This window comes from Silene latifolia, chromosome 9 (genome assembly GCF_048544455.1).
Source record: "Silene latifolia isolate original U9 population chromosome 9, ASM4854445v1, whole genome shotgun sequence".
Lineage (NCBI taxonomy): Eukaryota > Viridiplantae > Streptophyta > Magnoliopsida > Caryophyllales > Caryophyllaceae > Silene > Silene latifolia.
The window spans coordinates 42,946,171-43,090,349 of record NC_133534.1 but is presented as its reverse complement, the minus strand read 5'-3'; the positions used below and the strand labels follow the sequence as shown (position 1 = coordinate 43,090,349).

Sequence of the window (144,179 nt, the reverse complement as noted above, 5' to 3'; positions counted from 1 at the left end):
TGTGGCGAAGAATCGAGGTTGAACGGCTGGCAATATCTCTTAGGGGTGTGATTGAGTGTTGTTTTCGTTGCCTTCCATTTCCAGAACGTTGGTGGTTAGGGAGAGTGTCGGATCTGGCGATGGTGTTCAGGTAAAGAAGAGCAAGTTTTTCTGAAATCGGGACTCTTAATTCTATCATTGGCCATAATTTTTGGAGGTTTGGTAAAAATGAAGCAAGTTTGGTGACAAAACAAGTTGGTGGGAGCCTCGGAGGTTGCTGGCCTGGATTTGGTGGCATAGGGGCGTCTTTGATGTCGTCGTTGTGAGGTCGGTCTTGAGTTTTTTGATGTCGCATTGTGGGATCTGGTGGCCCAAAGGTTGCACTGATGAGGACTTGAGTGAGTCTCGGTGAAAACGTTGCCGGTTGTGTGGCCGACGTTGGGTCTGGGTGAGTTGTTGCCGGTGGAGTTGTGGCGCCGGTGGGGTGGTGCGTGGTGGCAGTCGGTGGTGGCGGTGCGTGGTGGCAGTCGGTGGTGGTGGGAAGTAGTGTTTCGGGGTGGATACGTGTATGAATACTACTAGATACGTATTTGAATACTACTAGATGCACATAAAATATGTGTACCTGGTAGTATTGACATGTGTATCTGGCAGTACTGATATGCGTATCTGGGAGTATTGACATGTGTATGTAACAATAGTGATACGTGTATCTGTAAATAGTATAAAATGTATCCGCAAATAATATAAAACGTATCCACAAAATATAAGATATGTATCTGGCCTTAATGACATGTGTATCCGCAAAAATATTAGTGTTAAAAAAGTGCATGTAGAAATTAGTGTGAAAAAAGTGTATCTAGTTATGTTATAAAACGTATCTGAATAAGAAGTGTATATGACAAGCTCATAAAGTGTATCTGGAAAAAAAAAAAAAAAAAAAGAAAAAGGACAACTCAGCTAGTTCGTACGGTTAAATACGTTAAGGCGATTCGTACACAAACCCGCCCCTATATATATATATATATATATATATATATATATATATATATATATATATATATATATATATATATATATATATATATATATATATAAAGTAGAAACTTTTCGAGCGATATTAGAGAGTCCATTTTTTTTAGAAATCCTATAATTTAAAGAAAAATTTAATAAATTATTCTAATAAGAGTAGATTTCTAAAAAAAATACTAAATTTATAAAATTCTCCTAATAAAACTTGATTTCTTAAAAAAAATAATTTTATTTAATTTTATATCCTAATATAAGTAGATTGAATTTATTAAATCACACACATATATGTAGATTTTAGTGATTATAAATTTATATGTAATTGTGAGTAACAACTTATCATTTTATCTTAAGTTGAAAATGAACTAAAATGTCATTCAATGTATCCTAATAAAAGTAGATTTATAAAAAAAACAAAAAAAAAAATCCTTATAAAAGTAAATTTCTTAAGAACAAAGCAAATTTTATTTAATTTTATCTTTATATAAGCAGATTAAATTTATTAAATCGCACGCATATATATAGAGTTTAGTGAGTATAAAGTTATAAGTAATGGTAACTTTAACTTCTTTTTCTATCTTAAGTTGAAAATGAACTAAAGTGTTATAGGAGGCAGTTTAGTACTTTATATTCCACAAGTATTTGTGATATTGGCATAGTGTTTTTCCAGTGGATTTCTTTTGTAGAGTAGGAGAAAATAATATATGGAGAGGATTTGTATGATTAACAATATTGAAAACACCTTTAAATTTTGAGTTTCTAAAACTTTTATTTGACTACTCTACGTTGTTTTATGTTAAGACTGATTTATAATAAATGTTAAACATTTATCGTAAATATAAGAATAGTTAGCACTACAGTAAGAAAATCACTTTTATTAGAAAACAAACTCTATTAAAAGTGTTCAATTATATCAGTGCATTTGTTTTGGTTGGAGTGAATGTAAATGACGATTTATTAGGCCGGTATTAAATTACATCGTGTCAACTATGGGCGTTAAGGCATACATAAAGCTAATATTTACATCTTCATAACTCTTGAGGCAGTTATGGTTTCCACCATCGTTCATGCCCCTTTTCCATATGACATCCTTGCTTTTAAATGAGTCATTTTTTACTTTCATTATGCGCAACTTTGACTAGGTATTTGAGTTGGACTCGACAAGATGAAATTTGCTCTTGAAAATTTCACAATAAAGTGCATACACAATGAAGTTAATATAAATCATATTGCCAGTTAACTAATCCTATAATCAAATTTTTTAATAAAACTAATATAGATTTAATCGGATTTACAAGTAATACCTACTATCTATCCTAAACTCTAAAAAATTAAACATTTACTCCCTCCCTGATCAATAGTTTACACTATCCCTTTTTGAGTGTTTCAGTCAATAGATTACGTTTCTGTTTTGGGTATGTTTTTATACTCTCTACTTTATCTTTTAAAAATACAAAATCAATTCCCCTCTCTTTGTACCTTAGTCTTTATGTATATATTTCCTCCCTCCCGATCAATAGTTATCTATTACTTTTGGTACAAAGATTAAGGAAATAAATATGAGTGAATTTGGACCACATGCACATGAGCCACAAAAGGTTGCTAAAAATGGAAATAGATAACTATTCAATGATACATCCAAAAATGGAAATAGATAACTATTGACCGGGATGGAGAGAGTATATGGAGCATATGTAAATATTTTATTGAGACAGATGGAGTATTTAGTTACTGGAGTAGTTAGTTATTCTCTAAGATATAAAGATACATCTATATAATAGACATGCAACTTTAATGACTCATATCTTCATATATGTACACGGGGATAATGATGGGTTCTCAGATACAAAAATATATTTCGTGTTTAACCGGAGATAATATCCATTGAGGTCATGCTACGCCATGACGATAAATAGAGGCAAGAGGCAATCACTTAATCATGTTGAAATTTATATGAACTCAGATTTTAGTCATGGTTAGTTTTAAGTAACAACATAAAAAAACACCACCAAGGGATGAATGCTCTACATTGATGATAGGAAACAAGTATACCAATGCAACACGAAAGATATTGTTTACATGAAGTTCATAGGAAATAATCAGTCTTAATTGTAAATTATGAAAACAAATTCTATTGGTTAAAGATATAACAAATTCTCCAAACATGCTACATATATGATCGAGATACCTGTTGTTTTGCGTACCCTCATTCAGGTTTTACACCATCTTATGCTTACATAGTCGGATATATAGGTAGATATTGTAGGTTAATCTAATTTGTGAAGCACATAAAGGTTAGCTTCAATTATCACATGTTTATTTTGGTAGAATTAAACCACATTTGGCAATACCGTTTTATGTTAACTAAAAACTGATGGTGCCTGCAACAATAAATATAGGTAACTACATAATTGAATAATACAATTGTCTCTTTGGATGTTATACAACTGATATAATTAATACCAAAGAGAATAACTTTTACATTACAGGGACTGAAGATCCAGCATTAATCAACTAAATCAACCAGAAGTTTTGTGCGTTCCAATTTTTAACATATTTGGATTTTTTTTTTATATTTAGTTTAGTTGACTTCTGCTAACAAACATGACAATGTAAACCAACGTTTACAATATGTTGTTCAACAAATTTTGGAACATTCAACATGCACATTGTTAAAGATAATCCTAATTGGAGCCTCGTGCATCGCACGGGCTTTCCAACTATTTGCATACTGTTTGTAATATATACTCCGGTCACAAAAATTTTAGAGAGACGGTCTCTCAATAGCGTTATTGAGAGACCTCTCATATGATGGGGTTTGAGAATTATTTAATTTTTGTTTTCCTTGTTATGTCTCCCACCACTTTAATGGAGACGATCTCTCAAAAACAAATAAAATATTTGAAATCACGTGATATGACAAATAAAATTTAACATTTCAACAACTGATACAATTTGCAACAGAAAAAAAATAAAGATAAACGAATAGCCCAAGGAAAATCGCCAACTAAATTTGCATGTTTTCACTAAGCCATTCTTCTCTCCAACCATCGACGACCTTGGCTATAAATGCCTCAATCCTCACTTCTAATAACTCATCATTATCAGCAGCCGGAGCATAATCATCATCGTCATCGTCGTTATTATGGTTGCGCCATGCATCCCCATAAGTACTACTATCAAGTATCGCCACCATCATCACTACCATTACCACATCACTATCATCATCCCCGTCATGGTCAACCCACCATACATCTTCGTTACTACTACTATCACCATTATCGTCACCGTAATACTCATATGAACCACGATAAAGAGGACCATCAATATTATCATATTCAAGATCATATACATAGGCGTAGCATCCATCATGGCATGCATGGGACTGATACGCAAATAAATCATCAAAAATGATATTCGACGGTTCAACATTATTACATGTTTCGTAGGGTTCACTAGTTAATATCGCAATAATAATCAAGTTAAATAACAAGTGAGTAATAATACTAGTTGATGATACCTTTTGAAGAATATCGGGTGATACTAAAATGGTAGGTATTGAGATTTGAGACTAGTAGGAAAAATAACACAATGGCGTTGCAATATTTCCTGAAAAATGTCATTATTTGATTAGTTAATATAAACGACAATTACTAAACTTCTAAAGTACTCGTATATTTTTAAGACAAATGTCATGTCCTTAAGTAACTCCTTATATATACTCCGTTTGAGCATCTGCGGTAGTGGGCGTGGTTTGTCAGCAATGCCATTTATGCGAACGACTTGGGTTTTTTTAAAATAAGGATAGTGATAGGGCGTCATCGGATGACGCCTAAATTGGGTGTCACCCTCTCACAACCACTATTAATTAAAGGGGTCTCCACTCACCCCACATGAGAGGATGACGCCTAAATTGGGTGTCACCCGGTGACACCCTTTCATTTTCCTTAAAATAATGAAAAGGACGTTAAGGTGGAATATATGTTCTAAGTTGATGAAAATTAAAGTTTTTAAATGTATAGTACTCAATCTAGTTTTCCTCTAAAGAACATAGTTCCACCCACCTTAGCGCAGGAAGATGTCACGTGCGTTACTTCGTGCCTTTCGTGTTCATATTTTAAGAGCCGACTATCTTCAAAAATTAAATCTAAGGACCTAATTTGATATAATTAGCCTATCAATTATTTTTTAGATGCATTGATTATCTTGTATTAGGGCTGGTCAAACATGCAGACCGGACGGGTCTAGGCCAGGCTGGGTTTGGTTTGAGGAACCCGGAATCGGCTCGAAATAGGGGGCAGGGCGGGCCGGGCAAAAGGGGACTCATGGGGGCGGGCTTTAGGTGGGCCTATGGCGGTCTAGGTCGGGCTTGGTTTGGGGGACCCAGAACTGGCCCGAGAAGGGGAACGGGCCGGCTATGATTGGAGGCGGGTTGGGCCAAAAGTGACCTGAAAGGGCGGGTTGGGCTGGGTTAGCCCACACTTTTAACCACCTTTATCTTGTACCCCTCAACTCGATCTACTTTTATTGTCCAATCTTTTGTGTTTTTCATATTCAAAATTAATTGTCCTATTTCTAAATATAATAAATAAAAATAGTTAACCATCCATTATACTTTACACCCATAGTTAAATAACCTCTCATTTTCCATTTTGTTTATATTTTAATTTGTATCTATAAGTTTATTGGTAAAGGGGTATTTAGGATATTTCACCAATTTTTCTTAAGTATGACTTTTAGTCAGACTAGGATAATAAAAATGGAATAATGCAGGGGCCAGGGAGTAATATTATCGAGTAGTTGATTTCCTATTTTATGTTTTTGCAATTTTAGTTAATAGGTTACTAGTATAGATCCCTTGCTACAGCACGGTATTTATAGAGGGTTGTGTTAGAGATAGTTGTAATTAAAATGTTGTCATTAACTTATTTTTACATTTAATAAATCTACTATTCATTAACTCATTTTTACATTTAAAATATCGTGAAATGTATTTATTAATGATTTTATTTTGTAACCTTCTCAACTTTTTTTAATGATTTTTATTTTCACAAATCTAATAATATTAATTATATTTTTGTTTTATAGAAAGAAAGTATACGTCAAATCATTTGCTAACAAATATTAGAAATTTTTATTTAAACTTTTATTTTATGCTAATTAAAAAATTATTTTAATTGATATAAAGTTATATTTTAATGAAAAGTTAATAGTTTAATGTTCATTTGTTTCCTTATTTAAGTAAATGAAGTTTGAAGGGAAATTTTTTCTTATTTAAGTAAATGGAGATAGGAAGTAGTAAACCTTTTGAGAATCTTATACTCCGTATATGGTAAATAATATAAATATTGTAATTCCTTTTGTATACAAATTATAATATAAGCAAAAAGTATTTATGGTATAGAATTAATTAGGAGATAATATTGTGTTTAGGCGCGAAACTTCGGCGGAAAAATTCCAGCTTTGTTAATCTTTTAGTATATAGGGGATTATTGTAACCAAAATTATAAATACTAGCATTGGTGCCCGGCTTCGCCCGGACTACCTCTACTTATCATTATTTTTTTTTTCATTAAATAAAATTACTTAAAGTTGCATAACCCATAAATTTATCATTAATATTTTTTTATGACATATCCTAAAATTACTATTCCGGGTGTAATTCCAGAGCAAGTATTGTTACCACCCGTGGCTTGTAGAATGATGTCTTGAGTTGGATTCCTCACGTCTCTATCGTTCCTCTCGGCCTCACCTGCAACAATGAACGAACTGAGGGCTTGGCTTTGTGCCAAGCGTACTCACTCCGACGCTCAAGTCAGTGAACTTAGTGGGATAAGTTGTTATTACTCGGCTAAGGATATATTGTAGAGAGATAAGGAAGATATTACCAGATGAATAGTGATTCTTAGGTTAATTTGTGGATCCTTTCCTCAATGAAGGTTGAGGAGTATTTATAAACTTTCACCTTTTGTCACGTAGTGGCCAAGTGGCCAAGTGGCTAGCAGGTGGAAAGACCGTTCTACCCTCGGCCGCTGGACCCATGGCAGGCCGGCCGAGGGTCTTGGATATGAGTATGCGGATATGTGTCCCTACGATCGGTTGCCAGCCGAGACCCAGGTGATCGGCCGATGGGTTGCATTGGCTAAGCTGTCTGAGTCGTTGACTTGTTGTGGATATCTTTGACCTTGCTCAATATGTTGACTTGGTCAGCGGTGCAGAATATGCCCCATCAATTTGCCCCCAGCGTAGTCTATGCCGTGGTATGAGCTCCGATGTATGCTGAGCGTATATTCTGCGAAAGTAATTTTTGAAACTTTTCTGTATCGGCTTCTTCTATCTCGGCCTGGTTCTTATCGGGCCGTACCATATATATCCCCCCTCCGCATGGATGTGTAAAGGGCATCCGATGTGGAAAAGGAAGTGACGCCGGCCGAGACCGGGTTGGGAGTGCTTGGTTGCTTTTGATTGCCCCAGTGCCGGTGCTCCTTAGCATGGTTGATCGTGTGGCGGCGGAGAGCGGATACCTAGGAATTTGTTGAGGAAGATGAATGGGCAGAGATATGAAAGGGCGTGTTGAAGACGCTTGATTACTGTTGCGTTGATTGACGTTTAACTGTTGCGATGATTGACATTCCGCGGTTGCATGTCCGACACGTGTCTGCTTGCTGATTGGCTGACGCTTCATGGGCTGTTCTCTGATTGGTCCTTCTTTATGGGCTTTTTTCCTATAAATAGGGCAGTTGTTCCGTGAAATTGGCCACCAATTTCATTCTCCCAAAATTTTCTTCTCTCTAAACTTCCAAGGCCTTCTTTGTCTTCTAATTTTCAGGGTTGCTACTCCGGCGAGTGTTTTTCTTTAAGGTAAACAAACAAATTTCCTTTCTTCTCTTGTTAAATAATCATTGCTATCATGTCTTCTGCTGACGCTGGGACTAGCGCTTCGGCGCTGGGGGGTTCTCCGTCGCGTCTTGATGAGGAGGAGAAACCAGACGCCATCCCGATAAGGTCTGGGGGCCCTAGGTCTCCTTCTCCTGAAGTTGATCCTCGATATTTGAAGGAATGGGAGGATGATGATGACGAAGTCGATGACGACGCAGACGATTTTGGTGGTGATGCTGAAAAGGCTCGTCCTAATGAGGAGAGGCAGTACGTTATGGATCACGGCGACGCCTGTAAGGTCCGCCTTGACCGTGCTTGGACCCATAAGCTCGCCAGTTGTTCCGGCGAGAAATTTTTCGAGGGCCATTTTTTCTTTGGCAGGGGATATAAGATTGTTATCCCTGGCGAGGGTCAGGCCATCTGTTGCCCTCCGCCGGGCTACACCGGCGTATACATGCGGCACTTGGAGTACGGGCTCCGGTTTCCGCTGAATGAGTACGTTATGGCCATTATTAGGGCCATGAACGTTGTTGTTGCCCAACTGCACCCGTTGGCTGTGAGGACCATAGTCGGCTTTGTCTCTTCAAGGGAGAGGCCCCAACGGTGAATTTATTCCGCCGGCTTCACTCACTCCGGCCATCAATCTCTGGCCGCGTCGGATGGTACAGTGTGCAAACGGAGCAGGGTTATGTCTCTGTTGACAAGCTTTCTTCCTGCAAAGGCTGGCAAGGTCGGTGGGTGTATGTTAAGGTGCTTGGATGACTACCCGCCGCCCGCTCCTTTCAAAGCACCAAGTTAATTTGCGGTGTGAAACTAAGGCGGAGCACGACGGATGGGTCACCGGAAGAAGCTCAAGATGGATGCCAGAAAGGTCCTTCTTAAGGAGGATGAGAAGTCGCGATGAGGCTCTTCGAGGCGGACAAGAGTGGGGTGCCGAAAAGATGGATTTCCCCAACGCAGATCATCCTCCAGGATGAGCCGCTCTGTCATGTCGGCCTCATACCGGCCCTAGCACAGGGTGAGTGGGGTCGGTGCGAGGCCTATCGCCGCTCTCAATGTTCCTGTTTCTCGAGTTTCGGTTTATTTCTTCTATTTAATTCTTGCTTTGTTTCCTTCGCGAGACCACTTCGGACCGGACTGTCGAGAATATTCTCCGGAGAATGGGGCTGCACAAAGATAAAACCGTTGCTAACTTGCACCCCAAGGCTCTTGCCCATGACCATGGGACGTCGCCGAATGATCTCATGGATCGGCGAGTGAGGAGCTTGAATGTGGTGGAGGCCCAGGCGAAGGTTGTTAGTAACATGCCGCGCCATACGCGAAAAACAAAGTCTTCGGCGGCGATGGCGTCGACATCGCTTCCACCTCCTACTCCCCTGTTCGGAAAGGCAACGGTGGAGATCGTTGATATCACCAATGGGGAGGACTCTGACGAGGAGGGGCCTCCCCTTGTCCGTAAGAGGAAGGGGACAGCCTCTACCACTGTCGCTGCTTCTGTTACTGGCGAGGAAATGCGTCCTTCGGCCAAGAAGGCCAAGCATGGTACTGATCTAATCTGTGGCTCAGATTCGGCCGGTTCATTAGGCGCTGCTGATGACGGGTTTTTCGGCATGTCTGTATGTTGATACTGATGCTTTCGTTAAATTTTGCAGATCAGCCGCCCTCGGCCGTCGCTCTTAATGAGCAGCAAGTGGAGGAGAGACCCGCGCAGGCTGGTGATCGAAACGTCACCACCGACTCTTCATCCCAGAAGGTTTCCCCTTCCCGCCGCAGTCGGTGATCGAAACGTCTGTGACCCTTCATCCCGAGAAGGCTTCCTCCTCCCGATCGCTTGCGGCGGAAGGCGCGAGGTTGGTCGAGGAGTCAAGAGATGGAACGAGCTGGCCGGTGCTCGTATTATAGAGAAGGAGAAGGCCGTGGCTCAGTCCGCTTTTGAGCTTGATGCCACTAGGAAGGTGGCCACGAAGGCGAAGCTGGATCTCCTCAATGAGCGGAGGCTTAGGGAGGATGCTGAGAAAGCACTCTTGGCTGTGAGAAAGCTCAGGGAGGACGTTGAAAAGGAGGTCCTTGCTGAAAGAGCCAAGGCCGAGGCTGCTGCGGCCGAAGTTGCAAAGCTGCTGGCGAAGTGTGACCTTGTTCAGAGGCACGCCGACCTTTATCTCCAGCAGAGGAATGAATTCAGAGCAAATTTCAGATCCAGGGGAAGGTGATTCGGAGCAAGGAGGCCATTATTAGGCAAAAAGAGGAGGACATTGAGATGCTCCAAACCGACTTGCTCCCTAACATGTGCACCGAATTCCGGGATCTGGCCGAAGAAGCTGCCAGGGAAGTGATTGAGGAGATCTTCCCTCTTGCTGGTTCCTTTCCGTGGGGCAAATTTGACGAGCTGTTTGATGATAAGCTCGAGGCTAAGGAGAAAGCCGTGGAGGAGAAGGCCAAGGAGGCGGTGAGGGTGAAGATAGAGAAAGAGGCGGCCGCGGAGAGTGCAGCCCCTGCTGAGAAGACTAAGGCGGCCAAGGAGGAAGCCGAGAGGGCAAGGGCAGCTGAGGCTGCCGAGGCTAAGGCTGAAGCTGCTGAAGCTGAGGCTGCTAAGAACGCCGCTGAGTTCCCCATCAAAGAAGATGCTGCTACCGCTGCTGATGGCAAGCAGCAACAGGCATAGGGAGACGGGCGGTCGTCACCAGGCCCACCCGGCGTCTCGGATAGCTTCAGCTGTTCGGGAGCCAATTATTAAGCCTTCCCTTCCTGCCATTTTTGGCGCTTCAAATGACCTGTAATCTTCTGTTTCTCTTTTCCTTGTATTTTGTACAACTTTGGTAGGTTGTGTTTTGGCTTATCCTTATGGGGACGGCCGTCGTCCGTATTCTCCTCACTTGTAACTTATCATTTTTAATAAGAGTTCTTTTCTTTTGTCTTTGGCTTGGCCGAGGTCTTTACCTCACTTTGAGTTTCCTTGCACTAATAGTTGAGCATATCAGCTGTACTTAGTGTCTTCACTTTGCCTCTGGCTTGGCCGAGGTCCTTACCTCACTTTGAGTTTCCTTGCACTAATAGTTGAGCATATCAACTGTACTTAGTGTCTTCGTCTGAGTTGCCTTTTTGTTTTCGCCTCGGCCTGGCCGAGGCAGTCTAGAGTGCGCATCCCACCTGTGTTTAAACGCTTTTAAGGCGTTTTGACCGTTTCTGCGAGTATCGACTGTGCTTGCCGTAACTGCCGCGGCGTCTGCTTCCTGAGGGTGATTGCCGCTCTTGTCGGTTATGACAGTGTGAGCCGGCGTCTGTTTCTTGATAGCGTGTTACGTGGCGTCTACCACTTGGAGTGACTGCCGAAGCGTCTACTACTTGGGGTGACTGTGACGGCGCTATATTTCTTGATGGAGACTGCCGCTCTTGTCGGTATGACAGTATGAGCCGGCGTCTACCACTTTGAGTGACGGCCGTGGCGTCTACCACTTGGAGTGATTGCGACGGCGTCTACCTCTTGGGGTGACTGTCGTGGCGTCTACTACTTGGGGTGACTGCGACGGCGCCTGCTTCTTTACGGAAACTGCCGCTCTTGTCGGTGTGACAGTGTGAGCTGGCGTCTTATTTCTTGATGACGGCCGTGGCGTCTACCACTTAGAGTGACTGCGACGGCGTCCACCTCTTGGGGTGACTGCCGTGGCGTCTACTACTTGGGGTGACTGCGACGGCACCTGCTTCTTTACGGAGACTGCCGCTCTTGTCGGTGTGACAGTGTGAGCCAGCGTCTGCTTATTGGTGATGACGGCCGCTCTTGTCGGTGTGACACTGTGAGCTGGCGTCTTATTTCTTGATGACGGCCGTGGCGTCTACCACTTGGAGTGACTGCGACGGCGTCCACCTCTTGGGGTGACTGCCGTGGCGTCTACTACTTGGGGTGACTGCGACGGCATCTGATTCTTTACGGAGACTGCCGCTCTTGTCGGTGTGACAGTATGAGCTGGCATCCATTTCTTGATGACGGCCGTGGCGTCTACCACTTGGAGTGACTGCGACGGCGTCCACCTCTTGGGGTGACTGCCGTGGCGTCTACTACTTGGGGTGACTGCGACGGCACCTGCTTCTTTACGGAGACTGCCGCTCTTGTCGGTGTGACAGTATGAGCTGGCATCTATTTCTTGTTAATGACTGATGGGAAAAATGGACACTTTGATGGAAGACTTGGACGATTTTTCATTAGGTATAAACATGCGTTGGGGTGCCCACAGCTATCTTGGACACCTCCGCCGCTATACAAAGTTTTCCCGAGATTACCAGCGTCCTAATGGCTCATCAAAGGCACACCTTCCCGGTCAGCCGCTAGTTGCATCCATGAGGTCGCCCTCCTGTTGTAAGGATGGACTTTTTCCTTTCTCTGACTTCCTTGCCTCTTTGAGGGACCGCATGTTGCATCCTCCGCGGCTATCCGGACGTTGACCACCTCGTCCTTTTCGTCCTTGGAGACGAGCTTATGCGCTTCCCCCCGGTCCGAGACGTACATCAGTGTTAGGGCCCGGATGGACATTACTGCGTCGGCCTCGCTCAGAGTGACTCGGCCTATGAGAACGTTGTAGGCGGACGAGCCGTCAATGACCACGAACTCGGCTAGGACATTCTTAGCCGCATTCCCTTCGCCGAACATCATAGGCAGTCTGATTGACCCCAGTGGTACCAGGCCGGCCCCAGAGAAACTGTACAGTGGATTGGTGCAGGGGCTTAGGTCCTTGATTTTCAGACCAAGGCTGAGGAAGCACTCCCTGAACATGATGTTCGTGTAGGCGCCTGTGTCAATCAGGCACCTCTTGACCAGGTGGTTGGATATGTCCAAATTGACTACAAGCGGGTCGCTATGAGGAGCGATGACTCCCTCGTAGTCCTTCCTTCCAATAGTCATATCGGGGATGTTGGAAGCGGGGATCGCTGTGTTGGGTACAAAGTTGATGGCCTGATATAGCTCGTTCAGGTGCCGTTTGTGCCCATGAGCGGATCCTCCGTTCTCGTTGCCCCCGATGACAACATGGATCACTCCTATCCGTTCGAAGACGGATTTCTCTTATCTGAATCGCTGCGCGTCGGTCTTTTGGCCTTTGGCAACGTACTTGCCGAGGCTCCCCTTCCGGATCGTTCTTCAATGGCATTCTTCGAGATGCTTGGCGGTTGTCGATAAGGTGACCGGTGTGGCCGTGGTACTCGCAGTACTGGCTTGTGTCACCGTCTCCCTTCGGCTTGGGGGGCCTTTCCCACTTCTGGCCCTCGTGCTTGCTCAGGGCGAAGACCTCGGCGGCCGATACGACGAGGGGGGTTTTATCATTATACCGCCTCTGGCGGTACGATCCCGAACTCCACCCGGCGCCCGTCGAGTCCTGTTTCCTGGCAGATTTATCAGACCGTGACCTGTTATTGTCACGGCGTCTTTCGCCAGATCGTGACCGATCATTGCCACGGCGTCCTTCGTCCGGGTTGTCCTCCCGGCGGCTCTTCTTTTCTGAGGGCTTGGGCTCGCTAGGGCCTACCCAGGTTTTGTGGTAGTCTTCCACTTTAATGGCTTGATCAGCCAATTGTCTGGCGGCGTCAAAGGTCAGGCCGCCGCATTTGATAAGCTCGTTTTTTAGGTCCCCCCTTGGGAGGCCTTTCATCAGCGCGAAGGCTGCCAGTTCGCTGTTCAGCTCACGAATTTGCTGAACCTTGGCGTCGAACCTCTTCACATAACTCCGGAGAGACTCGCCTCCCTCCTGTCTGATAGTCAGGAGGTCCGATGTCTCCACGGCCCTCCTCTTGTTGCAGCAATACTGGGCTAGGAATGCGTCCTTTAGGTCGGCGTAACAGTATACCGACCCGTCGGGCAGCCCCTTGTACCAACTCTGTGCCATCCCATGCAGTGTCGTTGGGAAGATTCGGCACCAGACCTCATCAGGTTGCTCCCATACTGACATGTGAGACTCGTAAGCCTCGACGTGGTCAGTCGGGTCACCTTCCCCTTTGTATAATATAGGTGGTAACTTCAGCTTAGTCGGCACCGGAGTATCTAGGACGTAGGCGCTGAGGGGTTGCCTGACCACATGTCGGACGACACGCGGCGATCGGCTCCTCGCATTCCTAATCCGGCTTCTCTCCTCGTAGTGAGAAGGACTTCTCCTTCGACTCTGGCGAGTCGGGCTTCTTCTCCAACTCTGACGAGTTGGGCTTCTCTCGCTCCTCCGGGGTGTGCCTCGTTCGTGCCGCGGCGACGCAGTCTTCTCACGAGTGCGAGAAGGACTTAGGTTCACCACGACCACTTTGGGCTCCCCCGGTGTCTTGACAGGGTCGGTTTCTCCCAATGCTCCGTTCAAGTTTCTTGGGGTCACATTTTGGGCCCTGGTCTCCTGGGCGGTTTCCGCCGCTCTTGTCGGCGTGACAGTGTGAGCCGGCGTACTCCCGATTAGATCCAGGAGCATCTTCAGTTTTGCTACGTCAACCACATGTCCCATGATGGTGACCTGGTCGGCAGGCAGCGGAGTGTCCGGTATTATTGGCATCCCGTACTCCGGTTGAATCACTTGACCGGCGGAGGGTTGCGCAACTCCAGATTTGTGGACGGTATCATCTTGGTAGAATTCGGTTTCGTCGGTCATGAATGCCTCTTGTTCTTTCGACATCTTCTTGGCTTTGGGGGTGAGTTTTTTGTGTGTATTTTTTTTTTTGTTTGGGAATGAATTTGACTAGCTTCTAGTGTCTTTTCCCACAGACGGCGCCAATTGTTCCGGGTGTAATTCCAGAGCAAGTATTGTTACCACCCGTGGCTTGTAGAATGATGTCTTGAGTTGGATTCCTCACGTCTCTATCGTTCCTCTCGGCCTCACCTGCAACAATGAACGAACTGAGGGCTTGGCTTTGTGCCAAGCGTACTCACTCCGACGCTCAAGTCAGTGAACTTAGTGGGATAAGTTGTTATTACTCGGCTAAGGATATATTGTAGAGAGATAAGGAAGATATTACCAGATGAATAATGATTCTTAGGTTAATTTGTGGATCCTTTCCTCAATGAAGGTTGAGGAGTATTTATAGACTTTCACCTTTTGTCACGTAGTGGCCAAGTGGCCAAGTGGCTAGCAGGTGGAAAGACCGTTCTACCCTCGGCCGCTGGACCCATGGCAGGCCGGCCGAGGGTCTTGGATATGAGTACGCGGATATGTGTCCCGGCTGATCAGTTGCCAGGCCGAGACCCAGGTGACAGGCCGATGGGTTGCATCGGCTAAGCTGTCTGAGTCGTTGACTTGTTGTGGATATCTTTGACCTTGCTCAATATGTTGACTTGGTCAGCGGTGCAGAATATGCCCCATCAGTTACGATGAAATAAATTTTGAGACAAATTCACTACTCCCGGTATTAATATTTTACTCTTATTAATGAAACAACAGTAATAACATTTCACTACTTGCCCGTAATCATTGTTACTTTCACTACTCCCGTCGTAATTATTGTTACTATATATCACTACTGCCGCATTAATATTGATAATTTCACTACTCCCGCTGTAATTATTGTTACTTTCATTATTGCCGCATTAATATTAATTATTTCATTACTCCCGTTGTTGTTTCTACCACTTTCACTAATCTCGCTGATAATATTGTTACTTTTACTATTTAAATGAGTGATTACTATCATATAACTATATCCAATGTTACTACAATTCTTTTATTTATTGACGAAATTGCTTATACTACTTAGGCATGCAATTTTAAAAGGATTGTATATTTATACAAATACATTACATATATGCATTAAATCAAATCAAAAGAATTATGCAATATTATATATTATGGAATCTAACTTGAATTATTTATAACCCTACTTATATTATAGTTTTGTATGTTAAATAATTAACATCTCTATACATCTAATAAACTATAAAGTTTAATAAAATTGCATAGATTTTAAATTTAATATATAGTTTTATGATGATAATAATTAATACCATAAGTGTGCACATTTATACTAATTAATTATTTTATTTTAAGGAAATTGACCATCTTAATTAATTATTTTATTTTTAGGAAATTGACCATAATTTAGCCTCTTACAAATGTTTAGGAAAATTACCAAACTTCTATATAATTTAATTTTAACCCAAACTATATATTATTTGCATTGATATCCCTTAATCGGGTCCATCACATGGTGCTAGTAATTTAAAACTATATAGTATAATTAATTTGTATAACTTTCTTTAATTACATTGAAGTCCCTTGGTTTCTGGATTTAATATATATTCAAATGAATTTGAGAATATTGAAAAGAAAGATTAATATAACTAGATATATATTAAATACGTAGTAATTGAGATATATAAGAACAAAAAATGCTTTATTGTTGCTATTAACTATAAAGCTTTTTACATATACATGAATGAATATATAAATTCACTTAGCAAATCTAGTGAGGTTGCTCTCACATAAAATTAAAGCATATTAAAATCAGTAAGTTGAGATTCTCTGTCTTAGTTTTAGGTTTCATTTTATACCTCGGTACCTTAATTATGTGACATATTATTACACTCTAAATAGAGGTAATTTATATGAAAGTAATTATGTGTAATGAGAAAAAGTAAGGGTATAGAGGTTTGCCTTGAGCGACATACCGACATGTACCCTCTAGTCTCCACCTTCGTGTAGCTCTACATTTATTTTAAATAAAAAGTTACTTGCATTTGATTTCTCTACTGACTACCTTCCATCCTTTTAAGGATTACTAGCTTTACTCCCGTGAAAAACAATACATGAGTTTGTTTTAAATTATCATATACTAACCTTGTATAAATATATTAAATATAATATTCATTTTATCAACAATTTTAAAAAAACTATGAAGTGAAATTAAATTAGAGAATTGACATTGAATTAAATTCAAATGTAGTAATAATGAATTAAATAAATTACCTAAACACTTGTAGAGAATTTGTTGAAAATTTTAATTAATTGTTGTTAAGATCATGGGTAGGCCCCAGATTAGAAAGTTACTTTTTTTACGCCTAAAATCAGCAGTCAATCACAATTCTCCAAAAAAGTTTACTTTTATACCATGTAGATTGAACAAATCAAGTACATTTTGCATCACTAACCCCACACTAACGGAGTATAAAACTAAGGTTTTAAGCAAACTCAAGTTTCGCAACGCGGCCATGGCCTGCTTATATATACAATTGACCTTCCTTCATTTCTATTCCCTATTCACCAAGTCATCGTGGATACTCATGTACGTGATCACGTTATATAGATAAATTCAAATTCTACTTAATGTTCGTCAAAATTAGAGTAGGCAATGGGCCGTGCTGGCCGGCCCGTCGTGCTTTCCCTCAACAATGGCTCAGCCCAGGCACGGATATTGAACTTCTCGGGTCGTGTCGTGCCATGCCCACTGATCCAAACCCACGCCGCGGCCAGCTCAAGGCATGGCCATTTTCGTGCTCGGGCCGTGCCTGGCCCATAGGCTTTTCGTGCCTTGTCCGTGGGCCGGCCATGTCCTTTAAAAATTTTTTATTTAAATTTTTTTTTATATAATTGATATAATTTTAGTATTTTTTGTTTAAGAAATGATGATTAATTGTTTAAACATATATTTTATTAAATATTAATGTACTTGATTACTTGTATTTTTTATGTACTCGATTTAGTTAAATAATTAAGAAACGATATTAAAAAAAATAATTAAACAATTAAGAAACGATGGAAAAAGAAATTTCACTAAACGATTAAGAAACGACATTAAAAAAATACCTCAATCTTTTATTAAAAAAGGATGAATCGATGTAACTACAATTTTATCTAATTAAAAAACGATGAAACGATATTAATCTAATGTAACAAAATAATAAATAAGAAAAAAATATATAATACAAGTTTATTTAATATAAAATGCAACTATGTAGTTGACTCGGTGCTTGTTTGGTCGAAATCGTACTCGCTTTCATGATCGACCTCTTCTTGTTGTCGATACTCGGCAACCATCCAATCCTTATAGCACACCAACATTTTAAGTGTATCTGTAGATACCTCATTTCTGGACCTCCCACAAACCACCCGGTGATGATTGGGCCGCATGTTTGGTATGCGGAACGATTTATGACAGTTCGTAAGTTTATCGTCAAGTGATAGCTCAAACACGTGTGTCTACCTCATAGTCGTCATCTACGCGCCAATACGGTCGTTTTGACAGTAATTAGAGTATATTTGGAGTCCGGGTCAAAAATCGTCTTCATTTTCTAGTAACCGTTTAAAATGCCGAGTCAGAATATTCTGAAATGTTCCGGATATTTCTATTCCATATTTTCCAATCTTTTAATCTTTGGTAAAATATATCCCGAAATTATCATATAAAATATTAAGGAAATAAGATTAATCCGCTATTCCATAATAGAAACACGGAAATCTTTCTTCCGCAGGAGGAAACCACTGAGGAAAAGACGCAGCAGGTGCTGCGCCTCTTCGAAGAGACACAGTGCTTGCTGCGCCTCTTCCTCAGTCCTTTTCTGCGTATTTTTTTCATATCTTTTCGAGATTCACTTCCAAAGTTTCTCCGAAACCCTAATTACGTCGTGTGATTAGTATAAATAGAGACCTTCGGTCTCACATATTTCTCACACGAGTGTCCGCCCTTTTCTTCTCCCTTTGCATTCTAGACCACGTTCTTACTTTTTGGCGTCTACGTGCTTAAACTTTCGACCACGTAAGCTCGGATCTTTCTGAGTACCAGCCTCGTTTTGCATGACCGACCAATTTGACCAACTCCACATCAGTCAACTTTAATCAATCTTGTTCGTTTTCCTCCTAGAGGGCACTTTCGTCATACGTTCGAGTCGAGCAATCACTAAACGTTAACTTAGTCAATCTCGTTTCATCAAATATGTAAGTCTGAGGGTGTAAATCCTTCTTTTATTATTGTTCTTTATTTATTGTAATCATCAATTGTAAGATTTATGTCGAAAATACGCTTAAAAACGATTTGTAAAACCTTATTTTAAACCCTTTTTACGGATAATCAGGAGACAAACGTCGAGAAAGGATGCAGCAACTGTTGCGCCTCTTCTAAGGGACGCATCACCTACTGTGCCTCTTCCAAAGGACGCAGCTCTGCTGCGCCTGTTCCTGGTTGAGTTCTGTCTCTGAACTCCTGTTTCTGCTTTGACCTAGTTTATTAATTACGTATTTAATTAACTATTAATCGTATTATCACTAATAATCTGTTCGTTAATTTATTTATTCTTTCTTTTCTAAAATTATCCGTTCTAAATGTATTTTAGACATAAATCAATAAATCCGTTGTAATTATTGTATTTTTCTTCATTGTATTTTTTTATTATTTCTTTTATTGTATTGTTTGTATGCTCTCACATGCAATTAACCTAAATTTCTACTTCGACTCAATTGCATGTTAAATTACGTGTTAACCGACTTAGTATTAATTCTCACATGTTAGGATTAAAATAATGGATGTTGCATTGTATGCATATGACCTTCAACATATTGAGTATAGACAAATTCCCTAATCATTAGTAGAGGCCGTTATCGAGGCAGGCGGGATTAGGTATTTGATCAAAAGAGCTTCCTAATTCGTACCCTCACCCCTTACTCCAGATCTCTGTGAACACCCGTGTTCATTGGCATCCACAAGAGTCATTCTAGACATAGAATGCTAAGGGTAATGAGTTCTTGGTGTTCATGTCACTACTTTGTGTCTTGACATGGCACGAGGTATTCGAACGGTTTCCAACTTTCCACAATAAATTGGTGGCGACTCCACAAATGCAAAAACTTGCTCGCTTTTCACTCCCGAGCGACTCCCGTGGGCCCGCGTCCACAGTTTGGCGACTACGCTGGGGAGAATACACTTACGTGTAGCCAAGGGTGAAACTTGAACAAGGTTAGGGAATAGTTTGTACAAGACAGTTGTTGGTTTTCATAACTCGGTCTTCCTAGACCGTCTATTCGGCCTTCCTAGGCCCAACCCAACCCATTCGACCAATCGTCCCGTCTAGACGGTCCAAATTCTTATTTGGGCCTAAGGATGGATAGCGATTAACGTCGTCCATTCCATGGTACTTACTCTTGTTTGTATCAAGGACTTTCACTACTCGAGGAAATGGACTAGAAATCGACCTTACTCTTATTTGGTACGAGCCTCTCCACAGACCCCGGGTTTGATTGTTCGGTATGGTAACGCACCCTTTAAACCAAAACCCTTTTAAATGCACTCAGCATCCTGTTATAATGCCCGTATAAATGCTTGTACCATATGTGATCACCATTTCTAAATAAAACCATGACGATTTTTGTAAAAACAAAATCTCTTTCAAAATGTAAAAATTTCGAAAATAAGGCCCAATATTAGCGCAAAACCAGTCAAAACTCTGTCCAATTGTCGAGTCAAAATTCAGGCCTCAAAGTCCATTTCAAAATCTCAATTCGAGTCCACTCCTACAACGACACTACAGTTGACTAGGACCAACATTTTCAAGCTTTGTCATTTCTTCAAAAACTCACTTAACACAAGTGGCACTCTCCCACTCCACGAGTCAAAACGTTTTTTTGAGTAAGTGTGCTAGAATGGTCGATCATGTTTTGATTCATCGTCGATCTATTGTTCAGTTTCCAAGATGCCTGATACAAGCGACGTGAGCAACAGCCAACCCCTGAATGATAATGATCAAATCCTAGCCGCGCTAACTCGTCTCCAAGTCACCCAAGATCAAGTGTATGATCGCCTCGACACAATCGAAGGCCAAATAGTTGCTGTGGAAACGAGGTTGCCTCCTCGAGAAAGTGAAGTGTCCGACGAATTTGTGAATAACTTCGGGAATGAAAATCTTTTATGGGAGCACATGAGGTTAACCCTCCCGTAGGTATGACTGCAGCTGAGAAACGACTCCAATATTTGGAAGAACAATTGATGTATCTCAAAGGGGATGATATCTATAGGGAAAATAATCGCAAATATGAGGCCGTGAGTTCCAAGTTGCCAACCAACTTCAACACGACGGATATCCCTAAATTCAAGGGGCATGAAAACCCTTTGAACCATATCCGTGCTTTCAAGGATTACATGTCTATCAAAGGCATTAAACCCGAGATGTTCTTAAGGATGTTTCCTTCATCTCTTGACACCATCCCAAGACAATGGTTCTATTCTCTAGAGCACAAGAAGATTGCTACCTGGGACGATGCCGCAATTGAGTTTGTTAAGCAATATGCGGATAATGCCGAAATCCAAGTCAATATGCGCACTTTAGAGGTTCTTACCCAAAACGACAAAGAAGGTTTCACCGACTTCCTAAGTAGGTGGAGGAAGACTAGTACCCAACTTGTTGAACGTCCAGATGAAGCTACCCTCGTGGAGAAATTCGTGGACAATTTAAAGCATATCTATGCAATTCATTTGAGGTACCAAAACATTAAGACCTTCAAAGACTTAACTGTACTAGGAACAAGAATCGAAGATGACATTCGTAAAGGGCTCTTGTCCAAAACGGTAGGTCGTGGATATCAAGGCTCAACAAGTCGTTCTTACGGCTCTACTAGTAAGACTGATGAAGTTAACCTTCTCGAGCCATCTAAGAAGAGTACCCCACTAAGGAAATTCACAAATATTGGGTATACATACTCCAATGCTCTGAAAAGATTGATGAAACAAGGTAAGCTTCACCCCATAGGCCCTACGCCCGAACCAGAAAAGAAATCCAAGTTCTGAGACGAGAATTCGTATTGCGAATATCATAGAGGTAAGGGACATGATACAGAAAAATGCTACAAGCTAAAACATGTACTTCAAGACATGATTGAAGACGGTCGCCTACCAATACCGCCTGGAGGCAAGCCTAACAACACTCATAATCCTCTTGGAATTTTGGTGATTACAAGTGAAGAGTCTACCTTAGATTGTTCACACCTCATTTCTCCAGTCGAAGATGAAATTCACACAATAAAGAGTGAAGGGAACTACTCCACCATTTCCCCTAGCATCACCGATTTCATCGCATGGGCAAAGAGTGTGAATAGGCAAGTCTCGGAACTAGAAAGTGTAGTGGCAACCCTACGTGATCCCAATGCAACACCCAAAGAACGTGCGCCACTAAGTTTCTCTCAAAATGCTATAATGCAAGAAGTAGTAGCCGTAGTTGATGAACTAATCGACCAAATTATCCAATTGGAAGCCGAGATCATAAGGATGAGGGAACTTGCTACTATCAATAGAGTATGGGCCGACGATGATGAAGATGAGTATCTGACTGAACACTACCTAGTCAAAGTCAGTGAAGAAATAGTCCAAAATATTGAGGACTAAGATGTAGACCACCTTACTCGTTCGGGACGTCCATACCAAAACACTTCTTAAAATGGTGCCATAGCGAATGGTCCAACCAACGTTATCACACCAAATGATAACGAAGATACCTCTACTGACCATCTGCTAAAGCAACTACAGAAGACAAAGGTTGATCTTTCAGTCTGGCAACTAGTCGCAAGCTCATTCCCACATCGCCAAGCTTTACTGCAAGCCTTGGCCAAACTGAATGTGGCACATAACTCCACAACCGATGACGTAGTCAACTTGGTCCTCCAAGAATCACCAAAACTAAGTAATCCTGTTACTTTCTCGGATGAAGACTTGCCACCCTTTGGAGCTAATCACAACTTGGCTCTTTACATCACTGTCATTTGCTTGAAGAAGAATGTGCCAATGACTTTGGTAGATGATGGCTCGGCAGTCAACGTTATACCCTTGAAAACAGCATACAAATTGGGCATGAAAGAGTCGGATTGGACCCCTACCAACCAAGGTGTTCGCGCATATGATGGTACACGACGAAAAGTGGCAGGACTTGCTAACCTGACCATAGCCACATGGCCGATTGAACAAAAAGTAAACTTCCAAATAGTGGACATTGAGGCATCCTCTAACATACTTCTGGGAAGACCTTGGATTCACGCTTCCAAAGCAGTAACATCTACCCTCCACCAGAAAATCAAGATCCCACTAGATGGTAAAGTGGTTACCATCACTTCGTCACCTATCAAGGCAGTAATAGAAAAGAGGTCAAGTAATCAAGTACTTGCGGATCCAGTATATGAACTTGGGGGCTTCCATAGCATAAACGTCATAGAAAGTGATACGTGCATAATATATAGTCTTTTTAGCCTATTTCAGCACGTATTTCTATGCATTTTTATACTGTTTTTATAGTATTTTGCCCCGAATTGGCTACTTTGGTTCGTTTTGTCCATTTTGTAGAAATGAACGCGAAAGTAGTGGAATCGTACTCTTTTTCGTCCTTTTTGCATGCATTTAGAGGAGACGGGATTTTCCAGAGTGAGATACTACGTTTGGAAGCGTCAAGGCACGGATTACGAGGCATTCGGGCCCAGACTTGAGCTGATTTGAAGACAAAGAACTCGATCGAGCAGTTTTACCACTCGATCGAGTGGCTTTTACGTCCCAAGATGGCCGATCGAGTAGAATTCTCCTCGATCCTTAAGTTGCTGAAAGACAGGTTACTCGATCGAGTAACTTTCTACTCGATCGAGTAGATGTTGGCGAGGTTTTGCTCGATCGAGTGGTTTTAATCCACTCGATCGAGTGGTTTCGCTATTATGGGCTTTTAAATTAGCCCGTGTGTGTTTATTTCGCTAAACTTAATTACTTTGCTATTTAAGCACGCTTTACTAGGTCATTAGGCTATCTTTCATTTTTACTTTAAGCAGTTTACACATCAAAAACTTTATTACGTTGCTTTTCCCTTTCACTGTAACTTTTCTCTTTGGATTTACTTGCTCGGATTTTGTGTTCTTTACGCCGGAATTCGCACGATTGTAATTCCTTTCTCTTCCCTTAATAATAGTTAATCATTTGTTGCTTTAATCATTTGTTCTATTTCGTTTATTCTTCTGCCCTAATTTACTTTTATGCGATTGATTTGTTATTTCATAATGTTTACTGCTGGAAATTTATCCGCTGTTAGTTTAATTAGCGACATGAGTAGCTAAACCCCTTTCATGTTGGGATTATGGGATCTGCGGTAGGAATGTGACGATGTAGTAAATGAAACAGATGAATTGATAGCGAGACTCTGTCACCATAGCAATTTAATTGTATTTATCGACTTAGTTGAGTGCACGCTTCTGAGTCATCCTTTAATCTGGCTAAAATTAATCCTAGATCAAAAGATTGGACTAAATAGGCCTGCTATGAATAGTAGACTACCCTGACGAGAATGAAAATTAAGTTAGTTGTATTTTAGGATAGAAAGTGGACCGAAAGGACCTTTCAACATCCGTCTTACAGTAATTCGTCTGAGTCATTTACAGCTGAGTCATTGGACTACCGTAGTGAACCAAAATCCTGACATGTCCCTCTCTATCTGATAGTTTAAACCTATTCTTGCCTTTACTGCTCTTACCCTTTATTTCTCTTTCCCTTAAAACTTCGTAGTTTAGAAAATCATTCAAACACCCCCCCCCCATTTGTGACCAAATAGACGGACTTCTACAGATATCTTGCCTCCCTGTGGAGATCAACCTGACTTCCCTAGCTATATAGTTAGTTTAGTTAGTTTATTTTTGACAAGTACACGACAGACGTGTCAAATTTTGGCGCCGTTGCTGGGGAGGCAATTGCCCTATTTGTTTTCGTTCCGATTATTTTATCCGTCTTAGGGAATTTTTATTCCTTGAGGCAGTTCTTATTCATTTTCTTTCAGTGTTGTTTATGCCCAGGTCAGACAGGTTTGAATTAGTTTCAGCTGATTCAGAGCCAGAGAGACTATTCAGGCATAGACTCCGTCTGCAGAGAAAATCACGAAAGGAAGACTTGAGTACTTTCGAGCCAGAGCTACATCACTTTCTTTTCGAAGACAGACCGATTTCTACAGTAAAGATGCCTAAGCTTTCTAGTCATTCGGTGCCTAAAGCATCCTCTATTCCGAAGGGTTTCAATCTCCAGACTGAGGATGAGAATACATTCGACATCTGTCCTTCTTATATCAATCTGGTGGAGAGGAATATCTATAGAGGTGTGGCTGGTGAAGACCCGAGGAAGCACATGGAGGTCTTTACAGACTATTGTTCTACTATCCCCGCCACTAAGGGGGTAACTAAAGATAAGATTAAGGAGGTTCTATTTCCTTTCTCTTTAGTTTGATTCACCAGGAGTGGTGACTGACTTGACCGCACGATTCTTTGGGGTTCTGATTCGAGTCTCTTGCTCTTGCATTTTACAAGAGATATTTCCCTCCACAACGCACCAATCTGCTGAGGCCCAAGATTACCAGTTTCAGACAGGCTCCCGATGAAAGTTTCTATGAGGCGTGGTCGCGATTCAAGAAGTTGGTGAGGTCTATTCCTCACCATGGTTTTGACCCATGGTTTCTAGCTAATCAGTTCTACAATGGGCTGTATGACGACCAAAGAGCCATACTTGATGCGGCATCTAGTGGAAGATTCTAGGAGAATACAGATGATGATAAGGGATGGTCCCTTATTGAAGAGATGGCGAATCACAGTGCTGAGTATGGAAACCCGAGGGATCGGATTGTTGGGAAATGTGTCCTCAACAATAGTGCGATCACATGATATAAATATCATTATTAAATCTCATTTTAAGAATAAATGTGGGATGTAATATTTTACAGTCAACTAGTCCACACATATCGGTAATGATTGGCTGACTAGAGTTTGACATTACTGTCGTGCGACGGTGGTGATCAGTTGATCCCCTTAGGTCATACCTATAGGGAAATACTCTTAATTGATTATTTAATTAAATCGTATACCGATACGAGTTAATTAAATTGCTTAAAATTGACGAATGATTTTGTGAGTATAATTTACGTATCTTATTGTAAATATGATTAAATGAGACACGGTCTAAGTAATCGAATTGTTTTATTACTTAGATGAAATTATTGTTTACAGAAACAATTGAAACGGAATGAATAAATTATTATAAATACAGAATGTTGTAGTTTATAATTTGGAAACATTTTTGGTACGAGTAATTACGAATTACTAGTCGATTTTGTAAATAACATATTTTATGACTATGTTGATTTTTAATATGTTAAAAATACATTACATTGTGACATGTCATGTAACATGTTACATGTGACAAAATTGACAAATGACAAAATATAAAATCGACTTTCCATTTTATAAGTGCCGAAAAATTAGAGGGTTTTAGTGGAAAAATTGTGTTGATTATTTTAATAAGAGAAAACACAATGATGACCTACCTATATGTAGCCATGAAAGCCTACATTTCTTGGGTAGAAAAATTAGCCCATGCATTGGGCTCTCCTTCCCTTCCAATCGGTTTCTACATAGAAAAGACAAGGGGCTTTTCTTTTATTCATTCACTACTTCTTTACATAATTTTCTAGTGTAAGATTATTATGTTTTCTCTACATTTTTGGTGAGACCTTTTTTAGAGAAAGAAAAAACCACAAAAATCATTTACTCCTCTTGCCGGAAATTATACAAGAGGAAATACATTTTTTGTATCAATTTTTAAGTAAGATTAGTATTATTTCTAGTACAAATAATATTAGTTATTATGAGTGTTCCTTGGGTATATGTCTTTGGGAGAGATTCTACCTTTGAATCTTGTTCATCCATAAGGAAAGCTCAAGAACTAAGTAAGGTAGGTGACCTTACTAGTGCCCAAATATCCGAAACATGCAATGTAAGGAACCGATTTCTTCTCTTAACTATTGATGTTTGCATGCAGAAGATTAGTAATTTATTTTTGACTAAATAAATTTGAAACATATATGAATATGTTAAATAATGAGATATAGATTTTCAACAAGCGGTATCAAGAGCACAAGGTTATTTGCATGCAAATCGGTTATTGTTTTTCCGAGTTATATGATTAACAAACAAAACTTATAAATTTGTGTTTATTATGAAATATCACGAAATTTATTATGCATGTTAAAGTTTCTGGTCCTAAAATGTTTTAGGACATTTTGGTTTAATTTATGGATTTAATTGTTCATTTTATATAATATTGACATTAAAATGTGATTTTTATGATAAAAATGTCATTTTTGGACGAAAATTAGCTAAACTTCGAATTTTCCAGTGGTTTTTGGATATGTTTTCATATATATTATTTTTAGTTGATCTGGAAATTTTCATAATTTTATGAGTTCTTATGCTCGAAATATGGATTTTTCATGTTAAAAATCGAATTTAAATGATAAATAGGTTAATATGAGAAATATTTCGAATCTGGTCATAAAAATTTAGTATGTTGTCACATGCAATTTTATAAGATTTATGTAAAATAATAGGCTATAATGAAGTCTTCATGCATGATTTATGGATTTTTGATGAAAAATAGCATAAATAGTGACTTAATTAGTGAATAATTGCTAAAACATACTTCATGACTAAGGAAAAAAGTCTCATGTTTTTATGATTTTTATTGATAAATCCGATAAACCGCAACATTGTTTTTCCCGATAACTTTCGAAACTTTTAATCTAAGTTTTTGAACATTATGAGTGTCATGTAATTTTTCCAGAATGTTCATGAGTTTAAATTTCAAATTTCAAATTTATTTGAAATTTTTGTGATTTATTTGAAGTTTATAGCTTTCTTATTGTAATTTTGAGTCCTTTTATGAACAATATTAAGAAATATGAGTTAATTATGGTCAAATGGTTAGTGAAGACTAATTTTGAGTCCTAAGAAGTTAGGGTAATTAACTTGTGCATAAATATGATTTTATGTAATTTATTGTGATTTTATAAAGTTGAATCACGCAAATCCGTAAAAACCATTTAATATACGATATTGGCTCCTTAAAGGCGATTTAGCATAAAATTGGGCATGTTCATACATATTATAATGCTGCATTTTATTTATGATTGTCATAATTTTATTTTATGTAATTTTATTTTATGTAATTTTACTTAGTATGGCCTTAGTTTTTTAATTGGTATTACCCGAAATGTATGGGAATATCGATTCGGTTGTAATTTATTGTGATCTCGTATCACCGTTTTGTAATTTAATAGATTTATTTTTATTTTAATTACAAATGTATAATAGGAAATTATGTAATTTGTTATGAAATTTATTTATTTCGGAGTTCCTTGAAGACGGTGTCACTCAAGAAGGAAATCCATTAAAGACGATGTTATCTCGAGATGCGTGCCTCAACCGAAGTTCAAGGGACCAATGGAGTTGGTTTCCGAATATGTAATAGTTAAATAGTTTTTATATTTTAGGAAGGCCATACTAGGATTTATTTTTATGCTTTGCATTTTATTTATATGTTGCATGCATCGCTAAATCGCCATAACTAAAACATGCATTATCATATAATCGAGTTTATCGACCGTGTCAATTAGAATTATCGTAGTTCACCGCTTTAGTTCACTTAAAACGTGATAGATAATAAATTGACATGACCTCTCGCTAAAATTAAACAATTGAGACATAGCCTTACCAAAAAGTAGAAACCATGAAAACCTATTTCATGAGGGAGTGCACTCGGCCATCCCGGGGTACAAACCTTGTTACGTAGGGAAAGTGGGTGATAAATGTCTATCCACCGAATTCGTGTCGATGAGGGTTTCATCGGCTATCCCGTGCCCAAGTTGATGTGGATTTGGATCATGGACACATTTATTCGAAATTTGGATTGAGCTCAACGGAAGTATTCGCCACCGTAGCCGCATGTGTTCCGGGCTATAGATAAATATTAGAGTAATTTTATCGACCGAGAGTTCTAAAAGTAGAATCGATTAAAGAGTTAGTCCACCGAGTTATATTGATAAGGGTTCCATCGGCTATCCCGTGCCCAAGTTAATATGAATTTGGATCTCGGAATCATTTATCATAGTTGGGTAGAGGTCACTATGTAAATGCTTTACTTGTTATTTACAAGTATTAATAAAACGATAAAGGTTAAGTTATCCACTATTCCGTTTTTATATTGTTCTATTTCTTTACCACAATTCATATACGATATCATTTCGATTTTGATACAAATCTCCATTAAAACATCGTAACTAAAGACAAAATTTGAATTTGCTTCTAAAACCTCAAACGAACCATTGCTAAGGATCTCTTGTAAAGAGTATAGATTAAAGTTATTCATTATCAAACAAGTTTTTGATTCTTGACTAACACTTCTACTTACAATGGATTATGTTTCATATACTTAATTGAATTAAAGTACCTTGAAGCGATAAATTGTTTTGGTGATTAGATTTTCTGAATTCGTAATTGACCAAAATAACGCAACCACTTCAATGAAAGTTTTAAGACTAAAACGAACAAATGAAGAGTAATCTTCATGAATTCAATTTTGCTTCTCAAAGCAAAGACTCATTGAAATGAGTGGGAGCATTCTCTTAAGCCGTTAAGATGAGGACGAGGTTCAAGAAGTGAAGATAATAATGGAATTGATACAAGGTAATGTTAAAAGTAAAGTCATTGAGAAATGACGATACTAAACCTATCAATCCCGACCAATAAAGTTTCCATTGTCTTAAATGTTGGACACAAGAAAGGAAACTACCCCAAATTATTGAAGAATCAACAAGTTAGTTGTGGGACATCTAATGGGACCTTGTTCTTTAAATGTTTATTTGATTAAACATAAATTTTGCTAGTACCACTTCGTCAATATTAGAAACAAGTGGAGGTTTTAATCATTGTATTCGACATATAAGATGATTAGAATATGACGACTAGCAATAATAATGTCGAGAAATAGAGTAATTGTGTACTCAATCTAGTTTTTGGATTTAAAGTTGTACTTAATTGTGACTATTAAGTGCATAAACTCTAAATAAGAATATAAACTTGTTAAGATACAAAAGAGGTTTTCACTTTTGTGACCCTATACACCGCGATTTAATGGCTAGCCCATTATCAAGGTAATTATATTCTAAACCAAACTAGAATGATATATCATGTAGATGATGTAAGATTCAAATTGGTAACCCAAGATTAAACCTTAAATTTTGGAATGATGAACGCAAAGAGTTATCGAGTACTCTTGAAACCATTAGATTGTTAATGGTATATGCGTATCTTGTATTCAAAGCAAGATGTCTCGTGCCTTTTGGTTGAAAAGGAGATCGAGGTTGTAAATCATCGATCCAAAATAGGTTGATCATTATCTTTTACCAACGATTTAAGTTGACACTAATATGTTCACTTAATAAGGTAAATAGAGAAATCTTTGAAGAATTTCAAAGAGTTCAAGGAATCACGATTTAGTCGTGATGGGATTATCAAAGTGAAGACTTTGATATAAGCCAAATGAATTGTGATATAGTATCACAAATTAATCTCTCTTAACACGCATTATGGGATAATGTATGATTGGATAAGAATTTAAACGCTATTCGATAAGGTTTGGACTTCGATCAAGTTACTTTGAGTTACTTGATCCTTTTGGGGATTTTATCATTTTGTCTAGATTATTTTTCCACTAAATCGAATCATATGAGATATGAAATTGTAAGGGTTGCCGAAATAGTTTGTAAGTTTCACAAGAAACAAATGCTCATTTTTCCCTTTTCAATTATCACGAGTACGACGGGTTTGCGGCTCATGAAGCTGTCTTTCTAAAATACATGTTTATTATTTCTCTGATACCACTTGTTGGAAATCTATATCTCATTGTTTAACATATTCATATATGTTCTAATTAATTTAGTCATAAAATTAATTACAAATCTTATGCATGCAAACTAAAATAAATAAGTGAAGAAATCATTTTCTCACCATATGAATTTCGGTCATCATATGAGCACCAACAAGATCTCCTTCTTGTTATCTTAACCATCCTAATGTGTTTTGATTATGGTTTTGTCAGAAACCATGTGCAATCTCAATTGTCAATTGTCACTTGTGTAACACCCTTACACAAAATTGCATCATAAACACTTTGCTTTACTTCCTTAATGCTTCTGCAAGCACTTAAGGGTAATCTTTATGGCTATGTTAATTAAGAAGTAGATTTTCTAGAATCGTTCTAGGCAATAAAGAACAATGAGAGATATTTGTAACGGAAATTGAGTACACTTGCAATCATGAGATGTGCAAGAGGATGAGTCCCGCACACTGTGAAAACAGTGGGAGCTATTCTTAGGCTAGAGAGCTTATGTCTTGATTGGATCTCGACACATACTCAGAAAGTTTTGTGATGCAAATGTATACATTACAAAGGAAAACGAGTATGTAGTAAGGTTGAGTAAGGTACAAGAAGTTGATAAAACTTACTAACCAAAGCCTTCTCATAGGCTAAACATGATGAGTCATGTCATTTCAATTGAATTGAAATGAACTACATACAAGATCAAATTAGATTATAGAACATGAAATAGTAATCAGGCATTGACTATTCACATGTGATAATCGCATTTGTCGTTCGAGTTTTACTTTAAAACTCTTTTATTATACTTTGTTACATCCAAACGGGTTGTAGAGACAATTGAACCCCGTTAAAGTGAACACGGATTAGCATGGTATTCGCCCATAGTCACTTGTATGAGGTGACGTCTCGAAGTGACTAGAGTGTGATGCGATTGATGGCAAGTTTAAGTGCCATAGAGTCATGTGAGATGACTAGTCGATCACATAGGCAGATTGTTAGGAACACTTTGTCGGGCAGTGACCGCTTATAGAGTTCTGGCAAATTTATAAAGCCTGATCGTGGCGAGAGCTACTATAGTATTCTAATGAATCGATTCTTTTGACTAAAGACTGTTCACCTAAGATGGCACAGTTTCAGATTAACTTTGATTTGTGTTACTACGACCTTCGTAAATGGGATCAAATGGGCATATTTTGGGTTATGATGGTTGTGGCTAGTCAAAGGGAATAAGTGCGATAGGAATTGTCCACCCCCTTGTCAGGGTTAAAACAATATCTCAGGGCCACTCGAGGAGTAATGAACTGGAAATGCGTGGCCACGCTCGGAAGGTATCCATGGTGGATAAATTCCGGTCAATCAGTTATTCTCCAGATCGAGGAAACCACTCTCGATATGATCACTTGCAAGTACGACCCGAAGGACACCTTGCATTGAGTGGGAGATAGTAATAGGATAAGAGAATTGGTGACGCACACTTGTCGAGGACAAGTGGGAGATTGTTGGGAAATGTGTCCACAACAATAGTGCGATCACAAGATTTAAATATCATTATTAAATCTCATACCAAGAATACGAAAGGGATGATACATTACATATATAGTCAACTGGTCCACACATATCGGTAATGATTGGCTGGCTAGAGTTTGACATTACTGTCGTGCGACGGTGGTGATCAGTTGATCCCTTGAGGTCACACCTAAAGGACGATTCCCTTAATTGAAAAGGTTAATTAATTGTATACCGATACAGCTTAATTAATTCCTTAAAATTGAACAAATTATTATCATAAGAGAGAAAATGACATCTTATTATAATGTGATTAAATGAGATTTGATTTAGTAATTTAAGAAGTTATGTTACTAAAATTAATCGGTGTTTGCGAAACACGCGAGATGAGAATGATAAGTTAGTTATAATTACAAGATATTGTGACTTATACTAACTTGTAATTAAATGACCATTTTATGAGAAAGTAATTTTATATTACTAGTCAATTTGTTAAATATGATTTATTTAATTTGTAAATGATATTTAATTGTTAAATATGCATTTTAAATTAAAACATGACATAAGACATGTCACATGTCACATGAAATACAATTGTACAATTGACAAAAATAAAATGGACTCCATATTACACTACATAAACCGAAAATGGATGGACAATAAGAAGTTTTTGTCTTTTTCCATTTGTCTTATGCATTTGTCTAAAATGCTTGATAGTGACATAACAATGCAAAAGACTTACACCTTTTGTCTTGTGAAGACAAAAAGAAAAATAAATATGGTCCATAACATGAGATGGCCACCGGTTTTTGTAGAGGGAATAAGAGAGGATTTTTCCTCAATAATTCATCACTCTCTCATGTTCTAAGAAAAACATAAAACCTCTCTCTTGTTCTTCATAAAACCAAGTTTTATGAATCTAATTTGTTCTTATTAATTACTAATAATACTAATAGTAGTATATGAGTTTTAGTAATAGATTTTAAGGTAAACTACACTACAAACATCTAGTACATGTTAGTTTGTGGGATTAAGGGATAGTTTTGGGTGCAACTAATTGGAGGGCTTCTAATTTGAAGTCATGAATGTTCATCCATTAATGGAAAGCTCAAGAACTAACAAGAAGGAGATCTTGTTGGTGCCCATTTGACCGAAATTTATTTGGTGAGAAATTGATTTTCTTATCTCCTTTTATTAAAGTTTGTATGCATAAGATCTAGAATTTATTTTATGACTAAATAAATTTAAAACATATATGAATATGTTATGTAATGAGATATAGATTTCTAACAAGTTAAATTATGACAATCATAAAGAAAATGCAGCATTATAATATGTATGAACATGCCCAATTTTATGCTAAATCGCCTTTAATTAGCCAATATCGTATATTACTCGGTTTTTACGGATTTGCGTGATTTCAACATTTTATAATCACAAAAAATTACATAAATTCATATTTATGCATAAGTTAATTACCCTAACCTCTTAGGACTCAAAATTTAGTCTTCACTAATTATTTGACCATAATTAACTCATATTTCTAAAATTGTTCATTAATGGACCAAAAATTACAAAAATAAGCTATATACTTCAAATAAGTCACAAAAATTTCAAATAAATTCAAAATTTGAAATTTAAACTCATGAACATTCTGGAAAAAATACCATGACACTCATAATGTTCAAAACTTAGGTTAAAAATTTTGAAATTTTTTCCGGAAAAACAATGTTGCGGTTTATCGGTTTTAAATAAAATAATCATAAAAACATGTGAAAAATTATATACATCAACTTTTCAATTTTAGATCTGAAAAAGATAATAAAATGCAACATATAATGTTTTTCCTTAGTCATAGATTATGTTTTATTAATTTTTCACTAATAATGTCACTATTTATGCTATTTTTCTTCAAAAATCCATAAATCATGCAAAAAGACTTCACTATAACCTATTATTTTACACACATCTTTTAAAATTGAATGTGACAGCATACTAAATTTCTATGACCAGATTCGAAATTTATCTCATATTAACCTATTTTTCACCTAAATCCGAATTTAATAATGAAAAATCCATTTTTCGAGCATAAGAAGTCCAAAAATTATGACAATTTTCAGGTTATCTCAAAATAATATATGTGACAACATATCCAAAAATCACTGGAAAATACGAAGTATAGCTAATTTTAGTCCGAAAATGACATTTTTACTCATAAAATCCTATTTTAATGCCATTATTGTATAATATGAACAATAAAAATCCGTAAATTAACCAAAATATCCTAAAAACATTTTAGGACCAGAAATTTTAACATGCATAAATTAATTTCGTGATATATCATAATAACACAAATTTTACAAGTTTTATATGTTAATCTTTATAACTCGGAAAAACTTTTAACCGATTTGCATGCAAACAACCATGGCTCATGATACCGATTGTAGTTCTCACCTTTGTAATCATTTACAGGGTTTAAGAGATGTGAAGAGGCTTAGCAAGGGAGATGTGGATCTACGCCTTGGAAATGGAGCTCGAGTAGCGGCCGAATCCAAAGGAACTTATGTTTTAGCTTTGCCTAACGGATTTGAGTTGTATTTACATAATTGTTTTTATGTGCCTACACTCTCTAAAAACATTATTTCAATCGCCATGATAGACATGGACGGTTTTTGTTTTGTCATTAAGAACAATCGTTGTACTATTTCTAGGAACGACTTGGTTATAGGCCAAGCTTCCTCTATCAATGACATTTACATTTTAGAGACCTCAAATCCGACTAATGATATCTACAACATTCAATCAAAGAAACGCAAATCAAGTGACCCAAGTGAAGCGTTCATTTGGCATTGTCGATTAGGTCACATAAACGAGAATCGCATCAAAAGATTAATTTCGACTAATGTGATTACACCATTTGATTATCAATCATATGGTACATGCGAATATTGCCTACTTGGCAAAATGACTCGTAATCCTTTTAGTGGTAAAGGGACACGAGCTAGTGAGCTATTGGGACTCATACACACCGATGTGTGTGGACCAATGAGTATCACCGCTCGTGGTAATTATGACTACTTTATAACCTTCATCGACGACTTAAGTAGACATGGGTATGTCTATTTAATGAAACATAAGAGTGAAGCGTTTGAGAAATTCAAGGAATTTCAAAACAGAGTAGAGAACCAATTGAACAAAAAGGTAAAATCACTACGTTCCGATCGTGGTGGAGAATATCTTAGCCTTGAATTCGATTCACACTTGAAAGATTGTGGTATTATATCACAACTTTTTCCACCTGGAACACCACAATTAAATGGTATTGCCGAAAGGAGAAATCGAACCCTACTTGATATGGTTCGATCCATGATGAGTCAAACCGAGTTACCGAACTCGTTTTGGGGATTTGCGATTCAAACCGCAATTAGATCTTTGAACAATAGTCCCACTAAATCCACCGAAAAGACTCCATATGAGATGTGGACGGGAAAAGTTCCCAATATATCCTATATGAGGATTTGGGGATGTGATGCTTACGTCAAAACTAAGAATGACCACAAGCTTGCCCCAAGATCCGAAAAATGCACCTTTGTAGGTTACCCCTCGGATTCTCGAGGATACTACTTCTACAAACCTCAAGATAACAAAGTGTTTATGTCTTGCGAGGCTGTCTTCTTAGAAAGAGACTTTATTTATAAGAGACAGAGTGGGAGAAATTTTGAACTTGACGAAGTTCAAGAGCCACAAACCGAGGTAGAGACGCAAGAAGATGTTCCTTCGTCGTCTAACGCGGTTATACCTCCTCCACTAAGAAGAACGAGTCGAGTAATTCACCATCCCGATCGATATGTGGGACTTATCGAAGAAGATGGAACACTCGATGTGTTGCTTATAGAAAGTGACGAACCCGCTACCTACAAAACCGCAATCTCTAGTCCTAATTCCACCTTATGGCTTGAAGCCATGAAGTCCGAAATGGATTCTATGCATGAAAACCAAGTTTGGGACTTGGTAGATTTGCCTAAAGGGGCAAGACCCCTTCAATGCAAATGGATATTCAAAATCAAGAATGGCATAGAAGGACATGACGATGTCTACAAAGCTAGGCTAGTGGCAAAAAGATTTACCCAAGTCCAAGGTCTCCATTATGATGAGACCTTCGCCCCCGTAGCCATGCTAAGATCCATACGGATTTTGTTAGCGATTGCCGCATTTCATGATTATGAAATATGGCAAATGGATGTCAAAACCGCTTTTCTAAATGGGCATTTAGAAGAGGAGGTGTACATGATACAACCCGAAGGTTTTGTTGATTCTAAAAATCCTAACAAAGTGTGCAAGCTTAAGAGATCCATTTATGGTCTTAAGCAAGCATCTAGAAGTTGGAATCATCGATTGAATCATGTTATAAAAGAAAATGGTTTCACTCGAAGTGTTGAGGAACCGTGTTTATACATGAAATTTAGTGGGAGCAATGTTGTGTTCCTAATCTTGTATGTCGATGACATACTACTCATTGGAAATGATATTCTAATGTTGTCTTCTGTTAAGAAGTGGTTAGGTAACCACTTCCAAATGAAGGATTTAGGAGAGGCACAACGCATATTAGGTATCCGGATCCATAGAGATAGATCCAAGAGGATATTAGCACTAAGTCAAGAGTCTTATGTTGATAAGATTCTTCGACGGTTCAGCATGGACAAATGCAATAGGGGTTTGGTACCTATGGTAACTGGGACAATATTGAGCAAGACTCAATCTCCCTGCGAACCTCATGATGTTGAATGCATGAAGACGATCCCTTATGCTTCCGCTGTCGGATCAATCATGTACGCCATGATATGCACACGTCCTGATGTCTCGTATGCCTTGAGCATGACGAGTAGATATCAAGGAAATCCAGGTGAGAGTCACTGGATTGCTGTCAAGAACATCCTTAAGTACTTAAGAAGAACTAAGGATTCTATCCTAGTGTTTGGAGGAGAAACTGAGCTGCGTGCTAATAGATACACGGACTCAAGTTTTCAAACAGATAGAGATGACATGAAATTACAAGCTGGTTTTGTTTTCATGCTCAATGGTGGTGCCGTTAGCTGGAGAAGCTTCAAGGAAGTCAGAATCATGGATTCTACAACGGAGGTGAGTACATTGCGGATCGAAGCTGCCAAGGAAGCTGTGTGGATCAGGCAATTCACGGAAGGTCTAAGAGTAGTACCTACCGCCAATGATCCCATCACTCTCTATTGTGATAATAGTGGGACAATCTTCCAAGCTAAGGAGCCAAAGTCTAGTAATAGATCTAGACATGTACTTAGAAAATATCATGTAATAAGAGATTTCATTGAGAGAAAGGAAATTGCGATTTGTAAGGTTGGGACGGATGACAACATAGCCGATCCGCTCACCAAGCCTTTATCACAGGCTAAGCATGATGGACATGTTGCGTCCATGGGACTTAAACGTGTACCAAGTTTTTGCTAGATTTTGAAATGAAATAAAAGTGTTGTTTTTGTTCATGTTCACAATCACATTTGCCTTTTATCTTTAATTTATACATTGTTACATCCAAACGGGTTGTAGTGACAATTGAACCCCGTTAAAGTGAACACGGATTAACATAGTATTTGCCCATAGTCACTTGTATGAGGTGACGTCTCAAAGTGACTAGAGTGTGATGCGATTGATGGCAAGTTCAAGTGCCATAGAGTCATGTGAGATGACTAGTTGATCACATAGGCAGACTGTTAGGAACATTTTGTCGGGCCTTATGACCGCTTATAGAGTTCTGGCAAATTTATATAGCCTGGTCGTGGCGAGAGCTGCTATAGTATTCAAATGAGTCGATTCTTTTGACTAAAGACTATTCGCCTAAGATGGCACAGTTTCAGATTAACTTTGATTTATGTTACTACGACCTTCGTAAATGGGGTCAAATGGGCATATTTTGGGTTATGATGGCTGTGGCTAGTTGAAGGGATGAGTGCGATAGGAATTGTCCACCCCTAGTCAGGGTTATAAAAATATCTCAGGGCCACTCGAGGAGTAATGAACTGGAAATGCGTGGCCACGCTCGGAATGTATCCATGGTGGATAAATCCGGTCAATCAGTTATTCTCCAGATCGAGGAAACCACTCTCGATATGATCACATGCAAGTACGAACTGAAAGACACCTTGCATTGAGTGGGAGATAGTAATAGGACAAGAGAATTGGTGACGCACACTTGTCGAGGACAAGTGGGAGATTGTTGGAATATGTGTCCTCCGACAATAATGCGATCACGACTGTTGATCATGATGATCACATGTTTAAATCTCATTATAAAGAATACAATTGGGAAGTAATATTTACTGTCAACTGATCAACATATATCGGTAATGATTAGCTGACTAGAGTTTGACATTACTGTCGTGTGACGGTGGTGATCAGTTGATCCCCTAGGTCATACCTATAGGGCAACACTATTAATTGATTAATTAATTGATCGTATAACGTTATGGGTCAATTAATTTATTTAAAATTGACGAACGATTTTGGAAGTAATATTTACGTATTTTATTATAATATGATTAAATGAGATACGGTCTGAGTAATCGAATTGTATCATTACTCAGATGAAATTATTGTTTTAAGAAACAATTGAATTTGAATGAATTATTATAAATACAATTTGTTGTGATTTATAATTGGTAAAATATTTTGGTACAAGTAATTATGAATTACTAAGTCGATTTTTGTATATGACGTATTTTTATTAATACGTTGATTTTTAATATGTTAAAAATACATAACAAATTTATGTAACATATGACATGTGACATATTGACAATTGACAAAAATAAAATGGATTCCATGTTATCCATATGGACCGAAATATTGGGTGTGATTAACATATTCTTATAATGTTAATTAAAATTAGTGGAAGATGTAATTATTTTTCTACAACTAGGCATGCATACCTAGTGTCTCTTGTGGAAGAGCACCAAGCCCATGCATTGGCCTTCCTACACCCTCCTACCCGGTTTCCCCTAGAAAAGAACAAAGGTTCTTTTGCTTAAAATAATTATTCACCATATGCATGTGTGTGTGATAATTTTTCATTCATTCATCTCATCAAAAATATTTTTAGAGAGATAAAAATATTTTCCTTTCTTCCTCTTTCTCCTACCCGGTTTTAGGAGACAAAAACCAAAATTATTTTGGGTCAATTTTTTCTTACAAAATTAATATTGTACTAGTATTTATAATATTGATTTTAATTAAGAGTGTGCTTTGGGTATAATTCCTTGGGAGAAATCCTACACTTGGGTCTTTGTTCATCCAAAAGGAAAGCTCAAGAACAAGAGAGAAGGAGATCTCTCTTGTGCCCTAAAACCGAAAATCCAATGTAAGATGATGATTTCTTCTATAAATTGCTTACTAGTTTGCATGCATAAGATCATTAGTTAATTTTATGACAAATTAAATTAAAACATATATGAGTATGTTAAGTATATAGATCTACTTTTCCTACAATTGGTATAGTAATCTTTTATGAACAATTTGGATAAAAAATCTCATGTTTTGATGAAGATAAAGAGAGAAAAAGAATAATGCATGAACTTGCATGTGGTAATGAATGAATGAAAATAAGAGAACTCATATTCTCAAATAAGAGGAAGGGGAGCACGGTTGGAGGAGACAAAATGCCAAGGATGGCATCTTTTCTACTAAACAATATGTGCTAGATATTTATTTAATAGTTCAAATTGAACAATTAGAAAGTATGTATTCAATACATGTCTTGAGTTTTGAAGATTCTTGCAATCCTAAGATAATGTGAAACTTAAGAGAGGGTCTTAAGCAGTGGCGGAGCCAGGTATTTAAGTCAGCGGGGGCGAAACGATAATATTATAAGGGGTACTAAAAAAAAATCGGAAATTTTAGCTAAAAATTTCGCAATTTTCAAATGCCAGCAGGGGCGACCGCCCCTACTAGCCCCTCCCTGGCTCCACCACTGGTCTTAAGTAGGACATCAATGAGTTGGAATCAACATTTTTGATCATGTGATAAAACATTTCTCTGATACCACTTGTTAGAAATCTATATCTCATTACTTAACATATTCATATATGTTTTAAATTTATCTAGTCATAAAATAAATTCTAGATCTTATGCATGCAAACTTTAATAAAAGGAGATAAGAAAATCAATTTCTCACCAAATAAATTTCGGTCAAATGGGCACCAACAAGATCTTCTTCTTGTTAGTTCTTGAGCTTTCCATTAATGGATAAACATTCATGACTTCAAATTAGAAGCCCTCCAATTAGATGCACCCAAAACTATCCCTTAATCCCACAAACTAACATTTACTAGATGTTTGTAGTGTAGTTTACCTTAAAATCTATTACTAAAACTCATATACTACTACTAGTATTATTAGTAATTAATAAGAACAAATTAGATTCATAAAACTTGGTTTTATGAAGAACAAGAGAGAGGTTTTATGTTTTTCTTAGAACATGAGAGAGTGATGAATTACTATTTCATGTTCTATAATCTAATTTGATCTTGTATGTAGTTGTTCATTTCAATTCAATTGAAATGACATGACTGATCATGTTTAGCCTATGAGAAGGCTTTGGTTAGTAGGTTTTACCAACTTCTTGTACCTTACTCAACCTTACTACATACTCGTTTTCCTTTGTAATGTATAAATTTGCATCACAAAACTTTCTGAGTATGTGTCGAGATCCAATCAAGACATAGGCTCTCTAGCCTAAGAATAGCTCCCACTGTTTTCACAGTGTGCGGGACTCATCCTCTTGCACATCTCATGATTGCAAGTGTACTCAATTTCCGTTACAAATATCTCTCATTGTTCTTTATTGCCTAGAACGATTCTAGAAAATCTACTTCTTAATTAACATAGCCACAATGGTATCTTAACCATCCTAATGTGTTTTGATTATGGTTTTGTCAGAAACCATGTGCAATCTCAATTGTCAATTGTCACTTGTGTAACACCCTTACACAAAATTGCATCATAAACACTTTGCTTTACTTCCTTAATGCTTCTGCAAGCACTTAAGGGTAATCTTTATGGCTTACTTGGTAAAGATTACTTAAATTCGATTTTGAAAACAATTCATCATACTCAAAGTATATGAAGTGTTATACATCATTTCCCTTTTAATTGATTCGGTAGCGGAAGCAAATGGAATCAATCAAATGTGTTCAATTTAATTGAACTAGTCATGAATCTTATCAACATAAGACTTCTTATTGATGCTAATATCATGTGGATTTATCTGCATAAATCTAGATATTAAAGATGTATTATATTACTCCAAAAGTCTTAAATCATTCTCGATGATCAATATGTCATTCACATATAAGACTAATTAAAATTTTCCGTAACTCCCACTAAACTTCATGTATAAACACAACTTCTCGACTTATCGAGATATGTTTTATCACATGATCAAAAATGTTGATTCCAACTCCTTGATGTCCTACTTAAGACCCTCTCTTAAGTTTCACATTATCTTAGGATTGCAAGAATCTTAAAAACTCAAGACATGTATTGAATACATACTTTCTAATTGAAGAAGTGGGTTTTAGATTCGCTCGCTATGTATTTCATAATAATGAAACACAATCCTTAAGAAGATCCAAATAGACTTAAGTATTTCAACTGGTGCAAAACCCTTTGCAACCAATCAAACCTTGAAATCTCCCTTTATTAGTGCAAAACCCTTTGCAACTAATCAAGCCTTTTATATTGGATTTTTCATGGCTCTAAGCCTTGTATTGAGTTGTGACTTAAACACTCTCATGTAAGTCATATGTTCATTACTTTCCAGAAGTAATCAACTTGAATCAAACAATTTCTTTGTAAGTTCTTTACTTTCTTAAAAGTAAAATGAATTTATCATCTTTAACAAGTGACGAATTTAACCTCCTAGGTTTTTTTTTTTTTGAGGGGAAAACCCGAAGGTCTCATTCAATTAATAACTGATCAAAAGTAGCAGCAGTTTTCGCAGTCGGTGGTAAACCATCCTCCCACACAACTCTACCAATCGAACGTGGAATACAATGAGCTAACGCGTGTGCAACACAGTTATTAACCCGACTAACATGTAACCAACAAACAGAAAGAAAATTCGAACTAAAAAACACAATATCATCGATAATCTGTGCGAAGATACTTCTTCCATCACCATGCTTCCGAATTGCTTCTATGACTTGCAGGCAATCGCTTTCCACCTCTATCTTTTGAATTCCTCTTCGAGCAGCTTCCTCCAGACCGTCCAGAACCGCAACCTCCTCAGCTATGTGCGCTTCCCAAACCTGATTCCGAGCAATGGACACACCCCATAGCACTTCCCCTCGACATCCACGACAAACAATCCCCGTATCCACCCCCTCTCCATCCCTAATCCCCGCGTCAACATTGATTTTGACATACCCCTCGGTCGCAGCTCGCCACCCTTCATCCTCCTCCCTCCCATGCCGAGATGCACCCCCTTTGCTCATCCTCCCCACGGCCTGCCCATCACCTTCCCCAACACCCTCCCTAATCACATCCTGCACCCTTCTCACCACCACACTCGGTTCCACCTCCACATTGTCGAAGATGACTTTGTTTCGATGCTCCCAAATAGCCCAGCAGCCCACCATGAACTTAACACACTCCTCCCGGCAAAAATCATTCCAACATGCCTCCACCCATTCCCGTATATCCGCCCCTCTTAGCTCCGCAACATCGCCCATCTCCAACTCCTCCCAGACCCACTTTGCCACCCCGCAATCCCTGAAAAGATGTAAGCTAGACTCAAGGTTAGAATGACATAAAGGACACAAAGAATACTCACCTCCTATTCGGGCTGCTATGTTAGCTCGTGTTGCCAAAGCTTCACTACACATTTGCCAGAAGAAGAGCTTCACACGGGGCCACACCGAGACTTTCCAGAGCCGATTCCAGAGCCATTTATCGCGTGCCCAATTCGAACCACCCTCCATATCCCCAACTTCCCCAAAGAGCATCTTATAAGCACTTCTAACCGTGTAATTCCCATCCTTCTCGCGTCCCCAATACCACGCATCCCTTGGCCTATTCGCACTTAAGCGGATATTACGAACCCGTTCTTGCTCAAAAGGAAGGATATAGAGTTCCAATTTCGTCTCATCCCACTCCCTTCCACCCGCGGTCAATAAGTCAGCCACCATCATTCCTTCATTTCCTTGCCCACAAGGCGAGATAAGGCGCCCTGTTTGGGTACCCGGGATCCAAGCTTGTCCCCAAACTTTAGTATCAAGCCAGTCACCAATACGCCGTCGCATGCCAGCCTCAAGGATGCTACGTGCTTCAAAGATACTCCTCCATGTATAGCTTGGGTTATGTCCAAGGGATGCCGCCATGAAGTCACTATTAGGGAAATACTTAGCCTGCATTAACCGAGACCATAGACTTGTGGAATTCGTAACCAGTCGCCAAGCTTGTTTTCCTAAGAGGGCGAGATTAAACATACGAAAATCACGAAACCCCAGTCCCCCAACTCCCTTCGGCCGAGCCAAATTTTTCCAGGCCACCCAACATATTCCTCGCTTATTCTCATCGTGGCCCCACCAAAACTTCGAAACGATCGACCATAACTCATCACAAAAATTCGCAGGAATTTTAAACACACTCATCACATAGGTAGGGAGTGAATTGGCAACAGCCTTTATAAGAATCTCCTTACCAGCCCTAGACAAGATTTTCCCGCGCCATCCTTGTAATTCTTACAAAGTTTATCACGAATAATATCCGTAATAACTTTCTTCGATCGACATATCACCGTGGGTAACCCCAAGTAGCGAGCCTGTTCCTCCACTTCGACAACCCTCAACCTTTCGACCACCATGCTCCTACGCCCTCTATCAACTCCTTTACTAAAAGAGACAGTGGTTTTATCCAAGCTCACAAGTTGCCCAGAAGCCCCTTCGTACCGGCGCAATAAATCATTGATCACATCAGCCTCTTCAATATTTGCTCTTGCGAAAAAAATACTGTCATCCGCAAATAGTAGGTGAGAAATAGTGGGTGCCGAGGGGGCCACCCGAATCCCATGAAGAGCACCATTCGCAACCGCCTTACGAAGCAAATTAGATAACACTTCCGCGCATAGGAGAAAGAGATACGGGGATAGCGGGTCACCTTGGCGTAAGCCTCTACCCGGCTGGAACTCCTCCGAAGGTGAGCCATTGATCAAAACCGAGAAAGTCACCGTAGAGACACAGTCCATAACCCGCTGTATCCAAAGTGTGTCGAATCCCATCCGCGTAAGGACCCTCTTAAGGAACCCCCACTCCACCCTGCCATAGGCTTTAGCCATATCCAGCTTAACCGCCATGTACCCCTCTGTCTGCCTATTATTCTTCATATGATGAAAAAGCTCAAACGCAATCAGAATATTATCAGAAATTAACCGGCCCGGCGTAAAAGCGCTTTGGTTCTCAGAAATGATGTCCCCAAGGAAAACTTTCAGACGGTTTGATAGTACTTTCGAAACCAGTTTATATGCCATATTACATAGACTGATGGGTCTGAAATCACGAATTTTGTCCGGTGCCTTTTTCTTAGGAATTAAGACAATATTGGTCTTGTTGATGCTAGTAGGGGACGCATTCCCACGAAGAATGTTGAGCACGGTATTCACGACTCTTGACCCGATAATATGCCAATAAGATTGATAAAAGAGCCCATTCATACCGTCTGGTCCCGGAGCCTTAAAAGGATGCATCTGATTTAAAGCTTCTATGACCTCGAGTTCGCTATATTCCGCCTGCAATCCCCGGTTCATGCCCTCCGTTACACGCCCTTCTATCCCATCCAAAACACTCTCGTAGTTAGTAGGCTCTGCCGAGGTAAATAATTCTCGAAAGTAATCATTTGCCACCTGCGAAACCTCCTGTTCTCCTTCCCGGATTCGACCCGCATCATCAACCAGTTTCCCTATGTAATTTTTACGCTTGCGTTCCCTAGCTCGAGAGTGAAAAAACTTTGTATTACGGTCACCATCCTTGAGCCAAAGAGCACGCGAACGCTGCCTCCAATATTGCTCTTCCTGCTTATATAAATTTGCAATCTCAGCAATGAGCTTCTTTCGCTTCCGCACATTATCCTCCGATCGGTCTCCTTCATTAAAACGAGCTAGCTGCTTCCGCTTAAGAACAAGTGAATGTCCTATCTTGCCAATACTAATCTTCTTCCAGGCACTCAACTCCTTCCCACATTCCCGTAAAGTCCGCACCAAATCTCCCTGCCCCTTTTCGACACCCTTCATAATGGCTTCTTCACAACCCTCCTCCCCCACCCAAATTTGCTCAAAACGGAACCTGCTTCTTGTCTTACCCCCTATCTCACGCCTATCAAAATCCAGTCTCAACGGAGCATGATCGGACCATTCGCGGTCCAGATTAAAGAGCTTAGCATAAGGGAAGATGTCAAGCCATGTCTCCGTACACAAAGCTCGGTCCAATCTGCACTGACGGTTAGCCTCCCCCGCTTGCCCATTATCATAAGTAAAAGCATACCCCTCCCAAGGTACATCCCTTAACCTACACTCATCAACAGCTATCTGAAAGTTATTCATCTGCCACTGTGCTCGACTCCCACCCTTCATCTCAGTAGAAAATAGAACCTCATTAAAATCTCCGATACAGACCCAGGGAAGATTTGACTGAGTATGTAACAATCGAAGGAGCTCCCAAGAGAGATGACGATCCGAGACCGCCGGCCACCCATAGAAGCCTGTTACACGCCACTCCTTGTCCCCCTCCCGAACATGAACATCAACATGGTGTACAGAGGCCGACTTAAAGGTGCAATCGACCTCCCTCTTCCATAAGAAAGCAAGACCCCCTGACCTACCCACACTATCCACTTCAATCCCATTATACCCTTCTAGCTTCTCCCTCACCCTCCTCATGTCACGACCACAAAGTTTCGTCTCGCAAAGAAAAATCATGGCCGGGGCTTCCCTGCGTATAAGAGTACGCAAGGCGTTAACCGTGTCGGGGTTGCCCAAGCCCCGACAGTTGATACTGATGAGATTCATTGGGCCCGGCGGGGTTGAGTTCCCTCAACCTCCGCCTCAGGTATAAAGACGCCCCCGTCTGTTAAGATCTTCAAACGCTTCTCCCCATCGTAACCCACTTCTTCTTCTCTGCCACGCTTATCCCCACATAGGCTATTCACCTCCTCACCCCCCACATTCTGAGTTCCCAGCCTTTCCCACCTACGCCATTCACCCTTCTTCCCCTTACTCTTTCCCGTCATACAGCTCGACATAGTGGACTGGCCTGCATTCTCCATCTCAATCCTCTCGGCACATCCCCAACCCCCCGCATTCACATCATCCATTACCCCTTCAACCTGCATATGCACCTCATTCCCCTCGTTACTCTCCTGCCCAACCCACCCCCCTGTTTCTTCACCCCCGTTCTCAATCCCCACCGCCACCACTGCATTTTCACTTCCTGTAGCCAATGTCCCCGCTTCAACATTCACATTTCCAGCTTGCTTTTCTTCCGAGCCCTTCCCGCCATTCTTTCTCATTTTGAAATCAATAGCGATGGATTGTAATTTGTCAATCATCGCAGATATGTCAGCCGCATCCTCTCGCTTCCTCTCCTCATCAAATGTTGATCTCAAGTCCTTGCGAGCCTTCCCTAAACCCTCCTTAATAGTTTTCACAATTTTCCAGGGCGATGCCCTAAGCCATTCCCCAAATTGGAGGTCTTCCTCGTCATAAGGACCATGTTCGCAGTCCTTTTCCCCGTGTCCCATAACTCCACAACCATAGCAGAATATCGGAAGTCTCTCGTACTTGACATCAAAGTTTACCACTTTCCCACCCCGCATTTTGATGGGTAACACAGTCTTTAGAGGTTGCCTGACATCATGAATGACCCGCACTGTTACCGCCCTATCAATCTCACAATTTGGTCCCATGTCCGCTTCAATAAACGTACCCAAACTTGCCCCAATCTTTTCTATGTTCGCCGCATTCGACCGACCCGAAATAGGTAAATCATAAATCCTCGACCATATAGGGAAGTGGTAAAGTGGAACATCAGTAACTTTACCTGAACAATTAGGTTCGTTGAAACACCAGACGAATTTCTCAAAGTGCCACGGTTGCCCTTCGAGAACCTTCGCCTCATCACGTTCAGGATCAAATTTGAAGACGAAAGTCTTCTCCTTGGCATCTACAACATTACCCACAATTGTCTTTGACGGATTCCATAGTCGAATCATTGTTTTGATTGCGGCTTTTACATTAAGAGCACGAGACGCCCATAGCTTCCCAACCAGTATACACTTCTTCTCGCCAGTCGCCTGTTCTTCCTCCCATTCAAAGCACCCCTGACGATCATCGATACCCTCAGTAACCGGCGCTTTATCGTTTCGATTTGGACCCCGCGTGTTGCTCGACATCTGTACCTGCATAGAGAATCAAAGAAAACACAAGAAAACAAGAAGAAAGCCCTATCTCACGATTAAAATCGTGAGATTAAGCCCCGAATAAGAGAGGAGGAACCCTAAGAGCCTTAGACAAACCCTAGGAGCCCTAGACGCGAAAGATACGTTCAATATTAACCTCCTAGGTTTTAAGGAAACAACATCTTACACAAAACGTCTTATGTAGTCAAGAAAGACCAGTTTCTTGCGACATAACATTCTCTTGTGGCTCTTGAATAATTTCTCCCACTCTGTCTTCTAGAAATAAACTTGTATTTTAGAAAGACAGCTTCACGAGCCGCAAACCCGTCGTTCTCGTGATAATAGAAAGGGAAAAATAAGCATTTGTTTCTTGTGAAAACTTACAAATATGGTACATTACCATTTCATATCTCATACGATTTAGTGGAAAATAATTTAAACAAAATGATAGAATCCCCAAAATGATCAAGTAACTCAAAGTAACTTGATTGAAGTCCAAACCATATCGAATAGCGTTTGATTTCTTATCCAACCACACATTATTCCATAATGCGTGCTAAGAGAGATTAACTTGTGATACTATATCACATTTCCTTTGGCTTATATCAAAGTCTTCACTTTGATAATCCCATCACGACTAAATCGTGCTTCTTCGAACTTTTGAACTTCTTCAAAAATTTCTCTATTTACCTTATTAAGTGAACACATTAGTGTCAACCTAAATCGTTGGTAAAAGAAAATGATCAACCTATTTTGGATCAATGATTTACAATCTCGATCTCCTTTTCAACCAAAAGGCACGAGATATCTTGCTTTGAATACAAGATACGCATATACCATTAACAATCTAATGGTTTCAAGAGTACTCGATAATTCTTTGCGTTAATCATTCCAAAATTTAAGGTTTAATCTTGGGTTACCAATTTTCAGTCTTGCATCATCTTCATGATATATCATTCTAGTTTGGTTTAGAATATAATCACCTTGATAATGGACTAGGCATACATCAATTCGTGGTGTATAGGGTCACAAAAGTAAAACCTCTTTTGTATCTTAACAAGTTTATATTCTCATTTATAGTTTATGCACTTAATAGTCACAATTAAGTACAACTTTAAATCCAAAAACTAGATTGAGTACACAATTACTCTATCTCTCGACATTATTGTTGCTAGTCGTCATATTCTAATCATCCTATGTATCAAGTACAATGATGAAAACTTCCATTGGTTTCTAATATTGACGAAGTAGTACTAGCAAAATTTATGTTAATCATATAAACATTTAAAGAAGAAGATCCTATTAGATGTCCCACAACTAATTTGTTAATTCTTCAATAATTTGGGGTAGTTTCCTTTCTAGTGTCCAACATTTAAGACAATGGAAACTTTATCGGTCGGGATTGATAGTTTTAGTATCGTCATTCTCAACAACTTTACTTTTAACATTACCTTGTATCAATTCCATCATAATTTTTACTTCTTGAACCTCGTCCTTATCTTAACGGTTTAAGAGAATGCTCCCACTCATTTCAATGAGTCTTTGCTTTGAGAAGCAAAATTGAATTCATGAAGATTACTCTTCATTTGTTCATTTTAGTCTTAAAACTTTCATTGAAGTGGTTGCGTTATTTTGGTCAATTACAAATTCTTGACAAAACTAATTACCAAAACAATTTATCGCTTCAAGGTACTTAATTCATTTAAGTACATGAAAAACAATCCATTTTAAGTAGATGTGTTAGTCTAGAATCAAAAACCTGTTTGATAATGAATAACTTAAATCTATACTCTTTGCAAGAGATCCTTAGCAATGGTTAATTCGAGGTCTTTAGAAGAAAATTCAAATTTTGTCTTTAGTTACGATGTTTTAATGGAGTTTTGTATCGAAATTATATCGTATATGAATTGTGGTAAAGAAATAGAACAATATAACAACGGAATAGTGGAAAACTTAACATTTATCGTTTTATTAATACTTGTAAATAACAAGTAAAGCATTTACATAGTGACCTCTACCCAACTATGATAAATGATTCCAAGATCCAAATTCATATCAACTTGGGCACGGTATGGCCGATGAAACCCTTATCAATATAACTCGGTGGATTAACGTTTTAATCGATTCTACTTTTAGAACTCTTGGTCGATAAAATTACATTAATAATTATCTATAGCCCAAAACACATCCGACAAGGGCACGGTATGGCCGATGAAACCCTTATCAAAAAAACTTTTGTTGAGTTCAATCCAAATTTCGAATAAATGTGTCTATGATCCAACTCCACATCAACTTGGGCACGGTATGGCCGATGAAACCCTCATTAACATGAACTCGGTGGATTAACACTCATCACCCACTTCCCCTATGTAACAAGGTTTGTACCCCGGTAGGGCCGAGTGCACTCCCTCGCGAAATAGGTTTTCATGGTTTCTACTTTTTGTTAAGGCTTTGTCTCAATTAATTGTTTTAGCGAGAGGTCATGTCAATTTATTATCTATCACGTTTTAAGTGAACTAAAGCGGTGAACTACGATAATTTTAATTGACACGGTCGATAAACTCGATGAAAGAAGATGCATGTTTTAGTTATGGCGATTTAGCGATGCATGTGACATATAAATAAAATGCAAACATAAAATAAATCCTAGTATGGCGTTCCTAAAATAGAAAAACTATTTAACTATTACATATTCGGAAAGCAACTCCATTGGTCTCTTGAACTTCGGTTGTGGCACGCATCTCGAGGTAACACCGTCTTTATGTATCGCCATTCTTGAAGAAATCCGTCTTTGGGAACTCCGAAGTAAATTAAATTACATAACAAATTACATAATTTCCTATTATACATTTGTAACTAAAATAAAATAAACCTATTAAATTACAAAACGGTGATACGAGATCACAATAAATTACAATCGAATCGATATTCCCATACATTTCGGGAAATACCAATTAAAACTAAGGCCATACTAAGTAAAAATTACATAATTTCAAAAATTACATAAATTAAATTATGACAATCATAAAGAAAATGCAGCAATATAATATGTATGAACATGCCCAATTTTATGCTAAATCGCCTTTAATTAGCCAATATCGTATATTACTCGGTTTTTACGGATTTGCGTGATTTCAACATTTTATAATCACAAAAATTACATAAATTCATATTTATGCATAAATTAATTACCCTAACCTCTTAGGACTCAAAATTTAGTCTTCACTAATAATTTGACCATAATTAACTCATATTTCTAAAATTGTTCATTAATGGACCAAAAATTACAAAAATAAGCTATAAACTTCAAATAAATCACAAAATTTCAAATAAATTCAAAATTTGAAATTTAATGTGACACCCTCATTTATTGCGGAAAAATAAACACGTAATTCTAGAATAAAACTGCATGGATATGTTTGTAATAGGTTCATTATAGTAAAAACGTGTAATTTTTAAAACCTGAACCTGTTATAAAGATATTTAAATGGGAAGGTGTCAAACATGCAAGGTCCAAAATAAATCTCATGAATGAAACATCGCTAAAGTCGCGAAACAAAGTTATACAAACCAAATATGAGAAAGGGAGACATATGTCCCTAAAAAGTATGTGACATAAAAATATTTAAGGGTCACAATATAATAAAGTCAATCTAGGTCCCAAGGTTACTTTGCTCGCTAGCTCGTCCATGTACCCCATATATGCATCACCTACCTGTCAATCGCATTTTATACAAATACGAAAGCCACAGTCAGTGGGGAGTAACTCCGAGTTCTCCCAGCCACGAAATGTCATAATTAATATAACATGTAAACATAAGAATATGAATATGAATAACACATAGCCTTAGCATATAGATGCTAGACAATCGTGCTTATCATGTGAACAACAATATAACAACACATAGTCCTAGCATGTGAATACTAGACCGACTCATACTACACTATCATGTGAATCACATAACATCCAGGAATCCAAACTCTATCAACCATAGCCGGCTTGCATCTCACCTTCTATGATTCATAGAATCATCAAACAAGAAAGGGCAATATATCAAAGACAGGCATAAGTTCTTAGTACGGTCAATAGTCACTCTGTAACTCGAGTCTATACCACGAGGTAGGGAAGGTAATCGAACCGGTATCCTGGCTCAGAGGTTCTATCCAAACATGGCCAAGACACAACACAGCCCTAGCCTAAAATCTGCGCAGACCTAGACATGCGGATACACACCACCGCACCCAAGACCCACAATTGTATAAAACCATGTGAGTACCCTAAGGAGTCCACCAAAGGGTTGGCTAGTACTTAAGCTGACCACTTACTCTCAAAATAAGTAACGAGGTCATGCCCCAACTTGGATATAAACCCACCAAGTCAGGAACACAGAGGCTATTAAGCAGTGAACATACACTCGTCAAAGGGGCTGAAGGAGACGGGAACTATTGCTTGCGGTGGCATAGCCACCATTCTTGCCCGTCGCCTCTTCCCCGTTTGGCCTCTTGACTTGCAGTACCTCGCGGGAGAGAGGCTACTGAGTCTGGATGCCATGCTTGCTCAGCATTGTCTGACCCCAGACTACCAGACATGGAAGATAGACGGCTTCCTGTCTCTAGACTTACCTTGTGAGACTCTCCCCCGTCAGGGAGTACCCAACCTTCCACGGCTACTCCCATACCGACCCCTACTCCCACTACTACTACCACTCCTACTCCCACTGCCACTGACCAGACACAGGCTCATCCGGTCCTACCGGCTACTTTCGTACCACCTCCTCCCTTTGTGGCGCCCGCGGTCCTGGACCAAGGGGGGTGCCGTTTACGGTTTGTTGCTTGAGGTTGCAGAGCGTCAGGCTCGTATGGAGAGGGATTTGGCTCTTGCTTTACACCCTCTTTACGAGTACCACTTGCGGCGACACTGTCCGATCCCAGAGGGTTGGCCACACCCTTCCTTCTACCGGTACCCACCTGAGGGGTACCCGGAGTCTGCTGACGAGAAGGAGGACGAGGACCCAGAGGTGGCAGTGGAGAGAGCTCGTGCTGAGGAGCAGAGGAGGAGAGAGGAGGAGAGAGATCCGGAGTTCAGGGTGGAGGACATCCGTGACAGCGACGGCGACGACGACGACGACGAGTAGCTACTGGTCTACTCGCTTCCCCAGTTTTCTGGCTGGTTTGGGAAAGTTCGTATCCTGTATGTATCTCTTACTCTTTTATTTTGTCTCCTTTTTCTTTATTGTTTTTATTTATTTATCGGTTGTATATTCCCGTTCCCCTGTATATATCTGCTGGTGTATGCTGGAGGACAACGAGGGCGTTTTCCGTTTTGGTTTGGGGAGGGTATTGCATCCTTTTGAGTCTGCATTTGCATTTGTTTTGCATTCACGTTTATTTTTTAGCTTGCATTGTTGTTTATTTTCATTAAAAAAATCAAAAATCCAAAAAAAAATTAGGAAAATTTCAAAAATTCAAAAATGTTCACGTTTATTTTTGCATATAGGTTGAGTCGGAACGGTAGATTTCCGTGATGATAATGCACTATAACTTGTCATTTTACTTGAGCCTTGCACTTTATTGATAGTTATTAGCTTTGTCATATGCATAGTCTACGAGTTTCTCTGTTCAAATATAGCTGACTGTTAGACTTGACCTGATAAATTGGCAAACTACTCGATAAATTCTGAGTTTTAGAGCCTTAACTGGTGACATTCAAGACCAGTTCATTAGGAATTGAGAGTAGTACTCCTTGCATAGCATGTTCATCTTTTTGCACTTTTATGACATTCAATTTCTCGTTAAATACACATATTCGGGTTTGTGGTTGGTGTCACATGCAGGGAGGTGCTTGCAAATTTCCCTTTTCCTTATATTTTTCACCCATTTAGCTCCACATAAGCCAAAATTTGCCTTTTTGACCCATTAGCTACGTCCCAAACTAAGCCTGCCTAGTCAAGCTAGTTAGTATGTTCTTTTGTGGTATGTTTTTCCGTTGCAGTTTGGCCCGTATTTCTTGTTTTGGAGTTGGTGTAAGTATAGAGGAAGGAGGAAAAAGAAAAGAAGGAATTGAAAAAAAAAATGATTGAAAAAGAAAAAAGAGAAACGTGAAGGAAAGGAAGAAAAAAAAAGAGAAAAAAATGAAAAAAAAGAAAGAGCTGGAACGTGAATCAGAAAAAGAAAGAAAGAAAGTTTGAAAAAAAAAAGTTGTTTTGTTTCAGTTAGTTCTTTCAGACGGTATTAAAAAAGGAAAGTTTGTGACCGTCTGACTCCTCCATTTTTATTCTATACTTTTTGAGGAGATTGTGTTTGAGTTTAGTGAGCTTTGTGCCAAATGAAGGGCACTTGTGTTTATTTTTCAGTCAGTTGAGATTCGGACGGTCTTATATGGTCCTGTTTAGAAGCTAGCTTGACGCTTTTCCTCCACATTTCCATAACATGTTTTGCCCTTTCTCACCTGAACCTCACTATTCCCAAATTATTTGTAAGCCCTCGGCTGTGACGGACATTATTGGTTGGAGTGTGTGCATTAGTACTTGAATTGTCTTTCATTTTTGTTGCATGCATGCTATGTAGGTCGCAGTTAGGTGAGTGACTGTCTTTTCTTCTCTCTTTTACATATAACATTCACCCTTTGCTTCATGAGAGAAGAGTGACCACGTGAGAGTCCAATTTTGTTGGTCTTGCAAGGTCGATAGGTTGGCTATATTTCTAAACAGCTTATAACTCGTTTGCGTATTGACTGCTTAGCTTTAACTGTTAGTTATTGTTGCATTAAATTGGTTCAAGTAGACAAGTTAAGCTAGCTCTGAGTTATCATTTCCGTTCCATTAGTTGCATTTTAGTTTACTCGAGGACGAGTAAAGGTTCGGTTTGGGGAGATTTGATACGTGCATAATATATAGTCTTTTTAGCCTATTTCAGCACGTATTTCTATGCATTTTTATACTGTTTTTATAGTATTTTGCCCCGAATTGGCTACTTTGGTTCGTTTTGTCCATTTTGTAGAAATGAACGCGAAAGTAGTGGAATCGTACTCTTTTTCGTACTTTTTGCATGCATTTAGAGAAGACGGGATTTACCAGAGTGAGATACTACATTTGGAAGCGTCAAGGCACGGATTACGAGGCATTCAGGCGCGGACTTGAGCTGATTTGAAGACAAAGAACTCGATCGAGCAGTTTTACCACTCGATCGAGTGGTTTTTACGTCCCAAGATGGTCGATCGAGTAGAATTCTACTCGATCCTTAAGTTGCTGAAAGAAAGGTTACTCGATCGAGTAACTTTCTACTCGATCGAGTAGATGTTGCTGAGGTTTTGCTCGATCGAGTGGTTTTAATCCACTCGATCGAGTGGTTTTAATCCACTCGATCGAGTGGTTTCGCTATTATGGGCTTTTAAATTAGCCCGTGAGTGTTTATTTCGCTAAACTTAATTACTTTGCTATTTAAGCACGCTTTACTAGGTCATTAGGCTATCTTTCATTTTTACTTTAAGCAGTTTACACATCAAAAACTTTATTACGTTGCTTTTCCCTTTCACTGTAACTTTGCTCTTTGGATTTACTTGCTCGGATTTTGTGTTCTTTACGCTGGAATTCGCACGATTGTAATTCCTTTCTCTTCCCTTAATAATAGTTAATCATTTGTTGCTTTAAGCATTTGTTCTATTTCGTTTATTCTTCTGCCCTAATTTACTTTTATGCGATTTATTTGTTATTTCATAATGTTTACTGCTGGAAATTTATCTGCTGTTAGTTTAATTAGCGACATGAGTAGCTAAACCCCTTTCATGTTGGGATTAGGGGATCTGCGGTAGGAATGTGACGATGTAGTAAATGAAACAGATGAATTGATAGCGAGACTCTGTCACCATAGCAATTTAATTGTATTTATCGACTTAGTTGAGTGCACGCTTCTGAGTCATCCTTTAATCTAGCTAAAATTAATCCTAGATCGAAAGATTGGACTAAATAGGCCTGCTATGAATAGTAGACTACCATGACGAGAATGAAAATTAAGTTAGTGGTATTTTAGGATAGAAAGTGGACCGAAAGGACCTTTCAACATCCGTCTTACAGTAATTCGTCTGAGTCATTTACAGCTGAGTCATTGGACTACCATAGTGAACCGAAATCCTGACATGTCCCTCTCTATCTGATAGTTTAAACCTATTCTTGCCTTTACTTCTCTTACCCTTTATTTCTCTTTCCCTTAAAACTTCGTAGTTTAGAAAATCATTCAAACAACCCCCCCCCCCCATTTGTGACCAAATAGACGGACTTCTACAGATATCTTGCCTCCCTGTGGAGATCGACCTGACTTCCCTAGCTATATAGTTAGTTTAGTTAGTTTATTTTTGACAGGTACACGACAGACGTGTCAGAAAGCGAGTTGGCACCCTTATACTTCAATCCCTACTCTGATTTGGTGGTCAACCACACACTCAAATCTCAGGGATACTTCCTGGGAATGCCTTTGAATCCTATCCGAAGAAACACCTTTGCATCCTACAAAGAAGGCAACTCACAAAGGATACCACTTGGATTAGGGTACAAACCCACTAAAGAGGAAGCTCTCGAGATGCTCGCCTAAGTTCAAAACCGTAAGAATGTGGGAATCCAAATGCGACCCTACCTCCCTACCCTAAATGGATACTTCGTTAGGAAAGGAATTCAAGAACTCTTTCATGGATTTCCCGAACCTTGGCACTATCTCGAAAGGAAGTTAGCTGGAATCGGGATCTTTCACGATTGCTACTTCATTCCTCCAGAAACGGTTCCTACCGTCAAGACTCGTCAAGCACCTTGCTTAGACGAACAAGCTGTTAGCCTACTATTTGGGGAAGATCGATTTGTTAGAGCTGCGCAGGATGCGATCATTACCATGATACTTCAAGACGATCACTTCAACCCTAATGCATTGATCACAGAAACCAATTCAAACCAGCAGAAAGGATGGAGAAAGTCGATCAAGTGGACAAACAACCAAGGAAGACTCTTCAAGCTCACCACTGGAGAAGGAGATATGTTCAAAGGAGAACCAGAAGACGATGAATTCGAGTCAGAGTCGGAGTCGGAGTCAGAGTCGGAGTCTAGAGAAGTCCCTAGAGAGTCTCCTCCTGTCGTCATTCCCATTCCCCTTGTTTCTCCTAGCTTAGCATCAAGTAGTAACAGTAGTTCAGGAAATGTCCCAATGGTTGTCCCTTTACCGCCACTGACTACTGAACAGATGGCTTCTTTGTTTCAACTTTTCTCAAATTTTAATATGAATAAATCAGGTTCTGCTTACTCTTTGTGTTATTCTGAATGCAATTCTATTTACGATGATAATGAGGATGACCCATACCTAGACTCGATCGAAATACCTCCCTACATAGCCAAGGAAATACTACAAGAGGGGGAAGGGGGACCAGTAATAGGAAACACTGAACCCATCAACGTAGGAACCGAACTAGAACCCCAAGAACTTAGGATAGGGACGACCTTGAGGTCTACCGAAAGGGCCAGTTTCATAGACCTCCTACACGAGTTCAAAGACTTTTTCGCTTGGTCCTACAAAGACATGCCAGGGATCGACAGGGACATTGCAGAGCATAGAATCCCGATTAAACCAGGTTTCAAACCCATAAAATAGAAGCTTCGTCGAATGAGGACATAATGGGCCCTTAAAATCAAAGAAGAAGTCGATAAGCAATTCAAAGCTGGGTTCATCAAAGTTTCCGAGTATTTAGACTGGGTAGCTAACATAGTACCCGTACCCAAAAAGGATGGGAGAATCCGGGTTTGTGTTGATTTCAGAGACTTAAACAAAGCAAGTCCCAAGGATGACTTTCCTCTACCACATATCGACATATTGGTGGATAACACAGCAAATCACGCGCTATTATCCTTCATGGATGGATACGCAGGATGTAACCAAATCAAGATGGCCGTAGACGATATGTATAAGACTGCCTTCGTCACCCAATGGGGCACCTATTACTACACGGTTATGCCGTTTGGGTTAATCAATGCCGGAGCTACATATCAACGCACCGCAACTACGCTCTTACATAACATGATGCATAAAGAAGTTGAGGTATACGTCGACGATATGATTGTCAAGTCCAACGACATAGAGGGGCACATTGCGAACCTTCGCAAATTCTTCTCAAGGCTACGAAAGTACAACATGAGACTCAACCCTCAGAAATGTGCATTCGGGGTAATATCTGGTAAACTCCTGGGATACGTTGTTAGCCAACGAGGGATAGAAATAGACCCTTCCAAGATCAAGGCTCTAATCGAAATGCCGCAACCTCAAACAGAGAAAGAAGTTAGAGGGTTCCTAGGTAAGGTGCAATACATAAGTCGATTCATATCGAAACTCACCATGATCTTTGCACCTATCTTCAAAAAGCTAAAGAAAACAAATCACACAATGTGGGATGATAACTATCAGAAGGCATTCGATCGAATCAAGGAAATACTAGCCAAGCCACCAGTGCTCATGCCACATCAACGAGATCAACCTCTTGGTTTATATCTCACACTCTCACAGTAACTGAAACAGCCATGGGCGCCATGCTAGCCCAAACCGTAGGAAAAGAAGAAAGAGCTATCTACTACCTTAGTAAGAAGTTCTTGGAGTACGAGTGCAAATACACACCACTCGAAAAGACATGCCTCGCTCTTTTGTGGGCAACGAAGAAGCTACGCCATTACATGCTTAGCTACTCCGTCAAAGTATACTCCAAAATGGATCCTGTCAAATACCTCTTCGAGAAACCCGTTCTCAATGGACGCCTAGCGAGATGGACTTTGATGCTCTCAGAGTTCGATCTCAAGTATGTACCTCTGAAAGTTATAAAGGGGCGCGCCGTTGCCGAGTTGTTCGCAGAAAATCCCATCAATGATGCACAAACAATAGACACCTGGTCATTTCTGGATGAAGATATACTCCAAACCGATGTAGACTCCTGGGACCTTTACTTTGATGGGGCATCGAACTTAAGAGGATTTGGAATATGAGTGTTGCTCATTTCTCCTGAAGACGAGCATACACCATTATCTGTCAAACTCAACTTCGAGGTGACAAATAACGCGGCAGAATATGAAGCTTGCCTCATTGGATTACAAGCAGCAGTAGATTTAGGCATCAAAAATCTTCGCGTACATGGAGATTTATCTTTAATCATCAACCAAATTACGGGATCTTGGAAAATTCGAAGCGAGAGCCTAGCACCTTATCAAGCCAGAATAGACCAAGTTGCCCAATTCTTCGATCAAGTAACCTACCTACACCTACCTCGAGAGGAAAATCAATTTGCAGATGCTCTTGCAAAACTTGCATCTTTGATTAATATGCTAGATAATATGGTAGAAACGCCTTTATGCATCGAATGACGGTCAGAACCAGCTTATGTGCACCAAATCACAGACGAAGAAGAAATCACACAGGAACCTTGGTTCCAAGCGATCCTGAAATTCAAACTCAACGGCACCTATCCACCGGATATGGACAAAAAGGGACAACGCGCTATACGCTTACTAGCTTCCCAATACATCCTCATGCAAGGAGAATTATACAAATGAACACCTCTTGGTGTAATATTACGTTGCCTTGATCATTCGCAGGCACGGAAGGTGATAGAAGAAGTCCATGAAGGAGAATGTGGCCCTCACATGAGTGGACCAATGATGGCAAATAGAATCACACGTTTGGGGTATTATTGGACCACAATGGAGTTCGATTGCATCAAATATGTCAGACATTGCCACAACTTCTAAATCTTCAGGAATGTGCAACATGTCCCTCCTTCATTGCTCTACACCATGACATCTCCTTGGCCATTTTCCGCTTGGGGAATTGACAGCATCGGAAAGATCACTCCAGCCAGAACAGAAGGTCACTGTTTCATTCTGGTGGCAATCGATTATTTCACCAAATGGGTAGAAGCGGCTTCCTACACTAGTCTCACAGCCGAGAACGTGGCAAAGTTCATACAAACCAATATCATCTGTCGATATGGTTGCCCACATGAGATCATCAGTGACAATGGGTCACATTTCCAGGCCGAGACTGAGTAATTGCTAGCCAAGTACAAAATCAAGCATCACCATTCCTCGCCATATAGACCACAAACTAATGGCGCGGTAGAGGCGACAAACAAGAACGTTGTCACGATCCTCAAGAAAATGATTGACAACTATAGAGATTGGCCAAGCAAGATACCTTTTGCCTTATAGGGATACCGTACATCTGTTAGGACGCCCAGTGGGGCCACCCCTTTCTATTTGACCTACGGCATGGAAGCCGTACAACCAGTCGAGCTCGAAATACCATCCTTGCGTATTCTACGCAAAATTCAAATCCCAGAAGCCGATTGGAAGAGGGATAGATATGAAGAACTCATACTCCTGGATGAATGTAGATTGCGCGCATTACATAATGTGCAAACATATCAGACACGTATTAAACGAGCCTTCAACAAAAGGGTTAAGGCAAGGAACGTCAAAGAAGGAGACTTGGTCCTCAAATCAGTTAGAGCTCTTTTGCCTGTCGATGCACGAGGAAAGTTCAAACCCAACTGGGCCGGACCATTTCAAATCAAGTCCATACTTCCAGGGGGTGCGGTTAGAATAACAGACTTAGATGGGAATGAATTTGCCAACCCGACAAACCTCGAACAATTGAAACTATGCCTAGAATAGGAACAAAAACGCGCCTCGTGTAACCTCACGTGTCGCTCCTGTGGCACGAAATAAACGGCCCCTGGTCAAGCTAAAGTAAAGCCAATGTCACCTTGCTCTTGCATTTTGACAATTTGCCATCCTCATATCATCAAGTAAACTGAATTGCACTTTAGGAGTAAGTAAAAAGCTCATGCTTATTTTCTAGTTCATTACAAGCTCTTGCTTAGAACAATTATTTTTTTACATTTACTTGAACTACGCGCAAGGGTTTGATTTCATTTTTTAAATGAATACGTAGGCAATCCTTCACAGGATACAACCCATTTTCCCCTTTTTTATTTCATTTCTTTTAATAATAATAATAATAATACGCTACATAATAAAAATGATGCAAAAAAAAAAAATAGGCTAGGATTCTAAAAAACCCCACCTTCTTATTACAAATAATAATAATAATAATAATAATAATAATAATAATAATAATAATAATAATAATAATAATAATAATAATAATAATAATAATAATAATAATAATAATAATAATAATAATAATAATAATAATAATAATAATAATAATAATAATAATAATAATAATAATAATTATAATAATAGACTTAGGCTATTCTTCCATTTTCCCTTTGCCTTTGTCATTTTCATCATATTTCTTGTGTCGACCTCGAGTCGGGCGCTCCTGCGCCACCTCAGACCTAATCACCAACGGTCTCTCTCGTGGTCTAGCTTTGCCATTCTTATCAACCACCTTTTCCACGACATGAGAAGTCCTCGGTTTCTTCGAAGGATGAACAACTCGAAACCCGGCTTCTTCCTCTCCCTCAGTCAAATGCTTCTCTTTCTCCTTTTCTACATCACGAACCTTATAGTCAACAGGCTCGCGCTTCCTCAATCTCTCGCGCTCCTCCGGAGTAGTAGCTTTCCTCAACCGCAGGTAGGAATCTGACACCCATAGAGCACTAACAGAAGAATTCAGGAACGACACGTTTCTTTGAGCCCATTTGATGGCCCATTCTCTTAGGCTCTCAGTGGTAAGCGCCATAGCGATCATGGGACGATATCAAGCTTCAGAATCGTCTGTTTCAATCCAACCTGCCTCATCAACCTCTCCGGGAAGATGCATATCATAAACTCCAAGCCAGGAATGCGCACCGATCGGGTAGGATCCAAGGACGATACTCCAGTGACAGATTTGAGATGCCACCATGGTACGATCTATCTAATCAGGGGACCATCATCGCTCTTCAGTTTGTTCTCTGAGTAATTGCAGACTCGAGTAAAGTCCACCATGTAGAGCCCAGTCCTCATTGCAATTGAGCGAGCATGATAAGCAGGAACGTTAACTGGGGCTCGATCAATCGCAGACGCTTCATAAGCCAAACCTACCAAAATCAGGATTTAGAACAAAAAAAAAAAAAAAGTTCTGTTCTTTTATCTGCAAAATGATGGGACTTCCTAAATAAAGAAGGTCGCGGTTGGCTTTCCTGTTATCTAACCCCAACAGGATCTCTCCTAAACACAGGCAAGCTGGACTCCTGCGCAGCTCCATTTCCTCAATTAAGCTCAAGTAACGAGGATTACCTCTCAAATCCTCATCAATATGCCCTTGAAGGACATACACGTGCAGTAGGCAAAACCCGAACGCCCTTCGCCTCGCGACATAAGAGATGGTGGGATCTACCCTATTTATGAACCGATCAATGAAATCCAGCATTCGAACTCCTTTTGAGGTCACAAGACGGTCCACCTCAGCTCGTGTCAACCCAAGCAAATCTCTAAACTTGTTTTTATATCCTTGAGAAGTGGAGGGTATATCACGCAAATGTTCCGAGTCCCAGCCACCGATCGCAGCAATTTCTTCAGGAAATGGACAGATATCGCCTCCAGGAAATGGACAGATATCGCCTTCAGGAAATGGCTTGACTACCTTGATCAGTTTCAAGCTCAATATTGATCCAAAATTATAGGCACCCATGTCGTGTTTCTCCACATTAGAGAACTCATTTGTCCATTCTTTCAGACGAATTTCAAGAGTATTCATGATGTATGCTTAATTAGAGAGCTTTTATGTAATAGGCGAAAGAAAGACGGAAGAATTATGTGAATAAAACCTCCCTCGACGTCTATATTTATACTAAAAGCTGTTTCCTAAAATCTGTCAGGACGGACACACTGAGGAACAGGCGCAGCACCTGCTGCGCCTCTTCCTCAGCCTTCTTTCTGTGATTTTCCGTGTTGGATATTTCCTAATTCCTCAAAGAATAATTTTCTATTCATACGGGTTATTATTTTGGTAAATCCATCAAATTGCCATGTTTCGCGTTTCCTAATTCCACGGGCACGTATTCCGAGATGATATCAACATTTTCGTCATTCCGGCAAACTTATACATTTCTTTTTAATTTTCTTTTTTTGGGGAATCATTTCACCAATTTAAATATTCATTTTCAAACTTATACATTTCTTTTTAATTTTCTTTTTTGGTGAATCATTTCACTCCCATTCCACATTACATTACAAACTTATATGTTTCTATGTTTTCTTTTTTAGGGGGTAACCCACCCTACCGTCCGGTCATTTTGAGTAATTTTTTGCGCTAATTTAGGCCATGTGTTCAAATTCTATGTGAATTTCTGTGTAAATTTCGGCAGCATGACGGCATAAACCGTCATCTACCAAACCTGTTCAAAGCTAACCTGCAGGTACAAACAAAGCAACCCAAAAGCAAAGGCACTCAGGCCGTCATATATACAACCAAATTAAAAAAGGGAATATGTACACCAAACTGGGGGCTCGAGCCCGAAACAAAGTCCGAAAGTCCAAAATGAAGGTCCTAAAAATGTACAAAGTGTATGAAGTACAGCCAAAAACAAAAAACAACAAACAGACTACTGCTGGTCGCCGCCTAGCTCAGTAACTCTCGCCTCGAGAGCAACAATCTTGGCGTCGCGGACCTCTAGCTCCCTCAGCAGGCGAGCTGTCTCCTCCCGGGACTGAGCTAGCTCTCGCTCTAGCTCGCTCTCCCTCTGCAAATGCAAAATTGGCTCATGTCAATCATTTCAAGCAATAAAAGAAGGTCGAAAATTCAAAAATAAAGTAAACGGAAGGTTCATACCTGACGTCCTCGGCCATCAACAAGTGCCTCGATGGCAGTAGCCCGTAGCCGGTTGGCTACCCTCCACAAAGCTACAAACCGGGACGACGCAACCTGCATTTCAATAAATAAGGATTCTCAATGATTGGACAAATTCAAACAAATGTGTTCTGACACAAAATTATACAAATCAGGGAACTTACCCTCCGAATCAGATGCTGCCTGTAGATACCCGGTATCTGCTGAGACTCCAACAAACACCCGATGATTATCGGATTACAACATATTTTGTAATCGCGGCGTTTGATCGACAGTTTGTGTACAACTTTACGTCGGAAAACTTAAAACGATTTCGAAAATAAAATATTTAAAAACATTTAAAAAATACCTGGAGTGTTTAATGCACGACGACGGGGTCGCAATGACACTAACTAGAGTCAAAACTGACACCGGACCAAAAACCGACTCAAAAATTCAAATCCCGACTCCAACAACGAGTCAAACCGAGTCAACCACCAAAAACAAAACTTTCCAAATCTTCTACCTTAAGTTTTCCCGGATTCATGTTGGTCAAGTACCAAACATGTGACTACAAAACCTATGATAGAACAAATCATGATGGCGTTTGTTGTGAAAGTGACAACACATCTCGAAGAACCGTGACGTGGCTCGCGCCTCTTTGAGCAGCCCAAGTGGCCACGTCGCTCAAAACTCACACAACCACTCATTCTCCTATAAATACCCCTCAAATGCCACCCATTTGAGACTTACGCGAGTGTCCGCCCCTCTTTTCTCCCTTAAAATTCTCGACTCGACTTCTTAAGTCACAACCCGACGCGTATTTACGACCTACCGATCGTAAATACAAGCCTTACACATTGTTTGGTACCGTCATCGTGCATTAAATCACTTGACCGACCACTTCGACCACTACACCATCACTAAACTTAAAACACTCTTTTTACTTACCAAAACGGTTTTAAACCGAGTTTTTTCCGATCAAACGAGTTATTACACTTACGTCGGTCACTCGCCATAACCAAACATGTAAGTATGAGGGTGTAAAAATCCTCTTTTATTATGTTTTCATTTGTTTCATGACTATAACATGCTAAAACATGCATAACATGAACCAAAACATCGAATAAACGAGCCAAAACTGATTTTTGGTCTGAGGCAGAAGCCCCTTAGGTCGCCAACTAGCACGCGCTTAAATGGGGTGTTCAGACCAGAGATCAACCGTGTTTGTTCTCGTCATTTCCCTTAATCCATTTTTCATATTTGTAATCGGTGTTCACCATTTCAAGTATTTTCGAACCCTTTTAATTTTATTTCACATGTTTTAACCATAAAGCATTTTTAACCCTTGGTTCCTCATACCATGACGGTTAAATCCGTGTTTCGGTGATAATATTTGGTTAATGACATTTAAAAGGTATTTTAAAGCCTTTTATTTTATTTCTTTACATTTTCAAACAAACATATTGGTCACCAACACAAAGTCATCCTTGGTTCTACATACCATGCCGGATTTTAACCTGGGTACGATGATGAGTATCGACTAATAACATTCAAATAATTAGTCCATAATTGTTTTCAAAACTATTCATGTCAAGTTTGTCAAATCGAACCCGACACCGAATATTATCCAAATGATGATGATTATTCGAGTCTAGTTCCTCAAATCAACAAATGCGGTCTAAACGACCCCTTTAAATCAAACCGGGTTCAAATACCCATTTTCAACACGTTTTATAACGTTTTCTAAAAGGTCAGAACACGGCACATAGACCGTGGGCTAACCCGCGCCTAAACAGGCTCCCCATTTCTCATTTTCAAAACCAGAGGGAGGCCCCTTGTATCGTCGGCTGGCTCGCGCCTCATATAGCCGTCTGGTACAGGGCCTGTTCCCTTCCAGCATTAGTTTAAGACGATCCCGACTCCGGTTAGCCTGGATATAGGACAGATCAGATGACTATTCAAAATCATATTTGCAAAATGCCTTATTAAGACAAATGGATCATGTTATGCACCCTAAACCCAATACGGTAAATGGATGTTTAATTTCCGTCTTGCATGCAAAACAATCATTAATCCAACTCGACATCTTATACTTTATACTTGGATTAAATCAACTGACTTAGAAAGCTCTCACATGTTAGGTTTAAATTATTGGATGCGCATTCATGCATTTAAACCGTTTTATCAACTTTTGCATTCAACCAACCAAGATCGATCAGTAGAGGCCGCTAATGTGGGCGGGATTGGGTGTCTGATTAAAGGGCTTCCCAATACATACCTTCACCTCTTACTCAGAAACTTTGGATAGTGGACGACCTTATCCAGGGCGTACAAGAGTCATTCTAGAGATAGGATGCTAAAGAGGGACGATTTCCTTATCTTTAGTACCTATGTCAAACGCTGCTTTGTGCTTCGATTTGACCGAGGTATAAAGTGGAATTCAAACGGGTTCCAGGCATCCCACAAATGCTTGGTGGCGACTCCGAACATCTCTAATCGTTTCGAGACCCTAACCAAGACGAAACCGACCGATCTAAAACGATCCGGTCGAAAGCATTTTTACGCCGCCGAGCGTGACTTTCAAAAAGACCGCTGCATGTCCACAGATCGAAGTGGGCTCGCAGGTGGCCCGTGACCGCGGACCGGTAGGTGGCCCAAATCCACAGATCGAGACGTGGCCCATGTCCACACTGCCACTCGTCCAAACCAGCATCTGCCACAGCCACGCCAAAGTCGCGTAGCTCGGAGATCGTCGTCATCCCTGTCGCGTCAGAGTACTCGAGGGTCTCGGGGTACTCTGGGGGCTCGATGCCCGCCACCTCGACCTCCTACAAAGTCAAATGGTTTCCATTAATCGATGATCATTCATCGTGTTTTCAAGATAATCAAAAGAAGCGTAAAACGCTTACCACGACTGGCCAGTACGCCAACCTCCCGTAGAGGAACGCCGAGTAGTCCTCGCCAGGAAGAAGGAGGGCGTCGCCGCCGAAGTCAGCCAAGTCAGCCTCTCTCTCAGCATCGGAAGGCTCCCTGAACATCATCCGAGGAGGATCGATGGGAACCATCAAGACATCTCGAGAGCACTGACGAGCCAAACGCTCGCCCAATTACCACACAGGACCCATCGACGTCCTCAAAAGCAACCGGCTCGAGCTTCTAGGTCGAAGGACCTCAGCCCCAAAAGGAGGAGCACCAGCGTAATCCACCCATGGCCTGGGCACCCACTATGAAAAGTGATGCGTGTCATTTGTATGATATTTTACACCATATTTTACACGCATTTCAGAGCTCAAATGTGTAGTTTAAGCTACTGTTTTCCCTATTTCCGTCTACTTTTGTGTTTTTGTGTAATATTGCAGAAATGTGAAGAATCCAGCGGAAAATGAGCCGAATTCGTTCCCGAGTGTTTGATTGGGCTCCATTAGAGTAAGCTGCTGAAGAAAAAGAGGTCGAGCGGGACCGGTCTGAAACCAGCGCTAGCCGGGAGGCAACCCGGATGTGATTTGTTTAGTTTTACGAATAAAATTCGTAATTGTTTAAAAAAATAAATAAAAACTCTTAGTGTGTGCTTAGTTTAATTTCCGTCTTTAGACTGCTACAATTGGGTTTAGCGCAATTTTAGGCGCGTTTTTATGTGCATTTACAGGTTATTAGACCAAGTTAACTCAATTCATTGAGTTAATTCGAAGAAAGAAGCTGTTTCGTCAGGTAGGTCAGTCGATCGAATGACCTAGCTGGTCGATCGACTGCCCTCAGCAGTACAGTACCCTCTGATCATCGCGAACTGGTCGATCGACCAGGACCATAGGTCGATCGACCTCTGTAGCTGTTGTACTTCTTTCTTCAATTTAATTCTTTGCACGTAATTTACCGCTTTATTTTTGTTTTCTCGGATAATGCGCGGTATTTTCTGTCTTTTCAGGTACTTTATGGTAGCACTATTGGCTACTAAAACCTCCTAGCTCACGCTGGTTTGGGGAGGTTTCCTTTTGCTGCGGTTAAAGTCTAGTGAGTTTCCGAGTCCTTTTCATGTCTTATTTATTTAATTTATCGCAAATTGCCATTTCCCTTTTATTTCATTACATGATTTTGCACAATGGGGACATTGTGTGATTTGGTTTGGGGAAGGGTTTTGCATTGCATTCACATGTTTTATTGCATTTCTGTTTCACGTTTATTGCATTTCAGTTTGCATTTGTTTCCTATATATATACAAAATACCAAAAAATTGAAAAAAATTTCAAAATTTCAAAAGCACGTTTGTTTTAGCATGTAGGTCGAGTCGGAACGGTAGTATTTCAATGATGACATTGTATTTGCATCTGTTTATGCCTAAGCCTTGCTAATTGACATGTTATTAGTAGAATCATATATGCATAGTCTACGAGTTTTCGTTAAATATCTTGCTGAACTTGAAGACTTGACTTAGATTTATGGCAAACTACATCATTTTTTGAGATTTAGAGCCTTATAACTGGTGACATCTATGACCAGTTTATTTAGGAATGTGAGTAGTTACTCCTTATGAGACATGTTATATCAATATGCATAAATATGAACTTAATCTGCTTAATACCTGTATGAATTCGGTTTGTGGTTTGTTGACACATGTGGTAGAGGTTTCCCCTTTTCTCATTTTACCCATGAGCCCCTCATAGCCAAATTTAGCCTTTTGTCCCTTAACTACATCCTATATTCAGCCTGCCTTTGTCAAGCCAGTAGTCTTAGTTTTTGGGAAAGTGTTTATTGCGGTTGGTTATTTTATTCTTTATTGAGATGATGGTGAAATGATTGAAGGGAAAGAAAGGAAAGAAAAGAAAAAAAAAGAGAAAAAAAAAGAAAAAAAAACAGAAAACAGAGAAAAAAGAAAAAAGAAAAAGAGTTCGAAAAAAGACGAGGTCAGTCGATCGACTGAACCAAGTGGTCGATCAACTGAGTACTGCAAAGAAAAAGAAAATTCGAAAAAATCACATGTTGCAATTGTTATGAGTTGGTGATTTTGTACTCCCATGTATTATTTCTAATTTTTGAGGAGTTGACTTGTTGTTGGGTTGTGAGTTTAGTGCTAGTTATAGCACCGTTTCATCGATTTAATCTTGAGCAAGAAGTTGGATGTTGTCATATGGTTTTGTTTAGGTACTAGCTTGATCACCTATACCTCCACATTCCCATAAATGTTTTGCCTCTTCTTACCCATTACCTCACATATCCACATTTACCTCGGCATGTGTCATGGTCATTTGTTTGGTTGGGATGCATATGTACGGTTGTAGAGATTATTTTCATATTAGACTGCAGGCATGTTCTTATAGGTCGTAGTTAGGTGAGAGTCATTATAAAATTACTTCTTTCTATCTTTTACATATACTCACCCGTATTCATTGAGTGATATGAGCGACCCGTGAGAGTCCATAATGATAAGTCTCTACAGTTGATGGTTCAGCAGTTTTTAACGACTACATAACTCGTTTGCATGATTCATATTGCTAGTTGATTGTTAGTTGTTGCACTAAACTGGTTTAGGCTTTACAATTTGTATTTCGCTCTGAGATTGAACTCGTTTCATTAGGTCTTTAGATCGAGTCTAGTTCTTGCTTGGGGACAAGCAAGGGTTTGGTTTGGGGAAGTTTGATGCGTGTCATTTTTATGATGTTTTACACCCTATTTTACACGCATTTCAGAGCTCAAATGTGTAGTTTAAGCTACTGTTTTCCCTATTTCCGTCTACTTTTGTGTTTTTGTGTAATATTGCAGAAATGTGAAGAATCCAGCGGAAAATGAGCCGAATCCGTTACCGAGTGTTTAGCATAGGATTTGACATGAGGTATTGACTCGAGGAATGAGCTTGGTGCGCGTTTCAAGGCCTAAAAGATAGCAAAATCATGATTGCGTACAAGTTGTAAAGCTTAAACAAGCGAAGAAGTGCTTCTCGACATTGCAGGCTGCTTAAAATGGCTATATCTCGAGTTCTAGAGCTGATATCGAGTGATTCCAATTGGAGGTGAAAGTTTATCTTCTTAGCTTTCCAACGCCGTGTAGAATGCCTGATTTGACCAAGTAACGAAGAAATGGCAACTGTTTTAAGATCGATGCGCGCTGCAGAATTCGTCAGAATGCATACTGTACAACACCCTTGGTCGATCGACTGGTCTATGTGGTCGATCGACCACGTCACGACTCTGACGAGAGATTTAAAAGAACGAGAATTAAAGGATTTTAATCTAAGCCCATTTGTAATTAGGTTTGGAGAAGGAGTTACGTCTATATAACGTAACTCTTCCTACTGCTTGATCATTCATTCATTAGTTTGTATTAGGGATTCAGATTTATCATACTTAGTTTACGGTTTTCTTAAGTATTTCAATAAAGTTCTTCTTTGCATCCGGGTTTGTTCTTCATGCTTTCTTTATTTCTGGTAACTCTTGCTCTAATCTTTGTCTTTTCTTTATAGATTAGAATTGATTAGATAGAATCCCTAAGCCCTAATTCCTTCCTTTATGCGATTTTACTGTTTATTTAATTTAATTATGAATTCTGTTATTTGCATCTTTAGTTTCGTTATCATTATTAATTCCAGTATGAGTAGCTAATTACCCCGTGCTAAGATGTGAGGGGATCTGCAGCGTAGACGACATAGACTAGGTATACCTGATGCGGGTCTTGGTCGATCGACTGAAGTCAATAGTCGACCGACTGAGCCGGTGGTCGATCGACTAGACTATCTGGTCGATCGACTGCTTCGCGTAAGAATCAGATTCGTTTCAATTGATTTAACTGCAATATTTAATGAACGACCGAGAGGATATTTGTTAAATGCTTAGGATTTGACCGACCCAATAAGATCGAGAGATAGGGAAGGGCAATAGACTAATAATTGAGACGACTAAATTTTACTAAGATCGAAAGATAGGTAAAATTTAGGCATTAGGAATCGCTTTTCAAGGCGAGAGCTAGTATTAGTGAGACCTAGGGACCAGTAGCATAGGCTGAAAGGCGCTAGTTGTTAAGTTGGACCGAGAGGACTTCTTATTTGCCCATCTTACGTGATTTTATCAAACTTACTTAGGATTACCGCCGTCGTAGCTGCAGTGAACTGATCGTCTTAGTTTCCTTTTTATTATTATCTACATCTTTTTATTTAATTGCTTTAGCTATAGTTTATTTGCATTTAGATATAGTCCAATTCAAACCCCCTTTCCTCTATAGACTGAATTGAAACAGATAAATCTCATTATGCCTCCCTGCGGATCGACCCTGCTTACCGCTAAATTCTGTTAGTAGTAAATAGGAATTTATAAATATTATTTTTGGTACTCGACGACGGTATCAAATTTTGGCGCCGTTGCCGGGGAGGCAGCGTAGTTTTATCTGTTTTTGTTTAGTTTATTTCTTGTCTCAAGGAACTTCGGTTCCTTGAGACCGTTCTTATGTCTTTCTCTCTTTTTTTTCCGCAGGAAGAGGACGAAATTTTTGGCGCTTATTTCGCCAGGCTTTTGGAGTGGGTTGAGCCCAGACGAGATGCATTCTCTGAATTCCAAATATGCTTGACTCTCTTCAAGGGTATGACTGATCCTACGCGAGCATACCTAAATTCTATTAGTAAGTGGGATTTCACTGGAATCCCCGTAAATGAGGTATTAGAATTCTTGAATTGGTTTGCTGCTGAATCTCTTAAACCCAACTTTTCTCTTCATGTTGACTCAGATGAGGGGGTGGGTGAGACCTTAGAAACCGATCTAAGAAATGCTGACGGAGACATAGAGGAGACCATTAGCGTGGTTGAAAATCCTTTTGTTGAGGATAGTTTAGAACCTCTTTATGATTCTTGCACTGATAGTGAGGACGATTTGGAGGATCTCTTTGAGAACCTCCAACTTGACGAGTCTAGCGATAAGGAGAGTGAGAGGAAAATTTTGACAGTCTTGAGGTTAATTGGGATGTGTATGACGATATTATAGATGAACCTATTATAGAGGACCCGATTGACCCATTTGACTTTACCACCCCTTGCATTTGGGATGATTATCCACCTTCTCCTTTAGATGACCAGACTTCTCCACCTCACAGTTCATACCCGTCTGAGCACCTTAATTCTACTCGCGTTATTTTTGAGTCAATTGCTCCTGAGCTCTCTAATTTTCCACCTGCGGATAATTTGAGCTTTTATATTCTGCCCTTAGCTGGAGGGCGGAATTATTTTCTGGATGATTTTAGGAGCTGCCATAGGAAATTTGTTAGGCTTAAATGTTTTTACATTTTGATTTCCTATGTTATTTCTATCTTATGGTGCTACTTACAGTTTTGTGTAGCACATGCGCAGATGTATGATAGGTTGCTGAGAGCCTTGAGTTGTTTGATTGGGCTCCATTAGAGTAAGCTGCTGAAGAAAAAGAGGTCGAGCGGGACCGGTCTGAAACCAGCGCTAGCCGGGAGGCAACTCGGATGTGATTTGTTTAGTTTTGCGAATAAAATTCGTAGTTATTTAAAAACATAAATAAAAACTCTTAGTGTGTGCTTAGTTTAATTTCCGTCTTTAGACTGTTACAATTGGGTTTAGCGCATTTTTGGGCGCGTTTTTATGTGCATTTACAAGTTATTAGACCAAGTTAACTCAATTCATTGAGTTAATTCGAAGAAAGAAGCTGTTTTGTCAGGTAGGTCAGTCGATCGACTGACCTAGCTGGTCGATCGACTGCCCTCAGCAGTACAGTACCCTCTGTTCATCGCGAACTGGTCGATCGACCAGGACCATAGGTCGATCGACCACTGTAGCTGTTGTACTTCTTTCTTCAATTTAATTCTTTGCACGTAATTTACCGCTTCATTTTTGTTTTCTCGGATAATGCGCGGTATTTTCTGTCTTTTCAGGTACTTTATGGTAGCACAGCTAGCTACTAAAACCTCCTAGCTCACGCTGGTTTGGGGAGGTTTCCTTTTGCTGCGCTTAAAGTCTTGTGAGTTTCCGAGTCCTTTTCATGTCTTATTTATTTAATTTATCGCAAATTGCCATTTCCCTTTTATTTCATTACATGATTTTGCACAATGGGGACATTGTGTGATTTGGTTTGGGGAAGGGTTTTGCATTGCATTCACATGTTTTATTGCATTTCTGTTTCACGTTTATTGCATTTCAGTTTGCATTTGTTTCCTATATATATACAAAATACCAAAAAATTGAAAAAAATTTCAAAATTTCAAAAGCACGTTTAGTTTAGCATGTAGGTCGAGTCGGAACGGTAGTATTTCAATGATGACATTGCATTTGCATCTGTTTATGCCTAAGCCTTGCTAATTGACATGTTATTTGTAGAATCATATATGCATAGTCTACGAGTTTTCGTTAAATATCTTGTTGAACTTGAAGACTTGACTTAGATTTATGGAAAACTACATCATTTTCTGAGATTTAGAGCCTTATAACTGGTGACATCTATGACCAGTTTATTTAGGAATGTGAGTAGTTACTCCTTATGAGACATGTTATATCAATATGCATAAATATGAACTTAATCTGCTTTATACCTGTATGCATTCGGTTTGTGGTTTGTTGACACATGTGGTAGAGGTTTCCCCTTTTCTCATTTTACCCATGAGCCCCTCATAGCCAAATTTAGCCTTTTGTCCCTTAACTACATCCTATATTCAGCCTGCCTTTGTCAAGCTAGTAGTCTTAGTTTTTGGGAATGTGTTTATTGCGGTTGGTTATTTTATTCTTTCTTGAGATGATGGTGAAATGGTTGAAGGAAAAGAAAGGAAAGAAAAAAAAAAGAGAGAGAAAAAAAAGAAAAAAAAAAACAGAAAACAGAGAAAAAAGAAAAAGAGTTCGAAAAAAGACGAGGTCAGTCGATCGACTGAACCAAGTGGTTGATCAACTGAGTACTGCAAAGAAAAAGAAAATCCGAAAAAATCACATGTTGCAATTGTTATGAGTTGGTGATTTTGTACTCCCATGTATTATTTCTAATTGTTGGGGAGTTGACTTGTTGTTGGGTTGTGAGTTTAGTGCTAGTTATAGCACCGTTTCATCGATTTAATCTTGAGCAAGAAGTTGGATGTTGTCATATGGTTTTGTTTAGGTACTAGCTTGATCACCTATACCTCCACATTCCCATAAATGTTTTGCCTCTTCTTACCCATTACCTCACATATCCACATTTACCTCGGCATGTGTTATGGTCATTTGTTTGGTTGGGATGCATATGTACGGTTGTAGAGATTATTTTCATATTAGACTGCAGGCATGTTCTTATAGGTCGTAGTTAGGTGAGAGTCATTATAAAATTACTTCTTTCTATCTTTTACATATACTCACCCGTATTCATTGAGTGATATGAGCGACCCGTGAGAGTCCATGATGATAAGTCTCTACAGTTGATGGTTCAGCAGTTTTTAGCGACTACATAACTCGTTTGCATGATTCATATTGCTAGTTGATTGTTAGTTGTTGTACTAAACTTGTTTAGGCTTTACAATTTGTATTTCGCTCTGAGATTGAACTCGTTCCATTAGGTCTTTAGATCGAGTCTAGTTCTTGCTTGGGGACAAGCAAGGGTTTGGTTTGGGGAAGTTTGATGCGTGTCATTTGTATGATGTTTTACACCCTATTTTACACGCATTTCAGAGCTCAAATGTGTAGTTTAAGCTACTGTTTTCCCTATTTCCGTCTACTTTGTGTTTTTGTGTAATATTGCAGAAATGTGAAGAATCCAGCGGAAAATGAGCCGAATCCGTTCCCGAGTGTTTAGCATAGGATTTGACATGAGGTATTGACTCGAGGAATAAGCTTGGTGCGCGTTTCAAGGCCTAAAAGATAGCAAAAGCATGGTTGCGTACAAGTTGCAAAGCTTAAACAAGCGAAGAAGTGCTTCTCGACATTGCAGGCTACTTAAAATGGCTATTTCTCGAGTTCTAGAGCTGATAATCGAGTGATTCCAATTGGAGTGAAAGCTTATCCTCTTCGCTTTCTAACGCCATGTAGACCACCTGATTTGATCAAGTAACAAAGAAATGGCAGCTGTTTTAAGATCGGTGCGCGCTGCAGAATTCGTCAGAATGCATACTGTACAGCACCCTTGGTCGATCGACTGGTCTATGTGGTCGATCGACCACGTCACGACTCTGACGAGAGATTTAAAAGAACAAGAATTAAAGGATTTTAATCTAAGCCCATTTGTAATTAGGTTTATAGAAGGAGTTACGTGATATTTTCTATATAACGTAACTCTTCTTGCTGCTTGATCATTCATTCATTAGTTTGTATTAGGGATTCAGATTTATCATACTTAGTTTACGGTTTTCTTAAGTATTTCAATAAAGTTCTTCTTTGCATCCGGGTTTGTTCTTTCTGCTTTCTTTATTTATGGTAACTCTTGCTCTAAATTTTGTCCTTTCTTTATAGATTAGAATTGATTAGATAGAATCCCTAAGCCCTAATTCCTTCCTTTATGCGGTTTTACTGTTTATTTAATTTAATTATGAATTCTGTTATTTGCATCTTTAGTTTCGTTATCATTATTAATTCCAGTATGAGTAGCTAATTACCCCGTGCTAAGATGTGAGGGGATCTGCAGCGTAGACGACATAGACTAGGTATACCTGATGCGGGTCTTGGTCGATCGACTGAAGTCAATAGTCGACCGACTGAGCCCGTGGTCGATCGACTGGACTATCTGGTCGATCGACTGCTTCGCGTAAGAATCAGATTCGTTTCAATTGATTTAACTGTAATATTTAATGAACGACCGAGAGGATATTTTTTAAATGCTTAGGAATTGACCGACCCAATAAGATCGAGAGATAGGGAAGGACAATAGACTAATAATTGAGACGACTAAATTATACTAAGATCGAAAGATAGGTAAAATTTAGGCATTAGGAATCGCTTTTCAGGGCGAGAGCTAGTATTAGTGAGACCTAGGGACCAGTAGCATAGGCTGAAAGGCGCTACTTGTTAAGTTGGACCGAGAGGACTTCTTATTTGCCCATCTTACGTGATTTTATCAGACTTACTTAGGATTACCGCTGTCGTAGCTGCATTGAACTGATCGTCTTAGTTTCCTTTTTATTATTATCTACATCTTTTTATTTAATTGCTTTAGCTATAGTTTATTTTCATTTAGATATAGTCCAATTCAAACCCCCCTTCCTCTATAGACTGAATTGAAACAGATAAATCTCATTATGCCTCCCTGCGGATCGACCCTGCTTACCGCTAACTTCTGTTAGTAGTAAATAGGAATTTATAAATATTATTTTTGGTACTCGAAGACGGTATCAAAAAGCAAACGAGAGGTCATTCTTATGATCGGTTCTAAAAGAAAGCAATGAAAAATCAAACAAAGAAAGGTGAGTCGAAGATACTCACACCATCCAGCTGTAGAGCATTCACGTCCCTTCGACAGGCGATGTGGAAGGAATGCTGACTCTTCGTGCAACACATCACCCAGTCCCTCACAACGGGATAATAGGAGTACACCCACGCCTGCAAAGCAAGATAATCAATAAGGATTTTTCGTGATTCGATAAGAAAAGGAAATGATCTTTCATGAAATGAAATGGAGGTTCATACCTCCAGCAACAGTCCAGGACCAACGGTGGCAGGAGAAGTCCCCTTCTCCATCAGCTCCGGACGAACCATGACCCTCATATAGTGAATGAGGACCGCAAAGCCAGCAGTGACCCAGTCCCAAGGCCTAGGTCACCCAAGTCAGAAAGGAAGGGAAGAAGCTTCATCGACAGTCTCTCTCCCTTGTCTCCGTGGTAGATCGAAGACAAGAACCACCAGAGCCACAGACGGACTCTCTACTCTGCCGTATAGGGAGGAGGAGCCATCTTCCTCCCATCGATGACCACCAACGTCGGTGTCTTCCCAGCAAAATAATCCTGAACGTAGGTACTAGGCACCAACCCGGGTACCGCAGCAGCCTTCGGCATCAGGTTCCAGCCGATCAATCTCCTAGCCTCGGCCGAGTCCACCCTCATGGCTGTCTCCGGCCACTCCACCACCTCAGTCCCGTACGACAAGCCAGAAATCATGCCGTAGTCCTCCAACGTGACCCCAACCTCACCAAAAGGCAAGTGAAAGGTGGAGGCCGTGTCCCAAAACCGGTCAAGGAACGCTCGAACCAGGCTAAGGTTAGCCCGAATCTTCCTTCTCGTGATGTCCCTCCAAGCCTGTACCAAAGCACCGAACGCTCCACACTCGATGATGGCCCGCTCCTCTGCTGACAGCCTCTCATAGGACCCCATCATCGTCGTGTAACCCGAGAACGATCTGATGTTCCCGGCCTCCTATTTTAATTCTAAATAAGAGCTATCTTTAGCTCGAATGAAAGAGAAAAAAAATAACAAATAGAAATGAAAGAAGATGAATGAAAGAGTTGAGGGGTAATATCCGTATAAAACCCTTAAATTATAGGACTATAACGCAAATTTAATACGTGATTTATTGTCATAAACGAAAAACAATGAAAAACGATAAAGCACAAGAATTAACCTTCGGTCCTAGTGCAATTCGGCAATGAGAGATCAAAGTAGATCTCCTCCTAATTGTTGCACCCAAGATCGTCTGACAATATGCCCTTGTGCTAGAAATGTGTTCTCTAATTGCCTTGCAATATTGAGAGAGCTTGTGTGAGTTTTTCTTAGATGTGAGATCTGAATTTTTGAGAGGAAATGTTTCTCAAAAACCCTAATTTTTGTTGTAGAATGAATTAGGTCACAAATGAGGAGAGGCTCTCCTTTTGTTCCTTGCCTTCGTCCAACCGTGAGCCTACATGGGGAAGTGGGCTTCCACTTCCTCTTAATTTTAACTCGTGGTCCGGCTCGTAAAATGCTAAATGTATATGACACGGTTTTATTATAAATCGTCATCGGTTATCGGCTATTAAAATGTCAACTAATAACACGGATTAGTTGAAATATTAATACATGTCCGACACAGATAATATTGTATAATTAATTCAATATACATTAATTAAATATAATCGTTTATATTTAATTTACGAATTAACTGTTTAATTCGCCTTAGCCAATTTTATTTAATCCGTATTAAATAAAATATCTCAACATCACATTTTGACTAATTACTAGTCAAATAACTCGGACTAACTGCTTAGTCAATTTTTGGCATCAACATGACTGTATTTTCATACCGTCACATCTCTCAAACGTATCCTATAGGTGTGACTTTTAGGGACCAGTTTATCACCGCCATCTGTATGACAATAACGTCAAACTTATCTAGCAAGCCAACCGTTATTGATAAACGTGGACCAACTGATTATAATACAAAAGTATACCCTTTGATCCTTTTAGAGATTTATAAGTCCTTGCACTAACTGTAAAGGACACCAGCCCCAACAAGCTCCCACTTGTCCGTACAAGTGTATGTGCAATGACGTTATCCGCACTAACTGGAGGACATCACCTCCAACAAACTCCCACTTGTCCGTACAAGTGTATGTGCGATAACCGATTCTCATATTCATTTAAAATTTCTCCCACTCAATGTAAAACAATTTGCAGATCCGGATCCGCAAAGGTCGTATTTTACAATCGATCTGTATCAAGAGTGGTTTCCCCGACTAGAGAGTAACTCAACTGATAAAACGAATCTGTATTCGAGCATGGCCATGCATTTCAGTTACAGCTCCTCGAGTGGCCCTGAGAAATATCGAGTACCTGATAAAGGCTGAATATTTCCTTCAACTCGACTCCTTCCGATCTAAGCACAGCATGAAATGACCCAGAAAAAATCTACTTGGCCCCCTGTTACGGATGACCGTGAGAAAGAAACCAAAGTCACCCAAAATCTGCCTTAGTCTCAAGAGACAGTCGATAGTCAAAAGAATCGACTCTTAGGATCACCATGGAGGTCCTATCCACGACCGGGCACCGAATGTTATAAAACATTTAGGACTCCACGTCGATGTCACAATTTTGTCCTACGAAATATCCGTATAAATCGCCTCTGTGATTGGTCAGTCAACCTTTTAACTTATGGCTCGTTGAACCCACCATCAACCAACATCACAAAATAATTACCTTGAGTTATCAGCTCACGTGGGCAATTAAGGACCAAAAATATAATGTTTGTTCAGTTCACTTTGTGGTGTTCAAAATTTGTCGTACAAATCCACATGAAAAACAAAATATATAAATATCAAAACGATGATGTTGTATAGAGTACAAAATAGAATGAATCTAATCCATAAAAGAGTACTACAACTTAGGAACACGTTTAATTCCCATGGAATTAACATGCCCTTCATGCTTATCTTGTCGTAATGGTTTAGTGAGAGGATCTGCTATGTTATCATCTGTAGCAATCTTTTCTATCACTACTTCCTTTTGCTCCACGTAATCTCGGATTAGATGAGCTTTCCGTTGTACATGTCTAGACTTGTTGCTAGACTTAGGCTCCTTAGCTTGGAAGATGGCACCACTATTGTCGCAATAGATGGTTATCGGGTCATTCGAACTAGGCACTACGGATAGTCCATGTAAGAATTGACGCATCCATATCGCTTCCTTTGTAGCTTCAGACGCGGCATAGTACTCGGACTCAGTCGTAGAATCTGCTGTAACAGTTTGTTTGGAACTCTTCCAGCTGACTGCAGCGCCATTAAGAGTAAAAACGAATCCAGACTGAGATTTCGAGTCATCTCGATTCGTTTGGAAGCTAGCATCTGCGTAACCGGTTGCACATAGCTTTTTAGGGCCTCCATAAGTCAATGCCCAATCTTTAGTCCTCCGTAGGTACTTAAGAATGTTCTTGACAGCCAGCCAATGTGATTCACCTGGATGATGTTGGAATCGACTTGTCATACTCAATGCATATGCCACGTCCGGACGTGTGCATATCATGGCATACATGATTGATCCTATAGCCGAGGCATAAGGAATCCGTGTCATGCGCTCTTTCTCTTCCGGTGTCTCTGGTGCCTGAGACTTGCTCAAATGCACCCCTGGAGCCATAGGAAGAAACCCCTTCTTGGAGTTAGTCATGCTGAATCTCTCTAGGATTTTGTCTATGTAAGACTCCTGACTGAGAGATAACATCCGACGTGATCTATCTCGATAGATACGGATGCTTGAATTCTTTGTGCCTCACCCAGATCTTTCATCTGGAAATGGTTTTTCAACCATACTTTCACCGAAGTTAAGAGAGGTATGTCATTCCCAATCAGGAGTATGTCGTCAACATACAATATTAGGAAGACAATCTTGCTCCCACTCGACTTGATATATAGACATGGTTCCTCGACCGATCGAGTAAATCCATTGTCTTTTATCACTTGGTCGAAGCGATGATTCCAACTCCGAGATGCTTGCTTAAGTCCATAAATGGACCGCTTAAGCTTGCATACTTTCTTAGGATGTTCAGGATCGATGAAACCTTCGGGTTGTACCATGTACAACTCTTCCTCCAAATAACCGTTTAAGAAGGCGGTTTTCACATCCATCTGCCAAATTTCATAGTCATGAAAAGCGGCAATCGCTAAGATAATCCGAATGGAACGCAAAGATGACTACGGGTGCAAAAATTTCATCGTAGTGCAAACCTGGCACTTGGGTGAAACCTTTAGCAACTAGTCGTGCTTTATAGATATCTTGTTGACCTTCCACGGAATGCTTTATCTTGTAAAGCCATTTGCATTGAAGGGGACGAACCTTAGCGAGTAAGTCAACAAGATCCCATACGTTGTTCTCATACATAGAGTCCATCTCGGATTGCATGGCCTCAAGCCATAGCTTTGAGTCGAATCGGTCATGGCACCTTTATAGGTTGCGGGTTCACTACTCGTTAAGAGTTGTATGTCATCTATGTCATGTTCCTCGACCATACCAATGTATCTGTCCGGAGGAATAGAGACTCTTCCCGACCTCCTTGGTTCCTCAGAATATTCACCGCAAATGGGATTGAAGGAATTGGTTCCTCCAATGGTTGCTCGGTGTTTGGTTCTGGAATCTCCGACAGGTCGAAGGTTCTATCACTCTTTGCATTCTCGAGAAATTCCTTCTCTAAGAATGTCGCACTAGCCGCAACAAAAACACGTTGTTCGGTTGGCGAATAGAAGTAATGACCAAGTGTTCCTTTAGGATAACCTATAAAGTATGTCTTGACCGATCGCGGGCCGAGCTTATCCTCGTGTCTCCACTTGACATAAGCCTCGCAGCCCCAAACCCGTATAAAGGACAAGTTAGGGACCGTTCCCTTCCATAGTTCATATGGAGTCTTGTCAACACTTTAGACGGACTTCGGTTGAGTATTAGAGCAAATTGACAGAAGAGCATAACCCCATAATGAGTCGAGGCAACGGGTGTGACTCATCATGGATCGAACCATATCAAGTAGAGTTCGATTTCTCCGTTCGGACACACCATTCAACCGAGGTGTTCCAGGTGGAGTTAATCGTAAGGCAATCCCACAGCCTTTAAGGTGTTGATCAAACTCGTGAGAAAGATACTCGCCACCACGATCCGAACGTAGTGTTTTAATCTTTCTACCCAAAGAGGTTTTGTACCCTATTCTGGTATTCTTTGAATTTCTCAAAGGATTCACTTTTATGCTTCATTAAGTAGACATAGCCATATCTACTTAAATCGTCCGTGAAAGTGATGAAGTACCTATAGCCTTCTCGTGCGGTGATTGACATAGGTCCGCATACATCCGTGTGTATGAGTCCTAATAGGTCAGCAGCGCGCATTCCAACACCTTTGAAGGAAATCCGAGTCATCTTACCGATGAGACATGATTCACACGTGCCAAATGATTGAAAATCAAAGGCCGAGATAGCTCCATTTTTTATGAGTTGTTTTACGCGTTTCTCATTAATGTGTCCCATACTAGTGCGCTACATAGATACGTTTGATCTTTGTCACCAACCTTTAACCTTTTATTCATTACGTGTAATATTTCGGTGGTCTGATCTAAAACATAAATTCCGTTCATGGAGACTGCCTTGCCATAAATCATATCGTGTAATGAGAAAATGCAAGAATTATTCTCTATTACAAATGAAAAACCAAGTTTGTCAAGTGCAGAAACTGAAATAATGTTTTTAGAAAGACTGGGTACATAATAGCAGTTATATAAAGATAACTCAAATCCGCTAAGAAGCTGGATCACATATGTTCCCCTCGAGACGGCAGCCACTCGTGCTCCATTCCCGACACGCAGGTCCACCTCACCCTTTACGAGGGGTTCGATGTTTCGGAGCCCCTGCACATGATTACACAGATGAGAACCACAACCAGTATCTAGTACCTAAGTTCCGTAACTTGCGTGGTTAATCTCAATCATATGAATAAAAGTAGAAGGAGAAGACATACCAACAGGTTTAACGCGACCTGCTTTTATGTCCTCATGATAAACAGGACATGTACGCCTCCAATGCCCAGTCTTGTGGCAATAATGGCATTCCATGTTATCGGTTTTGCTCTTTGTCGCGCCTGATGAGTTACTTGCCTCACCAGGCCCACTCTTACCTGAACCCGACTTCTCGAACTTCGGTTTACCTACTTTTAGATTTGCCTGAGCTTTGCCCTTACCCTTGCCCTTGTTTGACACAACGAGAACATCCTGTTTCATACTCCCACTGAACTTCATGTCCTTCTCGGTCTGTACCAGAAGGGAGTGCAGTTCATGGGGACTTTTCTTCAAATCATTCATATAGTAATTCGCTCTAAAGAGCGCAAACCATCGTGGAGTGAATGAAGCATGCGGTCAATCACAATGTTCTCGCTGATTTTACAATCAAGCGTCTCCAGCTTCTCGACATTCTCAATCATGCTGAGAATGTGTGGGCTAACTGGTTGGCCCTTCTGGAGTCTCGCATCAAAGAAGCGAGTGGTATGCTCATAGGTCACGATTCTCGGTGCTTTCGAGAATTCCTTAGTGAGCGTGGTGAAAATCTTGTTTGCACCATTGGCTATGAAGCGTTTCTACAAATTGGGTTCCATTGCAAAAATGAGTACGTTTTTAATCGCACCCGCTTCCATACAGAAATCGTTAAACTTGGCGATCTCATTAGCTCTAGCCGTGGGACCTGGGTTTGGCGGGATGGGCTCTATTAGATATTTGAGCTTCCGTCGCAGCGGCATTCCGTAATGCCGCCTCCCGGTCCGCGAAGTTTGATCCATCATTCTTCGATCGAGTAGACTGTTTCATCCGATTCATGAAGATCCGGCCGGACTCACGGTCCAATGTGGCACTTGGCATTGGGTCGTTAGTAGGACCACCATTTCGTTATTAGCGCTTTAAAAGTTCGTGTTCTACACAAAAAGAAAGAAAAACAAAAACGAAATAAGCAACTCATCGAGGTGATTTAAGTCTATTTAAAATTCATTTTAACGTGTAGACTCATTGCACTTGCATAATTGATCTCCCTCAAGAATTATACAAGTGATCCCAAGACTCAATTTCCGTAAATTGATAAGCCAACTGTTTAGTTAGTTCTTCCGTAAGAACTCTTGGTCGATAGATTTCCGTAAATCCTATCTATAGTCCACCATAATCACAGGATCGTACGAGTGACCATAGTGTTGAGATAAAATAGGTCAATCGGTTCCAACTTACCCGACGTAGAAGGGGTCATATTATGCCTACCGACGAAGAAGGGACTCATTGGAGTTTGACCTATAAAGACCATTCTCAATTTTGGTTTATACGAGGAAGATCCCATCAACTAAGTTTAAATTCATTTTAAGTGAACGAATAACTAGCAACTGCGTGAATGAATTAATTTAGATGATGGCTTAAATTGATCGTGTGACATATGAATGTCATAGAAAACTAACGCGTGACCTCTATATGAGTCAGTTTTCAAGCAATTATTAGGTGGTTTGGTATTTAGGCGGAATATGATGCAATCTATCGTTACGATAAAATAAATAAAAGAATGCAAAACGTAAATCAAAATTCCTAGTGTGGCCTATCCTAGTAAAAAGAACATAATACAACTTTGGAATCCACCGTTGGACCCGAGAAGCTTGTCTTGATGTTCCATCTTTGTCCATGTAGCGGGAGTGAGCATCCGATCTCCATCTTTGGTCTTCTCAAAATTACAATTTAAAATTACAAAATATAAACCTATTTACATTCTAATTAAAACTGTAATTACAAGGAAAAAAAGATAAAATGGAGATACAAGATCTCAAAATACAACCAAGACCATGTTCCATCATTACGGTAACACGTTCTACTAAGGCCACACTAAGTTACAACTGTTTGTAAAAATGAATAAATACGTAATAAAAAGCATTCAAGGCATTCAACAATAACGATAAAAATGCATCAACTAAATTAAATTTATTCGTGACATAATTCCGTAATTATGTTAAATTTATCCAAACCACCTTTTAACAATTAAAATTATGTGACAAAACCGCTTCATCAACTTAATTTTTAATTCATGATAATCCGTTATTTTAAATCGTTTTAAAATAACTAAATGGTACGTGAGTGAACCGTTTCACTATCAAGCGAATGCACAAAATTCGTATTGTGCACATGTTTTGGCCGAAAAAAAATAAAAACTGAATTTTTTTTTTTTCTTGCACGGTCTGACCGTGAACAGTACCAAATTTTTTTTTTTTTTTTTTTTATTTTGAAGCTTGATACCGAGAGCTCAAAAGGCCAAAAAAAAAAAAATATCAAACGGCTCAAAACTAGAGCCTCATCAATACTAACAAAATCGATTTGTTAAAAACCAATTATAAATTGAACATAATCCGTATTAAAGCAAAATTACAATTGACATGATCTTCACATATTGTTATAATTATCGTTTAAAACAACAATACGCAAAGAACAAATCGAAAACAAAACAAGAGATCGTCTGATCTAGCAATAATAGTGAGGCACGCAATTCAAGGCAAAAAAAAAATTGAAAACAGGGCATTAAAAACAGGAAGGCCGCTTGGTTTTCAACACAAAAAAAATGCCGTGACAAAAAAAAATTTGGCCGAGACCAAAAACAGCCACACAGTTCATCAATTTTATGCAAAAATTTATCGATTCAATTTCGTTTGATGAAAAACACATAGAAAAATTTACGTGGCCTCGCTCTGATACCACTTGAGGGGTAATATCCGTATAAAACCCTTAAATTATAGGACTATAACGCAAATTTAATACGTGATTTATTGTCATAAACGAAAAACAATGAAAAACGATAAAGCACAAGAAATAACCTTCGGTCCTAGTGCAATTCGGCAATGAGAGATCAAAGTAGATCTCCTCCTAATTGTTGCACCCAAGATCGTCTGAGAATATGCCCTTGTGCTAGAAATGTGTTCTCTAATTGCCTTGCAATATTGACAGAACTTGTGTGAGTTTTTCTTAGATGTGAGATCTGAATTTTTGAGAGGAAATGTTTCTCAAAAACCCTAATTTTTGTTGTAGAATGAATTAGGTCACAAATGAGGAGAGGCTCTCCTTTTGTTCCTTGCCTTCGTCCAACCGTGAGCCTACATGGGGAAGTGGGCTTCCACTTCCTCTTAATTTTAACTCGTGGTCCGGCTCGTAAAATGCTAAATGTATATGACACGGTTTTATTATAAATCGTCATCGGTTATCGGCTATTAAAATGTCAACTAATAACACGGATTAGTTGAAATATTAATACATGTCCGACACAGACAATATTGTATAATTAATTCAATATACATTAATTAAATATAATCGTTTATATTTAATTTACGAATTAATCATTTAATTCGCTTTAGCCAATTTTATTTAATCCGTATTAAATAAAATATCTCAACATCACATTTTGACTAATTACTAGTCAAATAACTCGGACTAACTGCTTAGTCAATTTTTGGCATCAACATGACTGTATTTTCATACCGTCACATCTCTCAAACGTATCCTATAGGTGTGACTTTTAGGGACCAGTTTATCACCGCCATCTGTATGACAATAACGTCAAACTTATCTAGCAAGCCAACCGTTATTGATAAACGTGGACCAACTGATTATAATACAAAATTATACCCTTTGATCCTTTTAGAGATTTGTAAGTCCTTGCACTAACTGTAAAGGACACCAGCCCCAACAAGAGTAATGAGTTCGAATTACCAGGCTCTTCACCGTCCTGTAGGACAGGTGACCTTCCGCAACCCAGATGAGGTGCCTGCTGTCCTAGCTCTCAGCCGACTCTGGTGCTCCCCTCAGCTGGCGACCACCTCGTCCAACGTTGGCCCGCCTCGGGGCCTCCTCCTCCTCAACAGCCTCCTCCTCGACGACCTCATCCCCAGCAGCTGCCATCGCAGCAGTAAAAGCATGCTCTAACGCCTCCTCGAGCGAACGAGAAGGGTCAAGAGCGGTATCCACGTCCATGGGAGCTCTCCCTGATGTAGAAGCCTCGTCACCTGTAAAATTAAGTGAATTTAAGCCGCGTCAAGTGGCGACAAGCCTTAGTTAGGGGATTTTTTAGTTTTCAAAGCTCCGAAATCGCTCTTTTCTCGCCATCTTTGGCCATTTTACCACAACCACGTCCGCTCATGTGGTAATTTGGGTCAAGTCAAGCCTAAGTTGAAGCCTAGTCATGGGTTCGAGTCAGAATTTCGACAGCATTTTGTTATTACGGCGATCATGCCCTAGAAAAGTGTCCTGAAAAAGCCGTCACAAATCAAAATTCCGAAATGGTAGGAAGTTTACCCATCATACAAGGATTCCAAATACCGAGTTTCATCACAAATGGGCAATCCTAAGGCTATTTTCGAAGCAATATACGGTTCAGCTGTGAGACCATCACAATTTCACTCAAATGCTCAAAACTCGACGAAAATTCGAAACAAATACATAGTTATGATCCTTATACTATCAATTAGCCATTTACAAAGTCAATTTTGCAAGGCAAAATCATTTGGGGGAAAAGCCCCAAATTTTCGACATTTTTAGGGTTGGAAACCCTAATTTGTCGGTCCAATTTAATTAAATATGGAAGATTAATGCAAAGATAATACACATACCTCGATTATTCATGGCAAATGCAAGCTTTTGATCAAATTTTGGCGAGAAATGGTTGGAATTTAAGAGAGTATTTGATAATTTGTGTTTCGGAATTATGAAATGAATCCCGTGTTTCATCGAGTTTTTACTCAGAAAAACCACGCTCAGGAAAAGACGCAGCAGGTGCTGCGCCTCTTCCAAGGGACGTAGCTCTTGCTGCGCCTCTTCCTCAGTTTCCCTCTAAAGTTAATTTTCGAAGATTCGTTATAAGTTCGTTATTTGTGGGCCCATCTTTGGTGCTCCTCTTCCTCGATACCACATATCGTATATTAGGTCCATTTGACGTTTATTCTTCGCCCGGACCTGCATTTTCAAGCCAACTGCAAACTGTCGTGGTATTTTTACCAAGACTTTGCTTGTCACAACGAGCGGATATTCTCTGACAGGTGTTTCGACACACCTTTATTCTGTTCCCCCAACGAGAGTTCTGGACAGCCGATCGTCCCTCTCAACATGTGGAGATCAGTTCCCGATTATGTTCCCCCAATGAGAGTTCCAGACAGACAATTGTCCCTCTCAACACGTGGAGATCAACATCGACCCCAAGCTCTTCCGAAGTTTGTTTCAAAGCCGATCCAAGCAGATTTCTCCCAGCAGTTCCTGACTACGTCCTACTGCCTCTTCCAATATCGCGTTTTGTTTCCCCTTGGAGTCCGACAGAGTAAGGAGTTTCAAGGAATCTTAGGTATGGTCTCTTCTTATGGCTGGAGAGCCTCTTTACGTAGTCTAATGAACTTTAAATGACCCACCCCGACAGTCGACAGACTCTAAAATGTTTCCGACAACAGGTCATTGGTTCAGACCCCTTGAGCCGCCTCGCGTCGCCATAGTCATTAGGTTATAATCTTCGATTGACCTGATGGCTATACTTTCACTTTCGCCTTGTCCAAGCCTCAGTCAAAGTGGGGGCTCTGTAGATACCTCATTTCTGCACCTCCCGCAAAACACCCGGTGATGATTGGGCCGCATGTTTGGTACGCGGAATGATTTATGACAGTTCGTAAGTTTATCGTCAAGTGATAGCTCAAACACTTATGTCTACCTCATAGTCGTCATCTACGCGCCGATACGGTCGTTTTGACAGTAATTAGAGTACATTTGGAGTCCGGGTCAAAAACCGTCTTCATTTTCTAATAACTGTTTAAAATGCCGAGTCAGAATGTTCTGGAATGTTCCGGATATTTCTACTCCATATTTTCCAATCTTTTAATCTTTGGTAAAATATATCCCGAAATTATCATATAAAATATTAAGGAAATAAGATTAATCCGCTATTCCATAATAGAAACACGGAAATCTTTCTTCCGCAGGAGGAAACCACTGAGGAAAAGACGCACCAGGTGCTGCGCCTCTTCGAACAGACGTAGTGCTTGCTGCGCCTCATCCTCAGTCCTTTTCTGCGTATTTTTCCGTATCTTTTCGAGATTCGCTTCCAAAGTTTCTCTGAAACCCTAATTCCGTCGTGTGATTAGTATAAATAGAGAACTTCGGTCTCACATATTTCTCACGCGAGTGTCCGCCCTTCTCTTCTCCCTTTGCATTCTAGACGACGTTCTTACTTTTTTGCGTCTACTTGCTTGAACTTTCGACCACGTAAGCTCGGATCTTTCTGAGTACCAACCTCGTTTTGCATGACCGACCAATTTGACCAACTCCACATCAGTCAACTTTAATCAATCTTGATCGTTTTCCTCCTAGAGGGCACTTTCGTCGTACATTCGAGTCGAGCAATCACTAAACGTTAACTTAGTCAATCTCGTTTCGTCAAACATGTAAGTCTGAGGGTGTAAATCCTTCTTTTATTATTGTTCTTTATTTATTATAATCATCAATTATAAGATTTATGTCGAAAATACGTTTAAAACCGATTTGTAAAACCTTATTTTAAACCCTTTTTACAGATAATCAGGAGACAAACGTCGAGAAAGGACGCAGCAACTGCGGCTCCTCTTCGAAGGGACGCAGCACCTGCTGCACCTCTTCCTGAGGCTGCCGCAGTTCCTGCTTCCTTTCTCCTTCCTTCGTCTTTTATTTGTCTGTTTGTTTTGTTTCGTTTTCCATTGTTCATATTTCTTCTAACATAATAATTTGAGTATGATAATTTTAACATGTAAATTATTAATATTTAATTCATCTTTCAAAATCCCGACTTAAATCCCTTATAATTCATATTTGCGGGTTTTCATCATCAAATCAATTCGGGTTTTTAGAGGTTCGATTCATCAATTTGGAGTCTCTGGAATTCATCATTGATATATTTGCATCTGTTTTTTATCGTCACCATCATTAATTCGTCATTAATAACCTGTTTAATTTAATTAATTCGTTTAGTTTGTTTAGTTTGTATTATTAATTCTCATAATTAATCTTGTAACTAATTCGTTCTAATTAGTTTTGTCCATGTTTTATCGTTTTTATGACTCAATCACATGTAAATAATATGTTAAATCACTTATGTCCGAGTCAAATAATGATAATTGAGCATTTAAATCACCACTGAATATTAACGATTTGCGATTCCGGCTTCACAGCCAGATCTGAGCTCAGGAACAGACATAGCGATTGTTGCGCCTCTTCCAAAGGACGCAGCTCTGCTGCGCCTGTTCCTAGTTGAGTTCTGTCTCTGAACTTCCGTTTCTGCTTTGACCTAGTTTATTAATTACGTATTTAATTAACTATTAATCGTATTATCACTAATAATCTGTTCGTTAATTTATTTATTCTTTATTTTCTAAAATTATCCGTTTTAAACGTTATTTTCGACATAAATCAATAAATCCGATGTAATTATTGTAATTTTCTTCATTGTATTTTTTTATTATTTCTTTTATTGTATTGTTTGTATGCTCTCACATGCAATTAACCTAAATTTCTACTTCGACTCAATTGCATGTTAAATTACGTGTTAACCGACTTAGTATTAATTCTCACATGTTAGGATTAAAAGAATGGATGTTGCATTGCATGCATATGACCTTCAACATATTGAGTATAGACAACTTCCCTAATCATTAGTAGAGGCCGCTATCGATGCGGGCGGGATTAGGTGTTCGATTAAAAGAGCTTCCTAATACGTACCCTCACCCCTTACTCCAGATCTCTGTGAACACCCGTGTTCATTGGCATCCACGAGAGTCATTCTAGACATAGAATGCTAAGGGTAACGAGTTCTTGGTGTTCATGTCACTACTTTGTGTCTTGACATGGCACGAGGTATTCGAACGGTTTCCAATTTTCCACAATAAATTGGTGGCGACTCCACAAATGCAAAAGCTTGCTCGCTTTTCACTCCCGAGCGACCCCCGTGGGCCCGCGTCCACAGTATCGTGTAACAACCCGGATTATAAAACAAGGGAAAAACTTAAATAAAATAAATATCAGAGTACGATACTGATAAAAGAGTCAAGGTGGCGGAAACATCTGACCAATCCGGTTCGGTACTAAATTCAAAACAACTAATACATTATTTAAAAAGGTTCTTAAAACTTAAAAACAAACTCCTATTTTATTATTAAGCTCGCTTCGCACATTCCCCAAGCAAGCATCGACCAAACTGCGACAAACTGAACAACCTGAAAAGGAGGTCGACAATCAGTCGGGAGTAACTAGATGCTCTCCCAGTCATGTTTACAACAATTGAATATAACCAACAATTATTAATAATTGAAATGCAGAACTAGTAAACATGTGAGACCATCTATACTCATGAAAACCCGACAATAACATGCCATTAAACGATAACGTACTAAGACAATCTTATGATATGATGACAACTCCAAAGGAAACATGAGACGACACGTGACAACGTAAACCATATCATGACCACGTATGAACCATAGAGCAAACATAACCACAGAACATGTGACCAATCCAGAACACCAAGCACAATGTATAGAATGAACACCGTTAGAGCGATTAACGAACTGCCTCTAACTAATGGAGTGATTAACGAACTGCCTCAATTCAATGGAATGGGCCGATTACAAACTACACCCACAGTGGACCGATTAACGAACTGCATCCACACTATGTATAGCGTATAACCACTGCCTATATGCCTAAGACCTAGCCAGACCTCTCGGTGAAAGACAGAGCGATTAACGAACTGCCTCTGCTACACCGAACGACACTCGGGGAACAGAGCCTATAACGAATCGCCCTCTACCCCCCCCCCCCCGGACCGCGACCATAGACCATAACAAATCCCCTAAGTGTAGCCTTAGTTCATTCCGATAGTATATAACTGATACTATCGTCATCTATACACCAGCCAACCAACAAATGCACAGTATAACTGACTGTACCGATAATGCATGAACAACATCACGACTCAACTCATAGGATAGTATAACTGACTACCCTACTTATCATATGAATAAAAGTAACCAACGACTCATACACACAAGCACACACAACACGTTGAACACAATACCACATATGAGACAAGTATTAATTATCAATGTTATAGTAACCTTAACCATAACATGAACTCTGGATGCGAGGTTATTGTAACCTCTATTATAACTTCAGTATATATAACTTTAAGTTATACTTAACTCAGCTATAACCTTGACCCGAAACTCAAAGTTATACTAGTTCCAACGATAACCTTGAGCCATAAATCTCAGGGTATGTTACTTCCAGCTGATACGGTCGTTTCTGTATCAAAAATAAATACCTAAGTACAACTAACAGAAGTTAGCGGTAAGTAGGGTCGATCTCCACAGGGAGGCGGTTTACTATCTATATGTCTATTCAGTCTGTCTGATGTCACAGTTGGGGGTTTTGAGTTGTTTTGACTAAACTAAAGAGGCTAAGGCAAGAGTAATAAAGGTAAGAGGAATTAACAATAAGAGAAGAGGACTAGGATTTCGGGTCATCAATGAACGTCAGTTAATTGCAGGTAAGGTCACAGATTAGTCGATGTGTCGGTCTAAGGGGCAACGAATATCTCCTTTCGGTCTCAATTCGCCCTAAAATGCTATTAGCTTAACATTCGCCCTCACTAAAGCATCCTATTGTTCACTGCAAGTCTCACCCCTTCCAACCTTTCGGTCCAGGTCAAGGTTTACCAATATTAAAAGGCTAATTGCTTCGAATCAACTAGCAGGATACAGTTAAGAGCAGTTTAACAACAAAGACTAAACAGCAACGACAAATCTATTAACCTAATTAGCAATTAACATCCATTCATTAACTTCCCTAATCCTAGCAAGAGAATTAGCTAGACATAATTAAATAAACAGGAACAAGAAAAAGAGTAATAAACATTAATTAAAGAGAGTAAGGGAAAGAGAAGTTACAGAAATAATTCCGGAAATTAAGAATGAACGAAGTAACAGGAACAATGTATTAAGTGTCGAAAAAGGGGAGCAGAGAAGAGAGATACAATTGACGTCCTACTCTCCTATTTATAAGAAAATAGGAATTATTTAACCTAATGACGGAAATAAACTAAAAAGCCCAAGCCCGAAAGAGAATCCACTCGATCGAGTGATTTAAAACCACTCGATCGAGTGGAATAGGACTCAAACCGTTCGATCGACTAGAAGAAGTGCTCGATCGACTAAACACTAAAAGGCAACTGTTCGATCGACCAACTAAAGTACTCGATCGACTGATTATTTGATCTAAAACCACTCGATCGACCAGTTAAGTACTCGATCGAGTGAAAACTAACTTCAGCAGCTCATAGTTCTCGTTAGTTTGACTTTGACTTGTCCTTTTAGCTCCCGAAACAGCTTCACGCATCCCAAGACAGCTATAATTCCGCTCCAAATTCACTCTTCCTCCAAATGCATGCAAAACGGACGACAAATGGCTCGATTTCACTACTTTCTGGTCCAATCCTGCAAATAAGACAAAATAACCCAAAGTAGCATATTCGGGGCATTTCGAAGCATAAACTACGATAAAAGCATGGAAATACGTGCATGAAAAGGCCTAAAAAGACTATATAAAATGCACGTATCACCAGCTATAACCTTAACTCGTACTTCACTGTTATAGTAGCTTCAGCCATAACTAGAGTAACTACCCAAAGTTGTCTTAACTTTAGCTATAACACTTGAATCATCATCAAGGTTACACTAGCTTTAGCTATAACTTTGGAGAGAACTCTTGGCCGCCTACCATGCCGCCACTAGGGTTTGATTAGTAAACCCTAATTGCACTCATGACACCCATAATAAACATGTAAACAATATACAAGACATATTTAAAGCATTATATCATATACAAACATGCAATAAACATAATTAACATGACAATAAACAACCAAACATGTACCAATCATACAAATCAATCATTAAATCACATTAATTAATTACATCAATTGGCATAAACACAATTAAAGGAAAAAACCTAGTTACCTTTTAAGCTAATAAACCTTAGAGATCGTCTTCAACGATATAAACGTCTTCTCCAGGTGCAGTCTCCACGCCTTTATAAAAATCATCCACGTGCTAAAGATAACGAATCTAATAAATATACAAACTATATATATATATATATATATATATATATATATATATATATATATATATATATATATATATATATATATATATATAAACTATAAAAACTATAAAAATTACTCGAAAACATAAAACTTACGAAGAAGATAGATGGATCCAAGAAGTAGGACCGATCTAAGCATGAAAGATGATGAAGGAGGAAGAAAGAGGCGCGGCACGAATTCCTAGGAAGGGTGGAGGCACACGGCACAAAGGAGGAAGGAGGAGGAGAGAAACTAGGTTTAGGGTTTTGAGAATTATGAGGAAATAAGAACAAGGGTTTGGATTCCCTTCTTATATATAAAGAAGCTCATTAGTTTATTTAAAGCTTATGCCCAAAACTTACCCATATACACCAAAAATCACGTGAAACCCAAGGAAGGAATGGGTCTTCAGCGTTTCGAGCCCAACGAGCCCAAAAGATAAGAGACGGATATTTTCCAGAAAAATAAAATATAAAAATATGGGAAAATAAAATTAAAGATTTATATTACGGAAATTAGGGGTGTTACAATCCAACCCCCTAAAAAGAAGTTTCGTCCTCGAAACTTGATAAGAGAACTACCTCACTCGAAAAGATGTGGATGCTTCTCTCGCATAGACGCTTCGGTTTTCCAAGTCCCTTGCTCAAACTTTTGACTCCTCCATAGAACCCGAACCAGAGGTACAACCTTATTCCTTAACCTCTTCTCTTGACATTCCAAAATGCGAACAGGACGTTCCTCATAAGTCAGGTTAGGCTCAACCTCGATAACATCAACCTGAAGAACATGAGCATGTCACTCCGATAACGACGCAACCCGGATTATAAAACAAGGGGAAAACTTATAAAAAATAAATATCAGAGTACGATACTGATAAAATGGTCAAGGTGGCGGAAACACCTGACCAATCCGGTTTGCTACTAAATCCAAAACAACTAATACATTATTTAAAAAGGTTCTTAAAACTTAAAAACAAACACCTATTTTATTATTAAGCTCGCTTCGCACATTCCCCAAGCAAGCATCGACCAAACTGCGACACATGGAAAACATCGTGAACCTTCGACGGATTCGGAGGTAAAGCTAACCTATAGGCTACCTCGCCAACTCTCTCGAGCACCTCATATGGTCCAATGTACTTAGGACTAAGCTTTCCCTTAAACCCAAATCTCTTGACACCTTTCATCGGCGAAACCTTAAGAAAAACCTTATCGCCCACCTCAAACTCAATCGGCCTACGCCGCAAGTCTGCATACGTCTTCTGTCGATCCCGTGCTGCCTTAAGCTTCTCGCGGATCAACCTCATTTGCTCAATTGATTCCTGAACCAACTCTGGAACAAGAATGACAACCTCACTAGAATCGTCCCAACACAAAGGACTGCGACACTTCCTTCCATAAAGTGCCTCAAACGGAGCCATCTGAATACTAGCTTGGTAACTGTTGTTGTAGGAGAACTCCACAAGTGGTAAACTAATCTCCCAACTAACTTGGAACTCCAAAGCACAAGCTCGCAACATATCCTCCAGCGTCTGAATCGTACGCTCAGTCTGACCATCAGTTGCGGCATGAAAAGTCGTACTCATCTTAAGCTCACTGTCCAAAGCTAACTGCAGCTTCTTCCAAAACTGACAACAAAACCTCGGATCACGGTCAGAGATGATATCCTTAGGAACCCTATGAAGACGAATGATCTCACGCTGATAAGCATTTGCTAGTTCCTCGAGACTCCAAGTCTCCTTCATCGGAATAAAATGCGCGACCTTAGTCAAACGATCAACCACGACCCAAATCGCATTCATTCCTCTCGGTGACCTCGGCAAACCCATAACAAAGTCCATCGAAATCGAATCCCATTTCCAAGTGGGAATCTCCAAAGGTTGCAGTAGACCGCCAGGTCTCCGATGTTCGAACTTAACCTTCTGACAAAACAAGCAACGGCTCACAAACTCGGCGATCTCTTTCTTCATACCCGGCCACCAAAACTTTAGCTTCAGATCCTTGTACATCTTATCACCACCAGGATGAACCGAATAGGGAGTACTATGAGCCTCTTTGATAATCTTACATTTTAAGATCTCACAGCTAGGCACACACCAATGACCTTGGAATCGTAGACCATCTTAAGGTCCGACGTCGAAGTCTCTGGCACGCCCTTCTTTTATAGCGACTCGAACTCCTTCTAAGTATTCATCCTCTTTTTGCTTAACTCGGATCTAATGAAGAATCTCGGGTTCAGCAACCATCGCACTCAAATCTAAAGTACCAGGAAGAACTACCTCAAGGCTCATCTTCTGGAACTCTCGACTTAAGTCATCAGGTAACACCAACACAGATCTCATAGCATGACACACCTTGCGACTCAAAGCATCGGCAACCACGTTTGCCTTACCCTCATGATACTGCAGCTCAATCTTGTAGTCGTTAAGCAGCTCTAACCAACGTCTCTGCCTCATGTTAAGATCTCTCTGAGTGAAGATATACTTCAAGCTCTTATGATCCGTATAAAAGTTGCAAGAGACTCTATACAAGTAGTGTCGCCACAGCTTAAGTGCAAACACCACTGCTGCTAACTAAAGATCGTGAGTCGGATAGTTCGTCTCGTGAACTTTCAACTGACAGGAAGCATAAGCCACAACTTTACCCTTCTGTATCAAGATACAACCCAACCCAAACATCGATGCATCGCAGAAAACATCGAACTCAACACCCTCTTCTGGTAGAGTCAACACAGGAGCGGTAGTCAACCTCTTCTTCAACTCCTGAAAGGCAGCTTCACAAGCTTCTATCCAAATGAACTTGGATTCCTTCTTCATTAACCGAGTCATCGGTCTTGTGATCTTAGAGAAATCATGTACAAACTGACGATAGTACCCACATAGTCCAAGGGAACTTCTAACCTCGTTCACATTCTTTAGACTCTCCCAATCGACCACGGCTCGGATCTTCGATGGATCGACCATAACTCCATCGCCAGATATCACATGACCCAAGAAGGTAACTTCCCTCACCCAAAACTCGCACTTTGAGAACTTAGCATACCATTTCTGCTTACGCAGAGTCTCCAATATAACACGAAGATGACTCTCGTGTTCAGCCTCATTTCTCGAGTAAATCAGTATGTCGTCTATGAACACCACGACACACTTATCCAAATACTCGCTAAAATTGCGGTTTATCTGATCCATGAAAACGGCAGGTGCATTCGTCAAAACAAACGGCATCACCACGAACTCATAGTGGCTATACCTCGAACGAAAAGCAGTCTTAGGAATATCCTCATTCCTAACTGAAATCCGATGGTAACCAGACCTCAGATCGATCTTCGAGAACACACTCGCACCATGGAGTTGATCAAACAATTCCTCGATCCTCGGTAAAGGATACTTATTCTTAATGATAACCTTGTTCATCTCACGCTAGTCAACGCACAACCGCATACTACCATCCTTCTTCTTGACGAACAAAACAGGAGCGCCCCACGGCGAGGCACTCGGTTGGATAAAACCCTTATCGATCATCTCCTCAAGTTATTTCTTAAGTTCTTGTAACTCATCTGGCATCATACGATAAGGAGCTTTCAAAATGGGACCAGTTCCAGGCAACAACTCAATCGAGAACTCTACATCTCGCTCAGGGGAATACCAGGTAGATCCCCAGGAAAGACATCGGGGAACTCCTTAACTACAGGGATATCCTCTAACTTAGGCTCAACTGAAACACCCTGAACACAGCACAGATAGATCTGATGACCCTTTCTACCCATGTTAACCATCTTCATAGCAGAAACCCACTTAACAGTAGGTGTAACCCTAACACCCCGATAAGAAACCCTCGAACCTGAAGGACTCTTAAGCATGATCTTCTGATCACGACACAAGAACCTAGCGTCATAGCTAGATAACCAATTCATGCCCAAAATCACATCAAACTCTCCGAGTTTGAATTGCACGAGATCGGCAGGAAGGATTGCCCCTGCGATACTGATAAAAGGGTCAAGGTGGCGGAAACACCTGACCATTTACTCTCACTCATTAACCAGAGTGTTCGCTCTGATACCAACTGTAACAACCCGGATTATAAAGCAAGGAAAAAACTTATATAAAATAAATATCAGAGTACGATACTGATAAAAGGGTCAAGGTGGCGGAAACACCTGACCAATCCGGTTCGCTACTATTGGAGTAGTGTGCTCCACAATGAGTGCGTTTACATATTAAATCTCGTAAAAGGAATATCAGGGATTTATCTTTTTATTTGACAGCTGGTCATCGTTAATCGCTAATGATTGGCTGACTAGAGTTTGATATTCCGGGCGTGTGACGAACGGTGATCAGCTGATCCCTTTAGGTCACACATATAGGATGACGCCCAAATAGAATAAATTAATTATTTATATGAGATAAGAGATAATTAATTCCTTGTATTATTTGACTTTTAGTTAGTCACATAAATGTATTATTTAATGACGGGTTACGAACTCGGGACAAGGAGATTTATTATTTAATTATGTGATGTTTAAATAATAAATGATTAGAATTTATTAATTAATTATTAATTAATTAATTTTATACGATATGTGTATATGTTTTGAGGTAGAATTAATTAGCTATTAAATTTTACAAGAGGTTGTAAAATTAGCTAAATGGGTTAATATTGACACATTGTATGTCGATAAAATTGTCTTATGATTACTTAATAGTTAAGTATTCATTGGTAGTTAATTTATATTATTTAAGTGTTAAATAATTAAATTAATATTTAATTATGTAAGTTAGTTAAATATGTAGATACCTCATTTCTGCACCTCCCGCAAACCACTCGGTGATGATTGGGCCGCATGTTTGGTACGCGAAACGATTTGTGACAGTTCGTAAGTTTATCGTCAAGTGATTGCTCAAACACTGATGTCTACCTCTTAGTTGTCATCTACGCGCCGATAGGGTCATTTTGACAGTAATTAGAGTACAGTTGGAGTCCGGGCCTAAAACCGTCTTCATTTTCTGATAACCACTAAATCCCGAGTCAGAATGTTCTGGAATGTTCCGGATATTTCTATTCCATATTTTATAAATATTTCACAAATCTTTTATTCTTTGGCAAAGAATTTCCCGTAATATTCATACAAAATATTAAGGAAAATAAGATTAATCCGTTATTCCATAAATTAAACACGGAAATCTTTCTTCCGCAGGAGGAAACCACACAGAACAGACGCAGCCCAGTCTTTGCGCGCCTCTTCCAAGGGACGCAGTGACTGCTGCGCCTCTTCCCAGGTCCTTTTCTGCGTATTTTTCGTATCTTTTCATATCTTTTCGAGATTCACTTCCAAAGTTTCTCCGAAAACCTTATGCCTTCACGTGATTAGTATAAATAGGAGCCTTCGCTCCTCATATTTCTCACGCGAGTGTCCGCCCTTCTCTTCTCCCTTTGCATTCTAGACCACGTTCTTACTTTTTGGCGTCTACGTGCTTGAACATTCGACCACGTAAGCTCGGATCCTTCTGAGTACCAGCCTCGTTTGCATGACCGACCAATTTGACCAACTCCACAATCAATCAATTTAATTAATCTTAAAAGTTTTCCTCTTACGAGGGCACTTTCGTTACATTCGAGTCGAGCATCACTAATCATAAACTTAGTTCATCTCGTTTCGTCAAACATGTAAGTCTGAGGGTGTAAATCCTTCTTTATTTATTGTTATTTACCCTTTGTATCATTAATGTAAGATTTATGTCAAAAATACTTCTCAAAACCGATTTATAAAACCATGCTTTAAAACCCTTTTTACGGATTACCAGAAGATGACCGTCGAGAAAGGACGCGGAATCGCTGCGCCTCTTGAAGGGGACGCAAAGAATCGCTGCGCCTCTTGAAGGGACGCAGAATCGCTGCGCCTCTTGAGGGACGCACCACCGCCGCGCCTCTTCGTGAGGCCGCCGCAGCTTCTCGCTTCCTTTTTTCTTCATTCGTCCTCTCATTAAATCGTTCGTTATTTGTTTTCGTTTGTTTTTCAATTCTTTGACATAATAGCTTAATAATTTCACATGTATATAATTTATCGTCATTAACACGTTTCATTCATCATTAAATCCCGACTTAAATCCCAAGTAATCCAATATTTGCGGGTTTTCATCATTAAAATCAATCCGGGTTGTAGAGATTCGATTCTTTCATATTGAATTTCTGGAATTCGATCTTTGATATATTTTCATCTGTCTATTGTCGTATTCGTCATTAATATATAAAATACTATTAAAAGTCATCCTAAAAATGCCAACTAGACAAAACCACGTAGGATGTGGAAAAGCCACATAGAAATTCACATTGCCACCTTGGTTAAGATTGACACACGTCTACCCAACCATTCTCCACGCAGACATCTATACTATATAGTTAAAATGCTACTTATACCATTTAATTTTATTCCACATGTTATTTTAGATTGGTTAATATTAATTAATTTTAATTTATATTGCTTGATTAATGACAATTGACAACATAACATTAACTTATAAAATTAATATTTTAATTGAATGTTTTGTAATAACACATGTTAATGAATTGATTAAAGTTTTTCATAGGTTTTTTTTAAAATTTATTTTCATATGATGAAATATTGGTTGAAAATGTTGTAATTTTTTTTATTTTTGGTAAAAAGTTAAAACTTAAATTTCCTGAAATTATACCACTTAAAATTTACACCTACATCTATTTATTTAAGATCGTTATACAATTCCTTTTAACTAAAACTAAAATAATTGTGAAGTTTAATAATATTCTTAAAAGTAAAGGTATGACATTTTATTTCAACCACTATTTAAGATCAATAATAATAATAGTAATTTTCATTAACATTTTTTCCTATTTGTTTTACCTCTTGAGTTTCTCACTAATGAATTATCTTATTTAATAATACTCATAACTCAAAAATAAATGAAAAGGCAAATTAAAAGAGGGGAAGCAATAGTTTAGAATGGCTATTAAACATACAATAGTTTTCATTCACTAATCCTCCATTTAATAACTATTACTCATGAACTTCCAAATTACAAACTATATTTCATGGTTGAATTAAAAAATTCCAAAAAAAAATATGTAACTTATCAAAATTCAAATCAAAATTTCTTAATTTACAATTAAAATTCCCATTTTACAATAAAAAGAAATGTTAGTGAATAGATTAACATTTTTTCATACTAATATAGCTCATAAAAGCTATACATTTATTTATTTATTTAAAATTACACAAACTTGAAAAGAAAAATAAATGAGCTTAATAATATTCTTAAACGTAAAATTATGGCATTTTATATTCAACCATTATTTAAGTTCAACCCACGATAATTTTCATATAAGTCCAATGATTTTCTTAAAGGCATCGTCGAATTTTCTCACAAGTCTCTTCTAATTCCCTACCCTACCCTAACCGTTACTCCATTTAACTCTCATACTAATTTTGCAATAATTCCTACCACCATAAAGATTGTATAAAGCAACCCACTATATACAACCCTTTGAATGTTTTTGTATTTTTCCCAATAAATATTTATGTCATTTAAAGTTTGTGAACACTAATTTTAGTATACATTATTTAACTTCCAAATTAACATTATTTAGCCTCTCCTATTTAAGAACGTCTCATTTATTTTCATCCAAAACAATCACTTGTGGATGGTAAAAATTTGCAGTATTTTCTTTAACTTGAATTTGGAATGACGAAATACTAATTTGTGTATTATTTTTTGTTGTACTTTTGTTTTGTAGGCAATACGAAAGGAAGACCTTGTGGTGAACTCGTATGGTTAGCGGCTAACTCTTGATGCCATGCTCATGCATACTCCGCAGGTAAATTTACTTTTTATACAACTAGCAATTTCAATATTTTAATTTGGTTTTAAGTTTTCTAATTCGTACATAATCAAATTCTAAAATTTATGAATCTTTATTAGTTGATGATCAAAATTAAAGAATAGGCATATGATCAATGATGAAATAAATTCCGATTTCATTTGATATTCACCAAAAAAATCAACTATCTAAATTTTTAATTTTCCTAGAGATAACCCGTGATTTTCACGGGTAACAAAATTATCTTTACCTAAAAAAGATAATAAAAAAGTAAAAAAAACATGAAAAGGCAAAGTAGCAATTAATATACTGATTTTTCACATTATGTAAACCATCATCTTCCATGCATTACTTCACTTCATAACCACAATATCTCTACTTAATGCCAAACTTTTCATATTATATAATTATGAGATCAATTCGACAAAATTTTGCCTAAAAAGACGATCAATTGATAAGAACTCTAACACATTCCTAGAAAAAAAAAAAAGAACATAAAAGGTTGTCTATTTTCACCTATATATTTTATTTTGGTTTGATTTTTCAAAAAAAAAATCATATTTTTCCTTTGTGGTGAGTTGGAATCAAATTAATGGATGAGAAATTAAGAGATAAAAGGGAATTAGAATAAAAAAGAGAACAACATGACACGTATTCGTATTGTATAATTCGCTATTGCCGTTATCGAATGTTGTTGAAGATACTTAAGATTGTCGATAATCAAATATAATTATCCATTATGCCGAATGGAGGTCCAACTTTGTTGAATAAAATCTTAAGTTGATCAAATTGTATAAATTTTTTTAGTCTCACATTTTTAATAGCAATGGAATGTTTTGGGATATTTTTAATATATTCGTAACTGTTAATGTGTATTTAATTTATTGAGACTGATATTAACAACATATTACAAATGCATTAACCAAAGCAAATTTAGTGTAAATATAATATTCTTTATGTTTTTTATCAAGTGACTTAAAAATAAATTTATACTTTCTTTGTAGAAATAGTATACCTTTTAATTTTAATGTAAGAAGGTTGCATGAGTATTGATGTTGCTTTGTCTATTACACCCTTCTCATTTAAATTGTTTTTACTTGATTAAACATTACAACGGTTAATAGAAAATGAGGGAAAATAATAATTAACTTTATAAAATATCATTGTTATTTCCAAACATACAGAAAAAAAAATAAGTATATACCTATGATTAACACTTCTTATTATCATTTTGATAGAGTTGGACTAAGAAAAATATAATTCAGTCATCGAGCAAAATTTATATAATTCCGTAATAAAAGCCAAAATAAGAATAAAAGAATAATAGGTTACAATAACACACACACACACAAAAAAAACTCAACATAATTATGTGAATATCAAGCTATTACAAAAGTAGTAAAAAATAATTTACGTGATTTTCACGAGAAATTAAACTAATATATACTAAAAAAGACATGATAAAGCATCACATTCCATTTGACAGAATTTTTGCAAACCACATCGTTATGCATTTATTTTATTTTATTTTACCAAAAAAAGAAAAATTGTTGTAAGAGTTTATAGGATTAAACACAATCATTAAAATTGGCTTTTCATTTTCAAACTAATTGAACAATCGTTAAACATCAAAATAAATACTAAATAAATTTTGAAATTTTTTTGTTAGAATAAATTTTACGGATAAAATAATATTTATTCTTTCAACGTTTATAATCCGCACCATATTCTTTCAACACAATGTTGACCGATTAATCCACCTTGAATTATACTCCCTCCTATTCACTATTATGTTTCACATTATTTTTTGAGTAATTTTTAAGAGAATTGAGATTTGTGGTGCAAAATGGAGGAAATGGAAAGTAAGAGAGAAAATATGGGGTCATAAGTCCTAAGAATCACAAATTAAAAACTAATAAGGAAATTGGAAGATCTTTGTAAATTGGTCGTTGTAGAAAATGTGGAAAATGTTAGAGAATATGAGGGAGTAGTTCGCAAATAAAAATATAAAAATTTCTATTTTGAGAAATTATTTTTGGTTGAATTAATTACGTAGCTCAACTGTTTCTAATGAAAGAACAATAAAATAAAATAAATGACTGGAATGGAGGGAGTTCAATAAAAAAAAAGACTTAAAAAAAATCAAAGACAACAACAACAATAATAACAATAATCGTGGTAAAACACTAATAAACGTAGCAATATTAGTGGCATTATACAAATATACGTATTGATTAATAGATTTTTTTTTCTTACAAGGCCTTTTTGTCCTCAGTATTCAGTGCGATCGCAAACATGGGTTTGCATAACACATTAACAATCTAACACCCTAACATAGCTAGACCCGTGAATTTCACGGGCGATAAAACTAGTTTGTCATTAATTTGTCATATTTAGCATATTTAGTTCACCTATGTCACTAATCAATCTTTCATTCATATAATTAATTTGTTTGCCTTCGTTTCATCCATGTTTTGTTGTTTTTATGACTCATTCGCATGTAATTAATATGTTAAATCACTTTCATCCGAGTCGAATATCATAATTAATCCTTAAACTCACCGATTAACATTAACGATTTGCGCCCGGCCACAACCGAAACTCCCCCTTGGAATGACGCAAGAATCGATGCGCCTCTTCCAGAGGGCGCAACTCTGCTGCGCCTGTTCCAGGATGACTTCTGTCTCTGAACTTCCGTTCTGCTTTGACCTAGTTTAATTAGTTTACGTATTAATTCAATATTAATCGTATTATCGCCTAATTCCTGTTCGCTTATTTGTTTATTTCGTTCTTTCTCAAATTATCCGTTTTGAAAGTATTTTCGACATAAATCAATTGAATCCATTGTAATTATTGTAATTTTCATTATATTATTGTATTTCTTTTGTTGTATCATTTGTATGATTTCACATATAATTGAGCTTAAATTCCTACTTTGACATTTATTGTATGCTAAATTAATTGTTCACCGACTTAGTCTAATTCTCACATGTTAGTATTAAAACGTTGGATGTTGCATTGCATGCATATAATCGACAATATATCGAGTATGAATAACTTCCCTAATCATTAGTAGATGCCGCTATCGAGGCGGGCGGGATTAGGTGTTCGATCAAAAGAGCTTCCTAATATGTACCCTCACCCCTTACTCCAGATCTCTGTGAACATCCGTGTTCATTGGCATCCACGAGAGTCATTCTAGACATAGAATGCTAAGGGTAACGAGTTTTTGGTGTCTATGTCACTACTTTGTGTCTTGACATGAAATGAGGTATTCGAACGGTTTCCAATTTTCCACAATAAATTGGTGCCGACTCCACAAATGCAAACGCTTGTTCCCAAGCGCCCCCGTGGCCCCATGTCCACAGTTTGGAGACTCTGCTGGGGATAATACACTTACGTGTAGCCAAGGGTGAAAGTTGAACAAGGTTAGGGAATAGTTTGTACAAGACAATTGTCGGTTTTCATAACTCGATCTTCCTATATCGTTTATTCGGCCTTCCTAGGCCCAACCCAACCCATTCGACCAATCGTCCCGTCTAAACGGTCCTAATTCTTATTTGGGCCTAAGGATGGATAGCGATTGACGTCATCCATACCATGGTACTTACTCTTGTTTTTATCAAGGACTTTCACTACTTGAGGAAATGGACTAGGAATCGATCTTCCTATATCGTTTATTCGGCCTTCCTAGGCCCAACCCAACCCATTCGACCAATCGTCCCGTCTAAACGGTCCTAATTCTTATTTGGGCCTAAGTATGGATAGCGATTGACGTCATCCATACCATGGTACTTACTCTTGTTTGTATCAAGGACTTTCACTACTTGAGGAAATGGACTAGGAATCGGCCTTACTCTTATTTGGTACGACCTCTCCACAGACTTCGGGTTTGATTGTTCGGTATGGCAACCCACCTTTTAAACCAAAACCCTTTTAAATGCACTCAGCATCCCGTTATAATGCTTGTATAAATGTTTGTACCTTACGTGATCACCATTTTCAAACGAAACCATGACGATTTTTGTAAAATCAAAATCCCTTTTAAAACGTAAATTCCGAAAAAGGCCAATGATTAGCGCAAAAACGAGTCAAAACTCTGTCCATTTGTCGAGTCAAATTTCGGGCCCAAGCCCATTTCAAAACCTCACTTCGAGTCCACTCCTACAACTACACTAAAGTTGACTAGGACCAACATTTTTCAAATCTTGTCATTTCTTCAAAAGCTCACTGACACAAGTGGCACACGCCCACTTCACGAGTCAAAACATTTCCTTCTTAGTAAGTGTGCTAGAATGGTCGATCGTGTTTTGATTCGTCGTCGATCTCTTATCCAGTTTCCAAGATGCCTGAAACAAGTGACGTGAACTTCAATCAACTCAAAGATGGTAATGATCGAATCCTAACCGCGCTAGCTCAACTCCAAGTTACCCAAGACCAAGTGTATGATCGCCTCGACACCATCGAGGGCCGAATCTATGCCGTAGAAGCGAGGTTGCCTCCTCGAGAAAGTGAAATCGTTGATGACTTCGTGAATGACTTCAGGGACGAAAACCCTCCCATGGGTATGACTGCAGCTGAGAAACGACTCCAATACTTAGAGGAGCAATTGATGTATCTTAAAGGGGATGACATTTATAGGGAGAATAATCGCAAGTATGAGGCCGTGAGTTCCAAGTTGCCAGCCAACTTCAACATGACGGATATCCCTAAATTCAAGGGGCATGAAAACCCTTTAAACCACATCCGCGCTTTCAAGGACTATATGTCTATCAAAGGCATCAAACCCGAGATGTTCTTAAGGATATTTCCTTCATCTCTTGACACCATCCCAAAGCAATGGTTCTACTCTCTAGAACACAAGAAGATCGCTACTTGGGAAGACGCCGCGGTCGAGTTTGCTAAGCAATATGCGGATAATGCTGAGATCCAAGTTAACATGCGCACTTTAGAGGTTCTTACCCAAAATGACAAAGAAGGTTTCACCGACTTCCTAAGTAGGTGGAGGAAGACTAGTACCCAACTAGTTGAACGCCCGGATGAGGCTACCCTTGTGGAGAAATTCGTAGACAACTTAAAGCCCATCTATGCAAATCATTTGAGGTACCAAAACATTAAAACTTTCAAGGACTTAACCGTACTAGGAACAAGGATCGAAGACGACATCCGTAAAGGGCTCTTGTCCAAAAGAGTAGGTCGAGGATATCAAGGCTCAACAAGTCGTTCTTACGGCTCCACTAGCAAGACCGATGAAGTTAACCTCCTCGAGCCATCCAAGAAGAGCGCCTCACCAAGGAAATTTACAAATCTTGGGGACAGTTACTCCAATGCTCTAAAAAGGCTAATGAAGCAAGGCAAGCTCCAACCCATAGGACCTACTCCCGAACCCGAAAAGAAGTCCAAGTTCTGGGACGAGAACTCACATTGAGAATATCATAGGGGTAAGGGGCATGACACAGAAAAATGCTACAAATTGAAAAATGTGCTTCAAGACATGATAGAGGATGGTCGACTACCAATACCGCCGGGAGGTAAGCCCAAAAATACTCAGAATCCTCTTGGAATTCTAGTGATCACAAGTGAAGAATCTACCTTAGATTGTTCATACCTCATTTCTCCAGTCAAAGATTAGATCCACGCGATCGAGAATGAAGGCTTCTACTCTACCATTTCCCCTACCATTGCTGACTTCATCGCATGGGCAAGGAGTGTGGATAGGCAAGTTTTGGAATTGGAAAATGTGGTGACAACTTTAAATGACCTCAATGCAACACCTAAAGAACATGCGCCACTAATCTTTTCCCAAAATGCTACTATGCAAGAAATAGTCGCCGTGGTTGATAAACTAGTCGACCAAATCACACAATTAGAAGACGAAATCATGAGAATGAGGGAACTAGCTACAATCAATGGAGTATGGGCCGATGACGATGAAGACGAGTATCTCATTGAACACTCCCTAGTCAAGGAAATAGTCCAAAATGGTGAAGACCAAGATGTGGACCACCTAACTCGTTCGGGGCGTCATTATCAAAATACTACTCAAAATGGTCCAACCAACGTTGTCACACCAAATGATAACGAAGATGACTCTACTGATCATTTGCTCAAGCAATTACAGAAGACAAAGGCTGATCTTTCAGTCTGGCAATTAGTAGCAAGCTCATTCCCACATCGCCAAGATTTACTGCAAGCTTTGGCCAAATTAAATGTAGCACATAACTCCACTCGCGACGATGTAGTCAACTTGGTCTTCCAAGAATCACCGAAGTTAAGTAATCCTATTACTTTCTCAGACGAAGATTTGCCACCCTTTGGCGCTAGCCACAACTTGGCTCTTTACATCACTGTCATTTGCTTAAAGAAGAATGTGCCAATGACCTTGGTAGATGACGGCTCCGCGGTCAATGTCATACCCCTCAAAACGACATACAAACTAGGCATGAAAGATTCGGATTGGACCCCTACCAATCAAGGTGTTCGTGCATATGATGGTACACGACGAAAGGTCGTAGGACTCGTTAACCTAACCATAGCCACAGGGCCAATTGAACGAAAGGTTAACTTCCAAATAGTGGACATTGAAGCTTCCTTCAACATACTTCTGGGTAGACCTTGGATTCACGCTTCCAAAGCGGTAACATCCACCCTTCACCAAAAGATCAAAATTCCACTAAATGGCAAAGTGGTGACGATCACCTCATCGCCCATCAAGGCAATAATCGAAAAGAAGTCAAATAATCAAGTCCTTGCGGATCCAGTACATGAACTTGGGGGCTTTCAAAGCATAAGTGTCATAGAAAGCGAATTGGCACCCCTATATTATTATCCCTACTCCAACTTGGTGGTCAACCACATACTCAAATCCCAGGGATACTTCCCTGGAATGCCTTTGAACCCTGTCCGAAGAAACACCTTCGCACCCTACAAGGAAGGCAACTCAAAAAGGATACCACTTGGCCTAGGATACAAACCCACTAAAGAGGAAGTCCTCGAGATGCTTGCCCAAGTTCAAAACCGTAAGCACGGAGGAGTCCAAATGCGACCATATTTCCCTACCCTAAATGGATATTTTGTTAGGGAAGGAAGTCAAGAACTCTTTCACGGATTTTCCGAACCTTGGCACCACCTCGGAAGGACACTAGCCGGAATCGAGATCTTTCACGATTGTTATTTCATTCCTCCAGAAACGATTCCTACCGTCAAAGCACGTCAAGCACCTTGCTTAGACGAACAAGCTGTTGGTCTACTGTTTGGAGAAGATCGATTTGTTAGAGCCGCGCAGGATAAGATCATTACCATGATACGTCAAGACAACCACTTCAACCCTACCGCATTAATCACAGAAACAAACGCGAACCAGCAGAAAGGATGGAGAAAATCAATCAAGTGGACCAACAATCAAGGAAGGCTCTTCAAGCTCACCACTGGAGAAAGAGAGATGTTCAAAGGAGAACCAGAAGACGATGAATTCGAGTCAGAGTCAGAGTCGGAGTCAGAGTCGGAGTCTAGAGAAGTCACTAAGGAGTCTCCTTCTATCGTCACCCCCATTCCCTTTGTTTCTCCTAGCTTAGCCTCAAATAGTAACAGTAGTTCGGGAAATGTCCCAACAACTGTCCCTCTACCGCCGCTGACCGCAGATCAGATGGCTTCTTTATTTCAACTTTTCTCAAACTTTAATATGAATAAATCAGGTTCTGCTTACTCTTTGTGTTATCTTGAATGCAATTCTGTTTATGATGATACTGAGGATGACCCAGACCCAGACTCAATTGAGATACCTCCCTACATAGCCAAGGAAATACTACAAGAGGGGGAAGAGGGACCAGTAATAGAGAACATTGAACCCATCAATGTAGGAACCGAACTAGAACCCCAAGAACTTAGGATAGGGACAACCCTAAGCCCCATCGAAAGGGCCAGTTTCATAGACCTCCTACACGAGTTCAAAGACGTTTTCACTCGGTCCTACAAAGACATGCCAGGGATTGACATGGATAGCCGAACATAGAATCCCAATTAAGCCAGGTTTCAAACCCGTGAAACAGAAGCTTCGTCGAATGAGAACAGAGTGGGCTCTCAAGATTAAGGAAGAAGTCGATAAGCAATTCAAAGCCGGGTTCATCAACGTTTCCGAGTACTCTGACTGGGTAGCCACCATAGTACCCGTACCCAAAAAGGATGGGAGAATCCGTGTTTGTGTCGATTTTAGAGACTTAAACAAAACAAGTCCTAAAGATGACTTTCCTCTACCACATATCGACATATTGGTGGACAACACCGCAAATCACGCGTTACTATCCTTCATGGATGGGTACGCGGGTTACAACCAAATCAAGATGGCCATAGAAGACATGCATAAGACCGCCTTTGTCACTCAATGGGGGAACCTATTGCTATACGGTTATGCCATTTGGGTTAATCAACGCCGGAGCTACATATCAACGCACCGCAACTACACTCCTACATGACATGATGCACAAAGAAGTTGAGGTATACGTAGACGACATGATTGTCAAATCCAAGGATAGAGAAGGGCATATTGCGAACCTTCGCAAATTCTTCTTAAGGCTACGAAAGTACAACATGAGGCTCAATCCTCAGAAGTGCGCATTCGGAGTAACATCTGGGAAACTCCTGGGATACGTCGTTAGCCAACGAGGTATAGAAATAGACCCTTCCAAAATCAAAGCTCTGATCGAAATGCCGCAACCTCAAACGGAGAAAGAAGTCAGAGGATTCCTGGGAAAAGTGCAATACATAAGTCGATTCATATCGAAACTCACCATGATCTGTGAACCTATCTTCAAGAAGCTAAAGAAAACAAATCACACCATGTGGGATGATGACTGTCAGAAGGCGTTCGACCGAATCAAGGAGATATTAGCTAAACCACCCGTGCTCATGCCACCTCAACGAGACCAACCTCTTGGTTTATATCTCACAGTAACCGAAACAGCCATGGACGCCATGCTAGCTCAAACCGTAGGAAAGGAGGAAAGGGCTATCTACTACCTTAGTAAGAAGTTCTTGGAGTACGAGTGCAAATACTCACAACTCGAAAAGACATGCCTCGCTCTTGTGTGGACAACGAAGAAGCTACGCCATTACATGCTTAGCTACTCCGTCAAAATATACTCCAAAATGGATCCTGTCAAATACCTCTTCGAGAAACCCGTCCTCAACGGACGATTAGCAAGATGGACTTTGATGCTCTCAGAGTTCAATCTCAAATACGTGCCCCTGAAAGTTATAAAAGGGCGCGCCGTTGCCGAATTCTTTGTAGAAAATCCCGTCAATGATGCACAAACAATAGATACTTGGTCATTTCCAGACGAGGATATACTCCAAACCGATGTAGATACCTGGGACCTTTACTTTGAGGGAGCATCAAACTTAAGAGGATTTGGAATAGGAGTGTTGCTCATTTCTCCTGAAGGCGAGCATACACCGATCTTTGTCAAACTCGACTTCGAGGTGGCAAATAATGCTGCAGAATACGAAGCTTGCCTCATTGGACTACAGGCGGCAGTGAGCTTAGGCATTAAAAACCTCCGAGTGCATGGGAATTCGTCCCTGATCATCAATCAAGTTACGGGATCTTGGAAAATCCAAAGCGAAAGCCTAGTACCTTATCAAGCCAGAATAGACCAAGTCGCCCAATTCTTTGATCACGTGACCTATCTTCACCTACCTCGGGAAGAAAATCAATTTGCGGATGCTCTTGCAAAACTCGCATCTTTGATTACTATGCCAGGTGATATGGTGGAAATGCCTTTATGCATCGAACGACGATCAGAGCCAGCTTATGTCCACCAAATCACCGATGAAGAGGAAATCACAGAGGAGCCTTGGTTCCAAGAAATCCTAAATTTCAAGCTCAACGGTACCTATCCGCCGGATATGGACAAAAGGGGACAACGTGCTATATGCCAACTAGCTTCCCAATACGTTCTCATGCAAGGGGAGTTATACAAAAGAACACCTCTTGGTGTAATCCTACGTTGTCTTGATCATTCACAGGCGCGAAAAGTGATGGAAGAAGTTCATGATGGAGAATGCGGTCCTCACATGAGTGGGCCCATGATGGCGAAGAAAATCACACGCTTGGGGTATTATTGGACCACAATGGGATCCGATTGCATCAAATACGTAAGACATTGCCAGAACTGCCAAATCTTCGGGAATGTACAGCATGTCCCTCCTTCATTACTCTATACGATGACATCTCCTTGGCCATTTTGTGCCTGGGGAATTGATATAATCGGGAAGATAACTCCAGCCGGAACAGGAGGTCATTGTTTCATCCTCGTGGCAATTGACTATTTCACCAAATGGGTAGAAGCGGCTTCCTACACTAGTCTCACAGCTAAAAACGTGGCAAAGTTCATACAAAACAACATCATCTGTCGATACGGTTGCCCACATGAGATCATTAGTGATAATGGGTCACATTTCCAAGCCGAGACTGAGCAATTACTAGCCAAGTACAAAATTAGGCATCACCACTCCTCGCCATATAGACCACAGACTAATGGCACGGTAGAAGCGGCAAACAAGAACGTTGTCACAATTCTCAAGAAAATGATTGACAATTATCGAGATTGGCCAAGCAAGATACCCTTTTCTTTATGGGGATATCGTACGTCTGTTAGGACGCCCACTGGGGCCACCCCTTTCTATTTGACCTACGGCATGGAAGCTGTATAACCAGTCGGGTTAGAAATACCATCATTGCGTATCTTACTCGAGAGTCAAATCCCAGAAGCTGATTGGAAGAGAGATAGATATGAAGAACTCATCCTCCTGGATGAACGTAGGCTACGCGCATTACATAATGTCCAAACATATCAAGCACGTATCAAACGAGCCTTCAACAAAAGGGTTAAGCCAAGAAACATCAAGGAAGGAGACTTGGTACTCAAGTCGGTTAAAGCTCTTTTACCTGTCGATCCACGGTGAAAATTCAAACCTAATTGGGCTGGGCCATTTCTAGTCAAGTTCATACTTCCAGGGGGTGCGGTTAGAATCACAGACCTATATGGGAATGAATTTGCCAACCCGACAAACCTAGACCAACTAAAGTGATATTATGCCTAGAATAGGAACAAAAACGCGCCTCGCGTAACCTCACGTGCCGCTCTTGTGGCACTAAATAAACGGCCCCTGGCCAAGCTGAAATAAGCTAATGTCACTCTACTCTAGCATTTTGACAAATTGTCATCCTCATATCATCAAACAAACTAAATTGCATCTTAAGAGTAAGTAAAAAGCTCATGATTATCCTCTAAAGTTCATTATAAATTCTTGCTTAGAACAATTATTCTTTTACATTTACTCGAACTACGCGCAAGGGTTTGATTTCATTTTTAAATGAATACGTAGGCAATCCTTCACAGGATACAACCCATTGATTTCAAAATGTAAATAGAAGTACATTTGCAGTTACATTTGGAATTCGACAAGAATAATGAATAGAGAATCATAACGGTTTCATAACCAATTAACCTCTTTTATTTCATTCATTTCATCTAATAATAATAATACGTCACATAATAATAATAATAAAAAATAGTAGGCTAGGATTCTAAAAACCCCACCTTTTTATTACATTAAAAATAATAATAAATAATAATAAAGACTTGGGCTATTCCTCCATTTTCCCTTTGCCCTTGTCATTTTTGTCATACTTCTTGTCACGACCTCGAATCGGACGCTCCTGCGCCACTTCGGACCTAATCACCAACGGTCTATCTCGAGGCCTAGCCTTCCCATTCTTGTCAATCACTTTGTCCACGACAGGAGAGGTCTTCGGTTTCTTCGAAGGATGAACAACTCGAAACCCGGCTTCCTCCTCTCCCTCAGTCAGATGCTTCTCTTTCTCCTTTTCCACTTCGCGCACCTTGTAGTCAACGGGCTCGCGCTTCCTCAATCTCTCACGCTCCTCCGGAGTAGTGGCTTTCCTCCACCGCAGATAGGAGTCAGAAGAGTTCAAGAACCATACGTTTCTTTGAGCCCATTTAATAACCCACTCCCTTCGACTCTCAGTAGTAAGCGCCACGACATTCTGCGGGACAGTGTCAAGCTTCAGGATCATCTGCTTCAATCCAACATGTCTCATCAACCTCTCCGAGAAGATACATACCATGAATTCCAAGCCAGGAATGCGCACAGATCGGGTAGGATCCAAGGAAGATACTCCAGTGACAGATTTGAGATGCCACCATGGTACAACCCATCTAATCAACGGGCCATCATCACTCTTCAGTTTTTTTTCCCAGTAATTGCATACCCGAGTAAAGTCCACCATGTAAAGCCTAGTCCTCATTGCAATCGAGCGAGCATGATAAGAAGGAATATGAACTGGGGGCTCGATCAATCGGAGATGCTCCATAAGCCAGACCTACCAAAAGCGGGTATTAGAAACAAAAAAAAACGAAACAAAAAACGAAAAAAAAAAAAGAAAAAAAAAACGAAACAAAAAAGAAAAAAAACGAAACAAAAAGAAAAAAAAAAAGAAAAAGAAAAGTGTTCTTTTACCTGCAGAATAATGGGACTTCCCAAATAAGGTAGGTCGCGATTGGCTTTCCTGTTATCCAAACCCAATAGGATCTCTCCAAGCATAAACAGGTTGGGTTCCTGCGCAATTCCATTTGCTCAACTAGGCCCAGGAGACGGGGATCACCTCTCAAATATTCATCAACATGCCCTTGAAGGACGTATACATGCAACAAGCAAAATGCGAAAGCCCTTCGCCTAGCGACATAAGAGACAGTGGGGTCAGCCTTGTTAATGAATCGATCAATAAAGTCCAACATTCGTACTCCTTTCGAGGTCACTAGACGATCCACCTCAATTCTTGTCAACCCAAGCAAGTCCCTAAATTTGTTCTTATACCCTTGTGAAGTAGAAGGAATAGCAGGCAAGTGTTCTGGGTCCCACCCACCGATAGCGGCAATTTCTTCAGGAAATGGGCAAATGTCACCTCCGGGAAAAGCAAAAACATGATAATTCGGGTCACAATAATCAAGACAAGCATCTAGGAATGGTTTAACCACCTATATAAGCTTCAAGCTCAACAATGATCCAAGATTATAAGCACCCATGTCGTATTTCTCCATGTTGGAAAACTCGTTGGTCCACTCTTTTAGACGAATCTCTAAAGTATTCATGATGAATGTTTATTTTGAGGACATTATGTGATAAGACGAGAAAGAGACGGAAGAATTATGTGAATAAAACCTCTATCGACGTCTTTATTTATACTAAAATCTGTTTCCAAAAATCAGCCAGGACAGAAACACCGGGGAACAGGCGCAGCACCTGCTGCGCCTCTTCAAAGGGACGCAGCTCCTGCTGCGCCTCTTCCTCAACATTGTTTCTGTGAATTTCCGCGTTGGCTCTTTCCTAAATCCCTTAACGAATAATTTCCTATTCATATGGGTTATTATTTTGGTAAAGACGTCAAAGTTACCATATTTCGCGTTTCCTAATTTCGCGGATGCGCATTTCGAGGCTATATCAACATTTTCGTCATTTTAGCACACTTGTATATTTCTTTCTATTTTTCTTTTTCGGGGAATCATTTCTCCAAATTTAATGCAATTTATTTCAAACTTATATTTCTCTTATTTATTTCTTTTTTGGGGAATCATTTCGCTCCCATCCACATTACATTTCTAACTTATAGATTTCTATTTTTTTCATTTTTTTGGGGGTAACCCTCCCTACCGTCCGGTCATTTTCGGCAAATTTTTTGCATTTTTACATTTTTTTTTGCACTTTTGAGTCTTTGTTTTGCGCTAATTAAGGCCATACATCATCAAATGTATGTTTTACGTGAATTTCTATGTAAATTTCGGCAACATGACGGCGTAAACCGTCATCTACCAAACCTGTTCAAAGCTAACCTGTAGGTACAAGCAACGCAACCCCAGCAGCAAAGGCACTCAGGCCATCATATACAACCAAAAAGAGGGATATGTACATCAAACTGGGGGCTCGAGCCCCAAGCAAAATTCAAAATGTCCAAAATACAGGTCCTAAATGTACAAATGTGCAAGATACCGCCAACAAAAAAAACAACAACAAAGCTACTGCTGGTCGCCGCCTAACTCCGCAACTCTCGCCTCGAGAGCAGCAACCTCAGCGTCACGAACCTCGAGCTCTCTCAGCAGACGAGCTGTCTCCTCCCGAGACTGGCCAAGCTCTCGCTCCAGCTCACGCTCCCTCTGCAAGCAACAAAATTGACTCATGCCAATCATTTCAAACAATCATAAGAAAATAAGAAAATTCAAAAATGAAGAAAGGTTCATACCTGACGACCTCGACCGCCGACAAGTGCCTCGACGGTAGTAGCTCGCAGCTGGTTGGCCACCCTCCATAACGCCACGAACCGGGACGGTACTACCTGCATTTTCAAAAAGAAGTTCTCAATAATGGGATAAGTCCAATCAAATGTGTTCTTACACAAAGATCATGCAAATTAGAGGCTCACCCTCCGAACCAGATGCTGCCAATCGTCCAGGCCAGCATCCGTCACAGCCACGTCAAAGTCACACAGCCGGAGATCGTCGTCCTCCCGGTCGCGTCAGGGTACTCAAGGGTCTCGGGGTACTATGGGGGCTCGATGCCCGCCGCCTCGACCTTCTGCAAAGTCAAATGATTCTCATTAATCGGTGATCTTTCATCGTATTCTCAAAAATCAAAAATAAAGAAGGATAAAGCACTTACCACAACCGGCCAGTACGCCAACCTCCCGTAGAGGAACGCCGAGTAGTCCTCGCCAGGAAGCAGAAGGGCGTCACCACCGACGCCAGCCAAGTCAGCTTCCCTCTCAGCCTCAGAAGGCTCTCTGAACATCGTCCTAGGAGGATCGATGGGAACCGTCAGGACATCCCGAGAGCACTGATGAGCCAAGCGCTTGCCCAAGTACCACACAGGACCCATCGACGTCCTCAACAGCAGCCGGCTTGAGCTCCTAGGTCGAAGGACCTCAGCCACAAAAGGAGGAGCGCCAGCGTACTCCGCCCAAGGCTTGGGCACCCACTGGGAAAAGACAAGCAAGAAATCATTCTTATGATCGTTTAAAAAGTAATAAAGAAGCAAAACGAATATAAGTGAGATGCTCACGCTGTCTAGCTAAAGAGCGTTCACGTCTCGCCGGTAGACACCGTGAGAGGAGCGCTTGCTCCTCGTGCGACACATCACCCAATCCCTCACAACGGGATAGGCCTTCTCCAGCTGCTCCGTCCTCTTGGGCGAGAGGCTCAGGAAGTAGGAGTACACCCACGCCTGTGAAGCAAGATAGTCAATAACGATCTTTCGTAATTCGATAAGGAAAAGAAGCGATTATTAGTCCAAATGAAGGTTCATACCTCCAACAGTAGTCCACGGCCGACAACACCAGGAGAAGTCCCCTTCTCCATCAACTCCGGACGAACCATGGCCCTCATGAAGCGTATGAGGACCGCAAACCCAGTAGTGACCCAGTCCCAACGCGCTATCGAGCTCAGGTCAGAAAGGAAGGAAAGAAGCTTCATCGACAGTCTCTCTCCCTTGTCTCCGAGGTAGATCGAACACAAGAACCACCAGAGCCACAAGCGGACTCTCTGCTCAGCTGTACAGGGAGGAGGAGCTGTCTCTCTCCCGTCGATCACCACCAGTGCCGGGGTCTTCCCCGCAAAGTAGTCTCGGACATAAGAACTAGGCACCAAGCCGGCATCAAACACCTTCGGCGCCAAGTTCCAACCGATCAACCTCCTAGCCTCGGCCGAGTCCACCCTCATGGCGCTCCGCCACTCCACCACCTCGATCCCCACACGGCAGACCAGAGATCATGCCGTAGTCCTCCAACGTGACTCCCACCTCACCAAAAGGCATGTGAAAAGTGGAAGTCGTATCCCAGAATCGGTCCAAGAAAGCGCGGACCAGGCTAAGGTTAGCCCGCAGCTTCCTCTTCGCGATATCCCTCCAAGCCTGCACCAGGGCGCCGAATGCTCCCTACTCGATCATGGCTCGCTCCTCCGCCGACAGCCTCTCGTAGCACTTCATAGCCATCGTGTAGCCCGAGAACGATCTGATATTCCCGGCCTCCTATTGTGATTTGAAACAAAAGCCATCTTTAGTTTGAATGAAATTGGGAAAATTGGAGAAAATGAAATGAAAGAAGATGAGTGATGAGTAATGAATTCAAGGTTACCAAGCTCTTCACCGTCATGTAGGACAGGTGACCCTCCGCAGCCCAAAGTAAGTGCCTGCTGTCCCAGGTCTCAGCCCACGCAGGTGCTCCCCTCAGCTGACAACCTCCTCGCCCAACATTGGCCCGTCTCGGGGCCTCCTCCTCCTCAGCAGCCTCCTCCTTCTGGACCTCGTCCTCAGCAGCCATCACCGCAGCAAAAGCCTCCTCGAGAGCACGAGAAGCGTCAACAGCAGTGTCTATCTCCATGGGAGCTCTCCCAGAAGTAGAAGCCTCGTCACCTGCAAAATTAAGGAAATTTTAGGCCGCGTCAAGTGACGACGAGCCTTGATTAGGGGATTTTCGAGTTTTTAGAAGCCCGAAATCGCTCTTTTCTCGCCATCTTTGGCAATTTTCCCACAAACCCGATCACTCATGTGGTAATTTGGGTTAAGTCAAGCCTAAATTGAAGCCTAGTCATCGGTTCGAGTCGAAATTTCGGCAGCATTTCGTTATAACGGCGATTATGCCCTAGAAAAGTGCCCTGAAAAAGCCGTCACAAACCAAAATTTCGAGATGGTAGGAAGTTTACCCATCATCCAAGGATTCCGAATATCAAGTTTCATCGCAAATGGGCAATCCTAAGTCCATTTTCGAAGCAATTTACGGTTTAGCTGTGAAACCGTCTCAATTTCACTCAAATGCTCAAAACTCAACGAAAATTCGAAACAAATACATGGTTATGATCCTTATACTACCAATTAGCCATTTACATGGTCAATTTTACAAGGCAAGATCATTTGGGGGAAAAGCCCCAAATTTTCGATATTTTAGGGTTGAAAATCCTAAATTTTGTCGATCCAATTCGTCCATTATAGAAGATTAATGCAAAAATGATATACATACCTCGATTAGTCATGGCAAATGCAAGCTTTTGGATCAAATTTTGGCGGAAATGATTGAAGTTTGAGAGAGAAATTGATGATTTATGTTTCGAAACAAACGAAATGAAACCCTCTGTTTCATCGCGTTTTTACGCATAAAAGACACACTAAGGAACAGATGCAACAGGTGCTGCACCTATTCCAAGAGACGCAGCTCTTGCTGCGCCTCTTCCTTAGCTTTCCTTCATACGAATTTTCAAAAATTCGTTATGAGTTCGTTATTTGTGGGCCCATCTTTGGTGCGCCTCTTCCCAGATGCCATTTTATCTTTTTGGTCCGTTTGACGATAATTTTTCGTTCAGGCCCGCATTTCTAAGCCAACTACAGACTGTCATACATTATTTATCGCTTCCAAGACCTTGCTTGTCACAACGAGTAAGTATTCTTTGACAGGTGTTTCGACACGCCTTCATTATATTCCCCCAGCGAGAGTAAGCGGATAGACAATCCCTCTCGAGACATGGAGATAAGTTCCTGGTAAGGTTTCCCCAACGAGAGTTCACGACATACAATCGTCCCTCTCAAATTCTTCCGAAGTTTGTTTGAAGACGACCCAAGCAGATTTCTCCCAGCAGTTCCCGCCTGTGTCCTGCTACTCACGATATTTCTTGTTTTCCCGCAGAGTGCGATAAAGGTGTCGTTCTACAAAAGTTCCCAGACCAACAGAGTTCTTACACTCAAGCTTTAGTTACCCCTCAGTTTGAAATTTTATTTTGTGCCTCCTTCCCAGTGATGCTTTCCTTTAGGGTCCCACACCCTAGCACAATCCTTGCTTACCCTTAGCTCCTATACTTACCCTTAGCTCCTACGCTTAACCTTAGCTCCTACGCTTACCCCTTAGCTCCTACGCTTAACCTTAGCTCCCATGCACCTCCGGAAACGTCTCGAGGAAGAAATCTCAGGTATGGTCTCTTCTTATGGCTGGCGAGCCTCCTTATGTAGTCTAATGGACTTTAAACGACCCTCCCCGATAGTCGACAGACTCTAAAATGTTCTCGACGACAGGTCCTTGGTTCAGACCCCTTGAGCCTCCTCGCGTCGCCATAGTCGTCAGGTTGTAATCTTCGATTGACCTGATGGCTATACTTTGACTTTCGCCTTGTCCAAGCCTCAGTCAAAGTGGGGGCTCTGTAGATACCTCATTTCTGCACCTCCCGCAAACCACCCGGTGATGATTGGGCCGCATGTTTGGTACGCGGAACGATTTGTGACAGTTCGTAAGTTTATCGTCAAGTGATTACTCAAACACTGATGTCTACCTTTTAGTTGTCATCTACGCGCCGATACGGTCGTTTTGACAGTAATTAGAGTACATTTGGAGTCCGGGCCTAAAACCGTCTTCATTTTCTGATAACCGCTAAATCCCGAGTCAGAATGTTCTGGATTGTTCCGGATATTTCTGTTCCATATTTTATAAATCTTTCACAAATCGTTTATTCTTTGGCAAAGAATTTCCCGTAATATTCATACAAAATATTAAGGAAAATAAGATTTAATCCGTTATTCTATAAATTAAACACGGAAATCTTTCTTCCGCAGGAGGAAACCACCTGGGAACAGACGCAGCAGGTGTTGCGCCTCTTCCAAAGGACGCAGTGACTGTTGCGCCTCTTCCCAGGTCCTTTTCTGCGTATTTTTCATATCTTTTCGAGATTCACTTCCAAAGTTTCTCCGAAAACCCTATGCCTTCACGTGATTAGTATAAATAGGAGCCTTCGCTCCTCATATTTCTCACGCGAGTGTCCGCCCTTCTCTTCTCCCTTTGCATATTTTCTAGACCACGTTCTTACTTTTTGGCGTCTACGTGCTTGAACATTCGACCACGTAAGCTCGGATTCTTCTGAGTACCAGCCTCGTTTGCATGACCGACCAATTTGACCAACTCCACAATCAATTAATTTAATTAATCTTAATCGTTTTCCTCTTACGAGGGCACTTTCGTTACATTCGAGTCGAGCATCACTAATCATAAACTTAGTTCATCTCGTTTCGTCAAACATGTAAGTCTGAGGGTGTAAATCCTTCTTTATTTATTGTTATTTACCCTTTGTATCATTAATGTAAGATTTATGTCGAAAATACTTCTCAAAACCGATTTATAAAACCATGCTTTAAAACCCTTTTTACGGATTACCAGAAGATGACCGTCGAGAAAGGACGCAGCAACTGCTGCGCCTCTTCGTGAGGCTGCCGCAGTTCCTGCTTCCTTTATTCTTCCTTCGTCCTCTGTCAATTCGTCGTTCGTTATTTGTTTTCGTTTGTTTTTCAATTCTTTGACATAATAGCTTAATAATTTCACATGTATATAATTTATCGTCATTAACACGTTTCATTCATCATTAAATCCCGACTTAAATCCCAAGTAATCCAATATTTGCGGGTTTTCGTCATTAAAATCAATCTGGGTTGTAGAGATTCGATTTTTTCATATTGAATTTCTGGAATTCGATCTTTGATATATTTCCATCTGTCTATTGTCGTATTCGTCATTAATTTGTCATATTTAGCCTATTTAGTTCACCTATGTCACTAATCAATCTTTCATTCATATAATTAATTCGTTTGCCTTCGTTTCATCCATGTTTTGTTGTTTTTATGACTCATTCGCATGTAATTAATATGTTAAATCACTTTCATCCGAGTCGAATATCATAATTAATCCTTAAACTCACCGATTAACATTAACGATTTGCAGTTCTGGCTTCACAGCCAGAACTCACCCTTGGAACAGACGCAGCAACTGCTGCGCCTGTTCCAGGATGACTTCTGTCTCTGAACTTCCGTTCTGCTTTGACCTAGTTTAATTAGTTTACGTATTAATTAACTATTAATCGTATTATCGCGTAATTCATGTTCGCTTATTTGTTTATTTCGTTCTTTCTCAAATTATCCGTTTTGAAAGTATTTTCGACATAAATCAATTGAATCCATTGTAACTATTGTAATTTTCATTATTTTATTATATTTCTTTTGTTGTATCATTTGTATGCTTTCACATATAATTGAGCTTAAATTCCTACTTTGACATTTATTGTATGCTAAATTAATTGTTCACCGACTTAGTCTAATTCTCACATGTTAGGATTAAAACGTTGGATGTTGCATTGCATGCATATAATCGACAATATATCGAGTATGAATAACTTCCCTAATCATTAGTAGAGGCCGATATCGAGGCGGGCGGGATTAGGTGTTCGATCAAAAGAGCTTCCTAATATGTACCCTCACCCCTTACTCCAGATTTTTGTGAACATCCATGTTCATTGGTATCCACGAGAGTCATTCTAGACATAGAATACTAAGGGTAACGAGTTCTTGGTGTCTATGTCACTACTTTGTGTCTTGACATGACATGAGGTATTCGAACGGTTTTCAATTTTCCACAATAAATTGGTGGCGACTCCACAAATGCAAATGCTTATTCCCAAGCGCTCATGTGGCCCCATGTCCACAAAATATAAGACTTATAAGCATTTGTGGGGCAAATGTCGAAAACCAAAATGGAACAAAAGTAGTCCATATGGACCGGTTTTTTTAAGGCTGTAATAAGTGTCTTTTTAGTGGATTCTCCACTATGATTTGTTCCCCATATTTTGCTATATTTACCCCACTATTCACCTCATTTGTTAGGTTGAAAAATTTGAGGAAAAAATGGTTCATCTTTAGCTCATAAAACCGGTTGGCATTTTTCTTATTAGGGACCAATTTTCCTTCTTATTTTTCCATCTTAAACATCCAAAAACACATATATTTATCAAATAATATAATGAAAGTAATAATATTATCTATTACATCAAATATACAATAAACAAGGTTTACTACTACATATACCTAGTTAGTATTTTAGTAGTATTTTGGGTTGATTCTTGGGTGCTTCCTTAGGAGAACATCTATTTTCTTGGTGGTTTGTTGTCTTGGAGGATCATCCATTTTCATAGCTCAAAAACAACATCAAGGAAGGAGTCCTTGAGTTGTGCCCAAAACTTGCCTTATACAATGTAAGGAACTTTTGTCTTAAGATGGTTTAATACAATCTTTTATACTTTTATTTGCATGCATGTAGATTTAGACCATTTTAAATTAATTTGTAATTTTAATATCATAAGATGAGTATTAATATGGTCTAAATAAATAGCAAGTAGTATCAGAGCATTGTTAAATACGTGCATGTTGTCTTAAGACGATTTTAGTAATTTATGAGATAAATTAATGAAATTTATATTATGTTACTAAAATTAGTTATATCATATAATATGGTCTTGCATGTAAATAATCTAGTCTTAGGATGATATGGGACGAAAATTTGTTTTTTGTTAAATTTTTCCACTTTTTATAACTTAAAATGGCATAAAATTGAGTAAAAATGCTTTAAAATTAATTAAGAGTTAATTAAATTTGGTTGCATGTTAATTTTATGCATATTTATTTAGAAATAACCAGATACATATTCTATTTATGAGATAAGTAGATACTTTAGATTAATGTGATTAATTTAGGTAGTTTATTGATTTTTGTTTGATAAAAATTGGTAAATAATGGTTATTTTGTAAATAAATATTGATTTAATTTTTGGGCTTGAAATTTTTGAATTTTTTGCTCCTAGAAATTGTTCCAAAATGTACAAAATTTTATTTTAAGTCATTTCAATTTTTATGGTTTGATTTAGAATTAAATCGTAAAAATTGTGGTTTTACCGAGTAAATTATGAAATTGTTATAAATAAATTTTAAAATCAAAAATTTTCACATGCATGTCATTTTGGTAAAATACCAGAATGTACAAAATTTTAAAATTTATTTTTCCATATATTTTATAATTAAATGGAATTTTTTCATAATAATTGTGAATTATTATGTCTTTTTGTAATAATTTATGCTTTATATCCCATATAACTTCAAGATAATTGTTGAGAATGATTATTTTGATATTAGACCAGATTAGTATCATTAGCATATCTTAAAATTATTTTAAGAATTGATTATGAATTTGTATTGGTAAATATTCCGTCAAAACAAGCTCAATTGATCGTTGTTGGTAAGTAAGACGATTTGGCATGTCATAATTTACATAATGCATTTTTTTTATTATTCATTTAGATGAATATTTCTTTTTAGCATTATAATTATGTAATTTGTTCCTAATATGGCCATAGGTAGAAATTGGTATTTCTCGTAATGTAAGGGAATATCGATTTGTTTTGTAATTAATTGCGATTTCGTATCGCCTAATTTGTAATTAATTAATAGTTTTTATTTAAATTTTATTACAAATTTTATAATAGGGTATTGTTATATAATTTAATTATTAGTAATTAGATGAAGCATCTAAAGACGGAGTTTTCATGAAGACGGTGTTTTCGGAAAGGCGTTCCGAAATCCTAAAGAAAGAGGTCAATTTATGAAGACTCAAGGGAACAAGGAGTTGGTTTCCGATATGTAATAATTTTATTTAATTAGATTAACTAGGTGGCCATATTAGGACTTACTTGTTTACATTTATGCATTCATGCCAAATCGTCACTACATGCTTTTTTGTTGTTATCGATTTAATCGTCTAGCATTCATTAATTTTGTTCACTTAAAGGTGATAGACAATTAAATTGATAAGATCTCTCACATTTGTTTAAAATTGAGATTAAGCCTTACCAAATAATAGCACCTATGAATCCCTTCTTCATTAGAGATAGGTTCGGATCACCGAGGTACACTCTTTTTACGTTGGGTAAGTAGGGTAATAAAAGTTATTACGCGTGAATATTGGTTGGACTCAACGGGATAAATATGGGTTGAATCGATCCACCGTGCCCATATTTATTCTGGGGCAAAAAGATAGATTTTAAGAAAATCCGTCAACCAAGAGTTCTAGTAGTAGAATTAGTCAAAATGTTGACTCACCAAATTTATATAAATGTGGGTTGAATCGGTCCACCGTGCCCGTGTTTATATAAAATTGGATCTTGGAATCATTTATATAATTCAGTGGGAGATCATTATATAAATGGGAACTTGTTAAAATAGTTTCACAAGTTAAAAAAAATTTTAAACGATAAATGTTAATCTTTCCTTTATTTCCTTTGTAGTAATCACGATGACTTCTACTAGTGAAACCGTCACCATAGCTAGAGATTCATGGCTACGTTCTTTTATGGACAAATATGTATTAAAAGCCAACGGTAGTAATTTTAAAGATTGGGAGGAACAACTTCGATTAGCTGCCGCAGGTGATGGCAAATTACGCTACCTTGTCGATCCCTTTCCCCCTTCGCCTAGTGCTAGGGCCACTGCCGATGTAAGGGAGGCTTTTTCAAATTATCAAAAAGAATCCGCTGTAATTAAAAATGTTTTAATTTTTTCAATGGCTCCTTCTTTACAAAGGCAATGTGTCAAGTTTCGTGATGCACATGAAGTATTCTCGAGGCTTTCAAATATGTTTTCTCAAGCCCCGAGAATAATTCAATATGACACCGCAGTTCGTTTCTTTGAGGCTAGCCTCAAAGATGGTCAACCTGTAAGTTCACACGTACTTAAAATTATTTAGTGCATGGAAACTTTAGAGGGGTTGGGATGTAAGATCCCCGACGAACTAGTGGTGGACCGAGTGCTCCACTCTCTCTCTCTCAAGTCAAAGGATTTACCCAATTTAGGGTAAATTATAATATGACAAACATGAGAAAGAGTTTACATGAGCTCCATTCTCAGCTTGTGCAAGCAGAAAAGGACATGGGATTGAGTGAGAGTACAAGGAAAGATGCATGTGCTTGCGATTAACGTGAGGGGGAAGAAGCAGTTTAAGAGGAACGCAGGTAAGAAGCCCGTTCAGGTGGAGGGCAAAGGTAAAGCAATTGTGAATTGCTCTACCAAGACTAAACCTATAAAGGGTAATCCTCTTAAAGATACTTGTAATTATTGTAATAACAAGGGACATTGGAGACGTAATTGTACAAAGTACCTGGATGACATAAAAGCTGGCATTGTGAAGCCGACATGTAATTTCTCAACCGAATCTTTTATGATAGAAATAAATTATGCTTCAAATACAACTTGGGTATTAGATACAGGTTGTGGTTCTCACATGTGTAATCATTTGTAGGGCCTAAAAAGCATAAGAAAGCTAAACAAGGGTGATGTTGATCTCCGAATGGGAAACGGGTCTAAAGTAGCCGTCGTCTCAGTAGGAACTTATGTACTTAGTTTAGCTTCGGGACTGGAGTTGCATCTTAATAATTGTTATTTTGTACCAACGCTATCTAGAAATATAATATTCGTATCTGTGTTAGACACAGAAGGGTTTTCCTTTGTAATTAAAGACAAGTGTTGTACTTTTTCCCTTAATGGGATTGTATATAGTTAAGCTATTTCAATCAATGGTATTTATATTCTAGACACTTGAAACGATGTTTATCATTTAGATAATAAAAGACTCAAAATAGGTGATCCCTATCAATCTTATTTATGGCATTGTCGATTAGGACACATTAACGAGAAACACATTAAAAGACTAGTGTCGACTGGTATAATTAAACCTTTTGATTTTGAATCATTTGGTACATGCGAATCTTGTCTTCTTGGCAAAATGACTCGTTCACCTTTTCTAGGAAAAGGATCTCGAGCTAGTGAGCTATTGGGTTTAATACATACCGATGTATGTGGTCCAATGACAGTCACTGTTAGAGGTAATTATGACTATTTCATTACTTTTACCGATGACATGAGTAGATATGGGTCTATGTCTACTTAATGAGGTATAAAAGTGAAGCTTTTGATAAATTCAAAGAGTTTCAGATTGAAGTAGAAAACCAGTTAAATAAGAAGATTAAAATATTACGATCAGATCGTGGTGGGGAATATTTAAGCAATGACTTTAAAGATCACCTTAAAAACTGCGGTATTATATCTCAGTTAACTCCTCCTGGCACACCACAATTAAATGGTGTGGCTGAAAGGAGGAATCGAACTTTATTAGATATGGTTCGATCGATGATGAGTCAAACAGAGTTACCTAAGTCATTCTGGGGTTTTGTCATTTTATCTGCTGTAAAATCACTTAATAAAAGTCCCACTAAAGCAACTGACAAAACTCCATATGAGATATGGAAAGGGAAAGTCCCGAATCTGCAATACATGAAAGTATGGGGTTGTGATGCTTATGTCAAGAGCAAGTCTGATGATAAGCTTGCACCTCGTTCTGAAAAATGTATTTTTGTAGGCTACCCTAAGGAAACTTGTGGATATTACTTCTATAATAGTAACGAGAATAAAGTGTTTGTTGCTCGTGAAGCTGTCTTTCTAGAAAAGGAGTTTATTTCTAGAAGACAGAGTGGGAGAAAATTTGAACTTGGTGAAGTTCAAGAGCCACAAACTGATGTGACAGTGCAGGAAGATGTTCCTTCTACGTCAGAATCGGTTATTGTTCCTGCTGAACCTAGGAGGTTAGAAAGGGTTAGTCTCCAGCCTGATAGATACCTTGGTATTATCGAGGAAGATGGTGACTTCGAGGTTTTACTTTTAGAAAGTAATGAACCCAAGACCTATAAAGCAGCTATTACGAGTTCTGACTCTAAGCTATGGCTCGAGGCCATGCAATCCGAAATGGATTCCATGTACGATAATCAGGTATGGGACCTGGTTGACTTACCTAAAGATGTTCGACCTCTTCAGTGTAAGTGGATATTCAAGATTAAAATCGGCATGGATGGACATAAAGATGTCTACAAAGCTAGACTGGTTGCAAAAGGTTTCACCCAGGTTCATGGTTTACATTATGATGAAACTTTTGCACCATTTGTTATGCTTAGATCTGTTCGGATAATGTTAGCGATTGCTGCATTTCATGATTATGAGATATGGCAAATGGATGTCAAAACCTCTTTCCTGAACAGGTTTCTGGAAGAGGAAGTGTTCATGACACAACCTGAAGGTTTTGTGGATCCTAAAAATTCTAACAAAGTATGCAAACTTAAGAGATCCATTTATGGTCTTAAGCACGCGTCAAGGAGTTAGAATCATCGTTTTGATCATGTTATTAAACAAAATGGTTTTTCTCGAAGTGTTAAGGAACCATGTTTATACATGAAGTTTAGTGGGAGTAGAATTGTTTTCTTACTTCTTTATGTGGACGACATATTACTCATTGGGAATGATATTGATATGCTTGCTTCTGTTAAGAAGTGGTTGGGAAATCACTTCCAAATTAAAGTTTTGGGAGAAGCTCAGCGCATCTTGGGTATCCGGATCTATAGGGATAGATCCAAAAGGATATTAGCATTGAGTCAAGAAGCCTATATCGATAAGATGCTTGACCGATTCAATATGAAAAACTCCAAGAGAGGTTTTATTCCTATGGGCAGTGGGATCACTTTGAGTAAGTCACAGTGTCCTATTGAGCCTAAAGATATTGAACGCATGAAATCGATTCCCTATGCTTCCGCTGTTGGATCGATCATGTATGCTATGATGTGTTCTCGTCCTGACGTCTCGTATGCTTTGAGTATGACGAGTCGTTTTCATAAAACTCTAGGTGAGAGTCACTGGATAGCCGTCAAGAATATTCTAAAGTACTTGAGAAGGACTAAAGATTCATTCTTAGTGTTTGGAGGAGAATCTGAATTACGTATAAGAGGTTATACAGATGCCAGTTTCCAAACCGATAGTGATGATTTGAAATCCCAGGCTGGTTTTGTCTTTTTGTTGAACGGAGGGGCGGTTTGCTGGAGAAGTTTCAAGGAGTCTGTGACTACTGATTCTACAACGGAAGCTGAGTACATTGCGACCTCGAAGGCTGCAAAGGAAGCTGTTTGGATTAGGCAATTTTTAGAGGGACTGAAGGTAGTTCCTACCGCCGAGGATCCTATCACTTTGTATTGTGATAACAGTGGGGCATTTTTTCAAGAAAAAGAGCCCAAGTCTAGTAACAAATCTACACATGTACTTAGGAAATTTCATGTAATTAGAGATTTAATCGAAAGGAAAGAAATTACAGTTTATTAGGTTAGGACAGCTGACAACATCGCTGATCCTTTAACCAAACCTTTGTCTCAAGCTAAACATGATAGTCATGTAGTTTCGATTGGGTTGAGAGGAATGCCAGAACTGTTGTAAATTATATGATATGTAATAATCAAAATATTGTATTTATTATTTCATATATGATAAGTTGCATTTATCGTTATATTCAGTTTTATGTCTGAATTTATATACTTTGTTTTCTCCAAATAGGTTGTAAAGACAATGTCGAACCCTATTAAGTGAACTGGATTAACATTGTATTTTGTCCCTAGTTACTTAATGAGGTGACGTCTCGGAGTGATTAGATTGTAAGGTGATAGATGACAGGTTCGACTGTCATATGGTCATAGTGATGACTGGTTGATTACATAGGCATATTGTGAGACAATTTGTCGGACAGTGACCGTTTATAGAGTCCTTTTTGTTGCTAGGTCGTGTCAAGGATTTCTATTTATTCCTTTGAGTCAATTCTTTAGACTGGTGACTATTTGTCTGAGTTGGTACGGTTTTCTGGTGGCTTTGGTTTTTGTTCTAGGTCGCACCGTAAAAGGAGGCCGATGAGCATTTACTGGGTCATTGTGATCTGTATCGAATGAAGAAAATAGGTCAACGGGATTGTCCTTTTAAGTCATATTTTATCTCAAGGCCACTCGAGGAGAGATGACTGTGAATGCGTGGCCACGCTTGGATGCGATCTATAGTAGATTATCCTGTCAGACAGTCATTCTCCTGATCGAGGAAACCACTTTATGATATGATCACGTGCAAGAACGACCTGAAAGACATCTTGCATTGAATGGGAGATATTATTGGACAAGAGAATTGGTAACGCAAACTTGTGTCAGACAAGTGGGAGATTGTTGGAGTAGTGTCCTCCACAATGAGTGCGTTTACATATTAAATCTCGTAAAAGGAATATCAGGGACTTATCTTTTTATTTGTCAGCTGGTCATCGTTAATCGGTAATGATTGGCTGACTAGAGTTTGACATTGCTGTCGTGTGACGATGGTGATCAGCTGATCCCTTTAAGTCACACCTATAGGATGACGCCCAAATAGAATAAATTAATTATTTATATGAGATACGAGATAATTAATTCCTTGTATTATTTGACTTTTAGTTAGTCACATAAATGTATTATTTGATGACGGGTTACGAACTCGAGACAAGGAGATTTATTATTTAATTATGTGATGTTTAAATAATAAATATTTAGAATTTATTAATTAATTGTTAATTAATTAATTGTATACGATATGTGTATATGTTTTGAGGTAGAATCAATTAGCTATTAAATTTTACAAGAGGTTGTAAAATTAGCTAAATGGGTAATATTGACACATTGTATGTTGATAAAATGGTCTTATGATTACTTAATAGCTAAGTATTTATTGGTAGTTGTTTAGGTCTTTTTTACCTAAGTCGATTTAGGGTCAATGTAGTCTATAATCGTTGGTCGATTGTATGATGATTTGTATGTTAATAAGTAAACGGGAAATAAAGTGTGTAATGTAAATTGACACGCAAGATTTTGGTGACGCGGAAAACCCAATGTGGGAACAACCGCGGGAGGGACGGTACCCTGCCAAGTATTGCACTATATGAATTGGGGGATGATTACAATTATGGTACGAAGCTAATCCTGCTGGCCCTAGGTGTCAGGCCTGCAAGACCAAGAATGAACGTAAATTATTTGCAGAGATGTGATCTTGAATGTTGATGTATGAATGCGGGTGTTGAATGAATGTCCTTCTTGATTTCCTTCCTTTGCTATTTATAGGATAAGAACCCTAGATATACTCTATCTCGAATATGGAAAGAGGATATTATTTCCATAAAGACTTCTTTCCTAATCCGGATTCCTTTGCCAATTCTCCCCGATCTCCCTAAATTCTCCCTAACTTCTCCCTGACACTCCTTTCCTTAATGCGGGCACCTTTTATGATGGGCCCTTGATCCTTCTCAAGCCCGTCCCCCCTTTCTCTAACCGCGGGCTCCCTTCCTCCTCCTCACTTCTTTTTATTTCACCAAGTGGGCTTTCTTTATTGTGCTATTTTTAGCCCAAACAGTTTGCCCCAAATTTCTTGCGAAGTACGCTTTCAAGTATTGAGCAAGGAATTTACGTAACCAAATATTTAAAACCCTACGCCGTCTTTTACTTCTTCCCATGCAACCTATCACTTCCAGCCGCCCTATTCCTCTTTCTCCGCACCCAACTCCCTCTCTCCTCTTTATAACCCCAACGTCTCTCTTCCACTCTCATTAATCACTCAAATCATTTCAAAAACTCTCCCCTCTTAAACCCTCGATCTTCTTTATTTCTTTCAATCTTCATTTCCTCTCTCCATTATGGGCAAAACCCGACAATCTTCGTCAACCCCAACAGCCTTCGACCGTAATCTTGACCCCACTTTTCCTTCTCGGGGACTCTTTAGACACCCACACGATTGCGATTCCGCCCTAACTCCGGCCGACATTCCTAGGATCAAGAGTCTGCTTGGTCTTGGTGACGGGGTGGATATTGCCATCCCTGAACCGGACAGAAAAGGCGACGCCCTTCGTCCGGGGTGGGTTTGCTTCTATCTGTACCCATTTAAATATGGCCTTCGTTTTCCTTTCCCTAAACTCGTCCAAGATTTTATCTTCACCAATAATTTTGCCATGGCACAAATTTTTGCTGCCATATGGAGAGTTCTTCTCCATTCTCTGGCCGCTGGTCAGAGTACTGGCAAATCTATCACTCTGGGCGATCTGGCCCATATGTATAGCATCAGATCCCCGGGCAGGGGTCAGTTCTCATTCTGGGGCCATGGAGAGGCTCCCTTCAGACATGCGTCAAAGTCCCGTGATGAGAAATGGTTTGAGGACTTCTTCTACGTGAGGAAGGACTCCATCCAGCCTCCTGCTGATTATATTTTCGAGAAGTGGGCTCTGACTTCGAGTAAGTAGCCTCCCTGTCGCCTGAATTACTTTATCTCGCTGCTTACTAGCTTACTTCATCGTCTTCGTGCGCCCCCGTGACCTTACCCGTATTGGTGCCAAGATCCTCTGCTGCAGCAAGTCGTTCGCATCTCTGAATCGAGAGAAAGTTTCCGGGCCTGCTTCTGGTTTCTCGCCCGCTTCCTCCTCCAATCCTCCTCAATCAGCCCACGTATGTCTTCTCGGTAAGGTTTACGTAACCACTTTCGTTTGCGTCTTTGTTGTTGCTTTGATGTTTTAAGCATTCTGTAAATGCGAGACTGTGTATGCTTGCAGGTTCAAAAGTTGATCCACTGGAACTCATCCTCCAAAGTGCTAAAAGAAAGAGACCTTCGCCGCACCCGATGTGGCCTCTGCCTCCAAGAGGAGTGCTCCTGCCGCCTCTTTTCGGACTCCTCCTGCAGCTTCTAGTTCCATTTTGCTCGCGTGCCCCTGGAGGTCGATCCGCCGTCTCGTCATCCGCCTACTCCTCCTCCCGCCATCCCCCGTGCTTCTACTAGTGGAGGCATCATTGCTCATTTTCCGAAGGCTTCGGGAATGTGGACAAGGTGCCCTGCGGCCGGAGATTGATCAGCCGCTCTTTCCTCCTGTTGAGGAAACGTTTTCGGAGTTCTCCCCGGAGGAGATGGCTGAAAATGACGTGCACAACGCTTTCATGGTAAATATTCTTCATTTTCTACCGTCTGTCTGTCTCTGTTTCTTGCTTAAATTCTGCCTCCCAACTCTTTTGCGACTTCGATTATTTATGCCCCGGACTCTTGATGCACTCTACAACAGAAGATGATCAACATAGTGCGGACCACCGGTCGTGCTACCAGCGCCAAGAACCGGAGTGAAGGAAATCGTGCAGATCTGGCACAAAGGCGGGTTGATCGAAGGAGCGTGTGGTGGAGTCAAGACGAGCTTCTTGTCACCAAGAAGAAGTTCAAGGAGGGAGGCGATCACCGTGGCTCGAACCCGGGCGGTGTGCGGCAAGACTTTTTCGACTCTCTGAAGCGAGGGAGAAGATCACCGAGCCGATCTCCCGGCCACCAATGTTTTTGCTTATGCCACCTGGCGGGGAAAGATCAGTGGGATGCGTGCTACCCTCGAGGAAGCTCCCACCCAGCAGGCCATAGAGGAAGAGGAGAAGCAGCTGGAGATGCTCTACCCCGCTCAACCTGATCTGAGTATGCTGATGTCGGAGGTTGGTGAGGTGAACTCTCTGCGCCGGGCCGAGAGCGAGTCGCTAGGGGTGATCTTTGGAATGTTCCGGGATCTTTGACGCGAGCTCGGGGGCTATGGCGGCGAGGATATGCAAGCCGTGCGATGACACGAAATGAGTGGTCGGCGGTAGAGGAGGTACCAGAGGTGGAGGTCATTAATGTGACCGATAATTAAGTTTTTATGTTTTGATAAACTTTTACGCGATCGGCCCAGGTGGCAGACTTTGTAAGTTTTTAAACTTGTTTTGTATTTGCTTCGCCAGGGTGGCGGTTTGAACTTGGGGCCGTATTTTGGCCATATTTTGAATGCCCCTTGTCATAGTTTGGCAAGGTTTTTACATATCGTGTACATGTTTGTTTATTCTCCCTGTTTTAGGAAGTTTATGCCGTGTCAGCCTACTTGACTGATTTAGGCGAGTCCTGTCACCCTGAAAAGGCTAACGTTCGACTCAGCTAGGCTGCCGTGTCGGCCGATGGGCGATTTAGGCGTATGCTTGCAATGTAAGGAGGAGTGGCCGTGTCAACCCAACCCCGGGGCCGATTTAGACCACCCGGTCGGCTGAAAAGACCGATCCGGACCAAGCTAGTTAGTGTCGTGTCGGCCGGCCGATTTTAGGCGTATGCTGCGATTTGTGGACTACTTAACCTTGTCCATGACGCAAGGTGTGTTCGTCTCGTTTTATGCCGGCAGGGGCGTCATTGAGGCAAGTTTATCGTCATTCTAGGACCGGATGGAGACGCTGCGGGGATTCTCGTAGCGCAGATATCCCTACGTTCCATGTTCGTTTTTGCATGCATCTTTGGGGCCCCGATTAAGTGCGATTAGTGCGAGCTACGTCCGGGGGTGGTATCGGGGGTAGGCGGATAAGCGTATTCACCGTCGGCCAGGCTCCCTTTCGTATGTTCCACGATCACTTTGGTGAGGGTGCTCCTTGTGGAGAAAATAGGTTAGGCATGTTGGAGTGCCATGTGCCTTGTCACCCCGCGTTGGCGGTTGGATCTGCTAGACATCCTTTCAAAGTACCATAGATACCAGAATTCAAAATGATGTACTTAGAGAAGCCTGAAAATAAGAAAATCTATCGAAATGATGTGAAGTACTGTCGCCATCTCATGGGGTACTGCAGCAATTGTGGTCCCGGGACGCCGCCGACCACACCATCCAATAGTAGTTTAAAGTTTTAAAACAACTAAAGACACCGAAATAAGAGTGAAACGGCGGTATGCCTACTACCGGATTTTTATTTTATCTTTAAAAATGATTTGGCTTCTCATAGTACATTATTCTGAAAGCTAGAGTCTACTTATTATTAAAAGTAATATCTCTTCCGGTGAAGTATGTTCCATGGGCGTTGTATGATTTGACCGTCCATAGTCATCGATCTGTATGCACCATGGCCAACAACTCCTTCTACCTGTATGGTCCTTCCCATTTGTAGGCGAATTTGCCTTTTCGATTCTTGGTGTTCGAACACCTCTCGAGAACCAGTCTCCTACCTCCGGGAGCCGACCTTTACATTCTTGTTGTAACTCCCGCCACAGATTTTGTAGGCGACCGGGCGGATTTTTGCGCTTGCTCGTAGCTCGTCAATTGTGTCCGGGCTTCGGTCATCTCTGCATTGTTCAGTTCCCTCGACATATTTTCATACCTGTGGGTGGGAACTAGAACTTCGATGGAATGATCGCTTCGCGCCAAACACCAGTGAAGGGTGTTTGACTGTTGCTATCTTTGGCGTCGTCTGTCGACCATAACACTAGTGGCAATTCATTCGCCCACTTTCCTCCTAACTCCTGTAGCCTCCTTCTTAGATTGTCCATAATGATTTTATTCTTTGGATTCAACTTGTCCATTGGACTTTGGAGTCCTGGGTGCTTGACTTTTTTAAGGTGATATTCCACAGTACAAAAGTATCCTTCGGTATCGTTTGAGATGAATTGTGAGCCATTGTCACATATGATTTCTGATGGGATACCAAATCTGCAGACGATGTTTCGTTTTATGAATGAGATGACCTGTTTGTCCTTTACTTCCGTGAATGCTTCTGCCTCTATCCACTTGGAGAAGTAATCTGTCATTGCTAGCATCCAGGTCCTGTTTCCTGTGGCCCGTGGTAGGGGGCCTACTATGTCCATGCCCCATGCTATGAATGGCCAAGGAGAGATAATAGGGTGCGGGCTCTGTGGGCCGGTGGATCATAGGCGCCGAGCGCCGGGCATCATCGCATTTTCGTGCATACTCTGCTGCATCTGCTTTCATTGAAGGCCAATAATATCCCTGTATGAGGGCTTTGTTTGCCAGACTCCTGCCCCCTGCATGGTTTCCACATTCGCCACTGTGGAGGGCATGCAACACAGTCTGTGCTTCTTCCTTGTCCAGGCACCGTAGGTAGGGACCTGCTAGCGATTTTCTGAATAATATATCATCAATGAGTATGAATCTGGAAGCCTTTACTCTAAAAGCTCTCACTTCCTTCTTATCGTCTGGTAGCTTGTTGTGGCGCAGCCAGTCTAGGTAAGGTGTGCGCCAGTCGTCTGCTGGATCGGCTTCCTGGTCGGGCGTCTGCCTGTGTGACCGAGAGCTCTCACCTTCCTCTCTAACTGCTTGGATGTCCTTTTCGCTTTGCGGATCTTCCAGTTCACCTCTGTCTATTTCGTCTGCCTTCTGGATAGAAGGCTCCAACATATGTGCTATTGGAATGCTGGATAGCTCTGTTGGTTTGAATGTTACCCCCAGGGTTGCTAGGGCGTCTGCTTCCACGTTCTGGTCTCTGGGAACCTGTTTAAGCTTGCAAGTTTCGAGTTTTTGTTTTAATTCCTTTGCTACTTTCAGGTATGCGATCATCTTCGAATCTCTGGCTATAAACTCGTCACTCACGTGGTTGACTATTAACAAAGAGTCACTGGATATGAGCAGGTGTCTGACCCCTAGCTCCAGAGCTAGCTTCATTCCCAATATCAAGGCTTCATATTCCGTTTCATTGTTGGTTGCCTTGAATTCACATCTTACGACTTGTGCTATCGGATCTCCCCGTGGTGATCGCAGGATTAATCCTACACCGCCCCCTTTGGTTGGAGGCTCCGTCGATATGCATCCGCCAGGGCGTCGTCCTTGCTTCTTTCTAGAGTGAGGATTTCTGTATCTGCCAGATTCTGGATGGCTGGACCAAAGCCTGACACAAAATCGGCCAGTGCTTGTGATTTGATTGCTGTCCTAGGGTCGTATTGGATGTCGTATCCACTGAGGTGTACGGACCATTTAGACATTCTTCCTGATAGTTCAGGTTTCCTCATGATAGCTTTTAGCGGGTAGTTTGTCACAACATGTATGATGTGTGACTCAAAATAGGGACGCAGTTTGCGAGATGCTACTACCAATGTTAGTACTAACTTTTCAAGGGATGTGTATCTGGTCTCTGCCGGCAACAGAGACTTGCTGACGTAGTACACTGGCTTCTGCTCCTTTTCTTGCTCTCTAACTAGGACAGCGCTTGCTGCTACTTCAGTGACGGCTAGGTATAGGAATAATGGTTCTCCTGGCTTTGGTTTTGACAGCAGTGGCGGGCTGCTGAGATAGTGCTTCAGGTCTCTGAAGGCTTGCTCGTGTTCTGGGGTCCATTCAAACTTCTGACACTTCCTTAGTACGTCGTAAAATAGCCTGCACTTGTCTGAAGATCTTGAAATGAACCTGTTCAGGGCTGCTGGGTTCTTTGGACTTCTCGGGTGATTCCAGCTGTAAGACGGCTTTGATCTGCTCGGTGCTGGCTTCTATCCCTCTTTGAGTCACGATATAGCCCAAGAACTTGCCAGAAGATACCCCGAAGGTGCATTTATATGGGTTTAGTTTCATCTTGTATTCCCCGAGGGTCTTTGAATGTTTCGCTAGATGCCGCATATGATCTTTAGCTTTTTCTGACTTCACCACCATGTCATCAATGTACACCTCCATGGTTCTTCCTATTTGCTCTTTGAACATGCGGTTAACCAGCCTTTGATATGTGGAGCCTGCGTTCTTTAGGCCGAATGGAATGACGTTGTAGCAATATATTCTTCTCTCGGACATAAATGTTGTCTTCTCTTGATCTGCAGGATCCATCTTGATTTGATTATACCCACTCCATGCGTCCAGAAATGTTAGCATCTCGTGTCCAGCTGTTGCATCTACCATTGCATCAATATGAGGCAGCGGGAATGGATCTTTGGGACACGCTTTGTTGAGATCAGTGAAGTCCACACATACTCTCCACTTCCCATTCTTCTTAGGCACCACCACTACATTAGACAACCATTCTGGGTATTTTACTTCTCTTATCTTCTTTCTTTGCCAAACAGTGTCTACTTCCTGGTTGATTACCTTATTTCTTTCTGCTGCAAACTTTCTCCTTCTCTGCTAGATGGGTTTACACTTTGGGTCCACGCTAAGCTTGTGTGTTATGATGGATGGATCTATTCCTATCATATCATCGTGTGACCATGCAAAGCAATCCATGTTATCTTGCAAGAACTTGACTAGTCTTTGTAAGTTTCTGTACATCCCGCTCCAATGAGCACGGTTCTTTCCGGGTGCAGCCTGTCCAGGTTGATTTGATCCAGTTCTTCTGCAGGGGGTTCTACGTATTCATCCTGGATAGACTGCTTCTGTAATTGCTATGCGGGGGGGCTGGTAGTGCACTTGAGTGCCTTCTTATAGCAGCCCCTAGCTTCCTCCCGATCTCCTCTTATCGTTTCTACTCCCCGGGGTGGGGAATTTTATGCACCGGGTGGTATGTTGAGGGGATCGCCTTCATTTGGTGCAACCATGGTCTTCCTAAGATGACATTATAAGTAGAAGGGCCATCTATAACCAGGTACCTGACTTGCTTGTTGACTCCCCCCACATAGGTTGGGATGATTATCTCACCTAGTGAGCTAGTTGTTTCTCCACTGAAGCCTACTAGCGGAATAGACTTCTTCTGCAAATCCTTCTCGCTGAATCCCATGTTCTCTATAGTTTTCAAAGATGATTAAGTTGACCGAGCTTCTGTATCTACCAAGACCTTTACGACCGTGCAATTGGCCATTGATAAGGTGATAATTAGTGCGTCATGATGCTCTCGCTCATCGTATGCATCTCCTTCATCAAAGCTGACCGCTGGAAGGTCACTGTGAGAAATTCTGCACGAATTGGCTGGCCTATCTCCTTTGGTCTCTGTAGCGTGTCTCTTCGCTGCTGAATATGTCAATCCGCTTAAGTCTGAGCCGCCTGTTATCACGTTTATGATTTTGGTGCATGTGGTTGGGTTTGCCGGCTTGGCGGAACCTACCTTATCCTTCTGCTTGCCCCCACGTGGTAATAGGTGGCTCAGCTTTCCTTGTTCGTACAGGCGCTTGATCTCTCTTCTTAATGTGTAGCAATCCTCCGTGTTGTGCCCAATATCACGGTGAAATTCACACTTCTTCTTGCTATCCTTTCTCCGGGCTTGCTCTCCTCTTTGGTGGATTGGGCCACCTGACTCCATCTCCCATCTCCCTTAGTGCCTTCAAGATTCCTCCAACACCGTAGTGAATCCATATTCTCGCCGGGTGGGGAGTAGGCTGGTTTTCCTCGATTCTGTTGACTCCCCTCCCATATGGTCTCGTATCTCTCGTCCTTCTTCTTTGGTGGTTTGCTTTCTTCCTGATTTCTCCACGGCTGAAGTACTAGAAATACTGGGTGTGCTCTGTAAGCTAGCTCTGGCTAGAATATCTTCCTCCAGTCTGATCGCGGCAGCTGCCTTTTCCTGTACTGCTTCGAAACTATGGCAGGGATGCATAGTCAGGTGCTTGTATAGGTCGGAGTCGTGGTGGAGGCTTCTTCTGAAGGCTTCTACTGCTGTTGAGACATCACACTCTCAAACTGCTACCTTCTCATTGTTAAATCTCGTATTGTATTCTCCAATGCTCTCTCCTGCCCCCTGGACGATTCTATATAAGTCTCCTGCGTGCTTCTGTGGCTTTCTGCTACTTGCGAACTGTTGAGTAAATGCGTTCACCAACTCAGCAAATGTAGATATCGACCTGTTAGGCAGGCTCACAAACCATCGAAGTGATGGTCCCGTTAAGGTGGACCTGAACCCTTTGCACATGCAAGCCTCCTTGGCCTGCCCTATAGCTGTTACCGTCATCATTTTCTGTTTATACTGGCTGATATGATCAAAGGGGTCTGCTGTGCCATCGAAGAGAGGCATATTTGGGTTTGTGAACCCCTTTGGCATGGCTGTGATGGATATGGTGTCCACGAATGGTGAGTCGGCATAGCTGTCTAGAGCCGCTTTCTCGAGTGGGGGTGGTAGCCCTAGAACCCTGCTCAGCATTTCCTTTAGCTCCATGTACTGCTGGTTAGTTATATTGGCTGAATCTGGGGTCCTCCTGTCAGCTGCCTGCATATTTCCTCCTGATCCGGTTTCTTGAAGGTTTTGATAGGCTCCGGCAGCCAGGGGGGTTGCGGTAACGATTGTCCCCTGCTGCCAGTTCACTTGCTGGTTTGACTCGGATCCTGCTATAGGTATCTGATCGATCGTTGCAGGACTGCTAATGGGGAGGCCACCTGTTTGTATCCCTACGCAGCTGGCTGGCTGCCAGCTATCTGGTGTGAGGTATCCTAACCCTCGTGGGGTTATCCTTCCATCTGATGGTGTCGTAGACAAATCCAATCTTGTAATTATTTCAGTGGTATCCGCTGCTTTGCCACTCCTTGCGTCGGATCTACCAAAGGAAATCTTCCTTCACTGTCTTGTTTGGCTTTGGAGTCTTTGGACTGCGTCAGAGATCAATTTGTGCCCGAGCTCTCTGTCTCTCCTTCTTACCTCGGATCTCTGCTCTCCTTTGATCTTCTCTCATGTTTTCCATAGCTTTACGAAGATTTTCCACGCCGGCGAGCAAAATCTGCGTGGGGATCAAGCGGCGGAGTGACGCCTGAGCTTGATGTTCCTTTGTCGATGCAGTGCAGGGGGGCGAGACAACAGGGGTCTTAGGAGGTAAAGTAGCTTTTGTTGTTGGTATGACTCTTGAGGTATGTCCGGGAGCCTGTGTGGCCACTGTTGATGTTGGATTTTGGGTAGACGATGGTGGTGGCGATGGCTGCCTGCTCCCTGACATGGCTTCAGTTGCTTGCTTTTCCATTGTATATCTAGAATATCAACGATTGACGACCACAATGCCCCACGGTGGGCGCCAAACTGTTTAGGTCTTTTTTACCTAAGTCGATTTAGGGTCAATGTAGTCTATATTCGTTGGTCGATTGTATGATGATTTGTATGTTAATAAGTAAACGGGAAATAAAGTGCGTAATGTAAATTGACACGCAAAATTTTGGTGACGCGGAAAACCCAATGTGGGAACAACCGCGGGAGGGACGGTACCCTGCCAAGTATTGCACTATATGAATTGGAGGATGATTACAATTATGGTACGAAGCTAATCCTGCTGGCCCTAGGTGTCAGGCCTGCAAGACCAAGAATGAACGTAAATTATTTGCAGAGATGTGATCTTGAATGTTGATGTATGAATGCGGGTGTTGAATGAATGTCCTTCTTGATTTCCTTCCTTTGCTATTTATAGGGTAAGAACCCTAGATATACTCTATCTCGAATATGGAAAGAGGATATTATTTCCATAAAGACTTCTTTCCTAATCCGGATTCCTTTGCCAATTCTCCCCGATCTCCCTAAATTCTCCCTAACTTCTCCCTGACACTCCTTTCCTTAATGCGGGCACCTTCTATGATGGGCCCTTGATCCTTCTCAAGCCCGTCCCCCCTTTCTCTAACCGCGGGCTCCCTTCCTCCTCCTCACTTCTTTTTATTTCACCAAGTGGGCTTTCTTTGTTGTGCTATTTTTAGCCCAAACAGTAGTTAATTTATATTATTTAAGTGTTAAATAATTAAATTAATAATTAATTATGTAAGATAGGTAAATATAAGACTTATAAGCATTTGTGGGGCAAATGTCAAAAATCAAAATGGACCAAAAGTAGTCCATATGGACCGGTTTTTTTAAGGCTTTAACAAGTGTCTTTTTAATGGATTTTCAACTAAGATTTGTTCCCCATATTTTGTTATATATACCCCACTATTCACCTCATTTGTTAGGTTGAAAAATTTGAGGAAAAAATGGTCCATCTTTAGCTCATAAAACCGGTTGGCATTTTTCTTATTAGGGACCAATTTTCCTTCTTATTTTTCCATCTTAAACATCCAAAAACACATATATTTATCAAATAATAATATTATCAAAGTAATAATATTATCTATTACATCAAATATACAATAAACAAGGTTTACTACTACCTATACCTAGTTAGTATTTTAGTAGTATTTTTGGTTGATTTTTGGGTGCTTCCTTAGGAGACCATCTATTTTGGTGGTTTGTTGTCTTGGAGGATCATCCATTTTCATAGCTCAAGAACAACATCAAGGAAGGAGTCCTTGAGTTGTGCCCAAAACTTGCTTTATACAATGTAAGGAACTTTTGTCTTAAGATGGTTTAATACCATCTTTTATACTTTTATTTGCATGCATGTAGATTAAGACCATTTTAAATTAATTTGTAATTTTAATATCATAAGATAAGTATTAATATGGTCTAAATAACTAGCAGCTACTAAATCCAAAACAACTAATACATTATTTAAAAAGGTTCTTAAAACTTAAAAACAAACTCCTATTTTATTATTAAGCTCGCTTCGCACATTCCCCAAGCAAGCATCGACCAAACTGCGACAAACTGAACAACCTGAAAAGGGGGTCAACAATCAGTCGGGAGTAACTAGATGCTCTCCCAGTCATTTTTACAACAATTGAATATAACCAACAATCATTAATAATTGAAATGCAAAACTAGTAAACATGTGAGACCATCTATACTCATGAAAGCCCGACAATAACATGCCATTAAACGATAACGTACTAAGACAATCTTATGATATGATGACAACTCCAAAGAAAACATGAGACGACACGTGAGAACGTAAACCATATCATAACCACGTATGAACCATAGAGCAAACATAACCACAAAACATGTGACCAATCCATACCACGAAGCAAAATGTATAGAATGAACGCCATTAGAGCGATTAACGAACTCCCTCTAACTAATGGAGCGATTAACGAACTGCCTCCATTCAATGGAATGGGCCGATTAACGAACTGCACCCCACAGTGGACCGATTAACGAACTGCATCCACACTATGTATAGCGTATAACCACTGCCTATATGCCTAAGACCTGGCCAGACCTCTCGGTGAAACACAGAGCGATTAACGAACTGCCTCTGCTACACCGAACGATACTCGGGGAACAGAGCGTATAACGAACTGCCTCTGCTAACCCCCCCGACCATAGACCATAACAAATCCCCGAAGGGTAGCCTTAGTTCATTACGATAGTATGTAACTGATACTATCGTCATCTATACACCAGCCAACCAACAAATGCACAGTATAACTGACTGTACCGATAATGCATGAACAACATCACGACTCAACTCATAGGATAGTATAACTGACTACCCTACTTATCATATGAACAAAAGTAACCAACGAATCATACACACAAAGACACACAACACGTTGAACACAATACCACATATGAGACAAGTATTAATTATCAATGTTATAGTAACCTTAACCATAACATGAACTCTGGATGCGAGGTTATAGTAACCTCTACTATAACTTCAGTATATATAGCTTGAAGTTATACTTACCTCAGCTATAACCTTGACACGAAACTCAAAGTTATACTAGTTCCAACCATAACCTTGAGCCATAAATCTCAGGGTACGTTAGTTCCAGCTGTAACCTTAACTCATACTTCAATGTTATAGTAGCTTCAGCCATAACTAGAGTAACTACCCAAAGTTGTATTAACTTTAGCTATAACACTTGAATCATCATCAAGGTTACACTAGCTTTAGCTATAACTTTGTAGAGAACTCTTGGCCGCCTACCATGCCGCCACTAGGGTTTGATTCGTAAACCCTAATTGCGCTCATGACACCCATAATAAACATGTAAACAATATACGAGACATAATTAAAGCATTAAATCATATACAAACATGCGATAAACATAATTAACATGACAATAAACAACCAAACATCTACCAATCATACAAATCAATCATTAAATCACATTAATTACATCAATTGGCATAAACACAATTAAAGGAAAATACCTAGTTACCTTTTAAGCGAATAAACCCTAGAGATCGTCTTCAACGATATAAACGTCTTCTCCAGGTGCAGTCTCCACGCCTTTATAAAAATCATCCACGTGCCAAAGATAACGAATCTAATAAATATACCAACTATATATATATATAAAAACAACGCGAAAACATAAAACTTACAAAGAAGATAGATAGATCCAAGAAGTAGGATCTATCTAAGCACGAAAAATGATGAAGGAGGAAGAAAGAGGTGTGGCACAAAACCCTAGGAAGAGTAGAGGCACATGACACAAAGGAGGAAGAAGGAGGAGAGAAACTAGGTTTAGAGTTTTGAGAATTATGAGAAAAGAAGAACAAGGGTTTGGATTCCCTTCTTATATATAGAGAAGCTCATGGGTTTATTTCAAGTTTAAGCCCGAAACTTACCCATCTACACCAAAAATCACGTGAAACCCAAGGAAGGAATGGGTCTTTACCGTTTCGAGTCCAACGAGCCCAAAAGATAAGAGACGGATATTTTTCCGGAAAATAAAATATAAAAATATAGGAAAATAAAATTAAAGAATTATATTACGGAAATTAGGGGTGTTACATATCGGATCTTAGACGAGTTCGTTTTTCATCCAATACCCTTTTTGCTCCACTAAAGCAACTTTCAGATGCAACGGAAGACACTTGCATGCTTAAGAAGTCCATTGCTATTGCGGACATCACAGGAAGCGACCTCCTTTGATTTTCCCACCATTGCAAAAGGTCAAGGTTGTTGACCTCTTCTTTGGATATACCTCGCAAATAATCGTATCTAATGTACATTTGATACTCATCCAAGTTGGATGTTGGAGTAGATTGTTGTCTATTCGATCTTACCCGATTCATCAAACCTTTAAGAGCTGCAAAGCATGTTCCTCGAATGGCACCACCACTACTACCTGCACTAGAAGTAGGACGAGAAGAAACGTGACTGAAGTTACCAATAACAGACTCGTAATGCTTATATTGTAACACTCCTTCTTACCCGGCCAAGGTAATAGGAGGATGTTACAATCTCGGTTTCCCGAGGCAGTGAAATCGGAATTACAATTAAGAAACCCTTTATATAAATAACAAGTTTAGTGATTTACATAACAAAGAGTGAATGAATAAAATATGAACTATACAACTTGACTACCATCTATGTTGTCTATCAACTATACACGTACTCGACTCCAAGTCCAAAGAACGTCTCGTCTCCCGCATGACACTAAACCAACTTGTACTCAACCTGCTTCCCATATGATCGGAAATATCATACGGATCGACACAAGCCACCCCGGAAATAGGTGACAATTTACACACATACACACACGTCAGTTCAATAAATAAACGTGAGACACAACGTGATAAATAAATATGCAACATGTCAATGATATAAATGAGACCGATTATAAGATCTTCACGCCACACGCCAGTAATACCGGGACATGCCCAGACGTACTCACAACCACCGGTGTCAGGGACAAGCCCACGACGCTTCACCTCACAAACAAGTACCGGGACACGCCTAGACGTACCGGGTCCGGAAGCCAACCGAATCTCCTGCCAGATGTCGTGCCTCAACCACACGAATCCCTCTGTACTCAAATAATTAATGTGCACATCCCTCTTGGAGTAGGAAGCTCCGTCTAAGAAGCAACCCGAGCGTGAGACGGTCTCCCAACCGCCTCACGTCTCCTCAACAACAAGTAACCAACACAACCGTCATGTCCTCCAATATACATGACAAACACAATAAATTCAAGATACCACACAATATGCCAATTACTGACTCATTATGATACACATTCTTAAATACGATATGCAACACGACTCATATAATGCAAGTAATGACAAATGACCCAGTAACAAACATACACATTATCGAAACAGAGTAGGATAAACCTAGCTACCTTTTAGCAAATCTCCATAAGCTACTCGACACAAGCAAGATCCGCCTCATAAAACCGTCTCACAAAGTCGTCA

The 144,179-nt window shown here is 40.0% G+C and overlaps 1 protein-coding gene and 1 pseudogene across 1 annotated transcript; both read right to left on the bottom strand.

Moving 5' to 3' along the window:
• Positions 1-25,169: 25,169 nt before the first annotated feature.
• On the bottom strand, positions 25,170-25,270 carry LOC141603695 (small nucleolar RNA R71; annotated as a pseudogene).
• A 16,756-nt stretch (positions 25,271-42,026) lies between these two features.
• Positions 42,027-131,206, bottom strand: LOC141600936 (uncharacterized). The gene is made up of 4 exons (XM_074421192.1): positions 131,120-131,206; positions 46,159-47,517; positions 43,868-45,751; positions 42,027-43,475 (listed from the first exon to the last, which is right to left on the bottom strand). Exons 1-4 carry the CDS (start codon positions 131,204-131,206, stop codon positions 42,027-42,029), a joined length of 4,779 nt encoding a protein of 1,592 aa, XP_074277293.1.
• Between the last annotated feature and the right edge of the window lie 12,973 nt (positions 131,207-144,179).

Coding starts and splice junctions, on each gene's coding strand:
- LOC141600936 (XM_074421192.1), bottom strand. CDS start 131,206: ATGGAACTAGAAGCTGCAGGAGGAGTCCGAAAAGAGGCGGCAGGAGCA. Junction 47,518..131,119: donor CCACATCGGGTGCGGCGAAG/GTCTCTTTCTTT, acceptor TTCTCTATGCAG/GTACAGATGTCGAGCAACAC. Junction 43,476..43,867: donor GCTACTTGGGGTTACCCACG/GTGATATGTCGA, acceptor CGGTTAATGCAG/GCTAAGTATTTCCCTAATAG.